General features: G+C 41.1%; 2 protein-coding genes and 1 long non-coding RNA gene across 3 annotated transcripts in view; 2 read left to right on the top strand and 1 right to left on the bottom strand.

Annotated features, from left to right (window-relative positions):
- WDR75 (WD repeat domain 75) overlaps positions 1-26737 on the top strand; it is a 36805-nt gene extending 10068 nt beyond the window's left edge. The window contains exons 6-21 of the mRNA XM_032802584.2: positions 1441-1511; positions 2277-2393; positions 3186-3274; positions 4152-4310; positions 4785-4844; positions 4934-5049; positions 5714-5889; positions 6708-6871; positions 10088-10268; positions 12025-12119; positions 13349-13444; positions 14215-14384; positions 15078-15137; positions 21342-21488; positions 21579-21670; positions 24444-26737. Coding sequence (XP_032658475.1) covers positions 1441-1511; positions 2277-2393; positions 3186-3274; positions 4152-4310; positions 4785-4844; positions 4934-5049; positions 5714-5889; positions 6708-6871; positions 10088-10268; positions 12025-12119; positions 13349-13444; positions 14215-14384; positions 15078-15137; positions 21342-21488; positions 21579-21670; positions 24444-24651 — 2001 coding nt within the window. The 3' untranslated portion in view covers positions 24652-26737. The remainder of the gene's footprint in view (positions 1-1440; positions 1512-2276; positions 2394-3185; positions 3275-4151; positions 4311-4784; positions 4845-4933; positions 5050-5713; positions 5890-6707; positions 6872-10087; positions 10269-12024; positions 12120-13348; positions 13445-14214; positions 14385-15077; positions 15138-21341; positions 21489-21578; positions 21671-24443) is intronic.
- Positions 26738-77943: 51206 nt separating this feature from the next.
- Positions 77944-98555, bottom strand: SLC40A1 (solute carrier family 40 member 1). Its single transcript, XM_032802640.2, has 8 exons — positions 98251-98555; positions 97076-97143; positions 88721-88880; positions 87729-87844; positions 87179-87305; positions 84247-84492; positions 81713-82372; positions 77944-80399 (listed from the first exon to the last, which is right to left on the bottom strand). The coding sequence occupies exons 1-8, from the start codon at positions 98291-98293 to the stop codon at positions 80080-80082; spliced, it is 1740 nt and encodes a 579-aa protein (XP_032658531.1). The 5' UTR covers positions 98294-98555; the 3' UTR covers positions 77944-80079.
- Positions 98556-98618: 63 nt separating this feature from the next.
- LOC116837848 (uncharacterized) lies at positions 98619-129216 on the top strand. Its single transcript, XR_004376801.2, has 3 exons — positions 98619-98752; positions 102029-102112; positions 128334-129216. It is a non-coding gene; the product is annotated as an uncharacterized LOC116837848 (long non-coding RNA).
- Positions 129217-144179: the final 14963 nt, after the last annotated feature.

The raw sequence follows: 144179 nt of genomic DNA, 5'->3' as shown, positions 1-144179 counted from the left end.
TATCTGCTTTATTTTTCTTGTCCGTCTGCAAAACTTTGGCTCTTTCACACTTAGTGTAAAAGAAAAAGTAAGATGTTAAAGATCAAAAGGCTCTGATTAGATGACCAACTTTATTTGTCTCAGAGCCCTAGCAAAAGTGAGGTAACAAAATAACTCTGAATTCATTAAGCTACATCCCTTCCCTCTTAAAATTTAAAATATATACCGAAAAGAGCACTTGTCCTCTGGGGAAAATGGGAACACACAAATCAAAAGAATTAATGTTGGTTTCTGCCCTAATGTTTTTAGGTCATCTTTTTGTGCATCAGAGCTAACAGTGCATTTGTACTCTTAAAAAAATAAATAAATAAATAAATAAATTAAAAAAAATGACTGTAAAAATAACATGTGGAGTTCCCTGTTTTTGTTACTCTCAGTTCAGATATAAATTTACATTTTAAAAAACTGTTTTGTTTAGGTTTTTTGTGGGGTGTGGGAGGAAGGTTCCCAAACAGCTAGCTTACAAGGTGAGCTTGATATATAAAAGAGAAGCTATTTGAGGACAGGGGTGTTCCCTTAGGTTATGCATTGCCACCAGTAGTAAATATTAAGCAGTTAGAACTTAGCTGATTTTTCGTATGTGAAATAAAAAAAGAATTCTCTCTTCAGTGCCAACAAGAGTATAACTAGTGACAGAAACAAGCTTTTACTGTACTCCCTAGTCACCCGGACCAGATGTGTTGTGTAAGGAGATGCTGTTCTTAGTCATGTTTCAAATTCTGTGTACCCTAATGGATCCTTTGCTTTTACAGAGCAGGACAGGCACTACAGAAGCTTAGGAGTATTTTTTATATTAGACCTAAAGATAGAAGAGAGTATGACTGGAAATTCAATATTTGTGTTATCATCTGTTTGTTCTGAGACAAAATAAAGTAAGCGGTTCTGGTATAAAATTCATGGAATTTTTGGATTTTTAACAAATCACTAAACTATTTTTCTATATGAAAAAAGAATTTGTGCTAGTATCCCAAACAGCCATTTATATGCAACCCTGCAATGTGCACATAACAAGAGATTCCACACATTACTTTACCTGTGCATACTTCTCTGGGATTGTATAGCTATAACTTAGTGCAAAGCTTGTCCCAGTGGGTGTGGGAAATATTTAGTAGTTTCTTGGAGGCTGTTATAGAGAGAGCAAGTTTTAAAAGATTTTTTCAGATTTTTTAGGTTGTATGAGCTTATATTAGCTGTATTAACATGTGGAGCAGTAACATCTCATTGCAAGCAAGCAACTGTCATTGATTAGGGTAATGGCATCTTGTGTCTTTGTCTTGGTACCATTTATTCATGGTGCAGACCTGTTTAAGAAACATGATCAAAGGCCCATTTGTTATGCTCCAATTTCAATGTGAATCTTTATCAAATACGAAGTCCTAACTTGTTGTATTGCTGTAACAGGGTGAATATGTGGCATCAGTGCGTGGTCTTCATCTCCTTGTTTATTTTTTCAAAAAGAAAAAGGTTAACAGGTAAGACTAATGGCTGTAGATGTTGTCAGCTATGAAACCTCATAAATATGTATTGTAACAGGTCAGCTGTATGTAGTTATTTTAGCTCCATCATCATCCTTTGATACCACTGATTCAACTGCATATCATTGCATGGGTAAATGGGATTCCTCATAAATGACTTGTTTTTATTTCTGAAATCCTAGCAAGTTATGTTGAGTAACTGCTTATCCATCTGTCAGATTCTTCCTTTAGAGATTCTCCAAAATTCTGTTCTGGCAGCCCCTCTTGTTCAGTGTGTCTCAGGCTGCTGGTGGGAAACAACAGGCAGTTTGGGCTGCAGTGCCATCACTGATTTGTGGGATGCCAAGCAACTCTTAGCCTAGGCCCAGACTATAGTGTCATCACTTTTCTAGTGCTGGATTGAAACAGGGACTTAAATTAGGATTTTTTTGTAAGGTCCTGATGAGATGCAGATGCTGCTGTTTTTGCTGGGGGTGAGGGGAAGAATCTAGGAAGCGAAGTGGGGATGATGTCTGTCCTTTCCTTGGGAGGGGTTTGCCTAACTTTTGTCAACTTTCTTGTAGTTCAGGAGTACTCGCAACCAGTTGCTCACTCCTCGGAATCCCATATGCATTCAGAAGTTTCTTTTAATTTTCATTTGTGCAGTGATTGTGCTGATCTTTTTTGACGTAGCCCCAGCTGCAGGTAGACTACATACGAAGACCATTGAGAAGCTTCATCTAACATTGAACTCTAATTAAAACGACTCTTTAATTTTTGAAGGTTTCCTTTAAGTGCAACAAGTAGAAAAGGCGCAAACAACTATTTTACTTGTGTAGCCTGTCACCCTAAGGAAGACTGTATAGCAAGTGGACATAAAGATGGCAAGATTCGTCTCTGGTATGTTAAATTTGACAGCTAGCATTGATTTGATATTCTCATAATAGAACTTGAACATAGTGAGTCATGAGTAGGCACAGGACTTCCTGCTTGACAGTGGTGATGAGGCATTGACGTAATTCTCTGACTGGATCTATCATCCTCCCTTGCCATAGTCAGAAGTGGCTCCTGTAGAAATGATGATGAGCTATTGAGGATAGCCATCCCGTTTCTCAAAGCTCTAAATTATGACAGACCTCAAGGCTGTCTAATTTGCATATAATCACAGATTGAAAATGTCTCCTTGGCTGCACCCTGCAACTTTAAAACTGAAGTGTTTGAATTGGGCCTGCTGCTGTGGGTGAAGATAAGAGACTTTTGTACCAGGTTTTGGGAACCCCAGTGAAAGCACAATGGGAGTTCTTATTCAGACAAAGCCAGTCAGTGACTAGTGGAGAGGCTAGCTCTTCTCCCTTACACAGCTGCCTGGGAGAGAGGGAAAAGAGAATTTGAGAACTAGCAGCCAGTAACAGCTCTGCATCAGTGCTCCAGATCAGGAATTGGTCTGTCTTGTCCCAGCTGGCGGTAATTCCCTAGGGATCTTATGCCAGCTGGGGACACCTAGTGTGCAGTCTGTGCCACACCCTTTCCGTCACCTGAACATACAAGAAACCCACATTGGAAGGGTTACAGTAGATGTTAGTATTCTTATTTTACATTTTATTCCATTTGACTTGCCCATTTTTGTTTGCTTACGGATTATTCTCTCCAGCACGTATTCTGCTACTAAATTAAATGTTTTCTTCCTAACAGGAGAAATTTTAACCACAAAAGAGAATACACTTTCTCCACACTGCACTGGCACCATGATGTAGTAATGGATCTAGCTTTCTCTGTAGAGGGTGAGTGCAAATGTCTTAAAGTGCAGGAAGAAAAAAGAAACTGCTGAAGTTTGGCATCATCCACCTACAAACAAATACATAAGTTCTAGGAATGGATTTATGTCTTCAGGAAAGGTTTTTTGAGGACTTTTTGGGTGGAGTAATGGAAAGGTGGAAGCAGTTGTGGCTTTTTTGTGTGCACAGCTGTATACTTGTTACAAAAAAGCAAGGAAATCAGATGTGTAAGCATGTTTCATGCCACTATTTTGGCTGGCAGACACGACTTCAAAGATTTTCCTTCTCTGGCAATGTAAATCCTGAGCCAGCTGTCACCTTCATTATGCAACAATCATCTTCTGAGGAGATGGGGAAACCTAAGTTCTTGTTGGAGCCAAATCCAAATTAAAAAAACAAGCCAAAGAAATCTTCTCTGGGCCCACGCTTTACTTCCTTTGAATTTAGTGGAAAAACTCTTGTTAACTTTAGTGGGAACATGACCCACAGTATTGATCTTGCTTCGAGCCTTTTCTCCCACGCCGGAAGCATTTTGCAGTATTTAATATTAGAGAGTTTCTGCTGTGTTGTAACACAAAACATAGTTGATTCCCCCAAGAAATGAATGAAGTTAGCTGTTCCTGAGATAGTATTTATTAAGTGACATTTTGATGCTTGCAGTAGCAGTGTTTCTTATTGAGTCTGAGAGATCGGACGGGCATGTTAAGAGATTTGACCAGTCTGCGTAGCAGTGATGTATAATTTTTTGCTGACATAATTTAAAGGATTTAAATATAGAATTGGTGTCTAGATACCATAGTGACTAGCACGCTAGAAATATATATAGATATGTCAGTTTGGAATAGTTCCTCTACCTACTTCAGGTTTTTTATTGCATGTGAAGGCACCAGCCTGCTGAGTGGTGGGGTTGAGTCTGTACTGGTTCAGTGGCGTGATGGATCAGATTATAGGAAGGAATTCCTGCCCCGTTTGGGATCGACTATTGAACACATCTCAGCCTCACCGGATGGAACTTTCTATTGTACCTCTCACACAGAAAACAGTAAGCCCAAACCTGTTGTAATAGTATTCATTCCATAAGGAATTCATGATCCATAGATTTATTAGAATATATGCACTTAAGATTCACTGTTTTGGTATTGTACACAAGTTCAAATCTCATCTGAAAGTGTAGATGTTTGATCTTTTATTTCCGATGCTAGCAACAGTTCGCTTTTGTTTACAGATTGTGGAAGCTTGTAACTTAGTCCCAAAGATTCTGATAAGCTGGTACTTTTTCTCTCGTTTCAAATGTTCTTGTGCTGCTGACTTTCCATGTGATTTTCAATTTAATGTTTAGTGCACATATATATGTTGCATTTGTAATTCATTAAGTAATAGAATGACTTCTTAAAATTGAATTTTGGGTGGGTGCATATCCTGATTTTTCCAGTTGTAGAATATTGCTAACTGTTGCTTTTTACATCACATAAGCCTTTGCCTTGCTTGGCTAATTTGTATGTATTTGTACATTTAGAAATAACAATCATACATAGCAACCTGAGTGTTTCTGCCGTAATTCAAGGATTAGTCAAAGGTACGTGCAGTAAAACAACTTTTCTTCTGCTTAGATAGCTAAAGACATCACTTTCTAACTTAGATCGTTGCTGTTGCTCTTCACTGCAGGCAGTGATGTCAAGACTGGTTTGGTGGTTGATCCTAGAACTAAAGCTTTGGTTCTGAATGGAAAACCTGGTCATCTGCAGTTTTATTGTCTCCAAACTGACAAACAGTTGTACAATGTAAGTTGCATAGACTGGTGCTATAGGTTATGCATGTGTGTGACAGAATTACACTTGCAGTATGATGTAGGTACGGGAGAGTAGGTCAATGGTTGTAGCATAAGACTGGAATCCTTAGAGCTGTGTCACAGACTTCCTCTGTGACCATAGTAAAATTGCTTATCTGTGTCTTGACTTGCAGAGCTGTAATGTGGCAAGGATATTACAGAAGTGCAAATTGTTGTAATATATAAAGATAGTAGGATTTGAAGATTTTTTAATTGATTCCTTAGTTATGCCTTGGAATACTAATCACACTTCTTATGGTGATGGACAACTTGGAAGTGAATGTAAGAAGAATAAGATTGTCAGAATCTACAGAAAATGCCCTATACAATGGTCATTGGTGCCTTTTATAAGCTAAATATTGAAATCAAAGTATATTTTGGTGTGTTTCCACATCTTCTGTATTGTGGAATCTACATGGCTTTTGCAGGCATTTCTCATGTATTAAGGCCCATGTATTGGCAATCAGTTCTACTATTAAATATTTCATCTAGTTTTCAATGGTCCTGATAATTTCCAGAACATCTTTCCTTCTGTGGTGTCCTTTTTCCATGACTGACTTTTTTCCAAACTCCCTCACTTGAGCTTTAAAATTAGTTTTGCTCTTGTGACTCTCCAGCTCGATATCGTGCAGCAGGAATACATCCATCAAATAGGTCTAAACCAGGTTGACTTGGTGAAGGCTGCATTTAGTGCTCAAGGCAACTGGTTAGCAACAGTGGAACAGCGAGAAGAAAAAGAAACCGAACTTGAATTACAGATGAAACTGTGGAACTATGATGAGCAAACACAAAGGTACTGATACTTTTATAGTCAGCCCCTGGGTAACCACAAAATATTTGACTTCTTGTTAAATATTGTGCAAATGACTATAGTGTCTACATTTAAATAGCATTCTCACGTATGAATTGTCAGTCACACTTACTCGAATTGTAGTTCTTGAAATTAACAGTTTAAATAAGATTTTATATTCCAGTAGCAGTCTGGTTTCTTTCCATGTTAATACCACCTTCTTGAATCTGTTTTGTCATTCTAATCTACTATACTATCTGGCCAGATACACTGTACTGATGAATGTGTAAACAATACCCCAGTGCTAATACTCACCTGGTTTTCCAGGGCCTGGATTTGTTAATCTTCTGGACACCCATAAAGTTCACTTTTTTTCTTGCTTATTTAGGAGGAGACTGGATAGATGTTACACAAAGTTGTTTGGTACGATAGTTATGGGATTGGAGTTTAAAATTGAAATTTAAATGTTTCTATGTAACAATCATTTTCTGTGTTGATCAAGTGCTAGCTATTAGAAGGGGTACTCAGAGCTTAGGAGGAGCACTTCTAGTAGGTATGTCTTGAAAATCTAAATAAATCAGAATTCTGTTTTCCGAATTACATAATTTTGTGAGGGAGAACAGACCTGGTAAACTAAATGTGAGATTATGTATTGGCTGGTAACAAAATTCTCTTTAAACCACATCTCCCTTTTCCAAACTGCCATCCTCCTCTCTCCCTTCCTCCACCTCCCTCCTACCCCGCACAAAAGAAACAGAACACAAACCTGTTGCAAATTCAAAATGACATAAAACAGTGAATTTAGGTTTTCTTCCCTATAGCTTTACTCTGAACACCAGAATAAACATGCCACATGAGGATCATGTAACAGCTCTGTGTTTCCGTGACACAGATGAATTGGAAGATGGAACTCCTATCTTGGTAACAGCTGGCAACGATGGTCGATTTAAAGTCTGGGTGTTGGTGAATGACTCTGACTCAGAGAGTGAGTACGGCCAAAATGTAATTTTCTCTTATTCACCACCCATTGAACATGTGGAAATTGTGACTCTGCTCTTCTCTATCCATATGCAAGTGCACAGGATCAGAAAAAACAGAAGTAATGCGTTCTCTTCTGTGCACCCTAGTACAGAGTTCCATCACCCTTTTGCATCATTTCCCATAGTTAGGAATGTAGGCAAGTTGGGGGTGTGGTAGGGACATGAATGCATAGATCCCTCTAGCCTAAACCCTACACTAGTTCAATGCATAGGTCTTCCAGGGGGTACATCAACTCATCTAGATATTTGCCTGATTTTACAACAAGCTAAATAAAAAGCACTAGCCAAGTCAGTACAAACTAAAATTTCATACAGACAAAATGAGAGAGCAATTTTTCAGTAATAGTGCACTGTAATGCTTTTTCTATTTTTGTCTGATTTTGTAAGCAAGTAGTTTTTAAGTGAGATGAAACTTGGGGGTTCACAAGACAGATCAGACTCCTGAAAGGGGTACAGTAATCTGGAAAGGGAACAGTGACCTCCATCCACTGCTCATGAGTGACTAGAGCCCAGCCTTCACTTTGCTGTTGGAAAGGAGGTTTTGTTTAGTTTTTATTTTGGGCAAAGTCCTCTTATTCAGAGCTTTGCTCATGAAAGCAAAACTTGGAAAGATGGTATCCTTGTTTAATTGACTTGATCTGTTGCCACATAATGGAAAATACTGTCTTAGAGCATATTACCTTGTAGTTAAATTCTCATCCACTCTTGCATGCAGATATTAAACTGCATTCTAAAATGCAGACAAAACATAATTCTGTGGATTGCATAGATGAGAAATGAAAATCGAAGACCCTTCACCCACCAAAAGTCATGTTGAGACTCATTGTAACACAAAGTAGTAAAAGCTAAGGACTTCACAAGGGTATGTAACATGCCATAGCCCTTCCAACCCACGGTTATGAGGGGCTCCCCATTAATGCATTTCCTCGAATACTGTGTACGGATGTGGTCTCCTCACCTCAAAAAAGATATTCTAGCACTAGAAAAGGTTCAGAAAAGGGCAACTAAAATGATTAGGGGTTTGGAGAGGGTCCCATACGAGGAAAGATTAAAGAGGCTAGGCCTCTTCAGCTTGGAAAAGAGGAGACTAAGGTGGGATATGATAGAGGTATATAAAATCATGAGTGATGTGGAGAAAGTGGATAAGGAAAAGTTATTTACTTATTCCCATAATACGAGAACTAGGGATCACCAAATGAGATTAATAGGTAGCAGGTTTAAACAAATAAAAGGAAGTTCTTCTTCACACAACGCACAGTCAACTTGTGGAACTCCTTACCTGGGAGGTTGTGAAGGCTGGGACTATAACAATGTTTAAAAGGGAACTGGATAAATTCATGGTGGCTAAGTCCATAAATGGCTATTAGCCAGGAAGGGTAAAGAATGGTTTCCCTAGCCTCTGTTTACCAGAGGATGGAGATGGATGGCAGGAGAGAGATCACTTGATCATTGCCTGTTAGCTTCACTCCCTCTGGGGCACCTGGCACTGGCCACTGTCAGTAGACAGATACTGGGCTAGATGGACCTTTGGTCTGACCAGGTACGTCCGTTCTTATGGCACATTTCATTTTGACTAACTTTCCTAATGTTGGTGTGTCAGTCTTCACAGATTCTCAAATACGGTTTTTGACAGCAGCCTTACAGTGATCTGCTTGCAGTTTGGTTGTGTTCATTTTGTTTTAATTGTCATAGATAAATAGACATTTTCTCTGATACCGTTAGACTACATAGGTTATCTTTTTTCTTTTGCTAGTTTTCTGTTTGCCATAGTGAATTTCTGAGTCATTGGATTTAGCTCTTGTACAATGCCTACAAATGCTGAGGTGGAGATAAACAAAGTGTTTTCTAGGGTTAAATAACCTTAATACTAAACTAAATCCCAGTTCCATGAGTAAACACTCTTTGCTCGTAGAAACTGTGTTGGAGGGAATAGTTTCCTACTGCCCTGACTTGTCTCCATTTCTAACTAACTGCACAGCCAGGCTGCAGCCAGTACTAATGGTATGAAGTGGAGAGGTGTGGATGGGGTTTAATGGTTCTTTCTGCTCTCACCATGGAAGTGTTTTGAATCCACTGAATAAGTCTGTCTTGCTTTTTGCATCCTACTTACATACAAGGGCTGTATAGAGTTCAGTGTCATGGAATGCATGGGCATATACAGCTGATCTATCTTTGTGTATCTGCATTGTGTAGTTGGTCTTGTATACCTGGGGACTGAAGAGGAAAGAGCTGCCACGCAACAGTATATCAAAAAACAGTGCAGTGATTTATTTATTGCATGTGTAGAACATCGCACTGGCTTATTTTTGTTTTTAGTAAAACCGATTTTTGTATCTTGCCCCTTTATATCTTGGCACTTTGCCTTCTAAAGAAACAATGTAAAAGCAAAAGAGAAATAAGAACATGTATTGAATATCTTTCTGCATCTTGTAAGCATAGTATAAAGTATAATTCAAAATGATGTTGGGCAGATTCTATTATTATCTTCTTCCTGTCTTTTTTCCCACACTGGCCATTTATTTCAAAATCAATTGAGAGAATATATTGTTACTATGGAACCAACTGGGGAAATTCCAAACTAGTTACTTGTTTGTCGTTGAATAAATCAGCTTGGAAGGAGAAAGATCCTGTTTGTTTTTATGGTAATTGATAATGATGGGAAAGAGATCCAGAAGAAGTTGACAGTTAACAAGAAAGTTTGCTGACAGGTTACTGTATTGTGCATGAAGCTTAACATTTACCTGTATGTTAATCTGGTTCAGTGAAAATCAAGTATAGGAAAGGACATTTACATTTTTAGAAATAACCTCAAGTGCTTTGAAATGTCCAATACTTTTTAAGGCTGTACTTTTTCACTGATAATATTGACTTTCTTTCAGTCTAGTGACAGGAATTAAAATTAAATCTCTCTAACAAACCTTTTTTTTTAAAGTTGCATTTAATGTAGTTTGCATATTGAACAAAAACATTACAGTGTGCGAATTCCATGATATGTCAAATTAGTGGTTCAAGTGCCGAACCTAAAGAATGAAATACTTGCTGGGCATTTTCTATACTGGCATTGTATAGTATCTTAACAGAAGCGCTGCTCAGTTTCATTTAGAAGTTTTAATATGGAAAGAATTCATAAACATATATTAATTAATGGTTCAATCTAACAGAACAAAGTATGGGATGGAGCTGTGATTTTGTGGGCAGCTATCACAACTATCCAGCTACTAACTGCTGTTTCTCAGAAGATGGCTCTTTGCTTGCTGTTAGCTTTGAAGAAACAGTTACTGTGTGGAACTCGGATACCTGGGATCTTATATGCACTTTTTGTCATCCACCTGGAAGAATACAGTATGTAACGTTGTTTATTATTTGGCTTTTCACTTTCAAGTTAAGACTACTTAAAAGGTAATTTCATCTATAGCATTCAAAGAGCACTGGTATGTATTCATACAGAGATGAAATATTTAACATTTGTATAGATCTACTCTGCTTATGAGCTTTTAGAGATTCACTTGAAGCATGCACTCCATTGAATAAACTTTTAAGATACACACTTTATTCTCCCTTCTCATTATAATACTGTCTTTGAGAGTTGAGTATTTGCAGAAGTGGTTGGTTGTGGTGTGTTTTGTTTTGTTTTTTGTTTTGTTTTGTTTTGTTGTTTTTTTACCAAGCAGATCAGGTTTGGAAAAGTGCTTGTAGCTTGAGAAAATAGCTTTTGCTTTCATGGCACAGTAATCGGTATGACCCATTACTATTCTCCGAGCTTTGACCCTTTTATCCATTATCCTCCTGTCATATGGGAACTTAGATTTCTGTGAAGATTAGCTAATGCTGTGAAATTTTTTTCTTGGAAGTACTGCCTGTCAAAGGTGGTGCTCCTGAGAATGGTGACACAGTACTGCTATCAAGTACCTAGCGTGCTGAGGAGTAACTATTTGCAGCAAATAACTGAAAACAAATACTGAGTTATGGCTTAAATGCAAAACTCAATATTTTTGACCTGTTGGTGTTCATGGAACACTTTAGGACTATAACAGTAGTTCTGTGAATTTGTCAGCATTTTTGTAGTTGGTCATTTTCACTTTTTCCTCTGAATAGTCAATTTCTTATGGGTCTCTCACAATAGGGGAAAGAAACTGAGCAATATGTGACTGTAAAAGGATAGAAGCTGGCAGGAAAATTCAGGGACAGGTGTATTAACCACAGCTATGTTAAACTTGCTTTTTAAAAAATTGACCAGATTTTAGATTAATGATAAATCTGTAATCTATTGACCCAGAGAATTTTTTTCTTGTTAGCTATGGTCTACGTGTGGTACAATGATAAATTTTCTGAAGGCTGGTCAATCATTTGGATGGCCTTAATTGTATGTATTGAACAGCTATGCTGTAATTAAAGGGGAACTGTCATTTACTTTAGACCTAGAGTAACTAACCCTTTTGAAACGCATAAACTTACTTTCTGATATTAATATTAGAAATGTCATCACACACAGACTTTTTAAATACACAAATATTTTCTCTTGAAGTACTGGAAATCAGGATGCTACTTAATTGTACTAGCACAAGAGAACCAGAAGTTAAAATTGATTAGAAACAGACCAACCTAATTTTACTCTCCAGTCTGAGGAGATGTAATAAGAAAATCATATTAATGGTGAAAAGTAAATTAGACTAGTAAAACTGAAAAGGAGAGAGAAAATCTGTTGTACTGTTTAGTAACACAGGTAGGAATGCTTAAAATATAGGATTTTTTACTACACTGTGACTTCTTTAGCACCGATGATTATTTAACAGTTTATTGTGACCAGTGTGGAATCAGGCTTATAATGGCGTTGTAAGTGTCCACAGACACAGTTGCTTTTTGCTGAGATTTTTTTAAGATTATAGCACTTTCTAAAGGTTTGCTTATATTTCTTACTGAGCCACTAGAGATGGATCTAGAGGACTAAATTCTGCTGTTACAGTAGATAACTGAGTAGAATTTGGCTTAATTTAAAAGGATTTAAGATTTAACTGAAAGTATGCTTGTGATTGTAATTGTAATTTACAAAGATAAACAGAAGGCTCATTAACTTTTGTTCTGGCTTTTATTCACCTAGGAACTTGTGTTTTGGGAGACTAAGTTGTTCCAAATACCTTCTTGGCACCACCGATAATGGATTTCTGTGTTGCTGGAACCTGCTCACTTGTGCATGTAAGATTGATTTTGTTAAATCAGTGAATGTTACCTGCCAGGGCAGTACTGATAATAGTTAGCACTTACATTTTCAATGTGACCCCGAATACTTTGAGCTTTGATTCTAAACTGACCTGCCGCTTTACAGCCTGTGGACGCATAATAGAGGTACTTTACATACTTCAGTTCTATATAATACTGTAGTCCAGAGGTCCCCAACACAGTGCCCACGGGCGCATCTAAATGCACCCGTGTCCTGGCCGGCAGTCAAGCATCCGCCGAACGCCTCTGGATGATGCCACTTGCCACTGACAAGCAACCTCATCCAGAGATGTCGCTGCTGAAATGCCGCCGAATTTTGGCAGCATTTTGGTGGATGCTCGACCGCCGCCACGGTCCGTTGTCTGGCACCCGCCGGACAAAAAGTTTGGGGACCACTGCTGTAGTCCCTCTTTGCTCCACTAACTGACACTACCACATTGTAAAGCCTGCAGCAATCTTGGCTGAAATGTTTACACCTACATTTTGACTATTGAGGGATTTTTTTTGAGCTGGGATGTGATTAGGCTTGGAAAGTTTAATTTTTTATTGGTAAATGTCAGTAAACATTGATTTCATCATACATGCAAACCAACAAAGTTCTCATCACTAATAGAAATTCAGATAGGCAAAATGAGAAAAATACTCTTGAGAACTTCTTAGTTTGTTTTAAGGAGAGTTACTTTGTATATTTTGCAATGTGATGTTGACAACGGTTATAAAGCTAACTTTTTGAATCTTGATGTCTGCTGTCACCAGATAATTGTCTTACTCTCCCATAATTCCCCACAACTGTGAACATATAAATCAATAATTTTAAAAAGCTTGAAACCTGCAATTTTGTGCATGTTCACAGGCTGAGTACAATGTAGGAGAATGAGGTTAACATCTTTCTACTGGTTAGAGAACTAACCTGTCAGTATGCAAGGGTTATTTTCCATCTCCTTTTTAGAGCCTACAAACTAAATCAGGTATACCAAGTAAAAAACATTCAGGTCTAGAGTGTGTGCACAGCAAACTCCAACTGACTAGATAATCAAACCCTTTTTCTATACTGGTACAGCAGGACTCGTATTTATATCTGTTTTGACTCATATGTGAATATTAAAGTTTGAGTCTTCCAGGCAGAGGTATAGCTTTTCCACATTTGATCTTTTTATTTAGTAAAACATCTGACTTCCTTTCATGTCTTATGGTTTATTTTTTAGTGGAATGGAGTGCCCAGCTCAATGTCATGGTGCTGCAACCTGACCCCCTTTCAGAAAACATTGCTGCAGTCTCACGGCTCTTGGAAGGTTCAGACTGTAAGTACAAAGGTTTCCTCTGCTAGCAAAAGATGGTGAAAGTGCAACAGTGAAAACATAGCTTCTAGAAGATTGTATTTTTATTGTTGAAGACCTTTTTTTTTTTTTTTTAAATGCACAAAATAGACTGTAGTTCCTTAAATTTTGTCTGTGTAAGAAACTGGGCCATGTCTTGACACCAGCAGTTAAGTAGGGCTCCCCTGCTGCCCACCCTTCCCAGAACACAGTTGGCTGCTGCTTTGGCAATGAAAATATTGGTCAGTCACTCTTTCTGCATGGAGTGTTCTTAGTAGGGATGTAAAATGTTAATCAGATAACCAGTAAGACTAATGCTTACCGGTTAACCCGCCTCACTGTTAACTTCTGCTAGCCCTTTAATTGGCTAATATTTTTAAATTGTTTTAATAGTTAATTTTTTAAACTGTATTTACATCCCTAGTTCTTAATCCTTTCCACGCTACCTAAATTTAGGGGGGGTGTAGCATTTGTTTCACTGTGTATAATGTCTCATATAGATCTTCTGCAGAGAGGTTTAGTTTCTGTTTTTGCTCTCTGGCTGGGAATACCATGAAGGTAGCATGTACATTCTTGCGCATGGGAGTGCCTCCTGTCATTCAGTAACATCTTATCCATCCAGTTAAGGATAACTGCACACTGAAGTTAAGGGGAGTCACATCTTTGACTTTGACATGTGGGGCCTTGTCTAGCCCAAGAAAGGTGGGAAGAAAGTTCTTTTGTTTGTTAAAAATAAAAAATATTTGTTTTGCCAGTGTTTGTATTTAAGCCAAATGAGCCAAGGCCATTCTATATCCAGAGAAATGTCTGTAGAGAGAGAGTCCAGTGGGCTGTCTTCATTCCAAGAGATGTGCCTGATTCAACTGGCTCAGAAAAACACCAGTGGTTAAGCAGATCTCAACTTTACTTCCTGACTGAAACACAAGTAAGAACTGACAGGCGGGGAAGGGGAAATAAGAGAACTGTCACTTTAACATATTCACACTAGCTGCTAATCAAGCAATAAAAATCCAAGCCTCTGGTAGTCAGTGTAATGGGCTGCTCTGATGATGACGATTGATGATGATGATGTTGCTACTTTCAACCCGCATAAGGTATGATGTGATCATTAGTTTTCAGTTTCCAAAACAGTCCAGCTTCTTAATTGATTACTGTTGATTCCACTTCAGTTATTCTTAGTTTTTACTGCCTCAACCAGATGAAAGGCAACACTACATAATCTGATAAAAATCATTGCCATTATTGCCTAACACTTATCAGACTACCTTATGAGCTATTTATTGCTCTTTATGCAAATATTTTTTTTAAAATCATTAAATTATTAAATCCAAAACCTACTAGCTTCCCCCAGAGCTTTGTCTGTCTTTCCCCCTCTTTCTCTCCCTCCTCCCCCCGCCCATCTACATTAACTTTAATTTACCTTTTGGTCTCTGATTTTTTTTCCCCTTCATTGCTTCGTTGTGGTTTCTGTATGAAATATGCAATGGGGAATGTGTCTGCTTTTATTTCACTCAAATAACTTTTCAGATCGTGAAACTATTCTGTAAATAATACATTGAAGTATATAGAACACCTTGTTCCACTCCATAATCTGACTGCATCATTCTGCGTGTTCTAGGATCTACTGACATTTAGCACAAAGTCCGCAGAAGAAAGGCTTACACCATCAAGCAAACAGGTACTTTTTATAGTTGTTCTGATAGTCGGGCTGTGCAAAGGAGTTCAAAATTCATTCAGTTGGACACTTATTTGTCAGATCTAAATTCTCTTCTGTCATAAGTGTTCAGATAACCTTGACATGGAGCAAGGGGGCTAATTTGAAGGTCCAGTCATGTATGGTTTAATTTTTGCTTATTTTTCAGCAGTATTGCTCCTTTATAGAGATTTATTAAAAGCTGAAGTAACAAATTCCTGTCCTTTCTCCTGGCAAAAAAGTGTTAATCTGTCCTAAAAGCACATATCTTAAAAGCGATATCTTAGTATTTTAAAGTACTATTACTTCTCAATTAGCATTTCACTGCAGCTGTTTAAAATCTTTAGTTTTCAGTGTTAACTATTTTCTTGTGTACTTAATCATGGAGATGCTGGATTTTGTAACTTCTGAAAATGCTTTTTAATGTAGAGCTGGAAAAATGCAAAAAATTGACTTTGTGTAGAAGTCAATTGATATTTTATAAATTATACATACAGACCCTTAAAGGAATGAACACCAGAGTTATGAACTAACTGATCAATCGCACACCTCATTTGCATACTTCTGGTTCCAGCCAGGCAGCAGCAGAGACAAAAACAAAACAAACCCCAAAACAAATACAGTACAGTATTGTGTTAAATGTAAACAACTAAAAAAAATAAAGGAAAGTTTAAAAAAATTTGACATGGTAAGGAAACTGTTTGTTTTTGTGCTTGTTTTCATTTAAATTATGATGGTTAAAAACAGCATTTTTCTTCAAAGCTGTATTTAATGTATCAATGTTCAATTGTAAATTTTTGAAAGAATAACCATAACATTTTGCTCAGTTATGAACAGCCTCCATTCCTGAGGTGTTCGTAACTGTGAGGTTCTACTGTAATCATATTGTTAATAGCCCTTTGTTTGAGTTTCACAGAAAGTGGAAATTTGATTTATCTTCATGATCACTAGTGTTAATAAGTGAATTTCAAAATTCTAAGAGCAAGTATTGAGTGAATTTAAAATTCATATACTGAAAACATTCGTACTAGGGGCAGTTCTATACTAGAAGCGCTACATTGGCGCAGCTGCATCAGCATCGCCCACCGACATAGCGCCAGCATAGACAACGCTTAGGTCGCTGTAACTTTCACATCCCTGAGCAACATAAGTTAGGTTGACTTAAGCGGCAATGTGGAGTACTTCCATATTCATTGAATCAGAACAAAAACAGTACCACTTAATTAATTTGATTACTCCTAATTAAGCAATGAAGATCAAAGTTCAAATAGCTAGTATTCACAGTCACAATCTAAAATAATTAAGACTTAAAATAGACTTTTTTTAAAACCATATTCATCTGTTTGAGGAAAATAGTAACTATTCATCATTTATTCCTTACTCAGCTGTACACTGTAGTTCAGTGGTAGTGATACTAGTCTGAGAAGTGACTGTGTAAAACCACTGCCCTGGGGTGTCTGACTCCAGATCCAGGCTGCTCAGCTGACAGTGTTGGGGAGGTAATTCTAATTTCTAGGCTTATGTATACACCCGGAATCGGAAAGTCAAGATGGGTTCTTTCTAGTTCATGCATCAGCATGTGTACTAAAGGATACGTTGTTCAAAGTTAATTGATGCATGTACCAGTACAGAATCTAACTGACTTTGCCTTGGAGCTGTACCTCTGCTCCCATGTAGGGACAGGGAAGATGTGATTTGGATTTTGGGGAGTTCCATTGGATTTGTATGGCCTCTCTTCCTCAACTACTCCTCTCAAGTTCCTTGTTAACATGGCTTTTACAGGAGCCATGAACTGGCTCCACTCAGTCCATGCCCCCAGACCTACTCCTCCCTAGAGGATGGGGTCCAAATTGCAGAGGAAATATTGGTAAGTTATAAAATGTTAGCTGCATTAGCTGTAACCCCCTTCCTCCCTGGGATCCTCGATTCATGAACTTGGGTTAAGGGAGAAGGAAGTCGCAGAAGTGACACTTCTGAGCCATTAGCAATTATCTTTGAAAAGTCATGGAAGGTGGGAGACATTCTAGAAGACTGGAAAAGGGCAAATATAGTGCCCATGTATAAAAAGGGAAATAAGGGAAACCAGGGGAATTACAGACCAGTCAGCTTAACTTCTGTACTCAGAAAGATAATGGAGCAAATAATTAAGCAATCAATTTGCAAACACCTAGAAGATAATAAGTTGACAAATAACAGTCAGCATGGATTTGTCAAGACCAAATTGTGTCAACCAAACCTGATAGCTTTCTTGGACAGGGTAACAAGCCTTGTGGATAGGGAGGAAGTGGCAGATGTGGTATATCTTGACTTTAGTACGGCTTTTGATACTGTCTCGCATGACCTCATAAACAAACTAGGGAAATAAAACCTAGATGGAGCTACTATAAGGTGAGTGCATAACTGGTTGGAAAATCATTCCCAGAGAGTAGTGATCTGTGGTTCACAGTCATGCTGAAATGGCATAACGAGTGGGGTCCTGCAGGGATCGGTTCTGGATCCAGTTCTGTTCTATATTTTCATCAATGATTTAGATAATGGCATGGAGAGTACACTGATAAAGTTTGCGGATGATACTAAGCTGGGATGGGTTGCAAGTGCTTTGGAGGATAGGATTAAAATTGAAAATTATCTTGATGAACTGGAAAAATGATCTGAAGTAAATAGGATATAATTCAATAAGGAGAAATGCAAAGTACCCCACTTAGGAAGGAACAATCAGTTGCACACGTACAAAATGGGAAATGACTGCCGAGGAAGGAGTACTGCAGAAAGGGATCTGGAGGTCACAGTGGATCACAAGCTAAATATGAGTCAATAGTGTAACGCTGTTGCAAAAAGAGCAAACCATTCTGGGATGTATTAGCAGGAGTATTGTAAGCAAGACACGAGAAGTACTACTTCTGCTCTACTCCACGCTGATTAGGCCTCAACTGGCGTATTGTGTCCAGTTCTGGGCACGTTTCAGGAAAGATGTGGACAAATTGGAGACAGTCCAGAGAAGAGCAACAAAAATGATTAAAGGTTTAGAAAACATGACCTCTGAGGGAAGATTGAAAAAATTGGGTTTGTTTAGTCTGAAGAAGAGAAGACTGAGAGGGGACATAACAGTTTTCAAGTACAAATAAGGTTGTTACAAAGAGGAGGGAGAAAAATTGTTCTTAACCTCTGAGGATAGGACAAGAGCAATGGGCTTAAATTGCAGCAAGCGTGGTTTAGGTTGGACATTAGGTAAAACTTCCTAAATGTCAATGGTTAAGCACTGGAATAAATTGCCTAAGGAGGTTGTAGAATCTCCATCCCTGGGGATTTTTAAGGGCAGTGTTAGGATATAGATATTCAGGCTTGTCTGCAGAGGTCTATACTTTAAGAATTTAGGTGTATTCTTATCACTTAGCTAGTTATAGAGGTATAAAAGAGAGAATCAAAAATCACTGTCTGTCTCTGTAATGGCCTTCTCTTACTGTGACAGGCTAAGGCCTTCAGCTAAGATGTAGTTAGGCAGCCATAAGCTGGGAAGTGTATGGTCACATCCTCACATTCCAAACTAGTCACATTGAAATAAGGTGCTATTGGGCTATTAGAAATACAATCCTGTCCTGATATTCCTATCACCTCCAGAGAAAGGGTAGAGCCTAGAAGATGTAAAAGGAAACTTAGTTTAATAGCATCCTGTCTGGCAAGAACTCACTTATCAATAGACACAGCTGGAAAACCCTTATGTCTGTATAGATGAAGTTGTGAAATCCTCACTTCTGTATTGTTTTGTGTGTTTATTTGAATGGTCTCTGTCTGGTTCTGTGATTGTTTCTGCCTCCTGTATAATTAATTTTGTTGGGTGTAAACCAATTAAGGTGGTGGAGTATAATTGGTTTAATAACCATGTTACAGTATGTTAGGATTGGTTAGTTAAATTTCAGTAAAGTGATTGGTTAAGGTATAGCTAAGCAGAATTCAAGTTTTACTATATAGTCTGCAGTCAATCAGGAAGTAAGGGGTGGGGGGGGAATGGGAACTGGGAATGGGGGAATTGGGATCATGTTTCACTAAAGGGGGAAATGGGAACAGGGGAAATGGGAACAGAAACAGGGACACAGGCAAGGCTCTGTGGTGTCAGAGCTGGGAAGGGGGACACTAAGGCCTTGGCTACTCTGGCACTTTACAGTGCTGCAACTTTCTCGCTCAGGGATGTGAAAAAAACATCCCCTGAGCGCTGCAAGATACAGCGCTGTAAAGCGCCAGTGTAAACAGTGCCGCAGCACTGGGAGCGTGGCTCCCAGCTAATCCCCATGAGGAGGTGGAGTATGTGCAGCGCTGGGAGAGCTCTCTCCCAGCGCAGGTCCTGTGACCACACTCACACTTCAAAGCGCTGCTGCGGCAGCGCTCCTGCGGCAGCATTTGAAGTTCGAATGTAGACAAGCCCTCAGGAAGGAAGTTGCTGGAAGTTCACCCCAATAAACATCGAATTGTTTGCGCCTTTGGACTTCAGGTATTATTGCTCTCTGTTCATGCGAGAAGGACCAGGGAACTAGGAGGGTGAAAGAATAAGCCCCCTAACAAGCAGGTTGGACAAATACCTGTCAGGGATGGTCTAGATAATACTTAGTCTTGCCTTGAGTGCAGGAGACTGGACTAAATGACCTCTCGGGGTTCTTTCCACTTCTGTGATTCTGTCTGCTGGGCCCAAGAGCCATTGGATGCCAGTCCCCTGGCCAGTCTATCACGCAGATAGAGTGGATTGAGGTAAATCACTGGTTTTAATCATTATTTAAACCAGCAAGCAGCAAACCTTGATTTAAATAATTGATTTTAGTTATGGTTTGCATTTGTACTTTTTAGTTATTTTCCAAAAGAAAAGTTGTTTCTCATGGGTTGGTAACCATTAAAGCAGGTTGAATTGAAATGTAGTCTTTATACTATATGTGGTGCTTCTTTTTGCTAACCAGGAAAATACATTAAATCTGTACATGCTGATTTAAGCAATTATATAGCTTAATTTACGTTTATTTAGATTATTAATAAAAAATATAGGAGTTATGTTAGAAAATGGTGAATGATTCATTTCTTCTTTACTAGATTAATTTTTTTACTTGATTTGTGCCAAGCACTATTTGGGTGGAAATTCAAACTCCAGTTAAAAATGTAAAAAACAGAAGTTTAATTTTTTTTTAAATAAAAGTACCTTAAATGTGCTAGATACTAAACTTTTTTTTTCTTATAAAGTTGAGCAAAATATTTTTCATATTTAAAACTTGATTTATTAAATAAAGGTAATATCTGCAGTTAGTGAATTAAACTGATTTTCTGGTTATCGTGTCCTTCAAGATTTTAGAACTAATAGATCTCATCCTCTCACACTTAGATTTTATTCATAGATTGGAAGAGGAAAACAAAGTATTCCTGCCATTTTAACTCCCAGTTAGTTTCTTAATTTTGAATAAGCAAATAATTTAACTGAACTAGGGGAATAAACTGAAATAAAGAAAAAATATTCTTCCTGCATCTGCAGAAGAGGCTACTGTTGTCAAAAACTGGTTTAGCACTACAAAACATTTTGATTCCAGGTGCATAATCAGTGAGTGACTTCCACCAGTCCAGTGTAATATATATTTGGCAGCAAACGTATTGCTTAATATTTTTCTATTTAATTTAAATGACCTTAATAGATTATAATCTAAATTTGGACCTTATCAGTTTTTATCCACCCTGCATGCAGAGGCAGAGGGGATAATATGCCATTGAGTAATTGAAGTAATCTGATCTGATTTAGAATGTGCACAGAAATCAGATCATCTGAGTAGAAAGGTGCTTTTTTTTGTTGTTACAAAGTCACTTTTCTGATTATAACTGAATTAAAGTTTAATGTGGAGTATTAAATGTAAAATTTAAAGCAGAATATTCACAATATCCAAGTGAATTAGATTGTATCTGAACTTTCTTGCATATTTCTATCTGACTGTAATTAGACTATATCTGAACTGTGCCTTAGTAAAAGGCGAAAGATTTATACGAACTGAAGAGAAAGCAATCTAAACACATTACCAAACATTAGCATATGGTTAGCTGTTGGCATTAGTATGAGAGGAGGAATTCAGATTCTTGGCACTTAAAAATTGTCCTTTTCTTCTCAGAAAGGAAGGCCTCCTTCCCCTTTTAAACTACCTATTCTGTTTTTTACTTTGCTCTTTTTAGCTGGCAGTAGAGGAGAGTCTCCCTATGACCCCCTTTTCTTTGCTATTGGGAAAGCACAGGCATCAACAACGATCCAAAGAGAATGCAGATCTTGACACAGCAGTTGTCCAGAGTCACTTACCCCAAGATTCACCTGCAATCAAAGAGGTTAGAGAGAGTGTGTGTGTGTGATAAACAAGCATATATAAAAGCATGAAAAATGGAACTTCAATAAAACCTGTTTTCTTGTCTCCTCAGCTCCTACACACTCCTGCACATGTGTTGCCATCTGCTTCTTTCCTGTGTTCCATTTTTATTAATTCAATGCTGATATCCAAGGAGAATAAAAGGTAAAAACAGTCAAGGCTGGTGGCTTCCAACTGACACATGAAACTTATTTTAAATATCAGCTAGATCTTCCTAAGTGTTGTGGCAATTTTCCTATTTTTTTTAGTAAGAATTATTATAATTAAGGTGCCATTTCTGCAACCACTTAAATATCTTCTAAAGCTACTTTTTAAATATAGAACTTTTCCCCCTAAGCTGTAAGATCTTGTTAGATTGTTATTAGAATCAATATATGCCAATTTATTGATTTTTGGGGCAGGAGGGTAAACTTTCTGGCCTCCATGTAAACATAAGCAAAATTGCCTTTTAAGTTTAGAAATTTCTCATTTCCCATTAAACTGTTTTCAACCTTCATTCAAGGACCAAATTTTTTTAAATGATATTTTTTACATAAATGTCTGTTAGACATTCACAGACCTTTCCATTTATTTGTATTAGTGAATTGCACTTTGAATCCATGTTCATTTCTACATACTCCCCATTTTAGAAGTCTCAAGAATTGAATACTCTATCTCTAAAGGAGATCATGAAGTCAAAATTTAAATAGTTAAAATTGGGGAGAGAAGCCCCCACAGGAGTTCCTAGGGTTTTTTTTTTAATTTAATTTATTGATAGTATGCATAGCAAGCTTACGGGATTAACTGGTTTAGCAGCAATATGCAACACTTTGGTATGTCTGCGGTGTCTTCGTTTATGAAGCTTACTCTTTTGTGAAATGTATGTTCTTGTTTAAAAAAAAAAAAAAAAATCCGTATAGGTTGGTGGCCTGTGATAGTAATTTTGTAGTAGATTTATTAGCATGCTAAGTACACTGAAGCCAATAAAATACTTAGCATGCTAAGATTAACCTTTAGACCGCCTGTTCTTGAAAACCTTTCATACATAAGTGTGTACCAAACAATGAATTAGATCTCCAGAGAAATACAGGTTGTGGTTGGGTTGGTTTTTTTGTTTGTTTTTTTAAATTATTATTCATATTGTGGTAGTGCCCACCAGCTCAAACCAGGATTGGGTATCCTATGCATTAGGCATTTCACAAACACTTGCAGAGACATACACCAGCACTAGACATCTTTGCTGGTACAGGGAGCAGGTGTTTTCAATCTTGTTTTTGCAACATTTCTATACCAGCAAAAGCTGTCATGTAGATGCAGTTATATCAGTATAAAAGTGCTTTTGCCAGTAGAACTTGCTTCACCCACTAAACAAGCTTAAGCTGTATGGGCAATAACACTTTTTAGCTGGTATAAGCTGTATCTACATTAAGAGGGTTTGTCAGTAGTCCTGGTTAGAATTTCTGCACATACAGTCTAACAGCTTATCCCATAAATACTTACACATGTGTAACATTACTCATCTGAAATTCTATTGTAATTACTGAGTCTATCCAGATAAGTAAAGTTACACATGAGCATAAGAATTTGTAGGATGGGGCTCTAAAAAGACAGTGATATTCAAATATGTAAAAATTGTATAAACACATGTACATGCAAACATTTATGCACTTTATCTTGATATAGTAGCCATATCTGCCTGTCAGTGGTATATAACTTGCATATGCGTGAAGTGTACGTAGAATTTATTTATTGTGTGTGTGTGTGTGTGTGTGTGTGTATAAATTCTACATACACTTCACGCATATGCAAGTTTTATACCATTGACAGGCAGATATGGATACTGACATCAAGGTAAAGGCAGGCAGAGATATATAGGGTGTGTGGTACAGATTTCTTAATTCAGTGATGAGTATAAGACACCCATGTTACTCGCAAGCAGAGAGTTACACAGATCATCTCAGACAAGACCAATTAAACTTTCAGACAACATGCAGCTGCTATTAGGTAGCAGGTAGGCAGCGTAGGTAACTATTAAACATTTGTATTGGGACTCTCTTTTTTGAAACCCATTCTACTTTAATATCATTTGGTCATCTGCACAAGATTGAGGGAGTGTGAGCGGGAGAGAGGACACTATAAGCAATAACTTCTTAACTTTTCAAAGAAACTTTAACTGTAATGCTTTTTCCATATTTATAAATGTCAACACTTTAAGGTCTGATATCTCTGCATTCTCCAGGCCTTAAAGATGATATTGTGGTCTGTAGGGAGGGTGGAAAACTCACTCTTCCAATGGTATAAAACACCTATTTCTAATCCTGTAAAATCATGAGATTATACCTATTACTGATGCAGGACTGAATATAGTCTAAACAGTACCTTTATGCAAATATAATATGGAGAAAAAAATTATCATATGTTTCATTTCAAATAAAACGTCAGGTATTTGGAAGTGTTCAAGGGTTTGGATTGTTATAATAAATCCAGGAGAAATGGATTAATGGGTAGAGAATGGGTAAGATGGGCAAAGGTGTGTGATACATGCAGTTGAACATATAGCTGTTCAGTTTAAGGGATTGTTCTAGTGCCCATTTAAGCCAATGGGAATTTTTCCATAGACTTCAAAGGACATTGGATCAGACCCAACTATTAGGCCTTACTGTAGATATTTGTAGTGTGTTTGTGTATATATGTGCTACATATGATGAGAGTAATCTGTTTAAATTGGAAATTCTTTGGGGCATATCTTTTCCTTGTAAGTAAAGTAGCTAGTGCTCTTGCAGTGCTACATAAATAAGTCATATAACGTGTATAAAATTCACCTGCACAGACAATTTAACTCAGTATCATGATTTAATATCAAAACTATATTCCTCATTCCTTTCTGTGGTAGAATATACTGATAGTCTCTCTTTTTGTCTATCCCTCTACTTTAAAGTGCCGGAGAAGTGGTTGATGAAGTTGAAATGGACAGTGAAAAAGCAGAGGATGAATCAGATGAGGATTTAGAGCTTACTGAGATGGAACAAGATATAAATCCTACAGAATTTTTGGGTGAAATTACTGAAACTAAACTGTCTAAATATCAGGAAAAACAACTGCGAAAGATAAGAAGAAGGGACTACAGTTGGGTAGCTGCTCTCTAGAAACATCAAGACATGTTGCATTTTATATTAAATACTGTGTTCTACCAAAAAGCTCTCATTCAGTCCTTTGTCATAAGTTTCTTATTGGATTCTAATATTTGATATAAAAGCTCTTATTTCAAAGCAAGTATTTTGAAGTTTTAATATATTTTAGTTAAGAAAAGAAGCCTGGTCTTGGGACTAAAGCACAGAATCTGGGTTTTGTCCCCACTCTTATCTCAGACACACGGTTACCTCAAACAACTGTTAACCTCTGTCGTTTATTTTCCACCTGTAAAATGTAGATGATGGGCTTGATTCAGTTCTCTATTATATTGGCTGGTGCCCTCAAATATCTAAGGCACAAGAAAGTCTTTGAAAGGGTCCCAGAACAACTGCTCTGTCAGGGATGACCTACAGAGGGCCCAAAAGTGGGCAGTATTGATCACGAAGGGACAGGCAGTTTTCCAACCAGGATTTCTATAGACTCTGAACCTCACTGCATAGCAGCTGTTGCTATTTATCTTGTAGCTCCTGAAAACCCCAACTGAGGATCAGGGCAGGGTCCCATTGTGATAGGCTCTGTACAGGCAAGTAACATAGAAGACAATCCCAGCTGCAGAGAACATACAATCTGGGTGGTGGACAGGATGTGGCAGATGGACAAAACACACAGGGTGGGAGAAGGAGGTAAATAACAGTTTAGCAGAAAAGCAGAAATCTCAGCTAGCCACCGCACAGGCAGAATCCCTGGGAGTTCAGCAGTGCAAACCCTGACTGTCCTAATCGCCCGCAAATAGCAGCTTACCTGCCCCATCGCCACCACTTCCCTTTGCCAGCATGGACGAATGCAGCCTAATACTTCACAGGTTTGAAATACAATTGTTGAGCACTCAGAGATCTTTGGATGTAAGGTGCTTCAGATGTTGAAAGTATTTGTGATCACTACTTTCTAATAAAACATTTCAAAAATTCCAGTTGACTGAACTTCACCACTTAAAAAGAAACAGCATCTGTTCTGCAAGGACAGTGAACCCTTTAATGGGCTTCTGGTACATAAATGAAGCAAAGAATAATAGTCAAAGAATAATATAACCGTTAACTGTACAGGTAGATCTTTTTAACCACTTACGTAATGGGCATTTTGTTGCTCAGCCCCCAACTACCACTGTTTTATCACCAGTGTTTAAATCAGTGTTAGCTTCCTCATCCCCCATCCCCAGTCAATATAAACATGCCCTTAATTATTTCGATGTAGGGTGTAGAAAGGTTTTTTGGAAAGCTTCCTTTCTTGAGCTCTAAACAAAGGTATCCAGAACCATTTGGCTGGGCGTATCACTTCCACCATTTCACTAAAACACTGCTATTCTTGTTTTACAGTCAATTTATAGTGTTGACTTTTGAATTTTATTAGAAATTTATCCATCACTCACATCAGTTAATTAGACTTGAGCAGTTCAAAGCAGGAACCACAAATGCTCAAAAGATTATCTAGAGTATGGTGCTTAAGTAGCTTTATCAGCATAAATCTAGCAATTACATGACTTTGTATTCTGAAATCATCAGTGGAAAAAATTGCTCAGCACTTTTTGCTGATCTGCCCAATGTATAAAAATGTCAAGGACAAATTTTCTACGTGGAGCTCTAATGGAATTACAGAGGGTTCCAGAAGTATCCAGAGAATCACATGGGTGACAGTGACCAAGGCAGCATTCAACCCTCTTCCACACAGATGGGCAGACTGAACCAGCATGTTGGAGACTTCCTCTTTTCTGCCATCTGTGTATAAGAAAATAAAGAAAGAGAACGCACAATACTTCAGTATGGCTTAGTTAGGGTATCATTTATTCTGCTCTATTGTTACAAATAGTGTGGATGTTCTTGTGTATTGAAGTTTTGCACCCATCATAATAGAAAATGTATGTACTGTAATGCTACAGAAGGAATACAGGTAAACAGTAACAGGAAACTTCATTATTACTGTGTTTGAGAAACTGATAGATTGCCCAAGAGTTGAAGGAAGGAACAATTGTTGGGAAATGTAATGCAGCCTGTCTGCTTTAACTGCCCATCAAGCTTATTTACAATAAATAGTTTGATACCAGCAGAATCGCAGTGTCATCATTGTTTAACAGTTCTGTAACTAAAACAGCATATGATGGTATATATTGCAAGTATTTGCTGAATGGCTATTACGGTGGAGAGGAGTGTCAACCATATGCTATTCAGTAGCCCAAAGAACTCTGGCTTCTTTCTGTTCAAAGGACAACATTTTATCAATGAGGAATACAGGCTGAGTAGCTGTTCAAGGGTAGGGTTGCCAGACAGTGGGTCTAAAAGGAATACTGGACACTAGAAGTCCGGTTGCCACCTACAGGAGCTAGCAGGGCATGGGGGGCATGTGCCCCACCTCACCCCCAGATTGACCTGCCACAGCAGGGAGAGGGGCTCTGTCATCCCACAGCCAGGCTCTCACACACCCTCGCAGGCAGCCACCACAGTGGTTGGGAGGCTGGTGGGCTCTCACACGGACCCCGAGTGGAGCAGCTGGTGTGAGAAGGGGTGACCCCATCCCTTCCACTCCCCACTCAGCCCAGCTACCAGGGTCAGAGTCACCCAGAAATGGGTCAGGGAGTTGCTAGGCTGCTTGAGAGAGAGTCTGGCTGTGGGAAGTGGTGGCAGTAGGCTACCTCCTACCCAGGCCCAGCTGCTGGGGATAGGCTGAACATGTCGCAGGGGAGGGGGGAGCAGATGCAGTGGAAGGAGACTTCCCCCTGCAGGTAACTGGCGGGGTGGGGAGAGTGCAGTGGTCCCTGGCCTGGGCATGAAGGGAAGGGGAGGAGTGAATGGAGGGTGGGTACTTGTGGGAGGGCATGGAGCAGGGGTGTCCAGAAATTGGAAAGTTGGCAACCCTATTCAAGGGCCAACATCACACTATTCCCGGTAAAGCATTACCTGGTTTCTTGCATTCCTATTGTGTCTCTCTAAACATGACCGAGTTTCAGAAAGAGATCAGTGTTTATTCCCTCACCTAGGGTCTAACTCCACACTGCTGCATTTAAGCTATGAGCCTGCCCTTACCTGATCCATGAAGGCCGTAGTGAGCCTGATATATTATCATTAGGTTCCTCCTCTAACATTCTTCCCAACTTTATAATTCTCACGTAGCACAAGTTTCAAAACTGAACTATTATGTGCACTTGTAGGATGTCGGGATAAAATAGCACCAAATATAAGCAACTATTTAACCCCCTCAAATCTAACACATGAAGTGACTGCAGTGAAGTTGGCACACAGTGTCACATAATATGCTAAATGTGTGGGCAAACTAAATACAACCAATGCAAAAATAAAGTATGTTGCTAAAAGGTAAAATATGTCCATTCTTGCTTTAATTTATTTTTGCGAATATTGGCAGGCATTCATTGCAATGGAAAAACTAACTCTAGTATCTTAGATCAATCCCAACACTGCTATATGGATAATATGACCTCCTACCAGCAGATGGAGACAGAAAATAAGCTACTTTCTTTTCATTCAGGTGTGTACCCGAGAAGCAAAAAAAAAAAAAAAAATAAGTGGATTTTACATAGTCATCCTTTTTGAAGTGACAGCTTTGAGTCCATAGGTTTTTAGTAAATTCATCAGGTGTTAGTATGAAATGTCCATAGACGCTGACTGAGATCTAAGTTCTCTGTCAGTCACCTGGTAGAGCTCTTAAGTACTAATCTGCTCTCTATAGGAGAATAAGTGATTCTAGATACTATTAGTAAAGAAAGACAGCAGCACTATTTCTAAAATATTTTCTATTCTGTAAACTTAGGGCAGTGGGTGTTCACACGTTTAGAGAGGGTACATCAGCCTTGAAAACATGTAGTCTGTAAGGAGAATTTAACCTTGGTTTATGTAATTTATTCAAACTGACAGTGAATGCCTGAATGGAAATACATGATGGACAAGATGATTCCAATTTCAAAGGAATTCACATTTCCTTAAGCATCCTTTGAAATGAAAGGTGCTATTCACCATAGTTTATTTTTAATTATTCAGAAAACTTGGGATGGGTTGACCATAGTCAGCAGCAAGGAAATTATGCAGCTCCTCTTAAACAGGTGGCAATAAGAGCCATGTGTCATGCTATCTCAGATTTTATGTATCCCATATATTTTTTATTATTTTGTTTGGTTATTTAGGAAGCTTGTTTGGCTCTGCAGTGCTGTTTTGTTTGGGGTTTTTCTTCCCCCACTTGAGGTAATCTTCTTACTATGGAAATAATATATAGCTACAGATGGAGTTTAGTGATAGCTGCAAAGGCAGAAGAATGGACTTTGATTATATCACATTTTAAAAAGTTATTCTAGGCACTTTTTAGAGTTTTTATGTTTATTTATTTATACCTATTTTATGTGCTGTATTCCTGTAGCCTTGGCTATACACAGGGTGACAGGGGGGAAAAGAACACTTTTAAAACCTCCAGAAGTTATATAAACTAGATTGTCTATATAATACGGTATGGTAATTTTAAGTCCTGCTAGTTACAAACTCCCAGGGACAGAATAACAGACTTTATAACATTAGAAGAGGGGAAATCTCAACTCTCCAAAGACTATGTGACTTGTTCTTCTAACCCTAGTGGCTCATAAGATAGCTGATCTTAAAATAATCCTTGATCTAGGACTGAATATTGCATGTCCTGAACCTTAGACCAGTTTCGGGTTGGGGGAAAAGTCTACATTTCAAGTAAAAAGGAAAAAAAATGGTAGATTTGAAGTAGAAAAAAATGGCTGCTTGAAAGCTGCTCAGGGGCTTGGAATGTGAACAATTCCACTAAAAAAGGATTAGTGGACAGAGTGTAGGTGATAAGAGGGTGCCTGTTTTGGAAAGTCCTTGTTTTTTCAATAAAATAATTACAATTGTTTTACTCTGTTACACAGAACTTGGGAGAGATTTTTAGAGCATTTCAATGGACATTAAAAAGTATGGCAAGTATATGACACACTAGGTTAAGTTACAGACATAATGTCTGCCTTAATTTTGTTTCCTGAATTCTGGTTCTTTTTTTAAGGAATGTGGAACTGTTATATTTTTCTTTTTGTATTTGTAATACGAGTGCCACAAAAGAACTCAGATGGGAGACTGATTTTTATCTCCTGACCCCAGGCACGTGATATGGTACAAGGTAATACTCCTATCACTTGATAGGAATCAATGTTCATCTGTTACAGGAGTTACGGTTACATTATTGTAGGATAAAGGCAAGACTGAATTATAAATAAACTCGATTAACTAAATATAAGCAACATTACTCTTGAGATGCAGATGGAAATGAAAGTACATAAATCAAGTCTTGAAACTACTAGGTATGGGACAAAGAAATAATTGAAAGAAAGGAGGAAGGCATTTGTGACAAGTCTAATTAAATACTCCCTGTTGGCCATTCACCAGACTTGCTGTGAGGGAATCAATTGTTGGATCCCATGTTCTTTAACCCTCCTGAGTCTGAACCAACACTGGACTGAGTCCAGGCACTGCCCCTGTCTTGGGGTCCCTAAGCACATTTTTTGGGTGTAGTTCCTCTACTTAGTACCCCCTTCTGAGTGTTGTGGCCCAACAGTCCAACTGGCTGGCCCCTGTTATCAGTGCTTACTCCTGAAACTCCCCAAAAGCTTAAACACACCTTCTCCCAGAAATCCAGTCATATAGGCATTCTGGATCCACTGGTTTACTCTTCAAGGGCACATGATAGGTGTAACATATAACACACAGAGAGACATTGCACAGGATTCTAAAACACCATTGCTGTTTATGTAATTGCGTGAGAAATACACAGATCTATCCAAAAATAATAAAACCTACATGCATTTCCTTGCCTCAGTTTCCTCACCAGTCCCAAGCATTCTCTGAGCTGGGATCAAAGTCCTCTGGGGGAGTCTAAGATCCTTCTCCTGCTGCTCACGGCTTGATTTCCCAATCATGGAGCCTTTCTAGTTCTTTCTCTCTTCTCCCAGGTAAGCTTGTTTTGCCTTTGGTTGGTCCTCAGCTAAACCAGGTACCACTGCTTTAAAAGCATGCAATCTGTTACCCTCTCCTGCCCCAAACTTCCTGTGTGCCTCTCAGAGTCTTCCCACTAACCCATCCAGCTGCTGACTTTTAAAGGCTAGCATCTACACCTTGGTTTCTTTGACCTGCATTTGGCGATTTTCCATCCCCCAAACATGAGCTTCTCCCCTCCTCTTGAGGAGCTGGAGAAAAGTGATTATCTTGGTTTTAGCCAACCTCTTTACCATATCAGTTGTGTGGTCAGAATACAAATGTTAAGGTTAACTACCCTCCATTTTCCCTAGTCTGGTGGTTACTTCAACAAGCCCTGTCAGCCCTTGGCGGATTCCACATTTACATAAAGGCATTTGATGATCTAAAAGAAATTAAGATAATCACACACCACAAGGTTTAAATAGATGAGCCATGTTTGCTTCTAAATGTAAACCAGGGACAGTTTCTCTCCAGGGACAACACATCAAGTTATATGGAACATGGATTTCTGAGAGAGACTTTCTCAATCTTGAGGCCTCACTGAATCAGTGTTCACTCCAGAGAACCAGAACTATCCAGCACTAACTGCATAATAAATGACTGACAAATATCAAACACATTCCATGTGTGACAAACATTCCATGCCTGCCATAGTCCGAGGTTCTGATTCTACAGCCAGCTCTGTGCAGGTGGACCCTGTGCCTATGCAGAGCCCCACTGAGAATTTCCTTACATTCAGCTTAACTGCAACATCAGGGTCTAATGTACATTTTTTCCCAATAGAATCTTATACTTCATGATTACTAACCCTTACAACCAAAGACTTAGCTATTTCTGTTTACCTTTCAAAGAGGGTAAATTATAGCTATTATTAAGTAGCAGTGATTACATTGTAATAGCTTTTTTTTTCTTTTATCTTTTCCCCCAATGTGTTTTAGTTATTTTTGAATGGGAAAAAAAAATAAAAATATTATATAAGATCGAGAGAAAGAAAGAGACATCTTGGGACATAAATTCTGTTTTCTGTGTCTTCTAGCTCTTCATATTTGATGCACTATGCATTGTATATATCTGACTGCCAATCATATGGCTATTTTGCACTGGAGTCCTTCTCTTCATATATTGCAGTCTGCCAACACACAAACGTGTGATTTGCCTTTTAAAACCTGGGTAATAGTCAAAATGATTGTCAACAATAAATAAAACAGGAAACAACTTGAAATGATGTGGGATATCCTTTCAAAATGTGTGTTTTCTATAACTTTAGGCCAAGGTTTTGAAAACTGGATGCCTAAAGTTAAACTACTAAATCTGGAGTTAGATGGTTAAATAAGTGACGTGATCTTCAAAACTACTGAGTACCTGGCTGCTCCATTAGAAGAATTTCACTTATAGGAGTACTTCTTATGATCTTGGTAGTTTGTGTTGGGATTGGAGTTTTAGCCCAATGATGGCAATATGATTGATGATGTATGTATGGGATTGGAGTTTTAGCCAATGATGGCAATATGATTTATGATTTTTTTCAAACTTCTGTACAATATATGTAGACCTGCATTACTATTTGCACACACAAAAATTGCTTCACCTACTGAAATGTAGCCATTTCTGGGATGAAACACAGTGGTTGTTCAGCTGCCTTCAGCAACACTGCATATCAGAAGCAAAAAAGATGATGTAGAGTATTGTAGCCAGTTTAAATTGTAGAAGGGATTTAGGTAGGCAGATTGTAATTATGTAAAGTGGAATTTAGCCAGGATACTAGAGGTACTCACCTCTAGTTCTTGCAAAAGGCATTTAAGTCACATTTCTGCATAGCTCAGGGCTTTAACGAGGGTATTAACAGAGAAAAAAAGAAAGTAGCTTCCCACAAAAGCTGGGTATCTTTGAACCATCTGATTAAGATTTCTCAATATACAGCACTGATTAATTTTGCATTACTGTTAAGAGACTCAGTGTGAAATCTTGACCCTCTTAAAATCAATGACAAAACTCCCATTAACTTAAATAGTGTTAACATCTCACATTCATACTCTAATTACAAAGAGGTTAATTTTCTATTTCTTGTCTGGATGTCTAAAAACAAACCTGAAAACAGTTCTCTGTCTGGTACAACTGGTTTGGCAAAATTTATATATATATTGTATATATATTGGTTGCCCTGAGATTGTTTTTCTTAATATTTTGGATCTATTCACTAAACTTAATCTTTTTGTTACATGAGGATACACACTGCACAGCATGTAGTCCAAGGAGAGGCCCTCACAGCTCTGGGAAGGTGCGTGTTAGCAGTCTCTCTCTTCCACTACAACAATAATGGACAAGTTTTTAAAGCCCTTTGTATGCTCAGGAGAAGATCATCTTTTTAATGTAATAAATCAGAATTCCCATTACTACGTAGCAATATAAAACATATTGGATCTAATATAGCAATTCCTAATTGCCCTGGTACCAAAGGACTAAATAGTTAAAAATAAGTTTCAGATAATACAATTTATAATATTAATAGAAAATACTTTCTGTTTGAATGATATATAACTTCTCTTCTTGTGTCACAGTGGGGTAACCTTTTGACCTTTTCTCAAATTCTTAAATGAACCCCATCCAAGAATTAAGTTTTGTTTTATAAAAATTATTGACAATGGAGCTGTGACCTTCATTTTCTGTTGACCTTTATGCATATTGTCTGTTGCCAGGAATTAGACTTATCTAGCAAGAGCAGATATTGTAGTAATAAAACTTGTCTAATTTCTAGGGGAGGCAGAGAATAGTTCCTGGAGAGAAGAGAGGTGATCCAGGAAAAAAAAGTAAATAACGAAGTTATTGTTATGACTTTCTCATATTTCCCATAGCTTTTCCTTTGTTTCAAAAGAGCAATAAATCTTTAACTAATTACTTTATGTCAAATATATAAATATATAAAATGGACTGTCAATTTGTAACATGCTCTCTCAAAATTAAAGCTGTGTTCTGTCTGCTTGCTACATCATTACCAGCAATAAAGATTTTGGAATTGGAACTTCAGCTGGCAGTTTGGTTAACAGTGCACGAAACAGTCAAAATACAGCTTTCTCCTCCCTGTTTGTGTTGGCTATGTGAAGGAGTTGACCACAACAAGCAATTAATATAGTAAGAAAACTAGTTTTTGGTAATCAGCTTTTCAGATGTGAGCAAGAGGACATGCACAATAAGAAGCAGCTGAATGAAGCAACAAGGAGCCGTTTTTAAATTAATCATTTTTCTGACTATGGTTGTAATATTAATGCTTTGTTATATAGAACAATTCTGGATTAGCAGAGGGATGGACTAATATGCTAACTGATTTTTTCCATACTAACTTGGAAATATCTCCCATTACCTTGGTGCAAGCTGGGCTGCCCAGGTCCCAGACTCAGGTTAGGTAAGGGCACCAGTGGGACTAGAAGGGTATTTCTTAATCCCCAAGCTGCTTAATGGCTGCAGACCTCCACCTCTAATGAGGTCATTTCCTATGGAGGGTTGAGCAGCCAGACTACTAGCTGTTTCCTGGTCAGCTCCACCCCAAGAGGATTGAGGGAGGAGCCATCAGGGGAGGAAAGAGTTGTAGGCAGCCTGCTCCAACAGAAAAATAAAGGTAAGTGGGGCTTGTGGAAGAGGGGGAAACAATCTTGATTCAGCCTGAATCTTCTCCAAGATCTGTGTGCTTATCACTCAGCCTGGCAAGAACCTAATACAGGATGCAGCAGATGACAAACCTCAAGAATGAGGGTCAAAAATAATTATTCCTGCAGGATATTTAAAATGCTGAAGAAATAAATTCTTTAGTATAAAGAACATTTTCTACACCTCAGTTTCATGTTTCTTTATTTGTCATGTAAATCATTTTGCCACTAAAAATGAGAGCATGCCAAATTTTTGTGTAAAGCTAGTAGTTTTGGGAGTAGGATGAGAAATGTTTGAGTAAAAAGGTTACATCAGAGGTATGTTTGTGTTTATCTCAGAGGTGCTTCCTTTCCCATTGAAATCAAAGGCAGGAAAGTTTCTCCTGGCTTTGGTTTTTTTTTCTTATTTGAATTTTTCACAGTCCTAGTTTAAAATTAAATGCCAGCAGTAGCTTAATTTTATTTGGGAATTAAAGAACCTGGGTAAGGAATGGGTTCATCTTCTCCTGCAGTATATGTTGTGCCAGGCTTGGAGCCAAAATAATTTCTGTGATCAAAATTGCCAAGATAAAGAAATGTTCCAATTTTTGCTGGTTTCCTTTCTGTCCTTTTCCATTTAAAATAATAGAGATTGAAAGCTGCTCCCTTTCCCACAAGTCACTCCAAAATCATAGAGTGCAGTGGGGTATAGGCTTGTAAAATCTGCAGGCAAACACACAAAAAGCACACAACATTGGTACCAAAAAGCTTCTTAAGAAATGGAATTGCCCATATTACAAGAGCCCTTTCCTACTCAGCATTGTGGAAAAGGAAAGATGGGGTTGGGATAACTATCCAGTATGCTGTGAATGGAAACTTTGTGCAGTACTCCCTCCCTGAGCTGTTACAGTATGTTATTTCTGGACTGTGGAGCCTGTTAGCAGCCCTGCATTTTATGCTTGCTGGGCTACATATCTATGCCAGTGGCCATTAATCTTTCTTTTCCTGTGTGGAATCTACTAGATAGCTTAAAAAGTGAAGGGGAAAGAAGTCCACATGGCTTGCAGAATATAATCAACTGGTTCAGGTGCGGCCAGTAGGCCACACTGATTAAATCACAGGTCTTCAAAATGACATAAAACAGACTCCCAATGAATCGGTTTGGTGTAAATTGCAGGACCATTTGGGCTCTGAATAATGCATTGTTACTAAAATGATTTGTTACTGAGTGGGGAAGGGCCGGAGGAAATCTTTTCTGTTATTTGTATATCTCAGGCCCGTTTATAATTTTGTTGTAAAGTATCAAGTGCACTAAGCAAAACTTTGCTACAGCAACAGCAAAACATATATGAATCCAAAGTAAAATAAATCCATCGGAATTAGTTTATTGTGCAATGAGAGAGCTCATTCACAAGCACCGCTGTTTTTAAGACTAGATCAGAAAATGGAGGCAAGGTCCTTAGAGGAACAGTTTTAAAATGTGTGGCCCTCTTGTATGCAGCAAGTTTGATGCCCTAAAACAAAAAGTGCTTTTGAGACCAACAACAGCTGCAATTTTTGCAAAACTGTAGGAATGTCACAGTAGGGAAAGATATTTTGAACATAGTATACAGCTGAATGTTTATTAATCAAGAATTACTCTGCATATGCTCACTAACAGCTTACTCCTCTAGGTTGCAAGCAAAATGTCTCAGTGAGTGGCTGTTTTAGAGACAGAGAAAACAGTTAAGGGGCATTTGCAAAAAAACAAAAGAGAAAACTGCAGAATCAGAAAACTTTAAAATGAAAAGCAAGAAAAAACAATTTTCTGATCACTTGAGCATAGCAGAGAATGAACCTGATTCTCCATCACCCTTCACTTTTTGCACTCATTTACACCAACGCACAGTGAATGTAAAACACTGCCAAATCAGAATGGTAACAATATGAACCTACTTTGCATTCACTGTGCACTGGTATAAATGGTTAAAGAGGCTGCAGAGCAATGGAAAAATGTTGTTATAATTATATTATATTATATTATCATAATACCTAGCTGCCCTAGTCATGGACCAAGACACCAGTGAGCGAGGCGCTATCCAAACAAGATTAAAAGGTGATCCCTGCCCAAAAGAGTTCACAATCTAAGTCTAGCCCACAGTTCCTATTTTTACATATATTTAGAAAAATAACATCTGCCTTATCAAATGAAACTGAAATGTGTTATTAGGAATTTGTTGTTTTTTATATTATAGTTGTAAGCAGAGTCTGAATTAGCTTTTCCCTGACATCTAGGGGTGAGCTGTGGAAAAGAACTTCAGGAGCTGATCTCATTTGCGTGGGCACTCCCACACTGCCTACAAGCTCAACATGATGGGATTACTTGCCCAAATGGTCACTTTTGGATGGTGTGTCATTCCCAGTCTCCAATTGGGGCAGGAGTAATAAATGGCAGTTCTCCTTGTTGTGTGAATCAAGGGCAGCAGAACTGTACTTGGCATTCTCCAATTGAGGGACTCACGTTCAACTAAATGGCACTTGCTAGGCCAGTGAGTAGAGAGCAGGTGGGGTGAGGTACCTGTACCTGGTGGTGTGGGCCTTGTCTAAGGCCACTAGACACCATCAACCCTTCCTCTCTCCACTGTGTAATAACAGGGCTAATTTAGACTCAATTGAGAGTCTTGTTACAGGCTGGAGAGCTGAAATCACTGATTCCTAGGTCTAAGTATTAGACCTGCTTTGGGATGGTGTCTCTGATGCAAGAGATTGCCTAGTAGCTCTCCCACTAACATCTAAAATCACTGCAAGCTGTGTTGGGGGGGTACTGAAGACATCTTGGTGCAGCAGGTGGTCAGGCATGATGAGCAGCCAGCAGGATGGGTGGCTGACGGAGGTGCCAGAGCAGAGCCCTGCATAAAGGGGCAGTGAATCAGTGCCTGAGCAGTGGAGCGAGTAAGGTGCCTCCTTACCCCTACTCGAGCCATGATGGGAGGTGAATTCTGCAGATGCCCAGGAGGCAGTGTGTAATTGTCCCAGGTCACTGGGTGGGGGCTCAAGGTGGTTTTGTGTTGTATTGTTGAAAAGGAACCCCTAGATACTGAACCCAGCCATTGTGGCTGCCAGCTCTGACTGGCAGAAGGGTTACATAGTAATTCGCATTATTGTAATGACCTTTAACTAGAAATATCCCAAAACTTCACAAATGTAGTATTGGATATACTATATACAGGCAGGAATCATTTCACCCACAATGTTACTGTGCACCATCCATTATACAATAATTTATGACAGAAAGTGTATAACACATTATCCAGTTTAAGAGAATTTAGATAGGCAGAATATAAAGGGATAGGTGAATTAGGAGCAAATTCTGAAGAAGGCAATTTAGAAAACAATTAATAAGATGTCAATGGGCTGGAAATATAATCAGATAGGAGTGTAGGCAGATATGATGAGAGAAATGACCGCAGGTTAAGTGAGGGTGGGTTGCTGGGAGAAGGGGTAAAGTGTTTTACGAGTGGGGAGTGAGAGAGGAACAGAAGCTGCTGTAAATGTCGAGTTGGTCAGTATGGCGATGCTGACTTATCTCCCAGGGACCAGAAGAGATGGGGAGTTGATAAGGGGCAAGTCTAGCAGGAGAAACCCTTTTTCACCAGACCAGGCGGATCAGCACTTGCACCCTCTCTTCCCTTGGAAGTGGCATAATACCAGGCTTGGTTGGGACCTGCAGTGGTCATCACACTAGCCACTTCTTTCTAGGGGGCTGGGAAGGAATTTTTTCCTCACCACCAGATTGGTTAAAGTGGAGTATGAGTGGGGGGAAAGGGGGAGGTTGCCTTCTCCACAGCAGGTTCAGGGGGGCCTTTGTTATGGTGAGTAGGGAAGGAGTTAGGCGATAATGTCACAATTCATTAGGGAAGTGTGGTGCAGATGTCCAGTGCAAGTACTCCATAGGGAAGGGACACAGTGACCAGATAAATGGCTTGGTAAAAGACTTCAAGGAGATGTTTCTTAAAGAAGCGGAATGCGGCGGGTGGAGCCGTTCGAACTTCTATGACTGGCACAGTAGGGAGCCAACCCCCCACTTTCTTATCTCCCTCGTTTGAGGGAGAAATGGTGCCGTCCCAGCAATGGGTTGGCTGGACACCAGGATGGAAAAGTGGGGAGCAGGGAGCTGGCAGAAGCCCCTGGGTAGATATTGAAATTATCATGAAGTTACCTGCACTGTACATTTTTATCTGCTGAGTAGTCCCAGACATGTAATAATAAAGTTGCGGCCTCATTAAACCATGTCCAGTGTTTCCTTTCCTTTCAGTGTAGCCAGAAAACAGCAATTAACAGGAAGAGATCTGTAATTCCTAAGTACATTTTCTGGAAACAAATATCAGGCCTAAATTGATAATCCTAAAAATGACATATGTGATAATCCTAAAGAAATGAAAAGTTTTTGAGAGAAGTAAAATGACTCTGGAGTCAAATATAGGCAATATCTGAGAAATATTATTTAAATTTTCCTCACATTGTTCTGTGGCCAGAACTTAGAAGTGATATGATATGTCTGTGTTGGTAAATACTCATGGTAAACAAGCCCAAATCCTAAGCCCAAATCCTGATAGGAATGGTAAGGTTTTGTTGTTTTTTAAGCGTGTTTGTGCTTTTCCTATTTACATAGGCTTGTTGTTGAGGAAATAAAATGGCGCCAGCTACCCTCTGCCTTGAGGAATTTTGGTGGGAAGGGAACAACAGGGTAAATGGTATACACAGATGAATTTTCTTAGCATTTCATTAAAATAATCATTTTAATTGACATTTTCTTTTAACTTGGTAAAATCTGTAAACTGAAAAGCCATCTAGAAGATCTACAGAATTTAGCTGGGGTGAAACCAACAGAATTCTATAAAAGTTATTGTAAAAACCTTTAGAAATTAATCTTTTCATAAATTTGGGCAGGGATGTTTGTTTTTGAAAAATAATATAGAATTTTATAGCACTGATATAATGTTCTATTAATTTCCATAGGATGTCATAAAGCTGTGTAACACGGTAGCATTTTTGTTAAATTCAGTAGGATTTAAATCATTATTTTAAAAAATAGAATCCCTGAAGTAGAAAGATGTATTTAATTTTTCTTCAATCTATTTCAAAACTTAATTTGACTACAAAAATGTTAATGAGTAATATCACACTGAACAGGAAATAGTTACTCTGTAAACCAACCCAGACTGCCAGATAGCTTGGTTAAATTGAATTGCCTAGCTATTCATATAAACTATCAAAGGAATTAGAAACCCAATGCATGTTATAAATATACAACAGAAAATTTAACACAGCATTAAAGAAGCAAATATCTAAAAAAGAAAAATTAAGATATTCCAAAACAGTGAGGAAACTCAAAAATAAGCAAGGAATTTTAAAAAGGCATGGACATGTTATCAGGAGAACATTGCATGAAAAGAAACATGTATTCCCATTGATATATTACATAGAAACATAAGACTTAGGACCATATTATTCCCTCTATTTTTTGGCTCAGATGAATTCGAAAGGGATGGCAAACATACTCTATTGGCCACAATTCTGTCAGATGGAAAGATTGGGTAGAGTCAACAAAGTATCTTCATCTTACCACATCAGAGCTCTTCCTTGTGAAATTTGTGTGTTTATGGCTCCACAGATTTAGGTGGGGGTGCTTGGACAAGAAGTGGGAGTGAGACACACCCACTTCTCTGGAGTTCTTTGTGGCCAGCTATTACCTCATCCTGCTGCAACAGAAGTTCCAATGAATATATAGTCTTCTACATCCATAGGGGGCTGATGGGGCAGAAATTGGGGCTTTTAAACAACAGACCTAGTAAAGGGAATGCAGTTTGGCTCTACTAGTATTTATGGCTTCAAAAGTAAACAAATTACAAACCAGAAGCAGGTAACAAGGCAAGAAGGTCAACAGTGTTTACACAGAAAAAAAATGTTTGATTTGCAGTTATTGGCTGTGACGACATGTTTTTTATCCCATGTTATTTGCCACTTCTATTTAAAAGGGTATTTCATGGGAACTGTAGTACATGAGTCTTTTAAACCTAGACTGCACAACATACTCTCAAATAAATTGTAGAGAACAAACCTCTACTGGCAGGGGTATAGACAAGATGACCTAACAAGGTTTGTCTGTTTCTGGGGCTAAATTAAGCAGGTTTCCTGGCTCCCTGAAGTCACAAAGCAACAAGTTTCCTAAGCAACAGCTTAAGAGGGATATAACACCTGTCAAATACTTCTAAGCTGGTAATATTTGTCAGTTTGATTTATGTCAAACCATCTGGTCCATGTAATCTTTTACTACAATGGTACTTGAGTGCCCAGGAAGGAAAAGAAGAATTCAGTACAGGACACTTATACAGCTAAGAGTAAGGAAATTAAAATAAGAAAGGGAAAATTTAGCTTGACTATTAGGAAAAACTTTCTTCATAGCAAGATGTATGAGGCAGTGGGAAATTGGATGCCCCCTCCCTTAGAACTTCTAAATTAGACTAGGCAAAACATGAGAAAATGTACTGTGGGGAAAAAGACCATCACAGGGAGGGAGATGGATAAGATGAGCTAAATAGGTCATTTTCATCTCTAACTTCTATGAATCTAGTGATGTGTGCAATGAAGGCGTGAATATATTTTATTAACAATTTTTATTGTATTTGCACTTTAGAGGTATATGACAAGTCGAAAACAATAACATATGTGATAGGTATGTAGGCACAATGTGGAGGTAGTAGAGTAGTTGGGAAGAAAACACAGCACCTATTATTAATAATGGTATCCCAGGATTATGTATAATGACATGAAATTATATTATTAAAAAAAGAATAGAATCACCCACAGGCCATAGACTTGTTCAGTAGCAAAATTTTGAAAGAAACAATACTTTCATTCATATTTGACACATTTGTTAAATAATTAAAACCATTAAGCCAATTTTTAAAATCAAATAGCATATTCTGTAGTACAAAGCAAGTACTTCTTACCATAGCCTTCCCTGATGATTCATTCAGTGGTATTACACTGGTCAGTCTGGGAAGGTCTAATATCACTGAATAAGCAGATTTTGCTGAACTTCCAGTTTGTCAAGCTGTGTCAATAGTACATACTGCCACACTGAGTGGGATCACTCATTTAAAATAGAAAACATGATCTGGGTGGGCTATTCAAGTTTTTAAGTCAGCCATTTAAGAAACATCTTACTACAGTAAAATTACTGGGAGATACGTATGTTTACCTTAACTTTCATACACAAATTCTCATTATATCCAAAACACTTAAAGTAAATCATCCATTATTTGTGAGTTACTTCTACTGAGATTGCAGTTCATACAGTGGACTGAGATCCTTGAAATACTTCTTAAATACGATGCTGATCACCACTTCATAGTAAAGAATTTATTTCCCTGAGTTATTTTCTTGGCTATAATTTGAGCAATTCAGACTCATTTTCCTGCATTCTTTATTACTTCATCACACAAATGGAGGGGACACTGCCAAGGTAGCCCAGGAAGGTTGGGGAAGGAGGGAAGCAATGGGTGGGGTTGTTGCAGGGGCACCCCCCGTGAATGGCATGCAGCTCATAATTTCTGCGGGATCTGACACAGAGCAGCTGTACTCTCTGGTTCTCTAATACACTTGCCCCATATTCTAGGCAGGACTGACTCTATTTTTAGATAAACCATAAAGGAGGGATTGACTCGGGGAGTCATTCCCATTTTTGTCTTTGTGCCCCCGGCCGACCTCAGCCAGGGGCACCCATAACAGCAGCAGATGGTACAGAACAACAGATAACTGTCATCTCAAATGGCGCAGCATACGGTACAAAATGACTGATAACCATCTCTGCTGTTGTGCAAAGGCAAATGAATGCTGCCGTGTAGTGCTGCAGTATCGCCTCTGTCAGCGGCATCCAGTACACATACGGTGACAGTAATAAAAAGCTGAACGGGCTCCTTGGTTGCCATGCTATGGCGTCTGCCAGGGCAATCCAGGGAAAAAGGGCACGAAATGATTGTCTGCCGTTGCTTTCCCGGAGGAAGGAATGACTGACGACATTTACCCAGAACCACCTGAGACAATGATTTTTGCCCCATCAGGCACTGGGATCTCAACCCAGAATTCCAAGGGGCAGGGAAGACTGCAGGAACTATGGGATAGCTACGGAATAGCTACCCACAGTGAAAGGCTCCAGAAATCAACGCTAGCCTCGGACCATGGATGCACACCGCCGAACTAATGTGCTTAGTGTGGCCGCTTGCACTCGACTTTATACAATCTGTTTTACAAAACCAGTTTATGTAAAATCGGAATAATCCCGTAGTGTAAAAACATACCCATAGCTACAGTGCAAGAAACAGAATCAGTAAGTGGAATAAAGATTTGAATGCGCAAAAATCTAAGGAAACCAACCTACAATAGCTATTAAATGGGATTAGATGTTAGTTCATACTAAGGGTATGTCTATACTACCCGCCGGATCAGCGGGTAGCAATCAATCCAGCGGGGATCGACAGACGCGATGAATCGACCCCCAAGCACTCTCCCATCGACTCCAGTACTCCAGCGCTGCAAGAGGCCTGGGCAGAGTCAATGGGGGATCAGGAGCGTTGACTTACCGCGATGAAGACACCACAGTAAGTCGATCTAAGTACATTGACTTCAGCTTTATTCACATAGCTGAAGTTGCGTAACTTAGATCAATCCCCCACGCTCACCCCCAGTGTAGATCAGGACATAGTTTATCAATGCTGTATTTCTGGAACTCAGCTCCACCAACCGGTCACTGCGAAGGGGCCCAATTTTCAAAAGAGCTTAGTTCAACTCCCATTTAGGAAACAAAATAAATGTCCTAATAGCTAGACACTTAGCATGCAAGATAAATTATGATAGGTGGAGAATGTCTGATTTTTGTTGATTGTACTTTCTAAAACTCTACTCATTTATTGTTAATCATTTAAAAATTGGTCTGTCTTAAGGACAGATAGATCCCATGAACGAAGATTCACAGCAGGATCCACAATTACTGACAGCTTCTTAAATTGCTCACTTCAAAGGCACCATAACATCAATGAAGGCACAAAGCCTGTAAGCAGAGGACCTAATTAAAATAATTACTGTGCAGTTTTTGGTTCCTTGAATATGAGTTTGGTTTCATGTTATATTTTGCCAGGTAAGCTATTTTGTAAAAACTGCACCTGAAAAAGCTAATGAACTTCTGCTCTTATCCTATGAGCATGTGCTCAAAACCAAAATCATATGACTGATGTGCCATTTTTTTTCTCCTTAAATGATATCTCATACTCAACATGTCTGATCATTGAACTGATCCCAAGTCCCAGTGTTTTTTCTCTCAAAGTTGCTGTTAGAGCATACACAGAGGAAAGAGCTGACGGACCAAATATGCTGCAGCTTGAATCAGTTATGTAATGATATCTGGCATGCTTAGCAGTCTTCATAGTCTTTCCAGTGAACACGCATTCTTACTAACCACAAAAACAGAACTGGTATTGAGTAACAAACTGCCTTTGTTGTAGTAATGTGATCATTTCTCATTTTAAAAAATGTTTTTCAACTTTTTTATTATCTTTTTGTGCTTTTTATGAAAAAAAATACATATATCCTGGAAAGGAGAGACCCATCCAGTAGATAAAATGTGGGAGAGAATATCTGCTGCTACAGTCTTTGCAATGTGGCCGGAATCTACTCCTCAAAAGACTTTTGCTGCTGCAGAAAGATCCCGGAGTGGGAAAAACAAATAGAGAAAAAATTACATAAAGCAGCTCCTGCAACTCAAACACCATATCCTGCCACCAACTTGATCACATTTAGTGGTAGCATTTCTTGGCTATCTCAAAGTGCACTTTCAGTCTAGATGGCTTTTACTTTAGAGAAAGTAAAACAAAGAAAGGATAAACAAATATAAACCTCCTGGACCGAAAAAGCAAGGCATGTGTGTCTCCTTCTGTAAGATCCCATGTCTTGAATTTCCCTAATTCCTTGTCCCACACTCATTGACAAATGTTAGCTGAAACAATATTAGATTTGTCAACTTAGACAAAAGGACTTGATGGGGAAGATGTAACTAGATTCCTTTAAAAGTGGATCCATGGGAATTGTGTTTTGGATTCCATTTATAAAAGAGTATTCAGTGATTAGCAACACAAACAACTGTTTTCTGGGTATTGGAGAGCAGAGAGAGAGAGATAGTATAATCAAAACAGCACTAGCATACACAGGAATAGGATTTCTTTCTCACCCCTACGTTAGCTGGCTTAGCAGCAAGACTTCCTTCCATTTAAAATGTGTTTCATACAAACGAGAATGAAAGCAGGACTCCTGCAACCCAATAATTCACATAGCCATCTTGACAGAAAAGACATATGTGTTTTGGGAGACAGAACGTCAAATCCAGGGATGTAATATTCAAGTTTAACTTCTCATGATCCTTTGTTCTCAATTAGATTCTCTTATGCTCCTTTAGGATGGAGGCTACTTTTACACACATCTCTTCCTGGTCCCTCAGGGTTTAAATTATACCAATTTAGAATCCTTCATATATTGGTAGAGTGGGTGTGCATAGCTGCCAGGGACTCTGAAGTGTAAGGCAGTCTAATTTTCAGGGAGTATATTAATGTAAGGGAGTGTAACTGACATATTCACCCTGCATTTGGCTCTCCAACTTCAAGGGAATCTAAACAAATAAAAAATGTAAAGTTTAGAGGAATCTAAGTTAGTGTGATTGAGGAGACTGGAAGAAAGTATAATTTACGCCAGTTTGACTTCCTCTAGACTTTCTTGGATTTTCCTGACTCACCTTTGAAATTGGCCCAGAGTCTGTCAAAAAAACTTTGCTGAAGCAACCAACCAATGATATGTAAAGCTGAAAGAACATAAAGGTTTACACTTAGATGGTGACATAAATATTAGAACCAATATCCATTAATCTTTAGTGACTCTATGTAACAAGTAGCTATAGACAAATAAGATAAACTGTTAATCTTTTACATCCTTCCGAGGAGTCCTTTGTGATGTAGACCTTCTGAATCAATAACTTACTATTCTTAAGAGTTAACACTCAGTCCTTCAGATAATTCCACTGATTTTCAATATAGCTGGGCTATTTTCCTTATTGTTACCAGAGCTACTTGGAACATCCCCTGACTGCAATGTTCTTATTACTAGGCACATGCAAAGTGTGAGAAAAGATAGGTCTTGTCTTAAATGACATTTAGTTACTTTTGCTATTGCACCAGTTCAGGAGTTTCCACTTCTCCCCCTCTCTAAACTCAAATGTTTAGACCATCTGAAGAGCTTGTAATGAAGGGCTGGAGTATACACCTGAAATAACTTACAATAAGTACATCAGTACTGAAATAGGTAGCTATAAGTTTTCTTAGATAATTATAAGGGTAATAACTATAATTCTTCTTTGAGTGATTGCACATGTGCATTCCATTTTTGGTGTGCATGAGTTCTATGCACAGTCACTGGAATTTTTTACTCTCACTATTAACCTGTCAGGGTGGCTTGTGCACCCTCTGCTGCCCCATGCTGCTGGCATTGGTATAAGGGCTCGGCTGACCCTGAGTCCCTTCAGTTTCTTCTCACCACCCATGACGATGGCACATATCCATTACACGACCTGCCTTCCGACCTTTCTGCACCAGAGTTTCTGGAAAGAAAGAACTAACACCAGTGGCACATGGCAGCAGAGGGCACTTGAGCCACCCTGACAATACCACACCAAGAATGGAACAGACATGTGCAACACACCTTGAAGAACCACAGTTATGAAAGGTTAATGACCATTTTTTTCTGTGGGTAGTTCATTATAAATACATTATTGAGTGAATGTTGCCATTTCTCTCTTTTAAGGAAACAGAAACAATACACGTGGTTTATGCACATATCCAACAGAGTGTGAATTTTTAAAGGTAAATATTCACAATCTGAAAGTCCTCATGATTGACAGAACCAGAATTTTTAATTGAAGGAATCAGGGCCTTTAACTGCTTTGTGATCCAATCAGTACAATAGTAGTAAAATAAGATAATAACAAATCAAGCAATCATTTAATTATTCCTTTATGTTGAGATAAAAGGAATTGCTCAATTTTTGTAACAAATATTTTATTCTAAATTTGACAATATAATATGAATATTAAACACACAGAGATATTCATATTGGTGTTATTAATATTCCAATATATATCCTTTTTAAACTCAGTTATTTAAATCAAGAATTACATATGAAGTATGTTCTGTAGAAGATACGAATTTAAGCATACTTTTACAGCTGGCAATTTATTACAAGTGCAAAGGATAGCAAGCATGTTTTCACTGTTGTGTATAAGAAATAATAAAGGCATAGCTACTGATGATTAAAGTATAAATGTAAAGAAGATGCATGTAATTTAGAAGTAAATGTCATAGGAAAATGTCACTCAACTGTTTAAAACTGGACTAGTAAGGAATAGACTATAGGAAAAACCCAGCACAGGCTGAATGTGGATAGTTCTTTTCCATGTAAAATCGCTGAATCCATGAAAGATTTAATTGATAGCTGTTTTGCTTCAGAGATTGCAAAATACTTTGGTTTTTTATTGTCAAAAGATTAAAATAATTGATGTTTGTAAAGCGTATTGAGATCCTCAAATGGAAGGCACTGTGGAAATGTATTATATATTAGCAAACATGTATCACACTGACCTGCATTATTTTTCAAACTATATTTCAGCCTTTTTATACTCCTTGAACCCTAGGCTGTATTTAAAAGCACATGTGACTTTCATATGAAGTGAGCAATAGTCTTGCCTGAAGCACAAGCTGTTTTGATGCTTTGAAGATGGAACTGCCTTGTCTGTAGAGGGCGTGAAGTCACAAATTTCTGAATTCCCAGAACCCATGTAGCTGCATAGAAATCTATTCCTATATCTATTAAACAAAGGTTCAGACCCTTTCAGACTGTAATTATAGGTATTATTTCCTGCATTTTTGCATGTTGCTGTACAATGATAATTATTGCCTTCAGTGACAAACCACAGTGTGTAGCTGTTATTCCAGTAGCAAATCCCTAAGGTCAGAAGCAATCTTTTGAAATAACCAGAGCTAATCCTTTAAAGAAATGTTGCCTCTAAAGTTTCCATCTTTAGAATGGTATATGGTATATGGTGCAGTATTATAATGTACTAAAAAAACTGGTGTAACTAACACAAGCTCTGCTTATATGAGGGCAGGATCAAGCCAAGAACAGTATTAGCCCCCAAAACCATATTAATTTAAAAGGGTGTGACAGAGTCATGGGAGGCCAAAAATCAGGTGATCAGTTTTCTGATCAAATGGCATGAATTGCCACTAAATAAATGTTCAAAAGAATAACAGCTTATACAGTTTACTAGTGGAAAACAAGTAAGAAAGCTGCTTGATGACTCAACCCTTTTCATTTGTAGAAGTCAAAGTATTTTCAAAAATGTAAGGAATTTGCACTTCCAATGTACTAAATAACCATAATAAGTAGTAAAAATGATCCATCAATAAGAGGGGACAAGATCTGTGCAAAGCTCTCCAGGTGACAGTTTAGAAAAAGATGCACTTAATCACAGCTATGCAGATAAACAGACTAATCATTCCTTCCATATATATAAAATGTTGCCTAAATCAGCCAGATGATTGGAGGGTGCCTAATGTAATACGAATTTTTAAAAAGGCTCCAGAGGCAAGCCTGGAAATTGCAGGCTAAGAAGTCTAACTTCATTACCAGGAGAATTGGTTGTACCTGTAGTAAAGAACAGAATTATCTGACACATAGAAGAACACGATTTGTTAAGAAAGAGTCAACACAGTTTTTGTAAAAGGAAACCATGTCTCACCAAGCTTTTAGAATTCTTTGAGGGAGTCAACAAGCATGTGGACAAGGATGATTCAATGGACTTAGTGTAGTTGGACTTTCAGAAAGCCTTTGTCAAGGTCCCTCATCAAAGGCGCTTAAGCAAACTAAGCTGTCATGGGATAATAGGGAAGGTCCTCTCATGAACCAGTAATTGGTTAAAAGATAAGAAATAAAGAGTAAGAATAAATGGTCAGTTTTCCCAATGGAGTGAGATAAATAGCAGGGTCTCCCAAGGATCTGTACTGGGGCCTGTTCTGTTCAACATATTTATAAATTACTCAAAATAGTTAAGTCCAAATCTGACTACAAAGAATTACAAAGGGATCTCACTAAACTGGCTGACTGGTCAACAAAATGGCAGATGAAATTCAATATTGATAAGTGCGAAGTAATGCACATTGGGGGAAAAAATCCCAACTATACATGTACTCTAATGGGGTCTAAATTAGCTGTTACCACTCAAGAAAGAGACCTTGGAGTCATTGTGCTTAGTTCTCTGAAAACATCTCCTCAATACGCAGCAGCAGTCAAAAAAACTAACAGAATGTTAAGAACCATTAGGAAAGGGATAGATATCATAATGCCACTATATAAATACATGGTACACCCATACCTTGAATACTGCATGCAACTCTGGTCACCCCATCTCAAAAAAAGATGTATTAGAGTTGGAAAAGTACAGAGAAGGGCAACAAAAATGATTAGGCATATGCAATAGCTTCCATACAAAGAGAGACTATAAAAACCTGAGACTGTTCATTTTAGAAAAGAGATGGCTAAGGGGGGATACAAGAGATAGAGATCTATAAAATCATGAAAGATTTGGAGAAATGAATAGTGAAGTGTTATTTACCCCTTCATATAGCACAAGAATTAGGGGTTATCCAATAAAAGCAAAAGGGAGCAGATTTAAAACAAACAAAAGGAAGTACTTCTTCACACTGTGTACATTCAACCAGTGGAACTCATTGCCATGAATATTGTAAAGACCAAAAGTATAACTGGGTTCAAAAAAGAATTAGATAAGTTTTATGGAGGATAAGTCCATGAATGGCTATTAGCCAAGATAGTCAGGAACACAACCCCATCCTTTGAGTGTCCTTTAACCTCAAACTGCCAGACACTGGGACTGGATGACATGGGATGGATCACTCGAAAGTGCTCTGCTCTGTACATTCCCTCTGAAGCATCCGGTACTGCCCACTGTCAGAAGACAGAATACTGGGCTAGATGGACCCCTGGTTTACTCCAGTATGACCATTCTTATGTTCTTATAGCAATGCTCTATTGATGCTCTAATGGCTCTATCCCATTCTACTTGCGTTTTTCATTTTGTGCTCATCACCAGGGTGTCTGATCTCCTTCGGATGTCTTACATTTCCCTGCCTTTAAAAAAAAAAAAAAAAAGGCCAGATTTCTCAGCTCCTGCAACCCCTGCAACCTCAAAGACCTGGGCTCTTTGGTCAAATAGAAAGAAAGGATTTCCCCCTCCTTCAGGGGGAAGGGACAAAGAAGAGGGAGGCATCAGTTGATTTAGGACCTGGCGAAAGGGGCTCAGATAAGTCATTGACTGCCTGCACTCTCTCACTCCCAGATTAGCAGCTTCCACCCATGGGATCAGAGTAGGCTAGGGTTTTGTGATCTGTTGTGGGCAATGCACTAATCATCCATTTGGAAGTAGGAGGGAATTGTCCCTTTCTGCCAGATTGACCAGGGTGGGATAGGATTTTTTACTTTTCCCCCAGCAGCTCCAGAATCCAGTGGGGTAGATCAGGAGGTTAGGATCAATTAAAACATTGATCAGAAGAATTACACACAGCAAAATAACACAAAACACATCCAACTTCAGTTTCAAGTTTCATTTTATAATAAATAAAATAATAATAATATAATTGGAGATATACCTATCTCCTAGAACTGGAAGGGACCTCGAAAGGTCATTGAGTCTAGCCCCCTGCCTTCACTAGCAGGACCAAGTACTGATTTTTGCCCCAGATCCCTAAGTGGCCCCCTCAAGGATTGAACTAACAACACTGGCTTTAACCTACCAAAGTTGAATCCAGGCCATAGAAAAGGCAAGGGAAGTGAATGATATGTTTTCAAGGCAAAAATAAAGATCATGTGAAGAATGTACCCTCTGTTCATAAGTAACCTATGGAAGCCAGACTTTGACAGTCAACTTCTCAGTTGCATTTCTGCTTTTTCAAGCATAGAAGAAACAAGGAATAACTTCAGGGAAACGAAACTACATGTTTGTAAGTATCCGTGTGATTTTAGTTGTTATATCTGATCCAAGAAACATGAGTTTTTATTTAAAACTGAAATTCTCAAAGAGAAACTTCAGGTAATTACAAGCTAGAATGTGAATAGCTTCTACATGAGAAGTGGGTAGAAGGTTAAAAAAACTCCTCATCACCATCTTTGTGCTTTGGAGCAAGGCCTAGTTTTAACTTTAGCTTCCCAAATGAAAGGATTATGGACCTGATCCAACCCCCCCTGAAGACAATGATAAAACTTACACTGACTTCAGTTGGTTTTGTATCAGACCTTGTGGCTCCAATCCAGAAAAGTACTTAAGCACAAGCGTAACTTTAAGTACATAAGTTCTCCCTCTGACTCTGACTTTGGATTCAACAAGAAACCTATTCATGTTCTTACACACAAGTTTTAGTGCTTTATTGGATTAGGGTGTTAGTTTGGCTAGTACTGACGGTAGTGGTAGTTAGTTTAAAGAATGGTGTGTGAGGGCAGGCCTTGGCTATGTCTCCTGCTACACTGGCTGGCTGAGCTGAGATAGCATGGAGGAGAGTGCATGCTGCACCTTTTAAAAGGATGCAGCCGGAAACGTATTAGCCAGCATACCCAGTGGTATTTTGCCTTGATCACTGAATCTCTACACCCACTTTTACATGGGCCCCAGTTTATATTCCACGGTCTTGTTCCAGTGCATAAGTTATGGGAAAATTTCAAATTAATCTTGGTGGAATGTCTAGAACCTTCATGATTTTCTTTTGTGCTTCATATATTAATACATTTCCTTAATAAAATAATAGAATATTTTTCTACAAGAGAAATGTTGATTACAACAAACTGGTTTCACATATGTAAGTAAAAAAGACAAGGGGACTGGCTAATGAATACAGAAAATATTGTGTTTTTATTGTGATATATCTTTGCCTGATTTAACATAATAATCTGCCACTTCAGCCAAGTTGACATATGTATAGAAGAAATGCTAAACACTGTAGCCATGCTGCAAATCAGATTAATATGTTCACTCAGTTGATATGACAATCAGTGATCTGTTGTACCAAGAGCTTTCTGCTATTCCTAATGAAGCCAGTGGAAGTTTTGCCATTGACTATCGTTGGAGCAATGTTCAACTCTAAAATGTTCTTTTGACGTGGACTGGATGACTCATTGGATTAATACATTGATACAGAGCATTTTACCTCTAGGTGACTTGTTAGAGTCTCTTCTAATTTAATGATTCCTTGGTTATATAGACATCTGTTGTCAGCTACACTGCACATTGTGGCTGTATGTTTAGAACTCAAGACCTTCTGTCCACCCTTTTAGACTTTAAAACGTGTGCAAAGCAGGAGTATTATCAGAGCTTATATTCAGTGTGTATCAGTGACTTGAGAATGGCATGATCTCACAGAGAGCTCAGCAGATCTGAAACTCCACCCCTATAGGACACTAGCTGTTCTATTATGACATGTCAGTGTTAGACAAAAGTCATAATCATCTGATGGCAGTTTTGTGGCCTATGTGCTGTGGCGCTGGGACAATTTGTATAATGGGGTGCTGAGAGCACCCCCAGGATCCCTAGTTCAGCAGCTATACCTATGTGAGATGATTTCAGATAGGTGAGATGGTAGGGGGAAGCTTACATTACTATTGACCTTGCAGTGCCTGCTCCCAAGTGTCATTGACAGTCAATGAGACAGAGGGTCTTGAGGCTCAGATCTTCAAATTTAGGGGCCTAACTCTCGTTGAAATTAATGGGATTTAAGCATCTAAGTATCTTTGAGGATCTGGCCATAGCTCACTTAAATTTTCAAAAATGCCTTGCTCTATACACATTTACAAATTTCTTACCTTTTAAAGTTTAATGGAGACAACTAAACAGTTCTTTCAGATTCTGCTTAAATAATCAAGGAGAGCGTAGAAAAACCTAATAATCTAATGTAATAATCAAAGAGTGAAATAACCCAGTGTGTTTGAGCATGATTAAGCATGTGAAGCTGTGAATTATTTCATTGATTCATATATGTGTTAAAACCTTTTACTTAGACTGATAGTATCAGAGGGGTAGCCGTGTTAGTCTGGATCTGTAAAAGCAGCAGAGAATCCTGTGGCACCTTATAGACTAACTGACGTTTTGGAGCGTGAGCTTTCGTGGGTGAATGCCCACTTCGTCAGACGCTTAGACTGATAGTTATTATTAATAAGGGCTGGCGATGATGCTTGTTAATAACAGGTTTGAAGATGCAGTCAACATGTCCCAGAACTATGATATGTGAAACATCACCCCTCTTAACACTTTTGTGGATAGTTACATTATATGAGTGGCTTCATAATAAATTAGTTAGAGTTGATCAATAGTCCAGGGAAACTAATTAACAATAGTCCAGGGAAACTAATTAAGCAACCTGAAGAACTGAAAAGCTGTTTATATCTGCTATATATTTGAGTAATTGTGTACATTAGCATCCACTTGTAAAAATAGTTTTAAAAACCTAGACTTTGGCTTAGTATTATTTGAGCTGAAAGTGGAAAATCCTCAGATATTACATAAGGTTATGTGATTGTTTTATGTAGCAACTTCGTCAAATTTACAATGAAAACTAAGGTTTGTGGCTGAATGTGATTTTAAAAATTAATATTGGTAGTCATGAACCTGCACTAACAATGGACTAAATACATCCCTTGACCTGAGAACAGAACTCCTATTGGCAGCAGTAAGAATCAAGAAGCATATGGCCTTAAAAGTGGAAAGTTAAAAATGCAGTATTTCTACAATGAATTATATTTGTCATTATTAAAGCTCCTACTCATAAAGTAACAGTGTATATGTTGGTTTTTACATTAATAAGACAGTGCTAAATCTGTTTCTGAATTATCTGAAAAGTTTGCAACTAATTTTAAAAGTTTGAAATGGAAATTGACATCAAGTTAACGGAGAATAACTAAATCCCTGGGTACGTTCAGAACCTTGCAGGTTTGGGCCCAGAACTGATAAGGCTAGTCTCATAAGTGTTGCAGGATCCAGCCTTTATACTATGTTTATGTCACCCTTCTTTCCTTTACAGCCATTTTCATAGCTTGAGAAAGAAAACATTAGGTGAAGGAAAAATTGTTTTATCTTTTGAACTTATGGAAAGGTGAAGATCACGTGCAGATTGCTCTCAGTGAACGTTTCAACTTAAACAATGTTATTCAGGTTAAGTGAATTCAGGGCCTGATTTTGCAAAGTGCTTTGTGTTTTTCCAGATAGAAAGAGCAGACTGCCCACTCTGGCTGATGAATATTTTATTTTAGATTAAGGGAAATGAAAATAAAGTCTCCACAAGAAAGCACAGTGCGTAGCCACACTAGACTGTATGTTAACTTGGGGAAGGGGAAAGAGGGCAAAGACAGCAAACTCCTAGAAATTTCTAGTGAAGTACTCAGTAAACAAAATCATAACATTTACACAGGCATCCAGAGGTGGTGCATTTCAGTAGAGTATATGTGATCCCAATCTATATAAAGTGTCAAATCCTCAGTGCTCAATGATGCTGGGCTGATTTACACCAGGTGAAGATCTGGCCCCAAGTCAATAGAGTACTTTGGCTAAAAGATAATAAGAGTAAGAGCAAGATATTGTTATACTCTTTTAGCTGTCTCTCATTTGCTTGACAATACTCTGGATCGTCACTGGTTTGTGTTTAAAGAATTGCAGAATATACTGAAGCGCTGAACTCTTATTAGAGACCTTAGTTTGGTGTGGTGTTTGGTACTTTTGACTAATTTCAGTATTTTTAGTATTTGAAATAGACTGCTTGGGAAAATTCCATTTGTGTTGGGATGAAAACCTCATGGTGCCTGCCAAGAGTGCGTGGGGGAGAGAGAGCTGAACTTTGCTTACACTGTAGCTCAGAAGCTTCAATAACGCTTTCATTCATGCCTTACTTACTGAAAATGTAAAATCTCAGGGACCCTAGAGGAAAGCTTGACTTTTAACATACAGGTTAATATTTGTCAAGCCAGTGGCTGCAGGTGAGTTTTTGGCTGTAACTTGAAGCTTGTCTTAGTACAGCTTTTTTCAAAATCTCTTCTCTTTCTAAACATTTTTTTTCTGCATGCTGACTAGGGCCACGTCTACACTACAGGATTAATTCGGATTTGCTTAAACCAATTTTATAAAACAGATATTATAAAATCGGTTTAGCGCGTCCACACTAGGATCATTAAATCGATTGTGTGAGTCCATGGTCCAAAGCTACTGTCGATTTCAGGAGCGGTGCACTGTGGGTAGCTGTTCCACAGCTATCCCATAGTTCCCACTTCCGGGTTGAGAGCCCAGTGCCTGATGGGGCAAAAAACATTGTCCCGGGTGGTGCTGGGTACAGGGCTCACCCCTCCTTTGTGAAAGCAGCAGACAACCGTTTTCGCGCCTTTTTCCCGGGGTGAATTGAGCAAACGCCATAGCACAGCAATCATGGACCCTGAGATCAGTAACGCTATCCTGACCGTTGTTAACAACTCGCGTACTCTCGTGCTGACTATGCTGAACCATGAACTTCAAAGGCAGGAGGAGAGGAGGAGGCAGCTATTGCAGAGCTGCGACGACAGTGAGGACGAGATGGAGGCTGAATTCTCCATAACCGCGGGCCGCAGCGTTTGGAGCTACTGCTATTAACGGGGCATCTTCTACCCATTGAACGCCGATTTTGGGCACGGGAAACAAGCACAGACTGGTGGGACCACATTGTTTTGCATGTGTGGGACGATTCGCAGTGGCTGCGAAACTTTCGCATGCGTAAGAGCACTTTCTTTGAACTTTGTGAATTGCTTTCCCCTGCCCTGAAATGCCATAATACAAACATGAGAGCAGCCCTCACAGTGGAGAAGCGAGTGGCAATAGCCCTCTGGAAGCTTGCAACGCCAGACAGCTACCGGTCAGTCGGAAATCAATTTGGAGTGGGCAAATCTACTGTGGGGGCTGCAGTGATGCAAGTAGCCAAAGCAATCGTTAAGCTGCTGCTACGCAAGGTAGTGACTCTGGGAAACGTGCAGGTGATAGTGGATGGCTTTGCTGCAATGGGATTCCCTAACTGTGGGGGGCCATAGATGGAACCCATATCCCTGTCTTGGCCCCAGAGCGCCAGGGCACCCAGTACGTGAACCGCAAGGGGTACTTTTCAATGGTGCTGCAAGCACTGGTGGATCACAAGGGACGTTTCACCCACATCCACGTGGGATGGCCAGGAAGGGTTCATGACGCTCGCGTCTTCAGGAACACTCTCTGTTTAAACGGCTGCAGCAAGGGACTTACTTCCCAGACCAGAAAATAACTGTTGGGGATGTTGAAATGCCTGTAGTTATCCTGGGTGACCCAGCCTACCCCTTGATGCCATGGCTCATGAAGCCATACACAGGCAGCCTGGACAGTGGTCAGGAGCTGTTCAACTACAGGCTGAGCAAGTGCAGGATGGTGGTAGAATGTGCATTTGGCCGTTTTAAAGGGTCGCTGGCGATCATTACTTACTCGCTCAGACCTCAGCCAAACCAATGTCCCGTTTGCTATTGCTGCTTGCTGTGTGCTCCACAATCTTTGTGAGAGTAAGGGGGAGACATTTATGGCTGGGTGGGAGGCTGAGGCAAATCACTGGCCGCTGAGTACGAGCAGCCAGAGACCAGGGCGATTAGAAGAGCACACCTGGAGGCGCTGCGCATCAGAGAAGCCTTGAAAACGAGTTTCAGCACGGCCCAGGGTACGGTGTGACTGTTTGCTTCCCCTTGATGAACCCTCCGCACTTGATTGACTCATTCCCTGTAAGCAACCCACACCTTCCCTTTGATTACAGGTTGGTGAAGGAAATAAAGTCAGTATCGTTTAAAATCCTTTATTCTTCATTAACAGTAATTCTGTATCTGTTAAAAATCATGTATTTTTTCTTACTACTTATCCCTGTAAGCAACCCACCCTCCCCTTTGGATGTATTCTTTATTAAAAAGTAATTATAAAAAGAGGCAGAGAATTATGAAGGTATCCCTGGCTGCTGTGCTTTGGAAGGAGGGGGAAGGGAAAGGCCATTAAGCACATTTCAGCGTAATTACAGCCTTTTGCTTGAACTCTCCAGGGGGGTGGAGGAGTAGGCGGGTGCAGAAAGCCTTCCCCCACGCGTTCTTACACGTCTGGGTGAGGGAGATATGGGACGTGGGGGCTTTGAGGGTGGTTATACAGGGGCTGCAGCGGCACTCTGCTACCGCGCTGCTCTTCCTGAAGATCCACCATGCGTTGGAGGATAACAGTTTGAGCACGCAGCAGATCCAGCGTTGCATCTCGCCAACGCTGATCTTCCTGCCTACACCTCTGATCTTCCTGCCTAACCCTCTCTGATGGTTCACTGGCATCTTTCCTGTAGTTTGCTACCACATCCTTCCAATCATTCTGTTTATCCCTCTCATTGCGTGTTACTTCCATAATTTCTGTGAACATTTCATCTCGCGTCTTCTTCTTCCTCCGCCTTATCCCAGCAAGCCTTCGGGATGGCGTAGGCATGCCAGAGAAATGTGCAGCTGCATGGGGGAGGGAAAAACAGGGGAGATAAGTATGTAGAAAGATACATTTTACAGAACAATGCTAGTACTCTTTCACAAAGAACACTATCCACCTTACAGAGCACATGTGATTTCTATACAAGGTCGCATTTTGCATCGTTTAAATATTCAGTGTCTGTGTGACTGGTGTGGCACACACAGAGACGCAGGTCCGGCCACCCTACTTCCATGCGGCGATGGTAAGGCTTTAAAAGTTTGACTTCTCCACCGTTCATATACACAGTGATCTATATGATGCCTTGTTCCTGTTAAGAGGAACCTGCAAACCCCAAACCCCCCTCTTTCCCATCCACCAACAGCGCATGGCTGCTATCAGGTAAGATCGCTGCTAATGCTCACCCTCCTTCACCCCCCGCAGTGCGTGGCTGGTAGCTGGGAAGATTCCTGCTTGCCAAACGCTGAAAACTCTTCGCTATCCTTCCTCCCATCCCCCCGCTCTGCCCAGTAGCAAAACGCCATGTCTGCCCCCTATTTACATTCCTGATTTTCTACCAGGTAACAATGGATGATATCACTCTCCTGAGAATACCACCGCAGGAGGCAGATCGTTTGTTTCTGGAATGCCTTCAGTGCCCGGGCTGTACGCAGCCGCGCTATGTGAAGCAATGATTCCAAATTTCTTGCTAAATGCATGGCGTGGAAAAGTTTCCTACTATGGGGGACCGGATAAGGCTGCCTTGCCCAGAAATGTTATCATAAGGCTTTTTGAGTACCTCCAAGATCGATTCATGGAGATTTCTTTGGAGGATTTTCGCTCCATCCCCAGACATGTTAACGAAATTTTCCTGTAACTTTAATGGCTGCGACTGCATCACAAGCCCTGATGGCAATGCAATCAAAAAAAACCACCTTGTTTTAATCCGTGTTTGATATAGAATAAAGGTTCACTTACCAGAGGTCGCTTCCATGGCTTCACTGTCTGGGCTTGTGGCTTGGGAGTGCTGGGACTGTAATTCTGGGGTCTCAAAAAGATCCTGGCTGTAGGGGTTTACGGACTGCTGTGTGCTCTCACCATGGTCTTCTTCATCTTCATCTTCCTCCCCAGCTTCCCCCTCCGCTACATCCTCAGACACGGTTGATATTTCAAGCCCTAAGTCTGAATCCACGGACAGGGGTGGGGTACTGGTAGCGCAGCACCCCAAAATTGCATGCAGCTCAGCATAGAAGCGGCATGTTTTCGGCTCTGAGCCTGACCTTCCGTTTGCTTCTCTGGTTTTCTGGTATGCCTGCCTGAGCTCCTTCACTTTTACTCTGCACTGCACGGAGTCCCTCCTGTGCCCTTTTCCAGCCATAGACTTTGAAATTCTTATCAAATACTTTTTCATTTCGTCTTTTGGAACGGAGTGCGGTGAGCACTGAATCCTCACCCCAGATACCGATCAGATCTAGTACCTCCTGTGTGGTCCAAGCTGGCGCTCTTTTTCGATTATCAGGAGACTGCATTCTTACCTGTGCTGATGAGCTCTGTGGTCACCTGTGTGTGTGCTGACCAGAGCACGCTGGACAAACAGGAAATGGAATTCAAAAGTTCGCAGGGGATTCAGGGGTTTTCCTGTTTACATGGCCAGTGCATCACAGTGTACTGTCCGCTGCTATCATGAGTGCCCCTGTCAGAAAAGTTCTGAAACCAAAATTGGGATTGACTCACTTGGGACTGAGTCAATCGGTCCCTTATGGTTTCTAAAAATAGAGTACGTCCTGCCTGGACTGTCATAGCCCCGGCTGCCTGCCTCCAAGTTCCCCCCCCCCCATTGTATCTCAACAAGTCTCTGTTTCTTATTCTTGTATTCCTTACAACTTCATGACACAAATGGGGGGGCCACTGCCACAGTAGCGAAAGAAGGTTGGGAGAGAAGGGAAGCAACGGGTGCGGTTCTTGCGGGGACACCCCCTGTTAATACTGACACGGAGCAGCTGTGCTCTTCTAATACACTTGCCTCTTATTGTAGGAAGGACGGACTCTATTTTTGGAAACCATAAGGGAGGGATTGACTCAGTCCCAAGTGAGTCAGTCCCAATTTGACTTTTGCGTTGCGCCCCCGGCTGATTTCAGCCAGGGGCACTCATGATAGCAGCGGACAGTACAGAGAGGGGGAGATAACCGTCATGTCATTGCCAGTTTTCTCCAGCAGTAGACGGTACAGAATGACTGGTAACCATCTCTGCTATCATTGCAAAAGCAATTGAATGCTGCTGTGTAGCGCTGGAGTATCGCCTCTGTCTCCGCGGCATCTAGTACACATACGGTGACGGGAATAAAAACAACCGGACGGGCTCCAGGGTTGCCGTGCTATTTGTGTCTGCAAGGGCAATCCAGGAGAAAACGGAGCGAAAGGACTGTCTGCTGATGTTTTCCGGAGCAAGGAATGGCTGACGACATTTACCCAGAACCCCCCGCGACCATTAACATTCGCCCCTGAATTTCAAGGGGCGGGGGAGCATGGAGGAAGGGAAGGGGGTGCTGAGGACTCCAGCTATCCCACAGTCCTCAGCAGTCTCTGACAACTATTTGCATTCTTGGGAGCGCCCAATGTCTGTAGCTTAAAACACAGTGTTGGCGTGGTTCACGGAACAGCTCATCAGTCTCTTCCCCCACCCCAACACGTGAAAGAAAAGAAAAGAAACGGCTGGTAACTGTCTTCATCATAGCAACTGGGGGCTGAACTTCAGCAGCCCCCTCCTCTCCTGTGTAAAGAAAAGATTCTGAACTGCATGGACTGTCATAGCCTCCCCCTCATTTTATCTCACTAACAAGTCTCTGATTCTTATTCCTGCATTCTTCATAACATCATGCCAACAATGGGGGGGGGGCACACTGCCACGGTAGCCCAGGAAGGTGGGAAGCAACAGGTGCTTGGGTAGTTGCAGGGGCACCCTCTGTGAATACTGACACAGGAGCAGCTGTGCTGTGATACACTGCTTCTTTAATACACTTGATCCTATTCTTGTCAAGACTGACTCTATTTTTATAAACCATAAAGGGAGGCATTGACGCACAGTCCCAAGAGAGTCAATCCCAATTTTGCTTTCAAAAAATTTCAGAGGGTTATTATCCTGTTCTGTCTGTTCTGTTTGTCTACTGTGAACAAAAAGAGGTGAGACTGTAGTTGCTGAGAACAGTTAGTCATCCTACTGAACCATCTACAGCCAGGGAGAGAAGGGGAGAGGAGCAGATACTGCTCTTCAGTGCTGCAGCATCGCCTCTATCAGCAGCATTCAGTACACATAGCAAGGGTGACATTTACAGTAGTCAAGGAATGATTTCTTTAACTTTCTTTCACGTGTTGGGGTGGGGGGAAGAGACTGATGAGCTGTTCCGTGAACCACGCCAGACACTGTGTTTTAAAGCTACAGACATTGGGCGCTCCGCCAAGAATGCAAATAGTTGTCAGAGACTGCTGAGGACTGTGGGATAGCTGGAGTCCTCAGCACCCCCTCTCCTTCCTCCATGCTCCCCGCCCCTTGAAATTCAGGGGCGAATGTTAATGGTTGCGGGGGGTTCTGGGTAAATGTCGTCAGCCATTCCTTGCTCCGGGAAAACATCAGCAGACAGTCCTTTCGCTCCGTTTTCTCCTGGATTGCCCTTGCAGACACAATAGCACGGCAACCCTGGAGCCCATCCGTTTGTTGTTTTTATTCCCGTCACCGTATGTGTACTAGATGCGCGGAGACAGAGGCGATACTCCAGTGCTACACAGCAGCATTCAATTGCTTTTGCAATGATAGCAGAGATGGTTACCAGTCGTTTCTGTACCGTCTACTGCCTGGAGAAAACTGGCAATGACATGACGGTTATCTCCCCTTCTCTCTGTACTGTCCGCTGCTATCATGAGTGCCCCTGGCTGAAAATTTTTGAAAGCAAAATTGGGATTGACTCACTTGGGACTGAGTCAATCCCTCCTTTATGGTTTATAAAAATAGAGTCAGTCTTGACAAGAATAGGGTCAAGTGTATTAAAGAAGCAGTGTATCACAGCACAGCTGCTCCATGTCAGTATTCTCAGGGGGTGCCCCTGCAACTACGCACCCGTTGCTTCCCACCTTCCCCAACCTGGGCTACCGTGGCAGTGTGCCCTCCCCACCATTGCTGGCATGATGTTATGAAGAATGCAGGAATAAGAATCAGAGACTTGTTAGTGAGATAAAATGAGGGGAGCAGCCTCCATGGGCTATGACAGTCCATGCAGTTCAGAATCTTTTCTTTACACAGGAGAGGAAGGGGCTGATGAAGTTCAGCCCCCAGTTACTACAGTGAAGACAGTTACCGCCATTCTGTACCATCTACTGGGAGAAATTGGGAGTTATTCCCATTTTTTACCCAGGCACCCCGGCCAGCCTCAGCCAGGAGCACTCACTGGCTGACCATCTACCACTAGGGAGGGGGAGAGGCCCGGATACTGCTCTTCAGTGCTGCAGCATCGCGTCTACCAGCAGCATTCAGTACACACGGGTGACATTTACAATAGTCAAGGAATGATTCTTTTATTTTTTCATGTGTTGGGGTGGGGAAGAGACTGAGGAGCTGTTCCGTGAACCACGCCAGACACTGTGTTTTAAGCTACAGACATTGGGCGCTCCGCCAGAATGCAAATAGTTGTCAGAGACTGCTGTGGACAGTGGGATAGCTGGAGTCCTCAGTACCCCCTCCCTCCCTCCATGAGCATCCATTTGAGTCTCTGGCTTCCCGTTACGCTTGTCACCAGCGCTGTGTATCCTGGAGTTTATTTTCAAACGCTTTGGCATTTCCTGTTCTGTAACGGAGCTCTGATTCAATAGATTTGTCTCCCCATTCAGCGATCAGATCTAGTATCTCCCATACGGTCCGTGCTGGAGCTATTTTTGCATTTGAGACTGCATCGCCACCGTGCTGATCAGAGCGCGACGCTGGAAAGCAGGAAATGTAATTCAAAAGTTCGCGGGGCTTTTCCTGTTTACCTGCCCGCTGCAACCGAGTTCAGATTGCGTACCAGAGCGGTCAGTGGTGCACTGTGGATACCTCTCGGAGGCCAATAATGTCAATTTCGTCCCACTCACACTAACCCTAATCCGAGTTGTTACTATCGAATTTAGCGCTACTCCTCTCGTCGGGGTGGAATACAGAAATCGATTTACAGAGCCCCTTATATCGATATTAATGACAACGTCGTGTGAACAGGTACAGCGTTAAATCGATTTATCGGCCGTTAAACCGATTTAAAGGCGTAGTGTAGACCTGGCCTTGCTGAATCAGCTTAGGAGTGCCAAAAAATTCAGAGTCCCTTGCTGGTTAGATAACTTGTGCCAAAGAATGACCCTGCTGATTTAAGTATGAAATTCTTTGGATGTGGCTTCTCTGCTCACCTCAATCTTACCACCTCCATCTGACACAACACGGATATCATCATCTCACTGTTGTCCACTCTGCACAGATTCAGGAATGGTGACTCACCAATAGGTTATTTATTTAGCAGGCAATATTAGGACAGATCACACATACAAGTGCGTGTGTACACATACATCTTGAGGAAAATTGTGAGATTCTCCTCTGCAGGGAGGTGCCAGGGTGTGGCAGATTTTGGAGGCTGCCCCCTTAATTGTCCAGAGATCTTGAGGGTCCACAGGGAAGGGATCTGCTGTCACCCATTGCCCATGGGGATATTGCTCCTGCTAGAGCCATGCTGCCATTTGTTGTCTCCCTCCGTAGCTCATTAGTAGCAGCTGCAGAGAGGACCCAGAGGCTCTATTACCTCCTGCCTGGATTTCCATTCCGGGTGCAAAAAAGGGGATGGTGATGCAGAAAGGGGCAATTCCCTTGCTGTATCCCTTCCTGCCTCCAGAAATCCATGGAGCACACACAAAGAGGTATTTATGGAGTCTGGGGTGGAGTATTGTGCCGTAAAAGCAGAACTCTCCCACTTCCCATGCAGTAAGGGAGAGATGGTCCTGCCCACAAGCTTTCAGACCACTCACTTTTCTGGCTCTCTTCGTTTTGGGAGTCTGTTCTTGATAAAGCGAGAGAGATGCTTCTGTGTTGATTTTACATAAATGCGTTCTAGCTTTATCAAGTGCAGACCAAACCACTGCCAGCTAATCAGCAAGCTGGAAAGATACTGGGGCAAATGGAATTTATTGTGCAGAATATTCCTGTGTGTTTATAAAGATGCTTTATAAACTGCTGAAATTATTTTCACGTAAGTTTTGTTTCTTTTTTCATTTGTAATTAAGATTTATACAGCAAAGGTAATGTATGTCGTAAATGAAACAAGAATATTGCTGCCCATGACAATAAAATTCTGGTGTATAAAATCAACGCACAAACTGTGCATACATCTACAAATGACATCAACAGCAATGCCCTCTTGACTGCTCATATACAACCATTTTTGCATCTAGTTTTACGCTGCATTTTATGTTACCTTTTTTTCACATTTTAGCCATACTTTTACATTCACAATCTTCCACCTGATCCCTGATCATGGTATGAGGAATTGCTAGTTACATGTTCAGTAACTAGCCACTGTGGCTTTATAGTTGTGTAATTATATTGTATAATCTAATACTCCTACCTTTCCTTTATTAATGAGTGACACATTAATTGATGAATTTACCATATGCTCAGAGACAAGGATAAGTCTGGACTACTGGTTGACTAGAAAACTGCTGAGTCATGTGTTTAGGCACATAATGAAACCGTGTTTGACCTGGCAAAGTGCAAAAAAAGCTATCCACTGTCATTATTAATGGCTGGAAACTGAATACTATTTAAAGACTGCTGAGCTGTTGCTGATTAAAAAGAATTCCCCCCCCCCACTTTACTACTTTCAAGATGGAACGTGGACAATATGGAGAGCTGGCCGGGTTAGATTTATTCCCTTTTGTGTGATCTTGTTGTTTTTTAATAGTAAAAGTAAGAAAATACTCAGAATATTATCAGTACTTGATTTAATGGCAAATCCTGCTTGCCTTTTCATGTGTGCAGACCCAATGACTGCAGTACATGGCTCCATGTCTGTGATAATTTTGGCCCAAACTCATGTCTGGTATAACATCATTGTTCTCAATGCACATTGTGATATTTTTAAGTCCTGAAAAATATGGGTATTATTTCGGGTGAGATGGATGGGAAAGCAGTCTCCTTAGGTCTTGACAATGGGCACCTGCCTGATGCCATGCAGAAGGGGAAAAGATTATAAAAAGTTAAGCTAACACATTCACAGCTAGAATTTAACAGCTTTCCGTTTGGCAACATTCCCAACTGTTCTGAGATCCAAAAGGCAGGAGAAGAGAGACCAGAACTGTTACCTGAGATTCTTGAGTTTCTCTTGGCACCTGATTACCTCCTCCTGTATTCTTCTTCCACCCTCCACATCCTTGGGTTCTACTGAGGCTGGAGACTGAAGTCCTGCATTTATCAGTAGAGCAGATGAAAGCCTGGCAAAGTCCATAAAAAGTAGACAGGGCATTCCTGTTCAGGTACAACATGTTCCAGTCTGTACGCGCTGTCTGCTACATGCTCACCTTGTTTTCTGAGCTGATTCTGCAGTCTCTCTGCCAGCAGAGCTCTCATTGACTTCCCATTGCACAGAAGGGCTGAAATGCACGTAAAAACCTGCTCTCTGGGGATATACACCATTGCCTTGGTCCTGCACATTTCAGCTCCATTACTTCTAGTGTTGTGTCCTAAAAAGAGACAGAAAAACACAGGGAGGAAAACATGGGAGAATGATAATGGTTGATGCTGGGGTCCCTACTTGATCAGAGAGGGAATATTACTTCGGACTCAACTACCTCCCTACCTCCTCAGCACTGTCAGTCACTACTGCGGGGACATGGCCATGCTGTCTTTAGAGATTAAGAAGCTTAGAGAGGAGCAGGTATGATGGGAAGGAGTTCTCTGGGGAAGCCTCTAATGCTCTGGAGGCCTATGAAAAGGTCAGTGAACCCTAACAAGCCTGGGAAAACCTGTAAAGCCAGAGATATCTAGGAGAGGGGACAACAAGCCATCTAGGTTATAAGAGATGGGGATTTCTTTCTAGATCCAAAACCAGAGTCCTGAAGTGAGAACCTTACCAACTGTTTGTTTTAATTGCACCTTTCCTGAAATCATATTAAAGGGGACATGCTATTTGGTCAGTTTGTGTTGACTTCTCCTTGGCTGGATCTGTTAAAGTGATATTACCGTGCCCAGTCGGGTAAAAGTAAGGTAGGACTCACCTGCAATACCACACCTGGCCACAGATGGGTGTGCAGAGATGACCCACACCTTTACAACTTTCTTACACACTTTACCTTACATAGGTATAGGAAGGGTACCTGCAGTGAGAACCATTTGTAGGTGTCCGGCATCACTGTTGTATGAATTTTACGTGCAGTTTCACATACAATCACTGTCACTTTTCTTCCAGATAAAATCCATTTTTGAAAGTTGGATTAATCAAAGCACAAGTTGAAAAGTGTGGCCAATGTGGCTCCTTCTGCCCCAGAGGATGGGGGCTTATTCTGTGAGAGAGCAGAGAGTAATACTTGTAAACTTTCCACGAGTGAAGGGCAGCTTGAAATTATCATTAGAGTCTGATGTGGAATTTGCTTAAGCAATGTGCTGAATCAGCATATCCCCCAGCTGTATTGGCCTCTTACCCAGCCTGTGTTGTTCACTGTTTGGATAGCACTTGCCTACTATAGGCCTTCAGGATAGAGGAGGTTGCAGCTGCTTTATACCACTATAAATCCCCGTCTCCATCCTTTTTCCATTGTGGAATTGAACTTACTGGAGTTCTGCACTTGGGTTTACCCCCTGCTCTTTAATGCCACTCAAGTGAACCCTTTAACACTTCTTCCCTCAACCTGGCTTTTATATACTCCCCAGGCTCAGTATTTAGCTCTTTGTCCCAAAACTCCTTAGTGGATTTTTCCTCTTAGCCCTCTTCTTTCAGGTTATTCCCCCAACCTCTCCCATTACTGATTCTGGATTCTTTGATCTTGCCGTCCAACCCCAGACAGACTCTTGGTTTCTCAGTGCCTCACTGCCATATTAGGTGTCCTCAGACCACAAAGCCCAGATTGCATGATTCTGGCTTTTAATTCACCCCTAAGGAATGCCACTTGTACGCTACCATAGTTCAGCTTGGCACTGCATCATTACACAAGTTTCTACGCTTTCCTCATTCCACTGTGAGCCCTGATGTGTCCTCCCATGTCAATTCTTCATACTCTTCCCGTGACAGAGGACACATCAGGATATAGTGGTGTTCACTACAGATGAAACATGACCTGGCGTTCTGTTTACTTGAATAGATATTCCTTTAAAATTCTTGCCAAAACACAAGCACAGACTTCATTGATTGAGAAGTTAAAAGAAGCTATCCAAATACTGTAGTTACCATACATGTAGCTTTTTAGTTGTCAGGTTATTTATTTAGCTGATTTACAGTGATGAGTGCAGTATAAGAACCTGACCAGAATATATACTTGCTGTAGCCTGAATGTAAATTAGCCTTTCATTTAGGGAGTTTGTGTTTAACTTTTGGGATCTTAAATTTTAAATCTTAGCATTTAGTCAGTTTGTTTTAAAATCAGCTCTGAAACACACTCATAATCTTAGCATCAGCTTTTAAAAAATGCACATTCTTTATAAATGACAGACTTGCCAGCTATGTTCATCTTCCTTATACCATTTTTGTGGTGATAATCAAGCTTGTTGTAATAATCAGTTAGCTGGATCTTGTAAAATGAGAACTGCTGAGTCACTTCTAGCTATAGCCAGTAATACATCGTAACACTTCCTCAGATTTATCTTGCATAACCGCTTTTTCCTCTTTTAACAATGTCCTTCAAACACTTAAACAAAGCTGGTCACATGCAAGTATATTGTGGAAAACAAAGCCAGTACTATAATACAGTGTAGCCAAATGAATTGTTCACAACTGTTTTATTACTTAAACATACATGACATACAAGCTTTTCTTGTTCAGTAGTAAGTGCATTCTTGGGAACATTTTAAAAAATTAAATATATACTCAGCCATTATTATAGCAACCAGGATAACATAGGATTGTCCTTTTTTAAAGTGTTTAACAAGAGGATTAGAAATGTAAAAGCTGTTTAATGAGTTTGTCTCACTCTGAAGACAAAAGACCAAAAAGGTCACCAAGAAATCTGTTTCTTTAGTGTATATAGCATCTACATCAATGATTTCTAAAGATAGGTGCTTGTCATGCTTTTCAAAGTTCATTGTATTAGAATTTTTATAATGAAAGGGATGCACACAGGGTCAATAATCCCCTCCACAGTAAAGCCATATACACACAACTCCAGGAAACTGAAAGTTTCAGCTCATGCAGTTGACATGGAATCATCTTGTTGGGGTGGGTGCGTGGAGGAAATAGTTAACATTTGCACCCTAAGGATTAGTCCACCAAACCCACTGATGTCATTCATAAAGGCCTAGTGAATTCCCATGGTGGAGCAATGCCTCCTCACAGCTCCCTGGGGCCATGGCAACAATGCTCCTTCTAGACCCTTCTCCCCACAAGCAGCTGCCCCCCATTCTCACAGGGAGGTATTTTGGAGTACACAATGGAAATCACCATAAAATAAAGCTGACAAAGGATTAAAATAGACAATGCATAAAAATCACACACAGGATAGGAGATGTTCAGGAAACTTACAAATAAGGAGCAATTTTTGTCAGAGGTTGGAGTGGCTAATCCTCATTGGCATCATCCATCCTGACTGCAGAGAAGCCACTTCCATGAGTTTGGGGCTCTGTTGACCTGGAGGAATCTGGCTGGGAGAAGGCTGGTATTTATTGCAGTATCTTCCTAGGGGATTTACAATTCGCATAATCTTCTACTGCTTCCCCCCTCTGTGGCTCTGAAACACAACCTCTGTGGTTGAATGGGGAACCATCAACTGGACATTAGACACCATGAGAGAAAGGGATGCAGAATCAGTGTAAACTATGGTATACATATGGTTTTTTTGATCACTCAGATGTTGGCCTTTGTCTCTTCTGCCTACTCCTTCTTGTTCTATTTGTCCTCACTGAAGTGGCCACTGCCTGACAGACACAGCCTGGACAATTAGGGACCCTTCCATTTGTTTCTACAATTAAGCTCCATCTTCTTGTTTGGGCTGGCTGTTCTTTTTTGTAAATCCAAAAGGCAGACATCACTGGCCAAATTTTTCCACTGATTTCACAGTACGTATATCCGGGATGACTGTGGCCCCACAAGCTCACAAAACATCACATCCCAGGAAAGAAATCCAACATGAGAACAATATCCCTTTCTTTTCTTTTGGCTGGATCTGAGCCTGGTAACACCGAGTCGAAGGACAGAACTAAAGGTTATCAAATGTTTTATCTGGAGCTGTTCTGTGGAAATATAGAGGACTTCTGTGTCTAGTGCTTAGGTTGGCGCTATTCACCAGTGCTTCTCTCACTAATACAAACATTCAAGGTTTCGGAAAAGAGAAAGGAAAAATCTTTACCATAGCATAAATAGACATATGATTCTATTGTCAGGCTCCTATCCCAAGGCCCATGGGCATCTGAATTCCAAGTCTCCCTTTGTTCTGCTTTCAAGTATCAGTACTGTAGCTATGATCAGATATAAGACCGATTCAGCATCACTTTGCCTTTGCCTTAACAAAAGAAGTTTCTTGCAAAAAAAGTGGGACTTACACTTGCACTTACAGTAATATATAAACTGTAAAGCTAAATTAATATTTGATATTTGTCAACTATGCCTTAATAAAATGGCCAGATCTTCTTGTGAACAGACACTTTACCTCTAATACTTAAGCATGGTCATGTGTAAGCATTTTTTTTCAACAAAGAGTGGGAGAGGGGTAAATGGCATCTGTGACATTCCCCAGGGTACAATCTGAAGGACAGCTATGTCCCCTCAGTTCTCACCTGGGGTGCCTTTTACACTGTTTCACTGTGAGAGTAACTGCTCCTTGGCCTGCTTACACATAGCCTCCAGCATGTAAATCACATCCAACTATAATGCATGAGTGCTCTAGCCAGCCACTCATGAATTATATTGCAGGGTAACACTAGCAGACTCCCAGTCCCAGACTTTCCCCCCAGAAATGTCTGTCTTTTACTGCCCAGCACCCTCCTGGACAACAAGAGCTCATATGAAGTCTGTCATTTCATTAATAGAAAATGATATGCACAAATCTTATCTCAAATAGAGTTTCCCAAACACTTCAGTCTAACACACACTGGTTTAGATAAAACAATAAAACAAGTTTATTAAGAGAGAGAGAGATTTTAAGTGATTACAAGTAATCAGGCATAAAAGTCAGAATTTGTTACAAAGAAATAAAAGGTAAAACACAAACTAACACCTACCTTAACAAGCTAAGTGATTTCATAGCAAAAGTTTCTCTCACCACATGCTCTGGAATCCTTTTAGCCAGCATCCCTTCCCAATCCAATGATGCTTTTTGTCCTTCAAGTGTTGTCAGTGCCATGAGTAGAGATGAAGGAAGAGATGATTTGGGGCCTTTGTTCCTCAAGGAGACAGAAAGTCTTAGGAGATGGGAACCACCAGCTGATTTTTGCTAAGAAGTAAATTTCTCGCTCACATCCTTTTTCCTATCAAAGAATGGCTGCTTAACCAGATGATAGTCCATTTGATTTTGTTGACACCTGGCTGAGCATGAGTTTGCCTTTTGTATAAGGAACTGGTTTGTGCCTGCTTTTTTTAAACTTTGAACATGTCTTAGTAATGTTATACAGTAAAATCTTATAACTTTGCATACAATGTTGCCACACATATTTTACCAGGACAATAATGATCAGCAAATTATGAGTTTTCAAAGAATACTTCACAAGGCATACTTGTGTACAAAATCCATTATAGTTTTTAAAAAGGAGTGAGCATAAGGGTATAGACTGTCACAGCAACCCATCCTGGGTTTTGTGCATGTGGTTAAGGGGATAATGTATGTACTTTCGGGTAGGGACTGTCTCTTATTATGTGTATAAATAGCACTTAACACAGTATGGTTCTCATTTCAGTTGGGGCTTCCAGGTATTACTTCAAGTAATCACAAAAATGCTATGTCTAGTCCAGCACAGAGTTCCATAAACTCTGTATGTACATAATAATTGCTGTTTTTGTATAAGGTCATTTATAGCTTATAAATTATTATATTATGCCTTGCACAGACTGAAGAGAAAAGTTATGGTTTAAAAAAATAGCTTCATGACACAGATGCATTTGTCAGATATTTCAAATGGGCAAGGAAGCTTGTTGCAAAGCTTCTAGAGGTTCTAGGTACAAAAGAACTACGTATCTCTTCCCCTGAAAGGAGCCCTTAGGCATGACTGGGTACATGTCACCTCAGGACGGGATGCAGAGATAAAGTTTCTAGACACCTTAAATGACTGATTCTTTGAGTAGCTGGTCCTGGAACCCACCAGAGGAGAGGCAATTCTTGATTTAGTCCTAAGTGGAGCACAGGATCTGGTCCAAGAGGTGAATATTGCTGGACCGCTGGGTAACATAATTAAATTTAATATCTCTGTGGCAGGAAAAACACCACAGTGGCCCAACACTGTAGCATTTAATTTCAGAAAGAGGAACTACACAAAAATGAGGAGGTTAGTTAAACAGAAATTAAAGGGTACAGTGCCAAAAGTGAAATCTCTGCAAGCTGCATGGAAACTTTTTAAAGACACCATGATAGAGGCTCAACTTAAATGTATACTACAAATTAAAAAACATAGTAAGAGAACCAAAAAGGAGCCATTGTGGCTAAACAACAAAGTAAAAGAAGCAGTGAGAGGCAAAAAGGCATCCTTTAAAAAGTGGAAGTTAAATCCTAATGAGGAAAATAGTAAGGAGCATAAACGCTGGCAAATGAAGTTACAAATACAATTAGGAAGGCCAAAAAATAATTTGAGGATCAGTTAGCCAAAGACTCATAAAGTAATTGCAAATTATTTTTTAAGTACATTAGAAGCAGGAAGGCTGCTGAAGAACCAGTGGGGCCAATGGACGATCCAGGTGCTAAAGGAGCACTCAAGGACGATAAGGCCATTGCAGAGAAACTAAATGAATTCTTTGCATCAGTCTTCATGGCTGAGGATGTGAGGGAGATTCCCAAACTTACGCCATTATTTTTAGGTGAAAGATCTGAGGAACTGTCCCGGATTGAGGTATCATTAGAGGAGGTACTGACCTCAGTACTGGGCAAACTGATTGAAACTATAATAAAGAACAATATTGTTAGACATATAGATGAACGTAATTTGTTGAGGAAGAGTCAACATGGTTTTAGTAAAGGGAAATCATGCCTCACAAATCTACTGGAATTCTTTGAGGGGATCAACAAGCATGTGGAGCAAGGAGATCCAGTGGATACATTGTACTTAGATTTTCAGAAAGCCTTTGACAAGGTCCCTCTGCAAAGGCTTTTACTCAAAGTAAGTTGCCGCAGGATAAGAGGGAAGGTGCGCTCATGAATTGGTAACTGGTTACAAGATAGGAAACAAAAGGTAGGTGTAAATGGTCGGTTTTCAGAATGGAGAGAGGTAAATAGTGGTGTCCCCCAGGGATCAGTTCTGGAACCAGTCTTATTCAACATATTCATAAATGATCTGGAAAAAGGGGTAAACAGTGAGGTGGTAAAATATGCAGATGATACAAAATTACTAAAGACAGACTGCAAAGAGCTTCAAAAGGATCTCTCAAAACTGGGTGAATGGGCAACAAAATGGCAGATGAAATTTTATATTGATAAATGCAAAGTAATGCACATTGGAAATCATAATCCCAGCTATACATATATAAAATGATGGGGTCTAAATTAGTTGTTACCACTCAAGAAAGAGATCTTGGAGTCATTGTGGATAGTTCTCTGAAAACATCCACTCAGTGTGCAGTGGCAGTCAAAAAAGCAAACAGAATGCTGGGAATAATTAAGAAAGGGATTGATAATGGGACAAAAAATATTATGTTGCCTCTATGTAAATCCATGGTAAGCTCACATCTTGAATACTGTGTGCAGATGGATTGCCCCATCTCAAAAAAGATATATTGGAATTGAAAAAGGTCCAGAAAAGGGCAACAAAAATGATTAGGGGTATGGAACAACTTTCATATGAGGAGAGATTAATAAGACTGGGACTTTTCAGCTTGGAAAAGAGATGGCTAAGGGGTGATATGATTGAGGTCTATAAAATCATGACTGATGTAGAGGAAGTAGATAAAGAAGTGTTCTTTACTACTTCTCATAACACAAGAACTAGGGGTCAACAAATGAAATTAATAGGCAGCAGGTTTAAAACAAATAAAAGGAAGTATTTCTTCACACAGTGCACAGTCAACTTGTGGAACTCCTTGCCAGAGGATGTTGTGAAGGCCAAGACCAGAACATAGTTCAAAAAAGAACTAGATAAATTCATGGAGGATAGGTCCATCAATGGCTATTAGCGAGGATGGGCAGGGATGATGTCCCTAGCCTCTGTTTGCCAGAAGATTGGAATGGGTGACAAGGAATGCATCACTTGATGATTACCTGTTCTGTTCATTCCCTCTGGAGTACCTGGCACTGGCCATTGTCGGAAGACAGGATATTGGGCTAGATGGACCTTTGGTCTGACCCAGTAGGGCCATTCTTATGTTCTTATGTATGTCTATGTTCCAGTCCTAGGCATATGCTATTCCAAGTGTGAATTTTTTATGGGTTTTTAATCAGAGATCCTCCTGGTTGTCCTAATAATGAAGATGGGATGTTTCCCACTCCTCACAAGGCTAGAATTTGGTTCCATCCTCTCAACCCGCTGATGCCCAAGTTTGTGGTGTATTCTAAGATTTCCACAAGGCTTCTGCCAAGCTCCCTTAATTTAGCTCCCTCCCAAAATCAGCCTGAAATTAGGTGCCATGTGGACCATGTTGCTAGCTCCTCCAATGCTCCAGCAGTGGAGGTTTGCAGCTGATAATGCAGAGTTACTGCTGACTTGACCCTTACTTTTTTTTGGTCTCTCTCTCTCTATACATATAATATGCAGTCACACAAAACAAAACATCCATACACAGTGAATTAAAAACAATTTTCTCAGTATGGGTTTGCTCAGTTTTCTCCCTTTGAATCTTTAGTCAAAGTTATACCATAACAACGGTTTCTGTATTTTAGTGGGTTTTTTTCCCCACATTACCCCTCAATGGATAACTGGAGTTCAGGGCATTTTATACTATAATCAGTAACTTTAACTGGCCTCACTCCAGAACAGCTGAACAAATATTTCTAACATTGGCAACTTTCCTCCTTCCTGCTTCTGCCTGCCTTCTTCAGTCACTGCTTATGTCTAGCATGGTCAGCTTGTGGAAATGAACTGCCAGTAATAAGAAGGTGAAAAATCTAAGTACTGTTTTTATATGTTAAAGGGACACTTATAATCTTCTTAAGACCAAAGATGTACTTTGCTTGAAGCATCTCTGGAGTACACCTTAAAATATTGTGTATGTAGACATATAACATACATAGTCTAACGTCCTCTGCAATGATATTATGGCACTTAAAAGCAAAACACATTGTGAAATACTTTCTGAAGGTCAGTCAATAGATGTAGGACAATGATGTTTGTGCCTCTGCTAACAAAGGCATGCCCTCATGCTAAGCAATAATGAGGCAGATCTCATTTATTTTGAGAATGTTTACAGGTTTCCCATGAAACGTATACATAAGGACATTAGTCAGAAGGCATCATTCTGATTCCTTGGGCTCAAGATAAAATCTCTGAAGTGGCTTGACCTATATTAAAGGTCCTACATATGAGGGAAGAATCATGCATTATTTTCTGACCTCAGCTCACTTGCACAGCCCAGAAAGACAGAGAGTCCTGCTTTAAAAATGTCTTTACATAATGAAGGGGATGGCACCTCATTGCTCTTGTTATTTTTGTAATTAGAGGATTTTCACACCAGAGCCTGCCTTTGGTCCTTCTGATTCAGCATCCTGTCTTAGGCAGTGGCTATAACCTGTTTTTTTAGAACAAGGGTCTGCTACATACCTGCTGTGGGAAATTTGGCCAAGGCACACTGCAATGGGGGGGTGGCTTTGACTGAGGATATCAAGGCAAACCTCAACTCTTAAAAACCGTTTCCTGAAATCTTTAATGTCCATGCAGAACAGACTTTAATAGCAGGTTTCACAAACTGCCAGCTAAACTCAGGATCTTAAATGGAGACAAAAGCTACATTTATTGAAGCTATGAATAGGGCAAGCCATCCATTAGACAGAACTCTGGAAAGTAATTGACTGGTGGTTACCAAGTGTGAAAAGTCAATACCTGAACTGGCCCACAGGCTGTACAGTGGTTGTGGAGGATAAAATTGGACTAAACAGACTATGGAAATATGTTACACTTTGCAGTTTTAGCAACAGACTATAGGCTTTTTATAGATCTATTACATATACACAAATTTTCTTCAGACTCTGTGACATAGTATATGTTGGCTAGATGGTAGCAATATTCTATAATCTGTCTTTCCCTCTTAGAAATAATAGACACTGGCTGAACCTGTATTGCTAGCTGCATATATTAAAACATTTCATTTATGGTTCCATAGAAGTCTCATAAATGGCTGTTTGTTAATTCTATTCAGTATGTCTTTTTTATGTTGCAGATAGACTGAGGGATGTTTGGTACAGCATAGTGATCAACAAATCTCTAATAGCAATGTTTGTTATAATTTCACACTCATCCCTTGACTGCTTTGGGATCAGGAATAGGCCCTTTAAGTATAAACATAGAGAAAGATATTTGCCTTGTAACAGAGTTAGAACCCTACGCTTGCATGCGTGACATGTGGTATCCACTTTATTACATGTATTTGGAATAGGATTGCTCTCTGCACTTTGTTGTGTACTTTTCTTCCGGCAAAATGCAATAAAGGAAAAGTTTAACTACAATGAATGTTGACTCACACTAGGACAGGTTGAAGTATTTGTATAAAGCATTACATAACAGCATGCACTTTGTCCTCACAGTTTGTCTGTCTTTAAGTAAACACACTTGTTCAGTTTTCTGTCCTCCACACTTTAAACACTAAGTCTACCTAAGTTAAGGTAGAAATGGAGGGTCTAATCATGCTACCATTTGAAGTCAGTCAAAACTCCCCCTGATGTAAAGGGAACAGGAAAAGATCCAGAAATGATCCACTCATAGTGAAGTGAAGGGACAGATTACAGAGAAGTTAGTTGTGCTAGTTTGACTTCTCTACCAGAAACTTAGCCCCAAGTAAGCTTAGAGTAAAATAAACCTCACCTGCTTGTAGCTGTGAAGCACTGTTTCAGGGCTGTGCTGGATCTAGTCTTCCTGACAGTTACCAGTGAATGATGTCCATCAGTCTTGCAGTTTTAAAAGTACTGAAATTCACTAATTGTTTGAACAACTAAAGAGGAAAAAGCAACACTCAGATTGCCTATTTCCATTACTCTGTTTGCCTTTAGGTAACTTGGCTAGTATGACGGGTAACTGAAGATGAAGTGAGCAGCAAGGTCTGTGAATGCTCCTTAGTACTTGGAGCATACTCTGCTCCCAGGGGGGGTGGAAGGGCTTTATGCTGTTCCAAAACCAGCTAAGTGTTGGGCTCAAAGGAGTTCTCTCCACTCTTCCACATGGTGGGAATGGAATGATGAATCCTGGGACAGGGATGATTAGGGCACAGAGTGGGGAGAATGCAGAGGGTGCTGATGGGGATGTGGCCAAAATAATATTGAAAGTGCTTTTTGGAAACCAGATTATATTATACATTCTATAGAACAAAAAGCTGCAGTTACAGGATGTTAAGTGAGCTTTTACTCAGCAGCTTTACTCTTAAATTTCTGAACAGTAATAGACATTTTCTGTGAACCACAGGCAGAGGGAGAGTAATTTGATTGGAAGGTTACAAGTTCATTATGGCCTTTGCTTTTTACCACATTTCAGTTTTAAAACCCACCTTAGAATGATCCCATGTACAAAACACTCATCTTTAAATTTTAAAAAGAAAATGAATCAAACAGTTCCCATGCTCAAAATCATCAGCTCTGGAATATGGTATTATTATTGCTGAATAGTTTATTGTTCATGGGCTGCTTAGCTTTATCACAATCAGTATATATTTTGATTACACTTCAGAGGATGCACATGGATGTGGTGTATTGAATTCCAGGGGACTTTAGGAAACTCAGCAACTCTCAGTCTTAGGCCTTATGGTCATCACTTAGGGGAAATAAAAAATCCACTTACATCATTTTACATTGTATATATTATGCATACTCTGCATGTGAGCAGCACAGCATATTTAGTATTCCAATATTTTCTAAGACTGGAGTTTAATCTTCACCACCACCTCTTAAGAATTGAAGTAACTAACTGTAATTTGACTTTGCAATATACATTTAATTCCTAAATAACAGTCCTTGTTAGATTATTCTTTATGGTATACATGTTGATTTCTTCTATTCATATCTTAATTGTCCAACAACTCTAAATTTATAATATTCTAATTCTCATGTGGCATAATTGACTTATACACTTTAGCATGATGTAACTTTAGAAAAATAGCCAATGGCAGGTCTTCCTAAATATCTGCTCTAGCTCAGGTGTTCCCAGACTGGGGGTTGGGACCCCTCAGGGGGTCATGAGGTCATTATATAGGGGGTAGCAAGCTGTCAGCCTGCACCCCAAACCCTGCTTTGCATCTAGCATTTATAATGGTGTTTATAAATTAAAAGCATTTTTTAATACATTTAAGGGGGCGGGGGGAGTCACACTCAGAGGCTTGCTATGTGAAAGGGGTCACCAGTACAAAAGTTTGAGAACCATTGCTCTAGCTCAAATAGGAATTATTCAAAAAAGCTCTATGACTTGTGTTATATCAGCAGTCAGACTTGATCACAGTAGTCCATTCTGGTTTTCTAATCTTTTCTTTTTAAATGAATATAACATTTAAGAAGAAGAGAAGAGGCCTTGCATAAAACATCCATGCTCTATATTAAAGCATTTGTGTAATTTTAAGAACTCACACAGAGTCTGGTAAAGAGGTGTTTTGTCTCCATACAGGGATGACTTTTTGGCCTCATTGAAGTCAAGGAGAATTTTGCCATGGACTTCAATAGGACCATGATGTCACTCTAGCTACTTAAAAACAAAAGCCACACACACACTGTGGTAACTTTTGTTACCTGTTTTATCCCATTTATTTGCAGTTCCTGACAGTATAGATCAAGCTTTAAATTGAGAAACAGACCAAAGTATTAGTCTAAAATGTTGCAGACTTTGGTTCATCAAATACACCCACCTATATACAGAATAAAACCAAATAGAACTAAAGCTGCTCATCCAGATTTATTCACAAGCTTTATTAATGATTAATATATCAACTACTATATCCTACATGAAAATAAAAATAGTAATATTGGTTTTACTATGCACATTAAGAGATTCCCCCCTCCCATCTAATTTGTGCATGTTTTAACAAAAAAAGATGACAGGCTTCTTCCTAAGGCGCCTACTCAACAAAACTTGCATAAAGACAGAATACTTCAGGGCCCATGGTGCTTCAAAGCACCATGGCACATACATATATACTTAAACAGTACAGTTGTCTCCTGACATGTTTAGGCTAGGTCCAAAGCATTCTTGTCTATGAAATGATGGGAGTAAGAAGGGTTCTTTGGGATTATCTCTTGGCATCTAGTTGCGCATTGCTTGCCTATCCTAAACTCTCATTCAAATCAGTGGGAGTTTGGTGTGTGCAAAACATATCAGGCCCCCTAACGATACAAAGTAAAGTTCTTAAAATGTATGGAGTAGCATTTTAGGCCACAAGTATTCCCACTGAATAATGAGCACACTAGTAGAGCAAGTAATCTTTATTCACATTCAACATTAGAATGTAGCCTCAACTGAGATTATAGATAATCAAAAATAAGAGGACACATTTAGCAATTCAGAGATCTAAGTTTTATTGTTTAGCCCACTGCCCGAAGTGGACATTCATCTTTAGTATAAATCCATTGTCTTCAATGTCTAACATTATAGGTATCCATTCTATAAAACATGATTAGACAGTCCACACAAACAAGATCTGATTTAATTTCTTGCCTGACAAAGTTCTGTTGATGGCAAAACTCAAATTTCCTTCAGGAGTTATGCCCCAGGATTGAGCCACTGATTGTTAATTTTTTTTAAAATTAATGTGACTTTCATTACAGTGCAAAACCAGATTCTTTGTTGGAAAGTAGGAACAATTATAAATCTAATGAAAGAGTCCCTGAGTGCCATTCAGTAAAGAATCAATGATTAATGTTGATCCTTTATAGGGGAAAAAAAAAGGGGGGGGGGGAGGGGAATTGTTGTTACAAGCACTTACTGAATTTTGAGGGCTACTAACTTCATTGAAGTTGAGATTTGATATGGGATCCTCACGCATTCACTTCAGATTTTTTCAGAAAAATATTGGTCAGAAACAAATACTAAATTTTTTACATTCTATTTAAAATAGAAATACAATACAAGTTATCACAATTTTGAGGAAAGTGACCCAGATTCAACCATGGTGTAAACACCAATAGTTTCAATGGAGTTGTGCCTGCTTACATCAAGGTTGAAGTTGGCCAACATATAAGGCTATTTGAAAAAGATAGTACAAAAAAGTGAAAAAAAGTTATATTTTTTCAAACATTTTACAAAGACGTCTTAATATTGTTTAAAAAAAGTCATACCATAGGAAACTTGGAATACTAAAGCAACATTACTGCAGTTGCCACAAAAGTGCATAAATGGTTAATATAAAAGCTCTGTCCATACCTGCACATTGAAAAATGACTCCTTTAAAGACAAAAGGTCACTATCCACTATTCTCCCCAAATTGCTTTAAAAGGGTCATACGGTCACAGCTTGTTTTTGTTTTACAGATGTTTAAAAATACAAGTTTCTAGTAATTTAAAAAGTGTAAGATGTTTTACAAGAGAATTAAAAAAGATGTATCAATGTTCATAAAATATTTTAAATTGTCCTTTACGTTTAGTTTAGCCTGGATTTGTAATTTTCTAATACACCAGGCTGATGTTGGGGTTTCTTAAAGGAATGGCATTAGATTAAAATGAAACTCAAGCTGCTCACATTCTGATAATTTTCAGAAAGGCAACCAGTAGATTTAGCCCTTAGTCTATCTTTCTATATCCAAACTCATGACCCTTAACATTATCTGCTCTGTCAAACCTTCTTTAGCACATTTGGTGTGCTTTAATAGAAAAAGCTTTGCTTTACAATACTACATTACATTTATAGCTTTGGCTTACTTGGTTATATTGTACTTAATTTTATGAAGTGCTACATACATGTAATACAATATTTTGAACTTATTTATACTATAGAATAGTATAAGCTAAACTTGCAAAGGTGTTTCTCTAAAGTTAATCAAAACCAGACAAAGGCAAAGAGATATTTTAGGCAATGTCAGATTTTAGACAGACATCAGAACTTTAAAATAAAGTTAAAATACACAGTACACACAACTTGTTTGTTAGTATAACATTTCAGCCAGTTTAGAAAAGGAATCCAGTTCTCTTAACTGGAGCAGCATATAGGCAGAAACCACAACATTTATGTAAAGGGGAAAAGAACCAACAAAAAGATAAAACAAAGTTTTACTCAAGCTAACAAACATGAACTATATTGCTCAATGGGCAAATAATTGCTCTAAAGTCAGGTGAAGACTACACATATACATCAGCTAAAGAGTACCATAGGCTTCATCATGGTTAAAATGGAAGAAATTGAAAATTACAATTATGATAAAATAATTGTTGCATCCTACACTACATATTTTGGTGATTCAGTTTAAACCCTTAACTTAGCATCAGAGTAATTTCCTTGTAACCCAAACTTGAAACATATGGATGAATTTGGCCAAGTTTCTTATCTGGTTTGGAGGTCTCCCTTGAGTGAGTGTACTATGACTGTGTTAGACTGTAGAGAAACACCTTACTTTGCCCTTTATGGCTACTTTGAAGCATTTAACTACATACTTGAATTATAATTAAACAGGGGGTGGCAATAGTTTGAGACCCCCCTAAACAGTGGATGTATTACTAGGTGGTGAATCGTTAGAGACTGCTTTGGATTTAAGACCACAGCAAGCAAACAGCTGATTCCCCAAGGTTTTTTGGGCAAATCGGAAGTACATTATGTGCCCCATTGCAACGAAGGACACAGAAATAAGCACCAGTAAGCCGAAAGCTTCAGGGTTGGGGGCCAGGATGACCATGATGAAATGCAGCAGATCAAGAAGGTAATTCATGGAGTTCTGGACACCGTTTATAATGCCTCTTTCAGACTCTATCACATTTTCTTGGAGCAACTGTGTGACAGTCAAATCGAAGGACCAGAGGCCTACGGGGAAAAACAAAAAACAAAAAGAAAAACCTTAATTTACATCAAAGGTTAGATTTTTCAAAGGGTCTCATTCTACAGTTATTTCTTTACCAACCCAATCTTTATTATAATAAGCATTAATTTGAAGTCAAACATCTGGGTCAAGTTGTGCTCTCATCTGACTTGATAAGATTTCCCACCAGTGTAACTAAGGGCAGAATTTGGCCCTTTGCTGCTATTTATTATAGAGAGAACTGGTGCAACACTGAATCAAGTATGCCTGTCAAACAATGCTTTGTACAACAATCCTTTCCTTATTAAGGAGAGAATGGAAAAACTCTAGGATTGTGAGAAAAAAAATCTGGATTATCTGACACCCACACTAAAACTGAGTAAGGTAAATATTGTAACATTTAAATTCCTTTAACTAGTTTAAATTCCCCATGTGCAAAAGAGAAAATGTACAGATACAGCAAGATTTAATTTTACTTTGGGAAAAAGTTAAGAAATTTTGAGCACATCATGTAGACTATAACCAAAGTCTACTTATTGTTTAAAGAATTTTTCATTCCAGCTGTCATCTCCATTTAAGGTTTGTGACTGTAATAAATAATAGTTCTGTCCTATGGAGAGATTAGTGTGTTTGGTGAGGGGGCGGAGGGGGGAAGAGAGAAAGTGCATGTTTTCAACTGTAAACACTGCAGGAAAATTTGATTTCAAGGAGAAACTCATTGTAGTAGCTCCTGTGCCTAATTAATCTGTTTAATTATTATTTAAGTTTTCTTTGAGGGTAACTCTAAATGCATGCAAGCCAAGTATTTTCTCCTCCCAAAAGAACTAAAGTATAGAGAAGCTGTAAGAGTCGTACTATAAAATGATAGTTATACGTTGTTTCATTCATGCAATTAAATTGTTCTGCTCTTTGATTCTGTTGATGTTAATACTAGGCTATCTAGCAAATCCTCAAAGCTTTAATTAGATGTTATCAAATATATAGCAATTTTAATTAAACATCTGCAAATACTTAACTCCATCTCATGAGAGAGTATACTACATATGTTTACAAAGGGTACTGAGTAAAGAAAATTACAACTTAAGACATTATGCAATATTATACACAAGAAACTAGGTGCTACAGTAACTACATAGGCAAGACTACTGCAATATGGAATACTACAAGTTTTAGACTTGTTATGAGTAAGAGTAATGCAGTCAATCTTGGGTTCTTTATTAAAACCTGAGTTTAACAAAAAGAACCTACAACTAATAAAGCTCTAATAGAATTAAAAATAAGCACAGATTAGAGATTTTAATAGACAGACATTACTTACCAACTCTAGCAGCAATGACTCCTGCAAACAGAAGACTAACAGAGATTAAAGGCACAGAGTCAGAACTCATCTCTAGGTCACTGTTAACAGAGCTAGACCTGTTTAACCAGTTGTGCATTCCGGTTGTAAGGGATATTTCAGACACATCAGCTGGAAGTGCAGTAGGCAATGGCTGTCCTTCCATTAACCTGGTACGGATGTCAGCAAATGGGGAAACAGTCAAATCCAAAGGACTTCCAGGCATGAACACAGAAATCACACATAAGACCAAGCAGGCAAACTGGGCTATTCCAGAGATGAACCCTGTGCGAACTAGGCCACATTTGCGACGGAGCCAGGTAAAGGCTACTGTTCCCATGATTCCAGTTATGGCCGAGGCCCCCATCAGAAGGCTTAGCACAGAACCACTCAAACCCTGAGTGTATGCATAACCTGTAGTAATGCAATCAAAGCCCAGAACGGTCATGTAGAGGAATGCAAGACCCAGGCCTGCAAGAAACACAGGTTGGTTGTAGTATGCAACCCATCCATCACGAAATGTGATGAAAGGTTCAGCAATCCGGCCACTACAGCTGATTTCCTTCTCCTGATGGGGCTCAAAGACTGTTACATCTTTCTCACCAATTAACTGGACTCCTTCAGTGGGCTTCAATTCGCTATCTGTAAAACAGAAACATAACTATTAAGTGCTTTCCTGCACAAGAACTATAGGAGTATAGCTCATTATGTTATATGTATTTAATAAAGGTGCTTCCTTTCTAGGGAGGTGTGTCATTTTAAATACATTCTGGTTAATTATGTTACAAAAACAGCTTTGTTAAAGTTATTATATTTCACATTCTACCCATGCCCTTAAATCCAGAAAGGAATAGGGGAACCAAAAATATAAAGCTAATTTCCATTGATTTAAAAAGCAGCTTGTTGTGTCACATTGGTGAAGAGAGAGTAGCCTACTCTCTCTTCTCACACTAGGTTTCTTGTGAAATGTGAACACTAAGCAACGGCTTGTGCGAAATAATTTGCTTAATGATGACACAACTAGGTACATATATAGGGCTTTCAGTGTTCAAAGCACTGTACCAACAATTAAAAACGTTCAATGCCCCATGGGGTAGGTAAGCAAATGTTATCCCCATGTTATTGGTGGGTAAAACCAACATAGAGAAGTTAAGTGACTTGTTGAAGGCTACTTATGGAGTCTGTGTGATAGCTGGGATTTTAATACAGACATTCTTGATTTCCAATCCTAGACACACTCACACCATACCAGGTTCTCATTTTGTTGCAAACCTAAAGCCAGGAGAGTTGGCAAAGGTTGAAAAAGCCTTTCAGCTAGAGTGGAAGCCATCTGACACTTTGTGGATGGCTGAACTTTAGTATGTGTTCTGGAATTTATTTGAACATAAAGCTTTGCACAAATCCCTGCAAACTGGAAGGCCTGTGTGAGGCATATTTACAGCCCTAACAAGTCTAGTTTTAAATCAAGTCAAAATAGTGGGGAATGAGACAGGTTTTCCAAACACTGCCAGTTGCTAAGTTTGTCCTTAGTCTTAAGGAGCTCAAAGCAGCCTCATTCAGAGCTCCAAGGAGCTGTACTCGCCTTTTAACCTCTTCACTTCACCCCATCAACCTGTGTTGTCACCAACCTCTTGGCATAGGAGAGGTGACAAGGTCTGTTTTTGGAGCACATCACCACTGCTCCAGTATTAACCCCAAGGCACTCTCCTCCACAGAGGCTAAATGTGCTCTCTCAGGAGTCCCATGCGCTGCTGGTTGGGGAGAAACGCACTCAGGGAATGTTACTCTCTGGGATCTCCTAAACTGTAGTGTGTGGTTCTAGCAGTAGACTGCTAAGATGGCCTCATCCTTCACCTTTTTTCTTACTCTAACATTAGATTATAAATCATCCTAGAATTTACCAATAATGTATTTCTTCTTACAATGGCCCCACCCATTATGTCCCCCAGGAACTACTCTGGTCCCTCCTTAAGAACCCTAATCAAACCTTAAGTCTTTGAAAGGACAGTCCTCATTTAGTGGTACGTCACATTTAGAGTATCTTTTTCCAGCTACTGCAACAAATTCCATATCCTTTGTGGATGTTTGGAAGCTCTGTTTCTCCTAGGTGCTTTGAGTGGTATTTCCCTGATAGACATCTCTCTTTTTCAAAGGGAAAAATATTCTTTAGACTCCATATTCCAACATCTTCCACATTTTTGATCATTCTATAATTAAAACTGGCTAGTTTAATAAACCAATTCAAGGAGAGAGTACCAAAATGTCCATTTTTTGGCTGCTGTTTATGGGGTATTCCAGCCATCTGCAACCTCAAATATTGTTACACAAAACTAAAATTCATTGGTAATGACACCCGACACTAAAACAAGTTGCTTTTAACAGTAAAGAATAAAATCCTGAAAAGTATCATTAAGCAAAAACACTAAAATGGTCTGAGAATAAACTGGAAACCATTTATTTTCCATTTTTGGTATGATTGATGTAGTGTATATAATCAATTTTAAATATATCGATACCTTTCTGTACATTCAGTTGTTTCAGCTCTGATTCCTCAATTTTTGAAGTAGCTTTGAGAGCTAGAGCAGGGGTTTTCTGGTAGACTTTCCAGAGCAGCAGATATTCCAAACACATAGACAACAGGTTCCAGCCAGAAATGAAGCCACAGCCAATCACTGGTGAGCCAAAGGTCATTATTTGGCCAACTGCCATTGGGGCCAAGATATTGGTCAGCTGGTCAATTCTTCGTATTGTGGCATTCATATCTATAATATACAATTTGATAAGCAAAGTATTAATGAAAACTAACAGCAGAAGTATTCATTTTAATCTTCTATTACACATACATGAGCCAAATCCCATTTCCTACAAAAACCAATAGCAAAGCTCCTATTGACTTCACTGGGACCAGGATTTAGCCCTTATGTATAATACATCCGCCTCTGATGAAAATTAGTTTAATTGTATTGGGCTAATCAAACTAAACTCCCACTGTGGTCAGAGTTTTGTCAGAGATGTTCATGATTGGGCATACTGGGATTAAAGTAAGTGGGATGAAAAATTATCATACGTCTTCAGAATAATAATCAAAGATCACCATGTACTCCTGGCCTGATTTTGAAGCAACTCTCCTGAAATTAGTGGGCGCACCAAATACAGAATGGATCATGCCCTATGAAAAAAAATTTTCTGTAATGGATGACAGAAGTTTCTTAAACTATCTGTACAATACTGAAACATGTATTTCTTGGCTTCCTCAGTTCACCTCTCTCCAATTACAAATGACCATATAAATACCCATTCTGATAGCAACAGACCTTTGATATGAGTAAGTTTCCTTACAGAGGCACGCAGTGGTCATCAATCATTCTTCAATTTCAGAGAGCAAAGTTCTCTCTCCCTTCTGTTCCATTAGTGCACATTTAGATGCAGTCCTCTTGGGTTTAGACATTAATATATAATTCATGGTTCCAGTCTAATAATGGGAAGAAGAGTCCTCCCTCTTCCCTCCCCTGACCCCACAAACTTTTGCCTTACTTTCCCCACCAAGTTGCTGTGCATATAGCAATGACTAATCTTTATTTGCAATGAACTGGTGCCATTAGGAATAACTTTATAACTAAAAGCTCTGGAAGAGGCTTCCATCTTTAACCAAGGAGGCAGTGGGATCCCCGTCAATGGAGGCTTTTAAGAACAGGTTGGACAAACCTGTCGGGGATGGTCTAGATTGAACTTGGTCCTGCCTCAGTGAAAGGGGCTAGACTTGATGATTTCTCGAGGTCCCTTTCAGCCCTACATTTCTCTGATTGTTCTGTGGCCAACAGAAGTCACTGCATGTTCAGCTCTCTCCACCCCGCTCAACAGGCCCACACATGTAGGTGCTTAAATACAGATAAGAGTCTAATTTTAGAGTCCTATTTTGGAAAATCTTGGCCTAAGATTTCTGTAAAAACATGAACCAAGGGTAAACCAATATACTGAGGTTTTCCCGAGTCTGCAGACAGCCTGAAATTGCTTGTTGCTGAAATTGCTGAAATCTAATGATAAATTAAGTGTCAGTATTAATAGCCAATTCACTGCTGATCAGAGCACACAAGACAGAGGTGTCTTCACACATGAAGACCTGCCCGATCTATTGAGAGAGAGAGAGGGTAGATTGTTTCAGCAAGGAGCTTGGCAAAGTAGTATTCCCCCCCACTCCAAATGAGTTAGAAGGGAAGCCATATGGGAATCAAGATGGAGAGAACCATCTGGGATAAGTGAGGAGAGAAAACAATAGCTTTTATTTGCCTGTTCTGCTAAATTACATAACAACTGTGTGCTTTCTTTGTGAAGTGAGTATGAACAGAAATGTGTTCTTTTGGCCTTTGGTCATTCTGCATATTTCACAATCAAGGTAAATATTTTACCAATGTTCCTTAAAACAAAACAAAGATTATATTGTAGATACTATTATAACAAATTAAAAATAAAAGAAAACCACAGACACAGAACCCTCCTTGGGAGAAGCCTATAAAATTGGAACAGGTTTTCTGTGTGAGGTATTTGTTTGAAACAGAGTTACAAGAAGGAATGTGCTGGAACCGATTGCCTCATTTCCAGAGGCAATTGTACAGAACACAAATGGTCATATGATGCTGCATTAATCTGTTAGAATTGAGGAAGGACAAAAAAAGGCAATACTGTCTCTGTTACATTACATCTATTATATGATAGTTCTCCCCAGGGGTGACATGCACCTCTTCTTGTGTGAGGAAACAGAGAAGGGATGTGATTTGTCTGTATACAGACAAGAAAGATTATTGAGAACCCTTAACATTAAGGCTCTGCAAGGGAACTTCCAACAACTTGTGTTTTTGAAGAAACTTAAGAAATTAAGACACTACTGCTCTACAGAAGGTAATTGCTAAGAAACTACTGCAAGGTCAAAATAGGGGACTAAGAGGGAGTTTGTAATTTGAGAAATTACAATTATATATCAGAAAAGGTTACAAATTGTACACTTTCTTTGCCTAATAAGAAGGTTACTCTCTCTAATGTTCTCTGAATAAGGGATTCCCTTGGTAATAAATGTTGATAAATCTTAATAGTAAATGCATTGACTAACAGGATATGATTGAATATTAACACTAAACACATGATTTGATGAAATTATATACTTGGTTTGCCGAAATAAAACTGACCTCCCTCAATAGTGTTAGATTTGGATTAAAACTAGAATTAGTTACCTAGCCATAAAACTATGTTGTAATCAGAGTTTTACAACAGTCATTTCTAATCTCTGTAAATATAGTGAGGAATATGGTAGGGGGAAAGCTGCCCTTTTAAACTGTTCTCTCACAGCTCCTGGAACATAGAAGAATGTGCTGACTTCAGGGTAAAACTGCAGTCTGTTAAAAATCAAGCCCGCATGTTAAGACACTTTTAGATAGTAGAAATAATGTATTTCACCTGCCAATTTGCTTCTGTCTTCACCTGCAACCACAACAATCCAGTCTCTCTGAATTGTGATGGTTGTGGCAGTGCTGGCCAAATTTGCAATATTTGCTATTGTGATAACCAGGATATAGCACATGGTCTGGAGGAAAGGAAAGAAGAAGTGTTAAACATGAGTAAAATGATGGACCAAGTTAATGACTAAAAAGACAGCACGACTTTTTCTCGGACAACCAAAATTATAGCTCTGTATTTTAAACCATTTCAGATACATGTTACTTTTCAGACAGTACAATGATATGAACATTTAAAAAAAAATTTATTAATAAAGAGGTATGTTCCCTGTGCCCTTTTGCAACAAAGCTAAAAACAGTAAGTAGGATTTAATAGCCTGATCCTGCATCATTGAAGCCAATGGCAAAACCTCCATTGACATCCATGAGTGCAGGAAGAGACTCACTGGGTAGATCCTCAGTTGTAAGAGCTGTATTGGAGTCAAACTAACTACTGGCAGTTACTTTCCTTTATTAGTGACATGTAAGGAGTCTTAAATTTGAGCACTTACAAGAAGCCATCCAGAGTATAAGGTCAAAAGTTGGGTTTTAAACAAGAAGACAATCATCAGGATGATACCACACAGGATGACAGATGCATTCTGTACAACCAAGGAAGTCTGGGCCACTGTTTCAGATAAAAAAAAAAAAAAAAAAAAAAAAGATTATAGAATTTATGGATATTCCCCCATCTTCATCTTAGGAAAAAAATAATTCCAAGGAAAGCTATATTCAAGTCCTTCTCCCGCCCCCCATTTTCTCTTTTAAAAATTAAGTTATTTACAAGGTAAACTGTTTAGTGTTCAGAGATCTCATTTTAACTTTGAATCAACCACCATCTTACAGTCTACACACAGAATCAAATTCATTCTTCATGTAGTTCCACTGACCTAATAGTGTAATACAATAAGAGAAAAGTAGGCATTTTCCTCCATTCAGCAGGACTTCAAAACAAACACTTTTTTAAAAAGTGCTATTGTGTAAATATTTTAAAATTAATTTTAACAGAACAGATTTTCAATTAACTACATAATATGTACTCTTCAGTCACCTCAACATTCAAGAGTAACAAATTACAAAGGCAATTATAATATACAGTGTGGAATATTTCTAGACAGACGGAATCAGCAAGGAAGTGTTAAATTATGTTGTTAGATTACTGGATTCCAGAAAACTGATTCTGCAATCCTTATTCAGGCTAAAGTCACATGGATTTCACCTTCTCTCTCTAGCTACAATTAGAGTTTTGTATGAGTAAGGAATAGATCAGAGCCTAAAATTGGTGTTCTCTTATCTTTGAGAGTATCCACATTGAATTATTTAGTCCATTATTATTCTGAAATAATATTTATAGATATTAGTAAATTAAGCCTGGTTTTCATATTTAACCAGAGGATCTTTCTAGCATGCCGTTATGCGGACATGCTGCTTTAGATGGCTTCCTCTTCTGACTCTGATTTGAGTCACCCCATAATACGTAATAGCTTCCACTAAGGTTGTTAACCTTTAAGCCTTGAGTTCTTGTCCACCCAATCTCCGATAATGGCTCCCAAAAGGAGAACTGATCCTGCCACAACCAGTCCATAGACAGCAGTCAAGAGTAGGCTGTTTCCATAAAGTTCAACCAGAAAGACAGACACTGCAAAGTGCCACATCCGATCTCCCTTTAATAAGAAAAAAGTTGATATCAGTATTTGCATTTTGCTAGATGGTAGCCGATTTCCATGTTTTAATAGCTCCACAAAGAATACCTGTGCTAACATGGCATTTAACAACTTGGTTATTTCCTTCCCACCCATCCCTCCCGCTCCTAATATAAGCCCTTTCTGCCATTCTGTGCATGGAGCACCCTCCGATGTCAATGGGAGCTTGGGTCCAGATCAATACTATTATTGGTCCCAATTAATGTTGGTTATCCTGAATACGTCATAGTACCAAAGGCTTTCTATGGTAATATTATGAGCCAAAATTCTGTCCTCAGTTACAACCAACAAGCCTGAGGGTATGTCTACACTACGGGATTATTCCGATTTTACATAAACCGGTTTTATAAAACAGATTTTATAAAGTCAAGTGCACATGGCCACACTAAGCACATTAATTCGGCAGTGTGCGTCCATGGTCCGAGGCTAGCATCGATGTCTGGAGCATTGCACTGTGGGTAGCTATCTTATAGTTCCTTGCAGTCTCCCCCGCCCCTTAGAATCTGGTGAGAGCCAGTGGCCTGATAGGGCAAAAATTCCTGTCGCAGGTGGTTCTGGGTAATGTCGTCAGTACATTATTCCCTTCTCTTACGGAAAAGCAATGGCAAACAATCATTTCACGCTCTTTTTTCCCTGGATTGCCCTGCAGAACGCAATATGCATAGGCAACCATGTGAGCGCGTTCAGCTTTTTTTTTTTTATAAATACATGCACCGTATGTTGTACTGGATGCGGCAGAACAGTCAGCGCGATTACTCCCGCTACACAGCAGCATTCATTTGCTTTTACATGATAGGCAGAGATGGTTATCAGTCGTCTGTACTCGTCTGCTTAACCGCGCGTAAATGCAATGAGATGTACGGTTATGACTGTCGCTCTGGTACTGGTTGCTGCTATCATGGGTGCCGCCTGGCTGGACTGGCTGGGGGCGCAAAAGCAATAACTGGGAATGACCTCCCTGAAGTTCAATCCCTCCTTTTGGTTTCTAAAATAGAGTCAGTCTGCCTAGAATATGGGCAAAGTGCTACTCAGAAAAGCACAGATGGCTTGCTGTGTCAGATTCCCGCAGGAACATATGATCGCTACCATTGCCATTCCATCCGTGAGTGTTCCCACAATGCAACAACCCCGCCTTGCTCCCTCTCCTCCCAAACCTTCCTGGGCTTACGTGTAGGCACGTGTCCCCCCATTTGTGTCATGAGTTATAAAAATGCAGGAATATGAAACAGAGACTGTTAGTAGATAAAATGAGGGGAGCAGCCTCCGAGGCTATGAGCAGTCCAGGCATAAATTAAGCGCTCGGCGGGAGGAGGCGCAGCATGCTGCTGCTATGATAGTCCGGGCAGTACAGAATCTTTTCTTTAAACAGGAAAGGGAGGGGGCTGATGGAGCTCAGCCCCCCAGTTGCTATGATGAAGATGGTTACCAGCTGTTCTGTACCATTTACTGGGAATGACCGGGAGTCATTCCTATTTTTACTCAGGTGCCCCCAGCCAGCCTCACCTGAGGCCAGCCAGGAGCACTCACGGGCTGAGCTGACAACAGATATCAGTCATATTGCACCATCTGCCACCGGGGAGGGGAGAAGAGCCGGATACTGCTCTTCACTGCTGCAGCATCGTGTCTACCAACAGCATTCAGTCGACATAGGATGACATTGAAAGAAGTCAAGAAACTATTTATTTCCCTCTTCTTTCATGTGCGGAGGGGGAGTAAATTGATGAGCTATTCCCTGAACCATGCCAGACAATGTGTTTGACCCTACAGGCATTTTATTTTCCCTTTATTTAGGCCACATAATTTAGGTCATTAGCTCATTTTACTTAGAAATATATTGCAACAACTGCATTACAGAAGTTGTAGTGTACTACTGCAGACATAATTTGGTTAAGGAGAGTCCCTAATGGTAATCTATTATAGAATATATATTCTTCAGTTATCAGCCTCTTTTGAAAGGCTCAGTAATCATTTTCTGCACAGTACAGAGGACTTTGAAATGCAGTGTTCCAAGTTTAAAATTTTTTTTTTTTTGTAAGACCAGAAACGGAGTAATCTAACAAATTGAACAAGATGGCAATAAAAGAAAAGGCCTCCGAAGTGTCACTCAGTCTGGGATCAAATTAATTGTTGCTGAAAGTCCAAGGGAGTAGCAGCAGTATACCCCAGTGATGTATTCTAACAAATCCCAAAAGCCAAATTCGTGAACTGAGGCTCTTCTGGAGAAGAGTTGCTCCAACTCACACATTTAAAAGCTTTATCATTTATGCAAGTGCCTGTGATAGCTGTCAGAAGCAGGGCCACAGATTTTTCGGGCTCAAGACAAAATCTGAAACTAAGGCCCCTGTGGAGGTAGGGTTGGAGAGCAAGTCTACCCCACATTCACCTTGCAATGGGAGATGTCCTGGGGACCTGGGCCCACTCACTCCTGGCATTGTGATCTTTTGCACAGAATCACACCACCACTCAAGTTTGGTCTTGCCACCCCCACCGTAAGGGAGATGCAGCTGGGACAAACATAAGCAGTGATGTGACTCTATATACCAGATCACAATACCATTCACTCAACTTCCACAGGCTTGGGACCTCTCAGACAGGCAGACCCCCAACAATTGACTTGATTTCTCCATATACAAGGACAAAAATCGCTCTGTAACATGCTGTGCTTACATTCCTTATTTGGGAAGGGTATGTGTAAAACTATGCATAATTTAATTCTTTCATAAATGGAAGTTAGTCTTTCTGAATCAAGAACTCAGTACGATTCAAGCTACAGTACTTCTTATTCAACTTTCACATGTATGTAGGTGGTCACTGAACCCTAAATTCTGGCTACCCTATTATGAAATTAGTGCTTTCTTCTGAACTAAATTTCTACCTGAATGAATAATGATGCAGGCCTGATATACTTCTATTACTGCATCAGTTTTAGTTGTTGAAATTGATTAAATAAAAAAGGAGCTTTATGGAACCCCCACCCCACATACTTTTTTAAATATTGAAAATGAGGCACCGTGACAGCTATTACTCTCAAGGTAAAATCTTGGCCTCACTGAAGTCAATGGCAAACTGCAATTGACTTAAATGCACTCAAAATTTCTCCCTCAGATTCTGCAGGCCAAGATCTTGCTACTGGAGACTAGGAACCCAAAAACATTAAGTGTAGCCTTCTCTTGGTTCCCTATGCTTGTTCTACATTATATGAACAAGGACATTACTCTTCAGCTTTTATTAACGCAAAAAAATTAAAAAGCAGTTTTGTCTTGTTTAGACTGTGATTCTGTAGCAGTAGCTTTGAGCAGCATCAGCAGTTTAGGAGTTCATTAACTGGGCATTTTCATCCATTGTGTTCACCCACAGTCCTTCCATGCTACTCCACATTGCCTCAACTTCTCAAAAGCTAGCTGTTTTCAATGGGGGAAGTACACTGGTTTTTGTTTACTATCAACTAAAATAAAAAAAGTCAGAGATCATCAATTAATGGCACAGAACAAGAGGGAATTGAAAATTAAGCAGCACAAACAGAAAGTAACAACCCAGTTATGCATTTTTAAATTTACACCCAGGACTCAGGGAATTTTGATAATAAATTTAGCTTTAATACAGAGGTACTGGAACAATTTTTATAGTGGGGGTGCTGAGAGACATTGAACCAAACTGTAAACCCTATATACAAGGGAAGCCACTTCAAGTCAGGGAGTGCTACACTCCCCCCCCCGCCCCACACACACACCTCAAGTTGCAGGACCTATGCCTTACTGAAAAGGCAGAAGCACATAACAGGCTTAATCCTGCTATTCTTGAGATCTTTCTAATCATCATAACATGGATATTAAACCCTATTTATTTCTGTATGAATGACAATTATCCTAACCATTCCTCTTTTAATGGCAGTTTGATGATTTTAGCACTGTATTATAGTACTACTGTATATAGTTGATAGAATAAGGTTTAAGGCCCTGATCCCAGAGGTATTTAGGTGCCTAACTTCTATTGATTTAAAAATACCTCTGTGGAACTGGGCGTAAGGCACCAGCTCAGTAGAGCACTTAGCTTGTCCTTGATTTCTGCAGTACTTGAGCACATGCTTAAGCGGTTTGCTGAACTGGGGCTTAACAGTCTTATTTAGGACCTCCTTCAGGTCTCTGAATGATTGTAGAGCAGTGATTCTCAAACTTTGTACTGGTGACACCTTTCACATACCAAGCCTCAGAGTGTGACCCCTCTTATAAATATATAAAAGGTATTTTTAATTTAACACCATTATAAATGCTGGAGGCAAAGCAGGGTTTGGAGTGCAAGCTGACAGCTCACAACCCCCCACATAGTGTCCCAATCCCCTGAGGGGTCCCAACTCCCAGTCTGAGAACCCCTGTTGTAGAGATAAGAAACAACTATGTTTAATCAGTTACAGTTTCTTCCTGTAAGCAGGTGCTTAACATGGAACCTAATTATGTTTTCCCCAACTAGAGTAAAAGAGGTTTATCTATACAAGATTATGTATTTTGAATACATATCACTTTTATTGCAGAATGAAAAGTATACAAAAGCCATCTCAGATCTGGGTTGATGTGTTTCCATCTTGAGGGGCAGAGAAAAAAACCAAACAAAAACAACTTTCCCCTTCTCTCCTCCTCCCGTTCTCTATTATTGAAAGTCTTATTTTAGACTCCAAAGAGGAATTACTGTGGGTTAAAGAACTTTAGACAAGTACAGGCCTGAATCTTAAAAGCTAGACTAAACTTCTGTTGCTTAAATAAGAGCTTTCCTGATTAAGGACAGTGCATTCAGATCCTCAGTTGAGTTTCTGACATCAATAAAGGTGTCTAGTGTTTAATACTTCTATAAAGCTGACTTTTTCACTTGACTGTTTGCAGTAGTCCAGATTATCCTACATTCCAAGTCAGTCACCTTTATTCACGTTGAATGATACCTTAGCTTAATCTGTAAGTAGCCCCCCCACACACCTTTGATGGATTTCAGTGGGACCATTCACATAGTAAGGTGCCACTCAATGTAAGTAGAAATAACTAGCAGCACATTGAGCTTGATTCTGCTAAGATGTGCATTTTGTTGACTGAACATACTACTTCTTATAACAGCAGTAGCACAACGAAGTCTTTGGACTAAAATTCATTGCTATATTGTACCCATTTAAACCAAAAGTTTACTGTCTCTCTCCAGGCCTTCTTAGGAGAGACACAACTGTGATCCTTTACATTAAAAGAAGTGAGGTATACAACCTTGTACTCCTAGAACAGTGTGCTCAGTGCTGTAAAAAGTACATACCAAGCCAGTCTCTGCTTCAGAGATTTTACAAATTAGTAGACAGAGAAAGACAGGTTACTTTAAAGAAGTGCTTTTACTCATCTTCATAATTAATACTTGTCATTCACTTGCAAGGTACTGGATTAAGATATTAGACAATGTAGCATTTCTCAGGCTAGATTTTGCCACTTTGTATGATTTTAAGGAACTGAGACATACATTTAATCCAAATCAATTTCTAGATCTACTTCATTCACCTTGAAGCACTGTAAGTTTTTAACAAAAGTTGGTTTAGATACAGGTGAAAATGTTTCAGTAAATAGGCACTGTGTTACAGGTAAGGATGTTACAGTTTCAGAAAAACAGAGGTTTAAGTACTGATGACTAGGAAATCCATTGTACAACATTCAGTAATTTACATTGGTGAGCAGGTATAAAAACCCTTCAAATTATAAAAGTCAAGGACAAAGCAGTAAAAATACACTTTGATTAGTAGGCTCTGTTTTATTGTTATCCTTCACCCACTTTGAGTAGCATTTACTCTCTAACAAACCTTACTGGTTTCAATGACATTCCTCAAGGAGTAAGGTATTACTCAGTGTGCGTGAGGGTAGTAAATCAGGCGCTTAGACAATTGCGAGCACTGCACTTTTATTTATTAGAATATTGCAAATATACTGTACCATACTGCATGAAGATTACAAAGACTTAGGCCTGGTCTACACTACGCGTTTAAACCAAATTTAGCAGTGTTAAACCAATTTAACCCTGCACCCGTCCACACAACGAGGCTCTTTATATCGATACAAAGGGCTCTTTAAACCGGTTTCTGTACTCCCCAACGAGAGGAGTAATGCTGAAATCGATATTGACATGTCGAATTAGGGTTAGTGTGGCCGCAAATTGATGGTATTGGCCTCCAGGTGGTATCCCACAGTGCACCATTGTGACCGCTCTGGAAAGCGATCTGAACTCAGATGCACTGGCCAGGTAGACAGGAAAAGCCCCACGAACGTTTGAATTTCATTTCCTGTTTACCCAGCGTGGAGCTCTGACTGGCATGGGTGGCGATGCAGTCCCAAATCCAAAAAGAGCTCCAGCATGGACTGTACAGGAGATACTGGATCTGATCACTGTATGGGGAAACAAATGTGTTCTATCAGAGCTCCATTACAGAAGCCAAAATGACAAAGCATTTGAAAAAATCTCCAGGCTATGACAGACAGAGTCCATAGCACAGTGCTGTGTGACAAGCGTAACGGAAAGCCAAAGAATCAAATGGAGGCTCATGGAGGGAGGGAGGAGGGACTGATGACTCCAGCTATCCCACAGTCCCCAAAAAGCATTTGCATTCTTGGCTGAGCTCCCAATGCCTGAAGGGTCAAAAACATTGTCCAGGGTGGTTCAGGGTATATCTTGTCAATTTACCCCTCCTCCCCACCCCTCCATGAAAGAAAAGGGAAAAAAAATCATTTCTTGCCATTTTTCATGCTGCTGGTAGACACGGTCCTGCAGCGCTGAACAGCAGGATCCCCTCCCCTTCCTTTCCTGATGGCAGACGGTACAAAATGGTAGAAAACTGTTATCCCGTGAGTGCTCCTGGCTGGCCTCGGTGAGGTCGGCTGGGTAAAAATGGGAATGACTTCCTGTCATTCCTGGCAGATGGTTCAAAATGCTGGGTAACCGCCCTCATCATAGCAGCTGGAGCCTGAGCTCCATCAGCTCCCCTCCCCCCCCTTTCATGTCTAAAGAAAAGATTCTGTACTCCCTAGACTATCATAGCAGCAGGAGGCTGCCTCCCCCTCACTTTATCTCACTAAAAAGTCAGTGTTTCTTATTCCTGCATTCTTTATTACTTCATCACACAAATGGGGGGACACTGCCACCGTAGCCCAGGAGGGGTGTGGGAGAAGAGAAGCAACGGGTGGGGTTGTTGCAGGGGCACCCCCTAGAATGGCATGCAGCTCATCATTTCTGCAGGATTTCCAGGGCTCTGACCTGGAGCAGCTGTGCTCTCTAGTAGACTTGCCCCATATTCTAGGCAGGACTAACTATTTTTAGACAAAACATAAAGGAGGGAATGACCCAGGGAGTCATTCCCATTTTTCTCCATGCACCCCCGGCCGACCTCAGCGAGGCCAGCCAGGAGCACCCATGACAGCAGCAGATGGTACAAAATGATTGATAACCGTCAGCTCATTGCCAATTTACAATAGCAGACAGTGCAATAGGGATGATAACCATCTCTGCTACCTTGCAAAGGCAAATGACTGCTGCTGTGTAGCACTGCAGTACCGCCTCTGTCAGCAGCATCCAGTACACATACGGTGATAGTGACAAAAGGCAAAAAAGGCTCCATGGTTGCCATGCTATGGCATCTGCCAGGGCAATCCAGGGAAAAAGGGCGTGAAATGATTGTCTGCTGTTGCTTTCATGGAGAAAGGATTGAGTGACGACATTTACCCAGAATCACCCATGACACTGTTTTTGCACCATCATGCATTGGGATCTCAACCCAGAATTCCAAGGGGCAGGGGGAGACTGCAGGAACTATGGGATAGCTACCCACATTGCAATGCTCCAGAAATCAACACTAGCCTCGGTACATGGACGCACACCACTGAATTTATGTGCTTAGTGTGTCCGCATGCACTCGACTTTATACAACCTGTTTTACAAAACCGGTTTGTGTAAAATCAGAATAATCCCGTAGTGTAGACATACCCTTAGTGAGATCTCACCACAGCACTTTGCAATTAAGTCTTTGCCAAAGACCACCTTCTGTATATAAATTATAGCATGCAGTGCAGAGCAGTCAAAAGCAGATTAAGGAGGTTCCACTGCATGATGTAACACACACACACACTTTTAAAAAATTGTTTTTAACTTACCCAAGTGGACAGTGCATGTCCAAGATAAAGAAGAAACTTTGCAGATGTAAAATAATTGACACAGGATCCTAAAAGTGAAATGAGAGAGAAATGCTAAATATGATTCAGATGCATTTTGCCTATTTCCTTAGTTGCTACTAAGTTGTACTAATTTTTAAGTCAGCAATCTCTACATTGCAAAAGTCTTTTATCACAAAAATAAGGTAAGATGTTTGCTATACATGTTTTAATTCCACACACTGGAATAGCCACAGCATAGCAGTTGTGGAAGAGAAAGAACATTATACTAAAATGAAGAAACACTAAATGTATCTTAACATGTCTTACTAGCTAAATATGCATAAAGTTTTGCAGCATATTTACATTGTGCCACTTGATTGTACCCCATCCAACTCATCCCACATGCAGTACCAGCGTTTCTCAATGACCAGTCTGCAGACCAGCACCAATCCTTGAGATCTCTCTGACAAAGTTTAGGAAGGCAGCAAGCTAGTCCCTAGTACCAAAAAAGGTTGAGAAACCCTGCACTACACCACCAATGCGTGCACCCTTTCCACACAGCACTCTCTCTGTACACACACCACACAGACATGTTAGGCTCTGGTTCAACCACAAGTCACTAGACTTGATTCAAGAATTACAGAATGTAATTCTGTGGCCTCTGTTACAGAATGACAGAAAAATAGGACAGAAGTCTAAGCCAGCTCAAGCCCCTGGTTGGTAGGGGGGCCAAAGCCCAAGCCCAAGCCCGAGGACTTCAGCCTCAGGCAGGGAGTCTGTAACCTGAGTCCCAATGCCCAGGTCTGAAGCCTTTGGGCTCTGGTCACAGGCCCCAACAAGTCTAAGCCAGCCCCAGCAACCCCATTAAAATGGGACCCCAACCCACAGTGTGAGAACCACTGCACTACATGATCAATAGGAACCTTTCTGGCCTTAAAATCTCTGTATTACCTACCGCACAGCCCACTGCAGCTGAACCACAGGATGTCATACCGCCGCAACCCACACATGTAATGTCACATATCTGAGTGGCATGGGGTGAAGTGCTTGTAAGTGCCACACCCGTGCACACTCGCACTCCTTTCCAGGCAGCGTACCCCGCAAACATGCTGCGTCCCTTCTCTACCAGCCACCTGCGGGTCAGCAACCCCCCGGGCTCTCCGCACGATACTGACCACAGCATCCTGCGCCGCTTGTCTGCTCTGCAGCCCGAGTCATATCCGCTAGCGCCCCGATTCCTGCTCGCGCTGCTAGTCCTGTGCCCCAGCCGCGGGCGCAAAGGAGGGGATGCGTGGGGAGCAGGAGGCGACACGGTTTCTCTGAATGTTTGAATTTCCCAACTTAGCTATCACTGTAGCTGAAGTTGGGAAGCGATAGCCTTATGCGCCGGGGCTGGCGGGGCTGCGCTCCAGCACAAGCCGTCCCAGCCCAGCTCCAGCGGCCGCTGCTACCACCGCTTCGCAGCTCGCCCTCCCTTTATAGGCAGGCTGGGCCGAAGGCGGGGAATGAGGTCCCAGGAGCAGCCTATCAGCGTCCACCTAATCTGCATGTCTCCACCCGGCAAGTGTAGTGCGGCGAACGGCTCCCTCCGGGAATATGCTGCTTATAGCGTAGGGAGCAAACGCACAATAAGTGCGCATGCTCAGTAACAGCTGCTGAAGCCCTGCCCTTATTAGTGTAAGATTTTGCTGCCTGCTTTTTACAGCGGTTAAAAAGGGGCAAAGGGGGAAATCGGGGGAAGAGGATGGCCAGGGACTGGGCAGGGGGCGAAAAAATACCCGCCGAGCTTCGCTCTGCCTGTGGCCGGGGACGCGGAGGGATAAAGGAGCGGCGAGGCGTTGCGTCAGCCGGCTGTGGAGGGGAGTTGAGCTGTGGGTGGTGTGGGGCCGGACGAGGAGGGGCTGGAGAGGCAGCAGGGCGGGTGTCGCGCCCCGCAGGCTCCAGCCAAGATCTGCGTCCCCGCCCGAGGGACAAATCTTCCCGTCCTAAAATGTTGTAACCCTGCTTCGCAGAGTAACGCTGATACACCCCCCCCCCCCCCGAGCGTTACGCGTGTCAGGCTCAAGGCTTTGTCCCGTCCCTCGTCTAGACTCCTGCAGGCTGTAAGCAGGCAGCACTTCAACAACTTGTCTCATGTATTGATTGCTGGTTTCTCCGGCTTGAAAACCTACTGCCGTTGGAGGTTAGGAAGCCTTTGCTGTAACTCACATTTATTAAGAGGGGACACTAATATTAAGTAATAAGGTAAAGGAAGAGAAAAAGGGAAAAGTTCTGCTCCTATGCTGATATATATATATATATGTATATATATACATATATGTACGTATATATGTCAGATCTCATGAGTCCAGTATTGCCAACCCCAACACAATCATGAGATTGGTTTAGAAAAATCATCAATTAAAAAAAACTGTTGGGTTCTTATTTTCCTTTGGGGTTTTAAGCCTTTAGGGTTCTCAAGCTTTTCTGAACCACGAGGTCTAAAAATTTACTTTAAAAATCAAGCTGAGATCACGTAATCACATGACTCAAGAAATTGGGACTTAAGAGAAAACACCAAATGTAAGACGCATGCTAAAATCACAAGGGTTGGCAGTACCATGACTCAGAGCTTTCGAAGTTCATATATAGTCAAAGCTCCTTGGGAGTATGAAGCAGGGGACCAACAAAAAATTGGTTGCTTAACAAAGTTGCTGTAATTGTCTAATAAATACGGAGCAGAACTGTACTCAGTACATTCACAGATAGTTGAGGGCAATGGTTTTCAAACTTTTTTTCTGGAGACCCAGTTGAAGAAAATTGCTGATGCCTGTGACCCAGTGGAGCTGCGGATGAGGGGTTTGGGGTGTGGGAGGGACTCAGAGCTGGGGAAGAGGGTGGGGGTGAGGGCTGTGAGTGGGGCTGGAAATGAAGGGTTCAGGGTGTGGGGGGGCTCGGGGCTGGGGCAGGGGATTGGGGTGTAGGAGGGGGTCAGAGCTCTGGGCTGGGGGTGCAGGCTTGAGGGTGTGGCCAGGGATGAGGGGTTTGGAGTGCAGGACGGACTCTGGGTTTGGGGGGGCTGAGGGCTGTGGCAGGGGGTTGATGTGCAGGAGGGGGTCAGGGCTCTGGGCTGGGGATGCAGACTCTGGGGTGGGACCGGGAATGAGGGGTTTGTGGTGCAGGAAGAAGTTCTGGGTTTGCGAGGGCTCACGGCTGTGGCAGGGGATTGAGGTGTGGGGTTGGGCATGCGGATTTACCTCTGGTGGCTCCCGGTCAGTGGTGCAGCTGCGGTGCAGAGGGAGGCAGACTTCCCGGTTGTCCTAGCACCATGGCCTGCGCTGCGCCTGAAGCGGCCAGCAGCAGGTCAAGTTCCTAGGTGGAGGTGCACAAGCATCTCTGTGTGGCTCTCACCCGCAGGCACCGCCCTCCCCAGTTCCCATCGGCCAATGGGAGTTCGGAGCCAGTACTCGGGGCAGGGGAAGTGTGCAGAGCCCTGTGGTCCCCGTGCCTAGAAGCTGGACCCACTGCTGGCCGCTTCTGGGGAGCAGTGTGGTATCAGAGCAGGTAGGCACTAGCCTGCCTTAGCTGGGCAGCATCACTAATGGGACTTTTAACATCCCAGTCAGCAGTGCTGACCAGAGCAACCCAGTACCTTACCTGCCATGACCCAATCCCAACTTTGAAAACACTGGTTTAGGGGGATATTTTAAGACCAGAGATAGCCCAGTAAAGATGGTCTCTACTACAGGTTTCTCTGTACTTCTTTCTGTACTATATGGGCAACCTGCAGCATTCACTGTGAGTAGAAATTACAGAAACAAATAATTTTGTAGACTTTTTAAATGGTAGATATTTAAATAAACATTTACAATATGCAGTTTTTCTGGCTAGGATGTTATGCAAAAGTTTTAAGGTGTATCAAATCTTGTACTTTACAGTTCATGGTGATTGCTCCTGATGGCGCCATGTGGGAGATTTATCTTCCCGTTATAGAGCAGCAGTTTTCAAACTGTGGGTTGGGACCCCAAAATGGGTCACGACCCCATTTTAATGGGGTCACCAGAGCTGGCGTTAGACTTGCTGGGACCCAGGGCCAAAGTCCAAGCACTACAGGACTGTGGGCTCAAGCTTTGTCTTCAGCCCTGGGTAGCGGGGCTCAGGCTTCGGCTTCAGCCCGGGGCAGCAGAGTTCAAGCTACAAGCCCCTCCTGGGGCTGACGCCCTTGGGCTTCAACCTCCCCCTGCCCAGGGCAGCAGGACTGGCAGGGGGATTTGGACTTTGGCCCCCCCACCTGAGCCACGGTGCTTGGGCAGGTTTGAGTTTGAGTGGGTTTAGGCTTTGGTCCCCCGTCCTGTGGACATGTAGTAATTTTTGTCATCAGAATGGGGTCGTGGTGCAATGAAGTTTGAGAACCCCTGTGCATTGCAAAATTGGCCTGGTGAATTTATGGGAAAGGGTTTTCTTCCCCAGAAATATTAGGTACACCTTTACCCCGATATAACACTGTCCTCGGGAGCCAAAAAATCTTACCGCGTTGTAGGTGAAACCACGTTATATCGAACTTGCTTTGATCCACCAGAGTGCACAGCCCCCCACCCCCCAAGCACTGCTTTACTGTGTTATATCCAAATTCGTGTTACATCGGATCGCGTTATATCGGGGTAGAGGTGTATATAGGTCGTTGCTGGAGGCAAGATACCAAACTCTATGGACCAGTAATCCATTCTGGTATGGTCACGCCTGTGATCCTGTTCAAAGTATTTCTCTATTAAAGAGGTGGCTACATTTTTTATCAATGAATCACAGTTTATTCTTTGTATAAAAAGAACACTCCCCTTGGAAAAAGTAATACACCTGCACATAAAAAAGGACTACAATTACTATTTTTATGGGGATATTGTACATCCTGAAATTAGTTTAGTAGTTTTTCCACAGTGTATACTAACTAGAAAATGCACCAAATCTTTCTCTCAGGTTGGGCTCAAAGGCAGAGGAAGTTTGGGGAATGCCCATATTACAAAGCCTAAGTGCCTTCATTGTACTGTACTTCATCAGCAGGTAAAATTTCTTTGTTACTATTATGATATATTAAATAAATATATATCAAAAATTAACCAGTATTTAGTTGATGATTAGACCTATTTACTAAAGGCTTGATTCTTTATCCATTACTCACAAAGAATAGTACTTCACTTTTTGAGTAGTCCCATTGATTTCATGGGGAGTACCTGTGGAGTAAGACATTACTCAAGAGATATTAAACCTTGGGCTTCAGTGTTTAAACCAATCTCTAGCTATATGACGCCAGGTGAGACCTGTGTGAAAGGCAGATTATCCTGTATCTGGTTTCTAACACTCTCACCTCTCCAGCATCTAATTCTGACCACTGTCAGAGAGAGGATACTGTCCTCAGAGGAGGGTGGTTCTGATCCAGTACGTCAATTTCAATGTTTCTGTATTTGAGAGGCAGAACTGGGCCCTAAATATTTTTCTATTAAATTGCTATGATCCTTCAAATACATTTGATGCCAATGAACCATGTCAGGAAAACACTACTAAACCAGAGTTTTGTTCATGCTTTTTTTCTTTCCCGAGTTTCCCATGATGAAAGCTGGATAAATTAAAATACAAAAACACAAATACAATAAAAATACAAAAAACAATGTAAAGAATACAAATAACTGGAATGACTCCATACACATTACGAATGGTGCATTATATTGTAAGATTGAAAACAATGTCCTTGTTGTTTCTTCTGTACCTTTACTGCACAGATGACCCCCCCGCCCCCGGCCCAATTTTGTTTCTGTTCTAGTTTCTGTTCTTGGATCATGTGTCTGTATTTACCGGGGCCCAGAGCCAGTGCAGAGATATGGGCCCTCCTTGCAGATGGCCCCGGCCTCCCACAGATCACCTGGCATATGTATATTTATGAGCAAACTCCACCCTTCAAAATAATAATCCAGATATTTCCTCTCCTTTACTCCATCATGTGGGTTTTCCCGTAGGAAGGGTTGATCAAGCCCTTTCCTTTTAATTAAACCAAAACTGATACCATCATGTAGATATTTCTTCACATGAAAAAAAAAATCCTTTGGCGTTTCTGCTTAATACCTACATGTAGATTATGCAGGGGAAATTTTAAAATGCTGTCCTTTGTTTTGAAAGCTCTTTTAATTCTACAAAGCTATCTCCTAACAGGAACAGGAATAAACATAAATAAACTGTAGAGACATTATAATCTTCCTAGACAAATTGTTTATTGGATCAACAGTTCTAAAAGCTCTCAGGCTTTATTTAACAAACAGATAAAGTTGTTTTCTCAGTTATAGCCTAAGTGAAGAAATGCAACTGTTGAAATGGTTTTGGATTTTTAAACTACAGATTAATAACTAAAACAATTTGTAGTTCACACACTATAGAAAGGACTTCTCCAATGAGCAGAAGATATAAAATGCACTGTGGCATATCCAAACTGTCTCTGATTAACAGTTTGTTGTAACAATAACATTGCAAAGGTGCAAAAGGAGAAAGTGTTTTAATTATTAGTATATGTGTAATTGTAACATAAACTAGATTAAAGGGATATTGAAATATATTTCCTGGAAAAATAATGACATAAAAAGTATTTGGGGATAGTATGTGCTTTTGAGCCATTGCCCACATCGGTGGCAGTATCTAGAAGCACTGAGGCTGTAGCAGAGATGCTGCAACCTAGAGCCCTATCTATGCTAGGGAATTTTACAAAATAATTCCCACCAGTTCTACCACTGATTCAGAAGAAGTCTTAGTGTCAGCGTGAGACTTCATGTAGAATAAGATCCTCTGTCCAGATTACTTAAAGATTTTAGTAAGTTTAATTAACATGATGGTAAAAAGCACCAGAGGCTGCTGGAGCCCTTTCTGTATTAGGGTTCCCATTCTGATGTGAGTTTTTCTGTGAACTACACTAGTGTAGACAGAGCTTAGTAGTGCTGGGGAGCAATGAAACTCCTTAGTGTGCTGGCCCATGTGGGGAGGCAGTAGTGCTATGGCTCTGTCTTTGTCTAACTTTATGGATTTTGCTATCAGCACTAAGTCTCCTAGTCCATTGACACGTGGAGCACGCGGACCAAGAATATGCCTAGCCCCTGTATGGGGGAAACAAGGGGGTGGAAAAGTTCCTCGTGCTCACCAATCCGCCTGCCCAATGTGCTTATTCAGGGCTAGGCACATTCTTCTTATAAACTGTTGCTCTCTAGAACATAATCTGCACACCTCTCTGTTCTTATCTCTTTTCTATCTCACGTCCCTCCATCTACCTTCTTCATATCCTTCTCCCCATCTTACCAATGGGCTTTATTCCATTCAGCCCGTATCCCTAGAGCCTCATCTCTGACTAAGGTCACTATGTCTCTATCTTTTCCTCCTTGAAATACACTTCTGCCAAACAGCTTAGGACCCTACTCAAAAAAGTGTTAACAATAGAGGTAACGGGGTGAGTGAAAAACAAAGAAATAAAACTGAACAAAAAATCATGGAACTAGCAAGATGCATGATAAGTTCACAGCTCACTCACCCTCTATTCCATCCATTTCCCCCTCAGACTTTGCTTATGTGTTATCAAGACTCTGACCCTGCAGCTGACAGCATGGGTAGACCCCTAAACCTGTGCAAATCCCCACTGAAATCAATGGGGCTCTGTGCAGGTACATACTCACATGGATTCAGTTGCAGAAATAAATCAGAATCCAGCAATAGGATTAGTAGAGGTAAAGCTTGTACCATCAGCTGAACGTATATTCCAGGGGTGGCCAAACTTTGCCCCGTGAGCCATTTGATGTTCTTTTACTGTTAAAGTGTGGCTCGCTGAGCCCCTCACATCTGGCCCCATTCTCCATCTACCAGACTTGAGGAGGGTGGAAGTTCGGAACCTCTGCCTTGCAGCAGGGTTGGGGGGCAGGAGATTCTGCCCAGCAGGGACAGGGGCTCTCAGGGCTTCAGCCCTGCCAGACGTGTCCGCTGAGGCTCGGGGCTTCAGCAGGAGTGGGACTGAACAAGCCCCGAGCCTAGCAGGTGCTTCCCACGGGGCAGAAGCCCTGAGCCCTGGCAAATGTGACCAGGTTCTTGAACTTCTGAAGATTGTCGTATGCGGCTCGGAGGGTAAATAAGTTTGGCCAACCTTTGTATATTCCCACCTTTCTCTAAAATTAGTCAAAATTGTGTGGTCTTAACCGGATCTGTTGTTCCTCCTGGATTCTTAGATGGCAGTGATGACACATTGGACCTTTCATTTATAATTAGATGGTAGGCTGCAATCATTCTTGTCTAAAACAGACCTTATAATGGGCATATTCAAGTTTGTCACCACTAGGATAGACTACTGTGATACACTCAACAGGAAGACCATTCAGAAGCTTCAGCCAGTGCAATATACAATAGTTTGCCTGAATTGAGTAGACCTCTCTAAACACCTATTAACCTGTACTAATGTGTCTGCACTGGCTCCTTGTTTGCTTCTGGTTGCAGTTCAAGGTGTTGTTGGGTGAAAAGTGTTTAATGATGAGATTGGAGTGAAATTGATTACCTGAGACTGTCTCTAAGTCCTATACTCTTTGTGGCTGTTCATATCAGCTGCAAGGCTCTTGCTGTCAGCTCCCAATACTGTACCTTCCAGGTCTTCCAGCAGGGCTTTCTCAGTTAAAAGTCTTTGATGTTGGAATTCACTCCCTTTGGTTGTCTGCCAAAGCACAATACTAGCAGTCTTCAGAATATGAGGCAAGTTGTATTTATCTGGTATAACTTTGGGTTGATTTTCCTTTCCGATAAAATATGGTTGCTGCTATTCTGACTGCTGAAGCAGTGGTTTATATGAATGCTACCACCACGAGTAGCTTTAGTTAATGTGTTTGAAAATGTTGTAAATAAGTGACTAGTTGTGCTGGCAACAGTGCTCTAGAAACCATGAAAATAAGTAAAAGAAGGGACAGAAGTAGCAGATGGTACAAAAAATAGAAAGTACAGAATAATCTGGAATGATATATAAGCATGTAAGATACTGCTTATTAATTTAAAAATACACATTATGAATAAAAAGAACATATTAGTGTCCAGTATAATGTAATGAACAAGGTTTTTCTTTGAAATTTCACGAAATTAAAAAATGGAATATACAAAGGGTGGCATCAGTGACATATCTGTGTCCATGACAGTGTGTGACAATGAAGGATGCTTCTCTGAGGAAAAAAATATTGCAGGAAAAAGGATTTGGTTGTTATTTGACTACTGATCATATGTTCATTCATAAAAAAAGAAGGCACTGTGCATTAAACAGGTGCAATTTAAGATTCTTGTACCAAGCGTAAAAGAGTGATTAAAAAGAAAGTAAAATGTCACATTTTGTTAACAGTAATGAGTGGACGTGCCATACACAAACGACAATGATATTTCTGCAAACAGCTCCCTACATCACACTGTAAACATTTACTCTCCAGAGTCTGAAAGTGATTGCTTGAATTGGAACACTATGTTTGGAGGAAGCAATTAAAATCACTCTTCAGCATTCAGTGACAGGCTAGCTGTAATTCAAGCTTATTTTGTTTAGTTTCCTTTACCGCTTACAGCAATTTGTCCCCTCCAGGGCATTACTGTTCCCTGTGACTAAGCAATGCAAAATGTTTAATGATCAAGATTTTATTGACTGGATATATTTTGACCTGCAAAGAGAAAACATTGGGATTTATCATTCATTTTCTCTCCATAACTTTTACACACACACACCCCTCCAAAAATACATTTTTCTACATGTGTATCTTAAACAGTTGTTCAGGAGTTTTACTCCAAATGATAACATCAGATACAAGTACAAACCAGACAAGGTTTTTATTACTTTTGGAAAATGCCTTTCTTGGAAATAATGCATTCTACATGCTTGAAGATCACTCAGAAGTTTAAATTAGTGCCGATCATGGCTGCCTGCTTACTCAGCTAGATTCTGATGTTCCCACTTAACCTCCAGTATTACCTTATTCTTACCTTGATTCAGGAAAACATTAAAGGATGTTCTTAACTTTAGGCTCATGTTAAATCCCACTGACTTCATTGAGGCTTAGGCACATGCCTGAAGTTAAGTACGTGCTAAAGAGTTTTCTGAATCGAAATACTGATTTGGGGCCTCTGTACTTAGCTCCATTGATTTGAATGGAACTTCTTGTAGTGTAAGGGACTACTCAACAGGAACAATGCAGTAAAATCGAGCCTTTAGAGGCCGCTCCTGTTTGGGGCGTAATTCAGCTGTGGTCTTTAGACTGCACTGGCTATCAGTTTGTTTCTGGGTCTAATTCAAGGCGTGGCTTTTTATCTATAAATTTGATTTAGGGACTAAAATCCAATAAATTTAAATTAAAATTAAATTTAAAGGAACGTCTCAGAAGGCTGTCTCGCTACATTTAAAGCCCGTTTGTACTCGTGCACTTTTATGATAAAGAATTTGACTTCATAAGTGCTGTTTGTAAACCAAGTCCCTTTTTCTTACTACTAGCTAAATAGTGAGAGACAACACATAACCCATCATTAATGTTTGTGGTTGAACAGCAGCTTCATACCCTGCTTTCCATGGTAACCACTCACATCCCTTTTTATAGGAGCAGTAAAAATTTTCACCAGTGATTCAAGCACAGCATAAAGCAACAGAGAAGTAAATAAGCTTGTATAGAATTACTAAAGGAAACAATAGGAGTACTTGTGGCACCTTAGAGATTAACAAATTTTTTTGAGCATAAGCATGAGCATCCGAAGAAGTGGGCTGTAGCCCACGAAAGCTTATGCTAAAATAAATTTGTTAGTCTCTAGGGTGCCCCAAGTACTCCTGTTCTTTTTGCGGATACAGACTAACATGGCTGTTACTCTAAAGGAAATGATATGTCAGCAAATATTCATCTTAATTTAACAAAGAGTCCTGTGGCACCTTAAAGACTAGCAGATGTATTGGAGCATAAGCTTTCGTGGGTGAATACCCACTTCATCAGATGCATGCAATAGCTATTTCTATGCCTATGAGGGTAACAGTGTTAACCTAATTTTGATGGCAGGATGCTCTTACAAGTATCAGACAACAGCAGCTTCAGTGCTGGTATCATTGACACTGATTTTGCAAGCTGCTCAGTGTGGGTGAAACCATGTGTTCATTCAGAACCCCACTGAAGGTGATGGGGCTTCCCAGAGGTGCAACTTGCAAGATCAAGGCCTTAGGTCTTCACAGCATACAACTTCAGCAAGGCAGGTTCTGGAACTGCTTGGTGTTATGTTAGTTTATGGGTGTGAGTGTCAGAAATAGTCTCTTTCTACTCTCTGACTTTGTAAGAGACCAGACCATGTTCTGTATTTGATGGTGACTGGTGATCATCTGTGCTGTACAGCTTCTCATCTTCCTCTGGACTGAGCTAGGGTCTAGTCAGTCATGTCATCTCAAGAATTAAACCGCCTCCCCACTCTCCACTCCTTCCTTTGCTTGGGGCATCATTTGTAATCCTTTAGAGACAAGGGTGGTTCCTCTAATATAGCCAATCTACTCACTAGCTCTTTCTCTATATTACTGAGTTCCCAGTTCTCATACTTAGCTGCCCGAGTCTTCAAAGAGCACTTCGCAGTTTTTCACATCAGTATCTGCCTGCCACTCTTCCAGCTCTGACTGTGGCTGACTTCATTAAAGCTAGCAGACGGTAAATTACTGTTTGTTGTTTCAGTCTTTGGCCTGGTCTACACTACTCGTTTAAACCGATTTTAGCAGCGTTAAACCGATTTTAGCAGCGTTAAACCGATTTAACGCTGTACCCGTCCACACAACGAGGCCCTTTATGTCGATATAAAGGGCTCTTTAAATCGGTTTCTGTACTCCTCCCCAACGAGAGGAGTAGCGCTAAAATCGGTATTACCATATCGGATTAGGGTTAGTGTGGCCGCAAATCGACGGTATTGGCTCACGGGCGGCTATCCCACCCAGATTGCTCCACTGTGGAACCGCTCTGGACAGCAATCTGAATCAATGCACTGGCCAGGTGAAGGAAAAGCCCCCATGAACTTTGTGACTTTCAGAGTTTCTGTTTTGTCCAGCGTGGAGCTCTGATCAGCACAGGGGATGCAGCTCCCAAATCAAAAATGGTTCATTCCATTTGCATGGACTGTACAAGGAGATACTGGATCTGATCATGTAATGGGGAGACACATCTGTTCTATCATAAGCTCCGCTACAGAAGACGAAATGCCAAAGCATTTTGAAAAAAATCTCCAGACTGTGATATCAGAAGTCCACAGCACAGCGCGTGACATGCGTAACAGAAACCAAAGAACCCAATGGATACTCATGTGAGGGAAGGAGGTGGTACTTGAGGACTCCTCAGCTGTCTCCAACAGTCCCCGAAAATCATTTGCATTCTTGCTGAGCTCCTCAAGGCCGTTTAGGGTCAACACATTGTCCGGGTGGTTCAGGGTCTTATCTCCGTCAATTTACCCATCCCTCCCCCTCCCATGTAGAAAAGAGGGAAAAATCGTTCTTGACTTTTTTATATGTCACCCTATGTGTACTGCGATGCTGCTGGTAGAACGACGGTGCTGCAGCAGTAAACAGTAGCATCCTCCTTTCCTCCCTCCTCGTGGCAGATGGTACAGTACAGTAGGACTGATAGCCGTCTGGTCATGAGCCTAATGAGTGCTCCTGGCTGCCTCAGTGAGCCCCGACGGGGCGCCTGGGTAAAATATCGGAATGATTCCTGTCCTTCCCAGTAGATTGGTACAGAACTGCCGGTACACCGTCCTCATCATAGCAACTGGGGGCTGCTCCTCAAGCCCTCCCTTCATGTAATTGAAGAAAGAGAATTCTTTACTGCCATGGACTAGCAATAGCAGCGGGGTGCTGGCTTCTCTTCCCCCACACCACTTAATGTCCTGCTGGACAATCATAGCGCTGGAGGCTGCCTCCCCTGATTTATCTCTCAGTAACAAGTAGTGTTCTTATTGCCTGCATTCTTATTACTTCATCACACAAATTGGGGGGAACACTGCCACCGGTAGCCCAGGAGGTTTGGGGACAGAGGGAAGCAACGTGGGGTTGTTGCAGGGGCACGTCCTAGAATGGCATGCGCAGCTCATCTTCTGCGAGAATCTACACGGAAGCAGCGTGTCTCGATACACTGGTTTCTCTAGTACACTTGCCCCATATTCTAGGCAGGACTGACTCTAATTTTTAGTATAAACCATAAAGAAGGGATTGACTCCGGGGATCATTCCCATTTTTGTCTTTGCGCCCCCAGCTGACCTCAGCCAGGGACACCCATGACAAGCAGCAGAGTAGTACAGAACAACAGATAACTTTCATCTCATTGCCATTTACAGTGGCACAGCATACGGTACAGACACAACTGCATAACTGTCTCTGCTGTCATGCAAGGCAAATATGCTGCTGTAAGGCGCTGCAGTATCGCCTCTGTCAGTGGCAATCCAGTACACATACGGTGCCAGTTAAAAAAAGCTGAACGGGCTCCATGGTTGCCGTGCTTATGAGCATATCTGCCACGGCAATCCAGGAAAAAGGGCGCGAAATGTTGTTCGTGCCGTGCTTTCCGAGGAAGGAATGACTGACGCATTTACCCAGAACCACCCACGACAATGATTTTTGCCCCATGAGGCACTGGGATCTCAACCCAGAATTCCAAGGGGCCAGGGAGACTGCGGGAACTATGGGATAGCTACGGAATAGCTACCCACAGTGCAACGCTCCAGAAATCGAAGCTAGCCTCGGACCATGGACACACACCACTGAATTAATGTGCTTAGTGTGGCCACGTGCACTCGACTTTATACAATCTGTTTTACAAAACCAGTTTATGTAAAATCGGAATAATCCCGTAGTGTAGACGTACCCTTTATCTCTCTGACTTTGAATTTCTCACTCTTAAAAATAAAAAATACCAAGGCAATTATAAATACTGCTGCTATCAAATATGTTCTCTGTCTTTAGGCTATTTTCATTAAGTATTAACAAGATTTAGGAAGATAACTAACAGGTTGTATATTTAGGAAGGAGCTTTTGTTTGCAAGCTTCTACAAAAGAATGCAAGTTAATACTTTTGTGTTACTATTGCAATTCATCTAAAAAAAGAATAATAAAATTACTGTAAAGAGGGAAGCAATGACTGTTCCTTTCCCGTTCTAATTACCTATCAATGATATCTGTGGCCTAGATGGTGCTATGAGGACAGTCCATGTTAAAAAGGCAATGCATAGCAGTGTCACCCCAGAGGCATCCTGGGGAGTTGGCTGGAGTGTCCCCGTGTGCTAGTGATCTCCAGCTGCCAGAATGACCTCCAGAGTCTTTTGGCAGCTGGCACAATTTAGAACTGCCTCTGAGCCGCTCCATTCTGTACCAGGAGACCAGCCTTGCTGGCTAAAACCCCATTTGTTTTCCTCTTCAGCACTGTGACAAGCCCAGTTCTGCAAAATGGAGAATCTGATTTATAAGAATTGTAGTTTTCAGTGATTCAATGTATTATGTACAAATCTACTCACTACCTATAGTACAAACCCCCCCACAAATATGATTAATGGCTTCCTGCTTCCTTGCCATAATACTTATCCCCCTATCATTAGGGTAGATGCAAATAGGAGGCCTGAGCTGTGATCCTAACCTGCATAGCTAGACAAGGTAAAACGTTTGATGGAATAATTAATGTATGTGATGCTGTTTAATCATTCATTTAGGAAGACTACATTTAAGCACAAGTACACACCAAGGATTCCAAAAAAAGAGATGACAGTGAAAGCTTTGTAATTTATAGCACTGGATCTTTTCTAAGCTGTGGTCTATGGACCAGCCTTTCCTGGTGAGCTGCAAAATGAATTGTTTTGAGAGCCATTCAGTAAAGAATTGGGGTGCTTGAAGAAGAAATGGTCTATGATAATTATCTTTCTTTCATGGAGAGGTCCATACAATGAAAAAGCACCTGTTTACAGTGTTTTATGATTATAGACTAGTCTTGTAAAAAAAAAATCTAGCAAATTATCTAGTCCATCTTCCAAGTCTCTACATCAGGACAAGTCTGATTTAATATTTCCTAGACCATCCTTTAAAAATGGCCTGGCCACTTTCACCCCTCAGTGAGCTGGATTTTTGAATTGGCACATGGCCCGGGGATTAAAATAGCTAGTTTTGTCAATCAGAATACCTAAATTCTTCTCTTTGATTCTGGATTTTTGTGAAACTTCCCAAGCTAGTATGACAATGTGTTCTGAGAGAATTAGCATTCAGTGCGATGGGTACTTGACTTTCAGTCAGACTTAGGCTCTTCTGAAGTCCTTTTGAAAATGGGATTTAGCCGTTTAAATTACATAAATGTTGCAATGCTGAGCAAAGCAACACATAAATATCTTTAAAAATCTGGACAAAAGTCCAGATACAGATGACAAGTTACATTTGTTTGATTTTTTATTTCTGGAGAATCCTGTGTTGCCAGTGTTAGGAAATATTGTAACATCTTGCCTGGTATGATATAGGAGGAAAACCTTATGATCTGAAGTTCTATGTCGCCCACAAGTTGGAATGAATAGTTGTGTATTAGCTACATTCTGACAGAATGTGTCCATGGTTCTACCCTAGTGTAAGATCAGAATCAGATCAATGGACTTTACATTGAGACCCAGTCCTGCTCCTATTAAAATCAATGGTTGGTTTGCTACTGACTTTTATTGGGGCTGAAGCAGGACCTTGCTTTACTGTAAGTGTAATTTATTTCCATTGCTTTTTTGGATGAGTTTTTAAAACAAAGACTCCTCTACATCTATGGGCTGTTTACTAATTATGGTTCCAATCCTGCAAACACTTTTGCACATGCATAATTTTACATTGGGAATAGTCTTGTATTGAAAGTATGTGCATGTGTCCAAGTGTTTGCAGCCTCAGAGTCTACACCTATGCTAAATAGATGTGGGAAAGCCAAAAAATGTGACATTATATGGGATAAACAAGTAGAGAGTGTTTATCAGGTGAAATCGCAACCAGGTATGTCAGATAGGTCACAGGCATTGTTGTGAGGTATTTAACCTCAAGCAAACTAAAGGTTCAAAGCAGCATATAATTATAAAGGAAAATATTTATACAACAGATTCTCTTAACGTTAATTCCTATTTACAGACTATTAAAACCCATTGTGAGGAATTAAGCTTTATTATTCATCAATTCCCACTTTCTCCTCCAGTTCGATCAGGTCTGTTACCATCAGTGATAGATTCTATACCTGCTGTCTTGAAAGAAATATTTAGTTTACTCCACTACCTATCACTAATTTCAAAATGATGTTTTCAATATGTTGCTTAGTGGCTGCAAATCATACAGTCTGCTAAAGAAATATCTCCTATATTCTACAGATATTGAAGTTGTTATATGTCACTACATATTTAATTATATAATCAGTTGTGCTTCTATAGCACCATTACCCAAGAACCTCAGAGCACTTTGCAAACATTACTATTCTAAGCTTCACAACATGCTTTTGAGCTAGGCATTATACCTATGCTGCAGGTGGGGAAATTGAGGTTCAGAGGAATTAAGTGACTTGCCCAATATTACATGAGGCTGTACAAACCATTCTAAGTCCGGGTTGAAATGGATTCAGTTGTTTCACAATTGGTTTGCCTGGTGCAACACACTGAATCTCAAAAAGGAAAGTGTTTTGAGTGTTTCACTCACTAATTCATGCTGTTGAATTCAGTCTTCTGTGCGTTTGGTCAGGAAGTTCAGTTTAATTAGTAAATCATTTAATTATGATCTGATACATCAACTTAAACAATACGTTATGCATTACAGTAGATTTATTACTAATACTGAAATACACTGGCTAAGGACAGAACTCCGGGGAGCAGAAACCTGGAAGAGGAGAAGGAAGAGTATCTACTGAAGGAAATGCTAAAGGAGCAATCAGCAAAGCTACCATCATAGAACCCTCAAGGAACACACAGTCTCAGTGAGAAGTGGTTAGGTTTATAGTGGCAAAAGCAGTGGAAAGACAGAGAATGAACTTGGAGACAAGACCTTTACATCTGGGAAGGAAGATATAATTAGAGTTTTTGCCAGGGTGATTTCAGTGGAGGGGGAGTGGGCAGAAATCAAACTGGAAGGAAATGAGGATGGAGTTGGAGAAGAGAAAGTTAAGACACTGCTGAGAAAGAGGTGTGGTTTAGTGATTTAGCAGAGAGCTGGGAGCCAGGAAGTCTTGAATTCTAAGGCTAGATCTGTCACTGACTCACTGTGTTGCCTTAAGCAAATCTTTTCATCTATCTTTCTCTCCCTCAGTTTCTCAATCTATAAGCAGTCGATATTTACTTACCCATCTCATAGGGTGTTGAAAATATTAATTAATATTTATAAAGTGCTTTGAAGATGGACTAATTTCATGATAATGGCTAGGCAGGTGCCAAGTTGATTTGCTTATTTTTGTCCATCAACAAACAATAAATGCTGTAATACTTATAAAATGTGCACACAACTAATCTATGTCAAAACTATTATCCCTTTTCTCCACTGCCTTGTTTCACCTTTCTGTCTTGTCTTTAACTAAGCCCCAATCCTGCTCATACTTATGAATATAAGACTATTTATATGCTTAAAGTTAACCACATGCATAACTGTCTGTATGATTGAACGTAAGATAGTAAACACTATGGAGAAGGAGTAATTGTTTACTGCATATCTGTACAGAGCTTAAAACAATGGGGCCCCCTCTTGGTTGAAGCTTCTACACATTACTCTAATACAAATAATAATGAGTGAGTGACTGAGTAGTGAATGAGTAAGAAAGTGCTACATAAATGTATTTTGTTGTAAGCTCTTTGGGGCATGGACCATCTTTTTGTTCTGTGTTTGCATGGCTCCTAGCACAGTGAGGTCCTGCTCAATGCCTGGGACTTGTGTGGTACTGCAGTATTATTATTACTATTTTATTTATAATGTTTTTGTACTTATCCATTTATTATTTTAGCTCATATCGGAAGCCTAGTGCCTTGTGGTACAGTATGGCAGTGTTGTTTACTTGCTTAGAATTAGGCCAGAGTTGAGCTAGTATGGAATTACTTATCTTCCCTTGTGATGCTTCTATTTTAGGCTGAGGTAATTCGGGAAGGCAAAATAGTGTAGTTAACTACACCATCTGTGTCCTGTAGATAGCTAGACCACGTCAGCCGTGGGTTACGCCCAATTTAACAAGACTACTCATTGTAAGAGCATATTCTCATCTTGATATGTCAGGATTTACCCATGTAACTGTGCAATCACACAACTCGATAGTGAGTCAATAATTCTGAATAGCTCAATAAAGACAGTACTCACTGCAAGTAGTTCACAGTTGTCTGTAGCCTGAAAATTTGTTCACAATCCACTCGGCAAAAAACTCTGAATAGCAAACAAGTTTGTAAGAGCTATGAACCGTTTGTAGACGAAGAGAAAAAAAGAGCTAATAATTTTACCAGCTCTGGTAGTCTATTAAATATGCTTGCATACATAAAATCACAGAATCTTAGAGTTAAGTCCAGATGGGACAACGAGATCCCCTCCTGCACATTACAGGACACTAAACCCCACCCAGTTATCCTTGCACTGAGCCCAATGACCCAGATTAGATGAAAATATTACAGCCCTCAGGAAACTAAACTATTGTGTGCCACACGCAGAGAATAGAAGTGACTGAGGTACACCAGTACCTGCATGGCCTTTGAAATGGCAAGGAATTGATTTGGTTAGCTATACTTAGATGAACCTATGAATTTATTAATAACCCGACATGCTACACTAGTCTTCAAAGAATTAACCTAATTTCTGCTTCTTTTAGCCTCTCCATCTAATTGATTTTCATTTCAGGGGAAAAACAAAGAACACTACCTTATGAATCATAGCATCAAGAATGGTCATAATTAAAGATCAAAACTACTAGCAAATGCAAAGAATCAAGATTTGTTTTGTTCTGAAGGAAAACAGCTTGCCTGTCTCTACAAGCCAAGAGGCCTGTGGTGAGCGTTATTAAATAAGGCCAAGAGGCTGACCAATCGGAAAGCAAACCTATGTTTATTGAGCCCATTTCCAAGCCAGGAAGTAGACAAGTGTGTGATTTTTTTCTACATGCATTACGTACACAGTTCTTACAAAAGGATGGCATATTGCAAATTATTTTAATTTTCACAACTTGTTTCTTAAACAAGAATCCTTCTCTGTTTATGCACTGCTGTTTTATTTTTATATATTAGACAAAGTAACATTTTGCTGGTTTTCATGATTTGAATTTTGAATTGTGGCTGCTGATAATGCCATCTTTCTTTCTGCCTCATGGATGCCAAAAGGGAGGGTGATTTAGAGTTTAGTAGTTTGGTACATAAGAGTCCTGGACTCTGTCCCTGATTCTGCCACTGACACGCTATGTTACTTTACCCTCTGTGTTTTATAAGCACCCTTGAATCACTGGATCATGCTGGACTGGAAATCTGGATACCTGAAATCTATTTTTGGCTCTACCACACACTTTTGTGTTATCTTGAGCAAGTCACTGAACCAGCGTGCCTCAGTTTCTCTCTCTGTAACAGGCAGATATTGACTTTTTAGCCTTTTGAAATCTGCAAGTGATAAGTGTCACGTAAAGTGGGTTCACAGTATTATTGTCATTTTATAGTCATTAGTATTTATATTTATTTCAGTGTTCTCATCTGTAAAATGGGAATAATAATTCCTTGTGAGTAACTACAGGGGTTTTCAGAGGTTAGATTCATTAATGTCTGTAAAGTGCTTTGAGACCCTGGGAAGGCGGGCACTATAAATATGCACAGAGCAGAAGGAAAAAGGAAGATAGTGATGTTATTGTATCCATGAGCGATGTTAGAGCAGCCATTATAACATGGCACAAGTGTAATGGCCTGCTAAACCCAGCGTTGTAAATTCAATCCTTGAGGGGGCCATTTAGGGATTAGTCCTGCTTTGAGCGGGGGGTTGGACTAGATGATCTCCTGAGGTCCCTTCCAACCCTAATAATCTATGATTCTAATAATCAAATGGATCAACAGCTGAAACTCTGCATCATACAATACTGTACTGTATAAATTGTGACTATAAACCAGGGATGTTAAAATGAGGTTAGATTCTGGGCTAGTTCAAATGTCTACTTTCAGCATAAGCTTTGAGAGATACAGTCACTTGGTACCCCCTCCTAATTAAAAGGCAGATTGTGCCATTAGGTCATTAAGGTTGTTGTTCTTTGTTTGCCTGTGTTTTGAGAATTCCCCATCCAGGTCAATGGGCAGTTCTGCTTAAAAATGGAGTGTGCTAAGCCTGGGAATTTTGAAAGTGCTCTGTGTTGGACAGGGATGATGTCCCTGGCCTCTGTTTGCCAGAAGCTGGGAATGGGTGATGGGATGGATCACTTGATTACCTGTTCTGTTCATTCCCTCTGGGGCACCTGGCATTGGCTAGGATACTGGGCTAGATGGACCTTTGGTTTGACCCAGTATGGCTGTTCTTCTGTTCAGTGATGGCTTAGCTTTGTCCCCAGTTATGTCAAAAGGAATTTTACCATTGATTTCAATAGGAGCAGAATCAGACCAAAGCTGAGACCTTTTTAAAGTCCTCATCTAAACTGGTGCACACTCATGTTTTGTCCCTTATAGAGAACCAGGGCCGGCTCCAGGCACCAGCCGACCAACCACGTGCTTGGGGCAGCACCTTATAAGGGGCGGGCAATCTTGGGGTGACGGGGCGGCACTGTGAGGGGGGGGGTATTTATTTTGGCGGGGCGGCGCTCGGTTTTTGTTTTGTTTTTTTGTTTGTTTTTTTGGGATGAGGCGGTGCTCCGAGGTTTTTAGGGTTTTTTTTGGTTTGTTGGGGTGTGGTGGTGCTCAGGGGGTTTTTTTGTTTCAGCGAGGCAGCGCCTTTTTTTTTTTTGGCTCTTGGGGCGGCAAAAAGAGCTACTAACATTGCTGTTTACATAGTGCCCATAGAACAGGGAGCTTATGTGATAGGAGACTAGATTCAATAGTGGGCAACACACAAGAACATTAAGAGTAAAATGTAATGGAAACACATGGAAGAAAAACCTACATTTAACTTTGTAAAGATCCTTGGGTAAATTTGGAAAAGTACAGACATATCCTGTGGGTGGAGTGTGATCCATACAGTAGTCAAATCAGAGTTGGACGCAGGGCAGTGATTCCACAGGGCATTGTGGGGATTGAGCAGTCCTGCAGGAGGCAGGAGGCAATGCAGGGCCCCCATACAGGTATGTTTCAGGTGAATCAGCGAGGTGAAGTTCTGGGCCAGATCCTAGCAGGTTCTGAGCATCTCCTGTGAGGTGCTGCATACCCTCAAATACCATTTAACCTTGCAGAATCAAGCTTTTCAATTAGGCAATATGCTAGAGAAAACCTGCAAGCTGACCCATCTAACCCCCCCCATCACCTCCATCTGCCAACCAAAACAAAAGTATAATGGTCTCAAGTTGTTAATAATTGATGTGTGTGAGTTTCCCTACACTAAACTTCCAGAAAGGTCACAGTCAAGAGCGGTGCTGAGCAGTATTAGCCATGCTGTTTCCTCATCTGTCTCTCCTGCAAATAAGTGTGTGTTCTTCTTCGTGTTTGCTCATATCCATACCAGTTAGGTGTGTGCATGCCTCGTACACAGTTGTCGGAAAGTTTTCGCTTGGCAGCACCCATCGGGTCGGCTGTGGAGCCCCCTGGAGTGGCGCCTCCATGGCAGTGAATATAGGTACCTGCTGACCTGCTGCCTCCTCAGTTCCTTCTTACCACCAGTGATGGTTGTTGGAACTGCGGTCGCTTGCTTCTCAAGTGCTTCCGTTAGCTTGTTATTTGTTATAGCTCATAGTTCTTAGTTTATAGTTATAGTTGTTAAGTAGTTAGTTGAGTTAATTAGTGATAGGAGTAGTTGGAGTGTTGTGTGTGTCCCCCCCATATCCTTCCCCTGGGCTATGGGGCATGCCTCTGTCCCACAGGTTTAAGCCCTGCGGAACCTGCCACAGGCCCATGCCAATGGGTGACCCCCACAACTCTTGCCTTAAATGTTTGGGGGAAGCGCACCAGACAGAGAGGTGCAAAATTTGCAGGGTGTTCCGCCCAAGGAGAATGAAAAAGCGAGACTTGAGGCTCAAGCAGATCCTGATGGAGGCGGCCCTTTGTTCTCAGGACAACAGGGTCTGGCACCGAGTGCATCCATGCAGAGTGCTCCGACCTCTATATGTGATGTGGTGCTGAGGAAGGACTCTGGCCAAAGAGGCCCTTGACACCAGTGCTCCCTGCCATCAAAGCCCATGGAGGCAACTTGGCACCGCTTCCACTCCCCAGTGCTGCAAAAGCAGCACAGGAAGATGGACAGAGGCTGCTCCGCTGCGCCAAAGACAGCAGTGCCAGGTGGCGCAATCAGAGTGCATCCAGTGCAGGAGCACCTGGTGCCAGAGTTGCAGGAGACGACACTGTTGACTTCAGTCTCTCAAAGGAGTCCATTGAGTCCAGTGCCCATAGACTCTCCTAACAAGGAGTGCCAGGTTTAGGAGTTGGAGCTCCCCTCCACCCCAGACACTTTTGAGGCCATGACAGCACCTCAGTTCCTGGCTGGCACAAACAGGCCTCTGGAACCGCAGGGAGTGGCACTATCTAGAAGAAATCTTGCCATGATGAGGTAGTGACCTTCACCAACATGGCACTTCCTCCCCATGGCACTGCTTCTTGACACTACCATCATGGCACCATTCTCTGGCAAAAGCTTCCAGATGGGGTTCCCCCGTTCCGTTTAGGTATCGCTCCCCATCACTGGCACCAAAACACCATTTCCCAGCACAGATGGAGCGGCACCGGTCTCTGGCTCCGGCTGAGCGGCACTGGTTCCCAGTACCAGCCGAGCAGCACTGATCCCCAGTACCTGCTGAGGATCAGCACCGAGAGCCAAGTGCCAAACAGGACAACAGCAGAGAATGGGAAGGACAGGAGGGCCTGGCGCCACCTCTGGCTTTGTCATCTTCATTGCTGGATGAAGTGCTGGCAGGGCTTCAGCCTAGGGAGCGCCCCCCCATTGATAGCAGGGCCCATCAGGACCCACTACACAGGATGCCTGCAACATGGGGTTGGAGGCAGAGGAAGTGGTTGAGTCTGAGGACCCCATGTCAACATTTTGACACCGGAAGGGCCATCCAGGGTCACTCTGCCCCTCATAAAAACTATCCAAAACATCATCAAAACTCTGTGCAAACCCCTACATCCATTCCCTCGACAGCCAAGTGGGTGAGGAGGATATACTTCTTACCCTCGAAGGGTATGAGTATCTCTTCTCGCACCTGCAGCCCTACTCGTTAGTGGTGTCTGCAGTGAATGAGAAGAAGAGACGGGCAACGAGGACCGACTTCAAAGTCTAAGGAGTCGAAAAAGACATTTTGGCCAAAAGGTCCATTCTACTGGGAGGCTGCAGCTAAGGATAGATAACCCGCAAGCTATCCTCAGCAGGTACAACTTGAATTCATGGACCTCCATGTTGAAGTTTAAAGTATTGATGCCACCGACTCGAGATCAGAGTTTGCGGCAATAGTGAAGAAGGACAAGGCAGTGGCATGGACCTCTTTACAGGCTCACTGGATGCTGCGGACTCTGCCGCACGAACCCTGTCCTTGGGCAGCACTCTGAGAAGAAGCTCATGGCTTCAGGCATCCAGGCTTCTCCCGGAAGTGTAGCAAACACTACAGGACCTGCTGTTTGATAGTGCAGGCCTTTTCGTGGAGCAAACGGACTCCAGGCTGCACAGCCTTAAAGTGTCCTGGGCTACTATGAAGTCATTGGGCATGCACACACCAGCAACCCAAGGTAAACATTTTAAGCCTCAGCTGCAACAGCGCTCCTATCCCCCTCGGCTGAGGCAGGATCTCTAGAGAAAGCAGGGCAGGAATGGCAGGCGCAAGACATCCCATCCTCCCCCCAGCCAGGGCCAAGGCCAGGGCCCGACTACGCCTTCTTTGCGCTCACAGCAGGCCTTTTGAAGGTGTGCCTGAGGGTGGTGCACCAGCCACAGCACCAGATCCTTTCCGTTGTTTTCTCTACCGTCTGTCCCACTTTTACCATGCTTGGTCCCAAATAGCATTGGGCTGCTGGGTTCTCCACATAGTAGAAGTGGGATATTTCCTCCAATACTGCTTCACCCCTCATCCCTCTTCAGAGACCATTCTCACAGGCATCTCCTTATACAGGGGGTGCAGATGCTCCTCACCTCAGGGGCAGTGGAGAAGGTTCCTCAGGAGCTATGGGGCAGGGATTCTACTCCTGATATTTCCTAATTTCCAAAGCTCAGACCCATTTTAGACCTGGGAGGCCTCAACAGAGTCATGAAAAAGTTGAAGTTCCACATGGTCTCCCTAAGTGTGATTATTCTCTTTCTGGATCCAGGAGACTGATACACCGCCCTTGACCTCAAGGATGCGTACTTCCATATATCCATACGGCCTGCTTACAGACAATTCCTCCGATTTGTGGTCAACCACAACCATTACCAGTTCATGGTCCTCCCCTTCGGCCTGTCAACAGCCCCCTGAGTGTTCACCAAGTGCATGTCAGTCGTAGCAGCCTTCCTCCATCGGAGGCAGGTGGAGGTATACCCATACCTTCATTACTGGCTGCTCAGGGGTTGTTCCAGGGAACAGGCTGAGTCTCAGCTATGCTTCATCAGTTCAACCTTCAACAGGTTGGGTCTCCTTCTCAACATGAACAAGTCAACCCTGCTACCGACCCAAAGAATAGAGTTTCTTGGTACAGTGTTGGACTCAGTGTGGCTGGGGTGTTCCTGCCGGAGGCTCGCTTCCAGCGATGACTGACATCATACAAGGCTCAGACAGTACCCTACCACTACAGCAAAGGAGTACCTGAGTCTTCTTGGCCATGGCGGCATGCACATACATGGTACAGGATGCCAGACTGAGGCTCAGACCTCTCCAAGCTTGCCTTGCCATCCGAGGTGCGACAGCCTAGACTCTGTGGTCACCATTCCGGTGCAAGTACTCGAGTCCCTCCGATGGTGGCTTGACCCTCAAAAGTGTACTAGGGAGTTCCCTTCAACAGACCTCAGCCCTCTCTGTCCCTGGAAACGGACACGTCAGTGGTGGGATGGAACGCACACCTGGGAGATGTTCAGATGTAGGGCCTCTGGTCTCAGGACGGGCCCTTGCTTCATATCAACATCAATGAGTTGAGGGCGGTCTGACTAGCGTGCCAAACCTTCCAGGCCCAGCTGCAAGGCCAGTGCGTGGCGGTTATGACGGACAATACAACTGCGGTGTTTTACATCAACAAGCAGGGTGGAGCCCAGCCCTCCTATTGTGGGAGTTCTGCCTAGCCACTCCATTCACTTGGAAGTGTCCTACCTCCCAGATGCCCAGAATGAGCTAGTGGACTGCCTCAGCAGATCCTTCCACAACCATGAATTCTCTCTCCACCCAGACATCATACACAACATTTTCCAGAGGTGGGGAGCTCCCCAGCTTGATCTGTTCACCACACAAAGCAACAGAAAGTGCCTGTAATTCTGCTCTTTTTTAGAAGTGCAACCCGGGCTCACTTGCGGACATGTTCCTCCTCCCTGGATGGGATGTCTGCTGTATGCATTTGCACCGTTCCCACTCGCACGCAAGGTCCTGCTCAAGATTCGCAGAGACAAGGCGGCCATTATACTGGTGGTACCAGTGTGGCCTCGCCAATACTGATACATCACGCTCCTGGAGCTGTCAGTGGACGCCCCGATCATGTTGGCCCTGTTCCTGGACTTGATCACCCAAGACCATGGTTGCCTTCACCACCCTCAACCTCATGTCCCTCCATCTTATAGCCTGGAAGCTTCATAGCTAAACCTCATAGAGCTCATGTGCTTGGAGCCGGTGAGGGAGGTCTTACTTGGTAGCATAAAACCCTCCACTAGGGCTACCTACCTGGCTAAGTGAAAGAGGTTTACATTCTGGTGTACTCAAGGCTGCACACTCCCACTACAGGTGCCCATACCGCTCATCCCGGAGCACCTGGAACAGCAGGGTCTAGCACCATTAACGTGCACCTGGAAGCCTTTTGGCCTTCTACCCAGGAGCAGCCGGGCATTCCTTTGCCAACCCCATGGTTGGCCGTTTCCTTAAGGGTCTGGAAAATCTGTACCTGCAAGTTAGACAACCAGTTCCGGCATGAGACCTTAACCTTGTCCTCTCCAGGCTAATGGGGCCCCCATTTGAACCACTGGTGACTTCTTTGCTCCTCTACCTACCATGGAAGGTAGATTTCCTGGTCACCATTACCTCAGCGAGGAGGGTGTCTGAGTTAAAGGCCCTCACCTCTGAATGCCCCCACCACAGTTTTCTGTAAGGACAAGGTCCAATTCACCCTGCCTTTCTTTCAAAGGTGGTGTCACAATTCCACACCATGACATTTTTCTACCAGTATTCTATCCTAAGCCTCACAATAGCCTAGACCAGAGGCTCTACGTACTGGATGTTTGTCGAGCACTGGCTTTTTACATCGAGCGCATAAAGCTATTTCAGAAGTCTAACCAGCTGTTCATAATGGTGGCAGACCAGATGAAAGGATTCCCGGTCTCATCACAGAGGATCTCATGTTGGCTCACATCTTTCATCTGGATGTGTTACGAGTTAGCTAAGGTTCCAGCCCCACCACTAATGACACATTTCACAAGGGCGCAGGCCTCAACGGTGGCGTTCTTCACCCACGTTCCTATTCAAGAAAACTGAAGGGCAGCAACATGGTCCTTGGTTCATACATTCACCTCTCATTACGCCATCACCCAGCATGCCAGAGGTGATGTGGCATTTGGTAAAGCAGTGCTTCAGTCAGCGATTGCATAACTCTGACCCCACCTCCAGGGTAGGGCTTGGGAGTCATCTAATTGGGATCAATATGAGCAAACATTCAAAGAAGAAAAACCAGTTACTCACCTTCTCATAACTGTTGTTCTTCTAGATGTGTTGCTCATATCCATTCCAAACCCACCCTTCTTCCCCTCTGTCGGAGTAGCTGGCAAGAAGGAACTGGGGGAGGCAGCAGGTTGGTAGGTACCTATATTCACCGCTATGGAGATGCCTCTCCAGGGGGTTCCACAGCCGACCCGACAGGTGCTGCTAAGGGAAAAACATTCTGATGACTGTGCATATGGCGCACACACACCTAATTGGAATGGATATGAGCAACATATCTCTAAGAGAGACAGTTACGAGAAGATGAGTAACCATTTTTTTCCAACTTGGAAGCCAGTGGCAATGTCTGCTCTTCCACCCACTTGCAGTCATGTTAGTAGCCTGTGCCTGCTCTTCTGTCCTGTCAGTGGGCTATAATTGGCTGAGATTGGCTGAGTGTTCAGATTCTGCATGTGATAGTTGGTATGGGATATAGTAATGTGACACATAATAAGAACACAATTAAAGTATGAAGCAGCAACATTTTAAAGTGACTTTTGAAAACGTTTGTTCTTGAAATTGTGAAGCAACAGCATATGGCACTGCCGCCCCACAAAGCGAAACCATTTCTGTGGTATACATGACTCTTCAAGTCTCTTGGCTACCAGTCACCTGGGTAGGGGCTGAGCTCATCACCCTCAGCTCCCCCTGACTACTGAGTAGGAATCAAAAGTATTCTGATCCTCTTGAAGAATCAGTACTTTGGTCTCCAGGGTCATTTGATGGAAGGAGGGGAAGCAGCTGTGGGAGCATTCCTGCCAGAATAATAAGCATTAACAGGAACTCTGGAATAAGAGGTCATGTAAAGTAATGCACACTGGAAACCATAATCTCAACTACATATATAAGATGGTGGGGTCTAAATTAGCTGTTACCACTCAAGAAAGAGATCTTGGAGTCATTGTGGATAGTTCTCTGAAAACATCCATTCAGTGTGCAGCAGTAGTCAAAAAAGCGAACAGAATGTTGGGGATCATTAAGAAAGGGATAGATAATAACAGAGCAAATATCATATTGCCTCTCTATAAATCCATGGTACGCCCATATCTTGAATACTGCATGCAGATTTGGTCACCCCATCTCAAAAAAGATATATTGGAATTGGAAAGGATACAGAAAAGGGCAACAAAAATGATTAGGGGTATGGAAAAGCTTCCATATGAGGAGAGCTTAATAAGACTGGGACTTTTCAGCTTGGAAAAAGAACAACTAAGGGGGAATATGACAGATATCTATAAAATCATGACTGGTGTGGAGAAAGTAAATAGGAAGTGTTATTACTCCTCATAACACAAGAACTAGCGGTCACCAAATGAAATTAATAGGCAGCAGGTTTAAAACAAACAAAAGGAAGTATTTCTTCACACAACACACAGTGAACCTGTGGAACTCTTTGCTGGGAGATGTTATGCAGGCCAAGACTATAACAGGGTTCAGAAAAGAACTAGATAAGTTCATGGAGGATAGGGCCATCAATGGCTGTTAGCCAGGATGGCAGGGATGCAAAACCATGCTCTGAAGTGTTCCTAGCCTGTTTGCCAGAAGTTGGGAATGTGCAACAGGGGACGGATCACTTGATTACCTGTTCTGTTTATTACCTCTGAAACACCTGGCACTGGCCACTGTCAGAAGACAGGATACTGGGCTAGATGGATCATTGGTCTGACCTAGTATGGCCATTTATAGGTTTTTGTGTCATGCATTTTGCTTTCTGAGCAGCAGGAGAAACTGAATAAAACAGGAGCAGCAGCTGGGGAAGGAGTCAGGGAAATATATAAGGACTATAAGGTACTATACCATGTGTATTTTAATTAAAGGTAGACAAACTTTTCCCCATAGTATAATTTACATAGTCTTTAATGAAATAACTCAAATAGATAAAGTTAAAAGCTGCCCAGCTTTTTTTGACTGTGGCCAGAGTGCTCAGCACTGTGTAGACAGTGCCAGCTCCAGCTTTTTTGCTGCCCCAAGCGGCGAGAAAAGAAAAAAAAGAAGAAGAAGAACCTGATCGAGCTGCCAGCGAAGTGTCGCTGAGGAGCAAGACAGTGAGTGAAGGACCTGCCGCTGAAGTGCCGCCGATCCGGACGTTCTGCCCTGACATGGATGCACTGCCGCCCCTTTTCATTGGCCACCCCAGGCACCTGCTTCCTTTGCAAACTTTGTCATTTGTTTTCTAGACAGACTAGTAATGGCAGATGCTGTTCTTATACAGCGAGAAGGAAATCCTGCTCAGCTAATATCCTTGCCCAGATATGCAAGGTTTAAAATACAGTGTAGTCACAGCAGTTCTGCTATGCTGGAAAAGATGACAGGCCATGGAAAGGCCTCAGAGTGGGACGCCACACCCCTACATGCAAAGAAGTGGTACTCTGTGTTGGTTCTCTTCACAGCAGCACATATAAAAGACCCAGTGCAGGAAACAAAGGAGTGCCATAATGGGTCAGACATGAGTCCCATCTAGTCTTGTTGAGTTATTAGCCTCCATAATCTTATGCATCGGTGAATTGCACATTGCATTAAAAATATTTCTTTTTATCAATTTTTAAATTTGTCACCTTTCAACTAACTGACGGTCTGTTTGTTTGCAGTAAAGCAATGGGGTTAACACAAAGACCAGGCCACTTACTTAGTGGTGACCTTAATACTAACACGTTCCCCCTAAATCTCCCCATCTTCTCTTTTGTGGAAACATTCAGTACAACCATGTAACAGAGTGAGGACTCACCCCTGTGGCACCTCCTGCTGGTCATCCAGGGAATTAGCTCACCAGCCTCTGGAGCACCCTCTGCAGGCCAGTGTCTCACCTTGCCGCTTGCCCCCATGTCCCTCCCAGACCCCGGTGCTCCTTCTGCCGGGATTCTTCCCCCTGCAGTACCCCACAGTCTCTCTGGGTCTCCCCTCCCCAGGGAACCCCCTATCCCCATCTTGCCTCAGTCTTTGGCTACTGCCAGTCACCATCTAGCCCCCATTCACTGGGGCAGACTGCCACTCATCATCAGCAAGGAGGGTTTGAACCTGTTGCCTCTGCCTACCCTTGGGCTGCCCCTCTGGAACCCCAGTACCTTTTTCAGCCTATAGCAAGGCCTGCAGTCTGGGGGTTTTCCAGGCTGGAGCTCCCCAGCCCTGCTCCATTCTAGGTACCCTGCTCAGCTCCCACCACCCAGGCCCATCCCTCTCAGCATCTAGAGAGAGACTGCCTGAGTACTTGGCTCCCAGTCTTTTTTAGTGCTAGCTGTGGCCTGATTGGGATTGGCCCCAGCTGTGGATGCTTTCCCCTAGGCTTTTCCTTCAGCCCCAGCCCTCTCGCAGGGCTGGTTATAATCCTTTCAGGGCCGGAGCAGGTGACCACCCTGCTACAAACCACCATTGCTCAATGTGATGGGGGTGTCCACGCCACACAAGCCCTGAAGGGGTTAAGGTGGCTAGCTGAGCCACTTAACTCCCCAGGGTGCACATGGAGGAGGAGCCAGGGAGCAGGGATAAATTAAATGAGGCTCAGATGGACAGGATGGAAGAGGGGCTGTATAAAGCCCAGTAGCTGAGAGCAGCTGGAAGAAAGGCTGCAGACACTTGCTGGGAGAAGGGAGGTGGGTTTGGGGTTACAGAAGCAAGTAGCTTAGAGCAGGGGCTCTCAACCTTTTCAAGAGTCTGATTTGTCTTGTGTGCTCTAAATTTCACCTCCCTTAAAAACTACTTGCTTACAAAATCAAACATAAAAATACAAAAGTGTCACAGTGCACTATTACTGAAAAATTGCTTGGTTTCTCATTTTTACCATATAGTTATAAAATAAATCAATTGGAATATAAATATTGTTCTTACATTTCACTGTATAGAATATAGAACAGTATAAACAAATCATTATATGAAATTTTAGTTTGTACTGACTTTGCTAGTGCTTTTTATGTAGCTTGTTGTAAAACTAGGCAAATATCTAGATGAACTGATGTACTTCCTGGAAGACCTCTGCATATCCCCAGGGCTCTGTGTACCACTGGTTTAGAACCAGCAGCTTACAGTTACTCCCTGGGAAGAGGGAATTGTGAGGTTGGCAAACCCAGAGGTAGGGGGAGAGATAGAAGGTAAGGAAAGGGCTCAGGGAAAGGTAGTAAAGCCAAGGAGGGAACAGACCTTGGCTGCTGATTAAAGGGTCCCTGAGCTGAAACTTGGAGTAGAGGTTGGGCCTGGGTTCCCCTGCCAACCACTGAGGAGGTGGCATGGGGGCAGTGAATGGGAAGATGGCCAGAGACTGATAGTGAGGAAATACTTTGATACCCCAGATTGAAGAAATATGTAGAGTGACCTGGCTGGAGGGCCAAGGCACGAAGATGGAGTTGCTGTGAGAGAGAGCAGCAATAGAGCATACAGCAAGAAGCAGAAGGGGGCGCTGGAACTGAAGAGAGCTGATTCCCAGACTGACCAGGAGGAGCTACCACCTGCAGTGAGTGGACCCCATGACGCTCACTTTTACTACTTTTTCGAGGATTTCAAGCTCTCGGGCAGGACATATTGGAAATGTTACGTAGTATCTTGGTGCAATGCTGTTGTACCATTTTATAATGTAAGATTAACTACAAGAGAATGATAATCATATCAAACCATTGTATTATACAGCATTACTAGATCTGAGGCTGACTGATTTTAGAGGAACTCTTAATGCAGTGTCAGAATATGTTCTGTCCAAAAAAGGCAGATTCATGCTGTCCCACTTTTCTGCCAGTGGTTTCAATAGTATGAAGGTAGATGGGCTCAGGAGAGAGAGCCATCAAGATGTGTTCTCCTTCGGTGAATAGAAAAGAGTATTGAAGGCAGACAGTCCACAGCCTTCTTTCTTGCCATCACACCTATCTTGAGGTGGAAGCCACCACAAGGGAGTTGTGCTCAGGAAAAGACCACCAAATAGTGTTTAAATTCAGTAGGTACCCGCGTTTGTTCAACCAGAGGGGACAACAGAAAACAAAGAGCTTTTCCTGTAGCGAGCCTGGCACTGAAAGGAAGACTCTTAAAACACACACTTTAATAGAAGTGTTGTATATTTTCATTTTTAAGAAACTACCACTCAAATTCCAACTCCATCAAAAGAGTCAGGAAAGAGGATGATCCTGTTTTACCAACACCTAGTGATGCTGATCTCAGGGCATGGAAATCAGTCTTAAGGATTTTGGTTGGCTCCTTCAAGAATTTTTATTACTTAGGGCTTAAAAGTATGTACAGTACATTGTGTTACAGCTAATACTGATTGCCATGTGACCACTTTTACTAAGAAAGATCTTTCAGTCTAAGTTATTCTTGGCAATAATTTCACAGCTACTAGGATACTAAAGAGAACATAATACCATAGGTAAAAGAATTAATATAAGATTTAATAAATATGTACTATATGCTATACACCTATTTTTCATATGCACTTATCTATAATATTTTTATATTATATCCAAAACATTGGGCTAAACAAACATTATTAAGCTTGCAAAATCAAACACTCAAAAGTTAAGAAAAGTCAGAATTCAGGTGGTCTGTGCAACAACAATTCAGTCCCTTTCTTCATATGCATTATGATAGTTTTTAATTATATGACCACAGGACCACTGCCTTATGCAGGTTTGGAGATTAAAAAGACTTTGTGTTGAAAATTTTTAACCAGCTATATTACCAACTTCATAAAGTCAAACATTCTTGGAACGACTTACTTCTGCTATCCTCTTATTCCATTAACTCAAGGCATACACATACTGAAGTTACACAGAAGTACTAGCTCAAGAAGACTGCAGTTTTATGAAAATGGAAATCAATAGAAAATATGTGACTAAACATTTTGACTCTTCAGAATCACCCGTAGAAAGACTGACTCATAACAGAGCTATTAATATAATATCATAAATCTTATAACAAAAAACTTCTAATGACAAACTCGTCCATGGCTATGTCCTTCCATATATGATTAGACCTATCACATTGGGGGGGAGTCCTGCATTTCATTGAGCATAATGGCGTGAGTGGTATAGTCTGCAATAAACATATCCTGTTACTCTGAATAAGGGTGGAATATCATCTTATTGAGCAGAAATTTGATTACTCTTATACCACAAGATCAATTAATGGTTGCTTGATTTCATGACTTACACTTGGAAGAGAAAGCATCTGCTAGCATTTTTTGCCTATGAAAATTAAAAATATTTGACACAGTTTCCAACAAACTCCATGCAATTGGAACAGACCAGAGTAATGCCAGGAAGTTAGATCATGCTTTTCAACCAGAATGCCAAGAAAAGTGGAATATTATGCAATAATATTATGCAAGATTATTGAGTTATCTTCTTTGTCTAGTCTGTTGCGTAGGCAATCTAGCTCTTCACCAGGCCCATATTGGCAGTAGTGCCACTTAACTCTGTAGATTTTAGCAAATGATCCAAATCTAGCTTTATGAACCAGGATGTCTCCTCAGTTTGTATCATCAGAGCTGTCTGGAGATAGGCTTCTTTGGGTACCTTTTGTAGAAGGCTGTGATTGGATGGATATAGAATAATAGCATCATAGAAGACTAGAACTAGAAGAGACCTCAGGAAGTCATCTAGTCCAAACCCCTGCTCAAAGCAGGACCAACACCAATTAAATCAGCCCAGCCAGGGCTTTGTCAAGCTGGACCTTAAAATCCTCCAAGGATGGAGATTCCACCACTTCCCTAGGTAAGCATTCCAGTGCTTCACCACTCTCCTAGTGAAATAGTTTTCCCTAATATCCATCCTAGACCTCCCCCGCTGCAACTTGAGACCATAGCTCCTTTTTCTGTCATCTGCCACCACCGAGAACAGCCTAGCTCGATCCTCTTTGGAACTCCCCCCTTCAGGTAGTTGAAGGCTGCTATCAAATCCTCACTTACTCTTCTCTTCTGCAGACTAAATAAGCCCAGTTCCCTCAGCCTCTCCTCATAAGTCATGTGCCCCAGCCCCCTAATAATTTTTGTTGCCCTCCGCCAGACTTGCTCCAATTTGTCCACATCCTTTCTGTAGTGGGGAGCCCAAAACTGGATGCAGTACTCCAGATGTGGCCTCACCAGTGCTAAATACAGGGGAATAATCATTTCCCTTGATCCGCTGCAATGCTCCTACTAATGCAGCCCAATATGCCATTAGCCTTCTTGGCAACAAGGGCACACTGTCAACTCAGATCCAGCTTCTTGTCCACTGTAATCCCCAGGTCCTTTTCTGCAGAACTGCCACTTAGCCAGTTGGTCCTCAGCCTGTAGCAGTGTATGGGATTCTTCGCTCCTAAGTGCAGGACTCTGCACTTATCCTTGTTGAACCCATCAGATTTCTTTTAGCCCAATCCTCCAATTTATCCAGATCACTCTGTGCTCTATCCCTACCCTCCAGTGTATCTACCTGTTCCCCCAGCTTAGTGTCATCTGTGAACTTCCTGAGGGTGCAATGCAATCCATCCCATCATTCAGATCATTAATGAAGGTATTGAACAAAACCGGCCCCAGGACTGACCCCTGGGGCACTCCGCTTGATGCTGGCTGCCAACTAGACATGGAACCGTTGATCACTACCCGTTTAGTCCGACAATCGAGCCAGCTTTCTATCTACCTTCTAGTCCATTCATCCAAGCCATACTTTTTTAACTTGCTGGCCAGAATACTGTGGCAGACCATATCAAAAGCTTAAGTAAAGTCAAGATGTAGCATTTCCACCGCTTTTCCCATATCCACAGAGCCAGTTATCTCATCATAGAAGGCAATCAGGTTGGTCAGGCATGACTTGCCCTTGGTGAATCCATGTTGACTGTTCCTGATCACCTTCGTGTCCTTTAGGGCAGCATACCCCAGGACAGAATTTAGCTCTGTCTGCATATAGGAATCACTTCATCCACAAACAAAATGGAGCCATTCTGGGATGGAATGTAGCAGCTGTTCAACAGTGCACATCAATACTACCCAAAAGTTTAGGACAGGAAACGAAGATTGCTACATAAGAGATGCAGTGCTAGATTAAATTTTCCATTTAATTCTCTGGGGTGAGGTTTTATTTCACAACTTAATAATGTAGAGCAGTAACTCCAATATCAAAAAATAAGAAGCCTGCTTAATATATGAAAAATATTTTAAAAATGAAATGTAATATAAAATAACTTTAACACAACAGACCAAAATTCAACTCTGGTATAACCTTAAATTCAACCACTGAGTTCAACTGTTTTCAGTAGAGTTACACTAAAGATGAACCTGGCTCATGGAATCATTCATTTACCATACAGGCTGATGAGTAAGCAATGATTTCATTAACAGAAAAATTACTGTCTGAATGAAAAATGTAAGAATTATAGAATAAAATATGAGTGAATCACTTTTATTTGCAGATCACCTTTGCATCCATCAGATAAGGCAAATGCCATTTCAAACCAGCTTTACAGCTATTCCAAACACCAGAAATTAAGTAGGAAACTGCACCCCATTGCTAACTTGAAAATTGAACTATTGTGTACAGTATAATAGAATCTTATTTCTGAATATGAATTAGTGAGGGATTCATTAGAAATGTGAGTGATTAAAACTCCTCCAGTCTTCATTTTTAATATCTTTGTTGCTAAACAGTACATGTTAAATGTTTCAGTAACAAAAAAGAAAAGAAACAAGGAAACTCTTTAACCTCAAAATTTGATTGCAAAATAACACGGATTTGAATCCAGTTATTTTGTAATCACTCTGTTTAGTGCACTGACAACCTCAGAATTAATGATGAATTAAAAATAGTGTTACCAACAAGTGCCAATCTTTTTAAGTGAAAAGAAAGAACTGTCATTCATTAAAATATTTCATTGTATTTACTTAAGAATTAGCTATATGTAGGTCCAGCCCAAGTCCACAACGCACAATATAGGATTTTCCCTTTCTGTTTCCTTTTCTTTTTGCCCTTTTAATAGAAACATTAGCTACTGGAGCATAGGATTTGTCATACTGGCTCAGAACACATGGACATAGAGTCTGGCATCCAGGCTTCAGACTGACCAATAGCTGATGCTACAGAAGCAGATGGAAACCTCTATTAGTGCCAGCTATGAAATTCAATATTTTTACATGCATGCATCTGTGCAGAGGGAGGCCCAGGGGATTAAAAAATTCCTTCCAGACCCCCCCAGCTGATCAGCTTATACTGTATCATGAATTGTTATGTTATTTTACCCTTATTTTAGCCTACAGAATGAAAAAAATGTTGGTAATGCTTATAAAATTAATTAGCTTATATATTTTTAATCCATGCTTCACCATCTTCTTTGCTACTTACACCCATGCTGGGGGGCAATGTGTGTATACATGCTATGCGCTGCCAAAAAGCCCCCTGCAGTGTAGATGCATCCATAGAGTCATGTGCAGATTTTGCAACTTTTTTCCTTTAAATCATTAATAAATATTTTATATAATATTGGTCCCAATACCAACCTTGGGCTTATTTCATAAATAACTTCCAGATTCTTTGCTCTGAAGCCCAGCTATTCACAATAGTGGTTTCTTATCATTAGGACCTGATCTTGCAAGGAGCATCACATAGACAGAGCCCCAATAACTTCAATGTACTGTACTGTTAATGCAAAATTATACCCAGCCTTGGGTTACTTTATGTTGTTTCAGTGTTGCAGGGAGAACGGGAAGAGAAACAAAGCTATCACATGGTGCGGTTGTTCCTCATATGTCTTGGGGCTGATAACATCGCTTAAAACACCTACCTTTTTGCAGTAATTTCTTTATCAAGCTATTAGCACAAAATTCAACATTGTTTAAGGATTTCCTTGAAACCCAGGAGTCAGAACTTCTCAATCCACCACTCCCAGGCGATGAAACAAGATTCTTTTAAAGTGTGCTTCTGTGTGTCAGAAAACTTGTGGGTTTCATGGGGATATGGAAGGTAAGTTTTACAGTGTAGCTAAATATATTTAGGAATTTCCATACTCAAGTAAAAATACCCTCATATCAAATACAGATTTAGTTAGGGTTTGAACTACAGTCCATTCAAGTCAGAAGGTATCTTTCTATTGCCTGCCCTGGTCTCTGGATCAGAACCTAACTGAAAGCACAAAATGTTTGGAATAGGGTTGAGTTTGAAACATAGATTCTAATCTATTCTGATTTTTATCTGAGCATGTTTGTCCATCCTTAATCTAAATATTATGTAAATAGAGATGTTGCCCTACAATCAAGCTCAGTATCTCTATCACATAATCAGCTATATTTTAACTCCTAATTATTCTCCTGGGGCTCTTCTTAATGTATAATTTTATTGCACCATTTACAACTCCCACATTATCTTCCATCACTTTAATGTGCAGTATTCTATATTGTCCTTGCTGCTGGATGTTCATTAATGATTTCATAGGGCAGAACACTGGAGCGATTTAAAGAACCTGAAAGCATTTTAACCAGAGCTCAGCCCTAACTCATACCTGTTTTTCTGCTTCCCTGTAATGTTAAACAACAGTTGACACCTTGTGACAAAGATTGAAAAACAACCTACTGAGAAATGCTGCAGACTACATATCTGGTATTTGGTATTTATCTTCCTCTGTGTTTCTCTTTACTAGTATGAGTGATATTAACCTGGAAATGGATCTTGTTTCTTTAGAGTTTAACTGTGGATTCCTCACCTGAATCTGCAACAAACAAAACCCCCCATTCCAGTGTATTCTACAACAAAGATGAAAAATGCTACAGCTTCAAATAGTATTACTGCAGGGTCTGGGACAATTACTGTAGAATACAGCACTATGTTCTAAAACAAGGATCCATAGTTGCTCATATATTCTGATGAAACCAGTGGGAGTTCTGCCTGCATGAGGCTTGCAGGATGGGGCTGTCTATGATCTTTATGGAAATCATACATTGAAACCAAAAAGTTCTTTTGGAGCTAAATCGTAATCACTTTGCTCTTGTAAGCAGTAGTAACCAAAGACACTTCAGTGGGATTACTGGCATGAGTAAGGATAGCAGAATTTGGACCCTGATGATTATTAGCCATTAGCAGAGTAAATGGGACACTGATTTCCAGGGTCTCATTGAGCTCTCGTACTGCTAGCCTTGCAAATGCCCTTAATTTACAAGAAGGCAGCAGCTTCCACTATGCTCAAAAATACCAAATGTGATTTCAAATTATAAATAAAACTGATTTTTCAATACATTCAGGAAAGTGCGTCTTAATTTTCATAATTCTGGTGTGAGAAAAATAAGTGCAGTTGTTCATTAAAGTGTTTAGATTTTAACTGTGAACTAATCTACCAAAACTGCAGAGGGTCTGCTGCCAACTCCGAACTCAGCCAGCAAGTTTCTTATGAATCTGGCAGATGTTTCTCTCCTGTCCTAAATCAACCATTGAAACTAATTTTGTCCACTCCCCTTCAGACCTTCCAAAGAACTAATGAACACAAACTGTGATTGTTAGATTTGAATTGCTTTATAATAAGGTATTGTACTTTATGTCAATAGATCTCTGAAGCTGAATAATCCAGACCAATTTAATTTCCAAGGGTTTTTTCTGAATACAGACAGTCAAGATTTGCAAAAGTGCCTACTAATTTGGGGTACCTCATTTTTGGGTGTCCCACTTGAGACCCCTTAAAGGGGACTGATTTTTCAGAAAGAACTGAGCATCCACCCACTGAGAATCAAGCCACTTTAAGGGGTATCAACTCAGACACCCAAAAATGAGGCACCCAAAATTACTAGTCACTTTTGAAAATCTTGCCCTAGCTAGGCCTTACCTATTAATTCCAGTTTCAGAGATGGATTATCATTACTCCAGTGTCAAGCTATCGTACACGTATGTAGTGTCTCTCTTTCAGTTTCATGTTCATTTCCCTAGCAATCCTTACCTCTTATACATCACGATTAGACACCTCTGAAGTTTTGTATATTTGAATGTAGGCTATGGAGTTGCCTGTGTGAAAGCTGCTCTCCGTATTTCCCTGCTTTCTATAAATCACAATGGCAAGTTCTTAATGACAAAACAACCTCTCAGAGAAGTGCCAAATCATTCTAATCATAGAAGATTAGAGTTGGAAGGGACCTCAGGTCATCTAGTCCCACTCCCTGCTCAAAGCAGGACCAATCCCCAGACACATTTTTACCCCAGTTCCCTAAATGGCCCCTCAAGGATTGAGCTCACAATCCTGGGTTTAGCAAGCCAATGCTTAAACCACTGAGCTATCCCTCCAATACTATTATTATGGTAATTGGATTGGGGGATGGATAAAACATAAAATCAAGCTCTTTTTCAGTTGTAGTCAATAAAGTTTCCATGACGCTTTGTACAAGTGTAAGATTGTTAACCCTGGTGTTGTGACCAAATACCAACTCAGAAGATTACATTCTGCCTTCCTAAATTCCCCTTAGTATGTTATCTTTTTTCCATACACAAAAAGCAACCATACATAAATACACTTTTTATATTGCCTTTTCTTTTGTAGTAAAAGAATAAAAGTAAGACCTCCAAGAGAGAATACACAGTGTAGGAGTTTCTTGTCTAATAGGCTACATCTACACACACTAAATGACTGTAGCAAGGCAGGTATTTCACTCCATTTAAAGTTATACTACACAAGACAAGTCAATAGGTACAGGTTACATACAGCAGAAATTGGATATAGCATTCTTCTTCACTTCTTATCCTAAACTATTTTTAATATTGCTGGGTATTGTTAAATAGCTGTTGCACTCCACTCCAGAAGTGGATGCATTTTGGTAGTAGATGATCCACATATAGCTATATGTTTATGGAATATTGTGATACTTTGGAGATCGATGAATTGAGTTGCAATAAAAGTCCACTTATTAATGATCATCACCACTTGAAGTTTGAAAGGATCATGAAGCCCTCTGTTTAAGATATTGTTTTCTAAAATCATACTCTTCTATGCAATTTGTGCAGTAATTGTTCACTAATAGCTGCATCAACAATAGCCGTGGGTTGTTTTTTTTTGTTCTTTCTTTTTGTTTGAAACACAAGACATACCAGGAGGTGTTTGTTTGTCAGACATGGTTATTTTGCCCATTAATCCTATTGTATGCTCTTCAGTTTCTTCAAGAAGGAGCATGACACATTTTTTACTGTAATTCTGTTCACCAGTAAACCCCTGAGTCAGTGACTATGCTCTTTTGCGGTTTGGGTGTGTTTGTTTTTGTCTGGGACAAATAGCTAGAGACTCTTCAGAGACTGATGCTGATATTTGGAATGTCACTGGACATTTCAGATAGTGAGCCTGAAGTTCAGGGTCAGTATTCAGAGGGAAGCTGTGTTAGTCTGTATCAGTAATAATAACAAGGAGTCCTTGTAGCACCTTAGAGACAAACAAATGTATTTGGGCATAAGCTTTCATGGGATATAACCCACTTCATCGGATGCATGAAATGGAAAATACGGTAAGCAAGTATAAATATACTGCACATGAAAAGATGGGAGTTGCTTTACCAAGTATGGGGTGGTGTCAGTGCTAACGAGGCCAATTCAATTAGGGTGAATGTAGCCCATTCCCAACTGTTGACAAGAAAGAGTAAATATCAACAGAGGGGAAATTACTTTTTGTAGTGCTAATGAGGCCAATTCAATCAAAGTGGATGTGGCCCATTCCCAGCAGCTGGCAAGAAGGTCTGAATATCAACAGAGGGAAAATTATTTTTTGTAGTGACCCAGCCGCTCCCAGTCTTTATTCAGGCCTAATTTGATGGTCCTGTAGTAGGTGACTTCTGGGTACCCTTCTGGCTCTGTCAATCTGTTTCTTCACTTCTCCAGTGGGTATTGTAGATTTTAGAAAGACCTGATAGAGATCCTGTAGGTGTTTGTTTCTGTCTGAGGGATTGGAGCAAATGCGGTTGTATCTGAGGGCTTGGCTGTAGACAATGGATTGTGTGATGTGATCTGGATGAAAGCTGGAGGCATGTATGTAAGTATAGCAGTCAGCAGGTTTCCGGTGTAGGGTGGTGTTTATGTAACCATCGCTTATTTGTATGTAGTGTCCAGAAAGGGGATTTCTTGTGTGGACTGGTCCAGCCTGAGGTTGACAGTGGGATGGAAATTGTTGAAATCCAGGTGGAATTCTTCAAGGGTCTCCATCCCGTGGGTCCAGATGATGATGTCATCAATGTAATGCAAGTAGAGTAGGGATCCTAGGGGACAAGAGCTGAGGAAGCATTTTTCTAGGTCAGCCATAATGTTGGCCTACTGTGGGGCCATGTGGATACTCATAGCAGTGCCGCTGACTTGAAGGTATAAATCATCCCCAAATCTGAACTATTGTGGATGAGGACAGAGGGTATGTCTACACTATGGGATAATTCCAATTTTACAGAAACCGGTATTTGGAAACAGATTGTATAAAGTGGAGTGCATGCGGCCACACTAAGGACATTAATTTGGCAGTGTGCATCCGTGTACCGAGGCTAACGTCGATTTCCGGAGCATTGCACTGTGGGTAGCGATCCCATAGCTATCCCATAGTTCCCGCAGTCTCCCCCGCCCCTTGGAATTCTGGGTTGAGATCACAATGCATGATGGAGCAAAAATAGTGTTGCAGGTGATTCTGGGTAAATATCAGCAGTCAGTCCTCCCTCCGTGAAAGCAACAGCAGACAATCATTTCACGCCCTTTTCCCTGGATTGCCCGGGCAGACGCCATAGCACGGCAACCATGGAGCCCTTTCAGCCTTTTTTCACTGTCACCATGTGTCTACTGGATGCTGCTGACAGATGCGGTACTGCAGTGCTACACAGCAGTATCCCCTTGCCTTTGCAAGTTAGCAGAGATGGTTACCAGTCATATTGTACTGTCTGCTGCTGTCATGGGTGCTCCTGGCTGGCCTCGGTGAGGTTGGCTGGGGGCACATGGACAAAAATGGGAAGGACTCCCCAGATCATTCCCTTCTTTAAGTTTTGTCTAAAGGTAGAGTCAGTCCTGCCTAGAATATAAGGCAAGTCTACTAAAGAACCAGAGAGGCAAACAGCCGCTTTGGGTCCGAGCCCCAGGCATCCTGCAGAAATGATGAGCTGCATGCCATTCTAGGGGGTGCCCCTGCAACAACCCCACCCGTTGCTTCCCTCCTTTCACACCCCTCCTGGGGTACCGGGGCAGTTATCCACCCATTTGCGTGATGAAGTAATAAAGAATGTATGAATAAGAAACAACACTGACTTTATTGCATCTGCAATCAGAGATAAAATGGGGAGGAGGCAGCTTTCAGCTGCTATGATATTCCAGGCAGCACTGAATCTCCATTAGACATTAAAGGGGGGGAAGAGGAGTGCAGCCTCCAGCTGCTATGATATTCCAGGCAGAACTGAATCTCCAGGAGACAAAGCTTAAAGAAAGGAATGACTGGGAGTCATTCCCATTTTGCCCAGGCACCCCCGGCTGACCTCACTGCGGCCAGCCAGGAGCACTCACGGGACGACAATGACAGATATCAATCATACTATACCATCTGCCGTCCAGAAGGGAAGGGAAGGGAAGGGGATGCTTCTGTGTAGCACTGCAGCACTGTGTCTGCCAGCAGCATCCAGTAGACATACGGTGACACTGAAAAAAGGGAAGAAACAATTTTTTTCCATTTTCTTTCACCCGGGGGCTGACAACTTATACCCTGAACTACCCATGACAATGTTTTTGACCCTTTAGGCATTGGGAGCTCAGCCAAGAATGCAAATGGTTTTCGGAAAGTGCGGGAACTGTGGGATAGCTAGAGTCCTCAGTCCCTCCTCCCTCCCTCCGTGAGTGTCCATTTGATTCTTTGGCTTTCCGTTACGCTTGTCTCAGCTTCTTAAGTTTCAAGCAGCACTGTGTTGAGTCCCTGTTGTGGTCTCTGTCTGTCATAGCCTTGGAGATTTTTTCAAATGCTTTGGCATTTTGTCTTTTGGAACGGAGTTCTGATAGAACAGATTCATCTCCCCATACAGAGATCACCATCAGTATCTCCCATATGGTCCATGCTGGAGCTCTTTTTGGATTCTGGGACTGCATGGTCACCTGTGCTGATTGGTGCTCCACGCTGGGCAAACAGGAAATGAAATTCAAAAGTTCGTGGGGATTTTCCTGTCTACCTGGCCAGTGCATCTGAGTTCAGATTGCTGTCCAGTCACAATGGTGCACTATGGGATAGCGCCCGGAGGCCAATACCGTCGGATTGCAGCCACACTAACCGTAATCCGAAATGGGAATACTGATTTCAGCGCTACTCCTTTCCTGATGGCTTGTAGTCCATCTTTGTGTGGAATGTTGGTGTAGAGAGCTTCTACATCCATAGTGGCTAGGATAGTGTTTTCTGGAAAATCACTAATGGATTGTAGTTTCCTCAGGAACTCAGTGGTGTTATGTCAACTTCACCTTACCCTTCACTTGCCTTCATACTACTTCCAGGGGTTGTTTAAAATGTATGGTTGCCACCTGGGTTGTCAACAACAACCTACAGCACCCAAAGTTTGAGCAGGGAATATAGTATTCTTGAAGGGGAAGCAGCATTTTCTTGTGGACTGATCATGAGATTGGGAGATAGGAACTGCCAATATCCAATCCTGGCTCTGGCATTGACAATATGCCCTTGTGCCAATCAGTTAATCGCTCTGTGCCTGTGTTTAAGCATCTATAAAATGGGGACAGTAGTAAATTACATGCCTCTCAGGCGTGTTCTGAGAGTTAATTAGTTAATGTTTATTCCATGCTCTGAAGCTATAATGTGCTATACATATTATTAATATTAGTGGTGAACTTCCTCCAAAAAGAACCTTTTTTACAGAGCATAACTGAAGCCTTGAAGGAAGTACTGGGTGGAAACTGTGGCTTCCTTTCTGGCATGTTTTGGGGTTACAGAATTGCAGCAATACTAAATTAATGATAATAAGAAGGGCCAAGTTACCTGGATAAAACTGAAGCAACAGTTATTCCTGAGAAAAACCCTCACCTGTGCATCTGGGCTGCTTGTAACAATCATGAAACAAGTTCCAAAGGCAGATTCCACTTGCACTCTCCACTCTGAAAAAAAGTACACACCCACCTCCTTCTTTATCAGCAACTGGAAAACAGTAGCAGACATGGTGAACTAAACAAACAAAAAACACTTTAGCTTGTTAAAGGAACCAATGGGATTTCAAAGTTAAAAAGCACTTGACATATTTTGACATTTTGGTAAATACATGAGCATTTAAAAACACAAAATATTTTTGCTTATCCTTCTTGTTTGTTATTAACAGGGACATTTATTTCTGTTTTTCATGTGAAGTATATTAGAGTGGCAGGATTTTTATGGTATGGTAATTCAGTTATAAATTTAACTGAGATAGTTTTATGATAGAGATAACACCATTATGGATTCCTTTTTGTTGTAAGTGTAAGGAGGCTCTAGGACTATACATACAATGTGACCTACACTAGAAAATCCTGCCACATTTGACAAATAAAAACCTTTCCCAACTTCCCAATAAGTGTTGAAAGTAACTGCCATTTACATCTGGTTGTCAAAACGGAGTAACTCCAATAATTTCAATGACGTTACTCCAAACTTACATCAGTGTAAATAAAAGCAAAATTTCATCCAGTAATGACCACGCATGTAAGACTAAGCTATGGACTGTGACCTTCTGGAGGTAAAACATAGAACAGCTGTTGTAGAGAGTTGTGAAATTCATGATGGAATTTGCTGAGAGGATACAGAGGTGGGGAAACACAGCTGCCAAATATGGCAAGCACTTTTAATACAAACACAGCCTTCTTTTGAGAGATCTTGGTACCCTTTTGAAATGGAATAATGCTAGAGATTTCTGCTCACCAGTTTGTTTTCCATATCTGTTCGCTGGGCTGGTACAGCCAAGAGCAAATTCCATCACGTGTTTCTCAACTCCCTATAATAGGTGTTCTGCATTTTACCAGCAGGTCACAGTCTGTAGTTTAGTTCTACATGCTGGGTCAGTACTTGGATAAATTCTCCTTTCATTGGCACTGATGTAAATTGGGAGAGTAACACCATTGAAATCATTGGCATTATTTCATTTTTACAGCACTGTGAACAGAATGGGGCATAGACAGATTGATTCTTCTCCTACTTAGCACAGCTTTACGCCAGTGTAACTTTAATGGTGTTACTTCCACTGGTGAATGGGAGAATCAGGCCACTGCTGCTAAATATCTCTGCCAACCAAGTTATATGGATATATTAGTACTCTTTAAACAAAAGCAAGTGTGGCCTGGCTGTCCTGATTAAGCTCATAATATGTACAGGGTGAGATTTTAAGCATATGGGAGCCTAACTGTAGGCATCTTTATGTTATTTAGGCACCTAAATAAGTGGCTTGATTTTCAAAGGTGCTGAGTACCCAGGGGCTCTTTGCTGTTCTAATTTTAAATGTTGCAAAGTGATGCGGCCTCTATCACTCACGTAGCATATGGAAAAATCTTCTAAAGGACCTCACTGTCAAGAGTCATAGAATCGTAGGACTGCAAGGGACCATGGATGGAGGAGCCCTTAGCCACCCCAAGCCGCCAGTTGGCCCACTCCAGCCACACCAGCCAGCGCCAGCCCCAGCACCAGGCCTGTCCAAGATACTGGTTCCAGTGCCAAGCTGGCCCGAACCGCTGGCCCAACCCCCAGGCCAGTTGTAGCATCTCCCCAGGCTGCGTCAGGCTCCCCAGGCAACTGGCTGGAGTTGAGCCCCTGTTGGCTTCCACCCCCAGACTCCTCCATTACCTTTCTGGGTATAAAAGTTAAGATGACTGGTCTGTAATTCCCCGGGTTGTTCTTATTTGCCTATTTATAGATTGGCACTATATTCGCCCTTTTCCAGTCTCCCTTCTATTCATATTAATTTTTCTTTTTCCTAATTTCATCCTTTCTGTTTCAGACATCTTAACTGTTATGCTAAATAACTCTGTACTAAAATACAGGATAGGAATTAAATGCTAAACAATTTCTCTTCCTTCTGTGTGTTGTGTCTTTGCTCTTTACACAACATTAAAAATATGTGGAAAGTATGTGACACAATTAGATTCCAAATAACCATGTTTGCTGTCTGTATAAAACAAAGAAAACACAGCTACCTCTATACACTGCTTCTGTGTTGGGTTCTAGTGGCTTCTGCCATAGAAGATGTAGAGGGTCATTAGAGGGCTCCCAAATTATTTAAAGGGATACTACCCAAATCATATACAATGCTTATAGCCTTCCATTATTTCTACTAGTATGTTCCTCCTTAGCTGTCACCATAAGTACTGACTCATGGGTGCTCCGGGGCTGGAGCACACATGGGGAAAAATTAGCAGGTGCTCTGCACCCACTGGCAGCCAAGCTCCCCTCTTCTTGCCTCCTTCTCGTGCCCCCCAACACACCACGTCCCTGCTCTTCCCCCTCCCTCCTAGTGCTTCCCTCCGCACCCCCTCCGCTGCCTAACAGCTCTTTGGTGGCACTTAGGACTTTCCAGGAGGGAGGGGGAGGTGCAGGCATGCGGCACACTCAGGGGAGGAGGTGGAGAAGAGGCAGGGCAGGGCTGGGGACTTGGGGGAAGGGAGTGGAATGGGGGTGGGAAGGGGGAGGTGTTGGGATGGGAAAAGGCAGGGTGGAGTGGGAACTTTGGGGAAGGGGTAGAATAGGGGAGGGGAAGGGAAGAGGTGAGGCAGGGTCAGGGCTGAGGGTGGGTGTTGAGCACCACTGGGCAGAGGGGAAGTTAGCACGTATGGCTATCACTCTAAATCAGTGTAGTTGGCTCCAAAAGTTGTAGTAAAATTTGGCAAAGTGTGGTTAGAACTTCAAGCCATACTGACAGTGTGTCACAAGAGGGAAGCAGTGGAAATCAGTGAAGGCTTTCTGAATAGGTTTCAAACGAGAAGATAATGCTAGTAGTGAATAGAGAAAAATGTAATGAATTTTGCCATTTTGCTGGTTTGGTGATGGCAAAAAAATACCAGATTTTTTTATCTTGTGCAGCCCAACTCTCAGTGCACACTCTGTGCGGTCTCTTGTACTCAGCATCTTACTTGCTGTCCTCCCTCAAGTGCTTACTCTGAATATTTTCTTTACTGCTGCTGGAACCATCACCACTGGTCATAGGACTTGATTATTTGCAGGGCACTGACAGCCATAATACTGAACTAATATTTCTTATGTAT

The sequence above is a fragment of the Chelonoidis abingdonii genome, chromosome 10 (genome assembly GCF_003597395.2).
Source record: "Chelonoidis abingdonii isolate Lonesome George chromosome 10, CheloAbing_2.0, whole genome shotgun sequence".
Classification (NCBI taxonomy): Eukaryota; Metazoa; Chordata; order Testudines; family Testudinidae; genus Chelonoidis; species Chelonoidis abingdonii.
The sequence above is the reverse complement of the archived record's forward strand: the minus strand, read 5'-3'. Positions and strand labels throughout refer to the sequence as shown.

What these genes read in the sequence shown, in the direction of transcription:
- SLC40A1 (XM_032802640.2), bottom strand. Translation starts at nt 98,293, where the DNA reads ATGACTCGGGCTGCAGAGCAGACAAGCGGCGCAGGATGCTGTG. An exon ending in AAGCGGCGCAGGATGCTGTG is followed by an intron (nt 97,144 to 98,250) that starts GTCAGTATCGTG and finishes TTTCACTTTTAG; the next exon opens with GATCCTGTGTCAATTATTTT. An exon ending in AGTCATTGCTGCTAGAGTTG is followed by an intron (nt 80,400 to 81,712) that starts GTAAGTAATGTC and finishes TTTTCCCCGTAG; the next exon opens with GCCTCTGGTCCTTCGATTTG.